The 112,733-nt window shown below is 44.1% G+C and overlaps 1 protein-coding gene and 1 long non-coding RNA gene across 4 annotated transcripts; one reads left to right on the plus strand and one right to left on the minus strand.

The window, feature by feature from the left end:
• Positions 1 to 2,615: 2,615 nt before the first annotated feature.
• Positions 2,616 to 9,183, plus strand: LOC133385624 (uncharacterized). Of its 2 annotated transcripts, none has more exons than XR_009762926.1 (3): positions 2,616 to 2,719; positions 6,836 to 6,936; positions 8,329 to 9,183. It is a non-coding gene; the product is annotated as an uncharacterized LOC133385624 (long non-coding RNA). The 2 variants fall into 2 exon arrangements; XR_009762925.1 differs by lacking the exon at positions 2,616 to 2,719 and adding an exon at positions 2,727 to 3,041.
• A 4,657-nt stretch (positions 9,184 to 13,840) lies between these two features.
• On the minus strand, positions 13,841 to 79,819 carry ACER3 (alkaline ceramidase 3). 2 transcript variants are annotated; one of them, XM_061629029.1, is made up of 11 exons: positions 79,492 to 79,818; positions 51,135 to 51,245; positions 48,414 to 48,466; positions 46,838 to 46,890; positions 38,750 to 38,831; positions 35,576 to 35,611; positions 32,765 to 32,823; positions 31,964 to 32,065; positions 30,356 to 30,460; positions 29,106 to 29,151; positions 13,841 to 22,252 (listed from the first exon to the last, which is right to left on the minus strand). In XM_061629029.1, exons 1-11 carry the CDS (start codon positions 79,592 to 79,594, stop codon positions 22,199 to 22,201), a joined length of 804 nt encoding a protein of 267 aa, XP_061485013.1. In that variant the 5' UTR covers positions 79,595 to 79,818; the 3' UTR covers positions 13,841 to 22,198. The 2 variants fall into 2 exon arrangements, with proteins under 2 accessions (XP_061485013.1, XP_061485014.1); XM_061629030.1 differs by lacking the exon at positions 13,841 to 22,252 and adding an exon at positions 28,832 to 28,986 and having other exon boundaries at positions 79,492 to 79,819.
• Between the last annotated feature and the right edge of the window lie 32,914 nt (positions 79,820 to 112,733).

Raw genomic sequence — 112,733 nt, forward strand, 5'->3', positions numbered from 1 at the left:
GCTAGCGGATTGAGGAAGCTATGGCCCTCCAGATGTTGCTAGACTACAGCTTCCGTCATCCCTGGCCATTGGCTATGCTGGATCATCTGGAGGGCCACCGGCTTCACAGCCCTGGTCTCCCCAGTGACATGGATCAGGCCTAAAAACAGACTTGTGGAGCTAAGAACAAGTGGGTTTCAGAGGCTCCAGAACCTCCCACGTTGACAGGAAATGTGACACAGTAGCCATCTGCTTTGCAAACAGAAAAAGCCATCAATCGCACCCTTCCTGCCTCGCCAGCCGTCCCAGCTCTGACTGTGGCGATATTAAGGTCGCATTAGCGGAACTCTGACAGTTCTGAAGTATCCCTGTGGAGAGAGGGTGTCATGGGGGTGGGGTGGGGTGGGAGAGAGGGAAGGCCAGTGGTGGCGACATAGGGGGGAGCTGACTCAGTGGTTGGTGGCCTTGTAGCTGAGTCAGGGTGACCAGATGTAAATAAGGAGGCGATGCCTAAGGAAACCTTGGCAGGAAATCTTGGCAGTATGAATATGAATACAAAAGAGCGTTAAAAAGGTCTCTGCCCTGAGGATCATACAATCTAAATTTTGCCAGAGGAAAGACAGCAAAGGCTGAGACAAAGGGGGAATGACAGAGGGAAAGGTAATGGGACAATGTGCACAAATGCAGTAGTTATAGCAGAATCCTGCTCATGAGGAAGTGTCATAGTTCAGAAGGGCCGTAGCTCACCTGTGGAACACCTGTTGTGCATGCAAAATGATCCCAGGTTTAATCCCTGGTTTCCCCAAATAGGTCCGAGAAAGACTTGTGCCTGAAACCTTGGAGACGAGCTGCCAGCCAGTGTTGACGATACTGGGGTAAATGGACCAATGGTCTGGCTCAGTATAAATCAGCTTTCTATGTTCCTGTGCTAAGGGTCTTGCCGAAGGATTTTCTGCTGTTGTAGCAATTGTAGTGTCCTGTGCTATATACTGGGTGATTTTAATTGTATCTTTACAAACAAACCATGCACAACTTGAACAGGGCCGGTGCCAGAGAGCGGCCAGGTTGGGCTCTGGCCAAGGGACCCCTGAAGGGCCACTCCTTAGGGTGGGTGGGTGGGTAGTGCTCCCTTCTGCGATCTGTGGCAACGTCAGCTCCCGACCCTGCCACGGATCACGAGAAGGAGCTCCCAGGCACCCCCCCTGCTGCTGCTCAGGCCCACGACACCCGCCTGCATGCCCCACCCACCTCTCCCTTGACGTAAATGCTGGTTGTGCTGCAGGCTCAAGCCTGCCATCAACCAAGATGGCGGCCGAGGTTTCCCTAAGAGGTTGATGCCTCTTCCGCCATCTTGGTTGATGGTAGGAATGCACGTGTGTAGTTAGGTAGGTGGGACGTGCATGTGGGTGCCGGGGCCCAAGGCAGGCTGGAGCCGAAGGGCCCCAGTATACCTGGCGCCGGCCCTGTCTCTGCTTTCTGCCCAACCAATCCCACCACTGCTGGGTTCAATGCCCAACGTCTTTCGTAATATGGATTCAAAAAAGGAGGTAATGGGAAAGACTTTGAGGCCCTGGGGAGCTGCTATCAGTCAGAACGGATTATTCTGGTCTAGGAGATCAGACTTGGTGCAAGGCAGCTATCACTAAGTGCTTAGAGGACTTTTCTACCTCTCTGCAAGAATGAATGCAGATGGTGCTTTGCATCTAAGCCACGTCTTTACGTGTCAGTAGCTTGCAAGTGGGGATGTCGTTGCCTCCCTCCAAGGCATCCAGTTAAATGTTATCTAGATCCGCCGGGTGTTTTTGGGTGGGGGCTCGTGTCAAAGTTGATAAGAACCCAACCCTGGACGGGGCTGGAGGAAGGGAGAAAAGGCAAACAGACGCAAAACCATTCCCCTAAAAAATGCACACCAGTACATAGTTCTGTGCTTAGAAAAACTCACTGAGCTTTTAACAAAAGCAACCGTTAGCTTTTAATTAGAAATGCAATCCAGTCTTGCAGAGAAGTGTCACTATTTAAGACTACCAGCATTAAGTATCCAGCTTCTGCTGGATTATTTCCCTCAACCTCTGACTTTCTCTATGCTAATTTATCACAAACAATAGGAAAACTCATTGTCACCCCATTCACTTGCCAGAGGAAGTGAAGCCTGGCATTTTTCCTGGCACTCGGGCAGACGACATCACACTCCTGCTCTGAAGGAAAAAAAAAAAGTCCCAGAGCTGCCCACCTCCACTTTCTTGCTGCTCCACTGTGCTAGTGTTATATCTGGCACATGGGAACAGAGCCTGTGCCAAAGGGTGGCCAGGTTGGGTCCTGGCTGAGGGCCCCGCAGCCCACAGTGCCCCCCAAAGAGTCCCTCGTTAGGGTGGGGGAGTAGCACTCCCCTGCCGCGATCCGCAGCCGGGTCCCTGCCGTGGATCGCAGGGAGGGAGCTTCCAGGTGGCCCGCCCATTCGCTCGCTCCACCTACCTCTCCTGTCTTCTGCTGCTGCGCACGCTGTGTATGCAGGGCTGCCATCAACCAAGATGGCAGCGGAGGCTTCTCTAAGGGGCTCATACCCCTGCCGCCATCTTAGTTGATGGCAGGCATGCGCACGCGTGTCTGCGTAATGTACTGCACATGCTTGCCATCAACCAAGATGGTGGCAGGGGTATCAGTCCCTTAGAGAAGCCTCCGCTGCCATCTTGGTTGATGGCAGCAACACGCGGCGCTCGCAGGAGCAGGACGCAGGAGAGAGGTAGGTGGAACAGGCAGGTGATGCGCTCCCGGGGCAGGCTGCTGCCCAAGGGCCCCGGCATGCTTGGCGCCGGCCCTGCATGGGAAGCTGCCTTATGCTGAGTCAGACCATTGGTTCATCTAGCTCAGCACTGTCTGCACTGACTGGCAGCAGGTCTCTGGGGTTTCAGGCAGGAGACATTCTCAGCCCTCCCTGGAGATGCTGAGAATCAAATCTGGGGCCTTCTACATGCCAGGCAGGCGCTCTGCCACTGAACTGCAGCCCCTCTTTGCCTCACAACCTGAGAGCAGCAGCTAGGAGGCCCATGATGACCCTTTTAGAGGTGGGTAATGGGAATAAGATTCCTCTTTCAACAAGCCTTTGAAGTTAAGACCTATCCCAATCTGTGTCTGTGCTGGAATTGCTTTTAATATGTTTTTTTAAACCTCCTCCCCCAAAAAACAATGTTTTTTAACCTTTTTTATTTAAGAAGTTTTTAAAGCTTTTTTAAAGAATGTTTTTAAAGTTGTTTTGTTTTAAAGTATTTTAAGGTCTGTTTTTATGAAGTTTTAATGTGTTTTAGAGCTTCTGTTTGCTGCCCTGGGTTTCTGCTGGGAGGAAGGGTGGGATATTAATTAATTAAATAAAGAAATAAATAAAAATAAGATACAAAAAGGACAGGCGGACATGTTGGTCCAATTTGGAAAAGGGCCAGCTGCCTTATCCTGAGCGAGGCCATCGGTTCATCGAGCTCTATATTGCCTACACTGACTGGCAGCAGCTCTCCAGGATTTCAGATAGGGAGCCTTTTCCCAGCTCTAACTGGCATTGCCAGGAGTAGGTCTTCTGCATCCAAAGCAGCTGTTTTACCATCGAGGTACAGCCCTTTTAAAAAAAGGGTACATGCAGGGAAGAAAAACATCCAAAAGCCCAAACAAAGCTTTCAAGTATCCCAGAATTCTTCAGCAGGCTCAGGATGCAGCAAATCAGATGAGCAGAGGATGTCCCTGCTACACAGTCCACAATTTATTTTTATTTTTTTTAAAAAAGGAATGATGAAGATGTAATTAGATTAACCTCACTGTGTGCCAAGCAGGCTTCAGGATGCAACCAGAGCAAAGAAGCTGGGCCAAAGAAGCAATAACGGCAGATCCCCATGCTTCTAAATAAAATCTATTACTATAGATTATGCCTTTCCAGCAGTAATCAGAACAGACGGCTCCCTTGGGATGCTTGGACGAGAAGTAGAGAGAAATGTGGTAGTCTTTACATTATCATAGAATAGTAGAGTTGGAAGGGGCCTATAAGGCCATCAAGTCCAACCCCCTGCTCAATGCAGGAATCCAAATCAAAGCATTCCCGACAGATGGCTGTCCAGCTGCCTCTTGAAGGCCTCCAGTGTCGGAGAGCCCACTACCTCTCTAGTAATTGGTTCCATTGTCATATGGCTCTAATAGGACGTTTTTCCGGATGTCCAGTCGAAATCTGGTTTCCTGCAACTTGAGCCCATTATTCCGTGTCCTGCACTCCATTAGCAAAGTGGAAGATTAATTTTAGGTGGGAGAAGCAGTGACGGCTGATTTGTTAGGGTGAATGGAGCACTGCTCCACTAAACGCAAGTCTGCCGCTCTCAGCCAGTCCCCCACCTGCCTGCCTTCTTACTTACAACTAGTCCAGGGGGCAGCCCAGGTTGGCATCTCGGTGTTACTGCTCTTGTAGAACTCAGCAGGGTGGAGAATGGGGACAATCCTAGAATCAGTTGGCTCCGCTTGTCATTGGCTCTCAATCTGCCCATTACTGGCTCTGGTTCCGCCTACTGTTGGCCTTCTTGCCTTCTGCCCTGCCAGTCCCAACAGGCACCAGCCTCCACAGTGGTGCACTAAGTAAAAAAAGTAAATAAATGTCTAAATTTTGTAACTGGGAAAATATGTAGATGCCAAAGATTTAACAGTACATAGCAGAATATGAACAGACAATGGGTGGTGTTCCACTAAGTCCATTAATATTAATGAACCTAAGTTAGACATGTCTATTCACTTCAATAGGTCTACTCTGAACAGGACTTAGTTAAATACCACCAAAACAGATGGCATGCGAGTAGCTCATAAGAACATAAGAAGAGCCTGCTGGATCAGGCCAGTGGCCCATCTAGTCCAGCATCCTGTTCTCACAGTGGCCTACCAGGTGCCTGGGGGAAGCCCGCAAGCAGGACCCGAGTGCAAGAACACTCTCCCCTCCTGAGGCGTCCGGCAACTGGTTTTCAGAAGCATGCTGCCTCTGACTAGGGTGGCACAGCACAGCCATCACGGCTAGTAGCCATTGATAGCCCTGTCCTCCATGAATTTGTCTAATCTTCTTTTAAAGCCGTCCAAGCTGGTGGGCATGACTGCATCTTGTGGGAGCAAATTCCATAGTTTAACTATGCGCTGAGTAAAGAAGTACTTCCTTTTGTCTGTCCTGAATCTTCCAACATTCAGCTTCTTTGAATGTCCACGCGTTCTAGTATTATGAGAGAGGGAGAAGAACTTTTCTCTATCCACTTTCTCAATACCATGCATAATTTTATACACTTCTATCATGTCTCCTCTGACCCGCCTTTTCTCTAAACTAAAAAGCCCCAAATGCTGCAACCTTTCCTCCTAAGGGAGTCGCTCCATCCCCTTGATCATTCTGGTTGCCCTCTTCTGAACCTTTTCCAACTCTAGAATATCCTTTTTGAGATGAGGTGACCAGAACTGTACACAGTATTCCAAATGCGGCCGCACCATAGATTTATACAACGGCATTATGATATCGGCTGTTTTATTTTCAATACCTTTCCTAATTATCGCTAGCATGGAATTTGCCTTTTTCACAGCTGCCGCACACTGGGTCGACATTTTCATCGTGCTGTCCACTACAACCCCGAGGTCTCTCTCCTGGTCGGTCACCGCCAGTTCAGACCCCATGAGCGTATATGTGAAATTCAGATTTTTTGCTCCAATATGCATAATTTTACACTTGTTTATATTGAATTGCATTTGCCATTTTTCTGCCCATTCACTCAGTTTGGAGAGATCTTTTTGGAGCTCTTCACAATCCCTTTTTGTTTTAACAACCCTGAACAATTTAGTGTCGTCAGCAAACTTGGCCACTTCACTGCTCACTCCTAATTCTAGGTCATTAATGAACAAGTTGAAAAGTACAGGTCCCAATACCGATCCTTGAGGGACTCCACTTTCTACAGCCCTCCATTGGGAGAACTGTCCATTGAGTCCTACTCTCTGCTTTCTGCTTCTTAACCAATTCCTTATCCACAAGAGGACCTCTCCTCTTATTCCATGACTGCTAAGCTTCCTCAGAAGCCTTTGGTGAGGTACCTTGTCAAACGCTTTTTGAAAGTCTAAGTACACTATGTCCACTGGATCACCTCTATCTATATGCTTGTTGACACTCTCAAAGAATTCTAATAGGTTACTGAGACAGGACTTTCCCTTGCAGAAGCCATGCTGGCTCTGCTTCAGCAAGGCTTGTTCTTCTATGTGCTTAGTTAATCTAGCTTTAATAATACTTTCTACCAGTTTTCCAGGGACAGAAGTTAAGCTAACTGGCCTGTAATTTCCGGGATCCCCTCTGGATCCCTTTTTGAAGATTGGCGTTACATTTGCCACTTTCCAGTCCTCAGGCACGGAGGAGGACCCGAGGGACAAGTTACATATTTTAGTTAGCAGATCAGAAATTTCACATTTGAGTTCTTTGAGAACTCTCGGGTGGATGCCATCTGGGCCCGGTGATTTCTCAGTTTTTATATTGTCCATTAAGCCTAGAACTTCCTCTCTCGTTACCACTATTTGTCTCAGTTCCTCAGAATCCCTTCCTGCAAATGTTAGTTCAGGTTCAGGGATCTGCCCTATATCTTCCACTGTGAAGACAGATGCAAAGAATTCATTTAGCTTCTCTGCAATCTCCTTACCGTTTTTTAGTACACCTTTGACTCCCTTATCATCCAAGGGTCCAATCGCCTCCCTAGATAGTCTCCTGCTTTGAATGTATTTATAGAATTTTTTGTTGTTGGTTTTTATGTTCTTAGCAATGTGCTCCTCAAATTATTTTTTAGCATCCCTTATTGTCTTCTTGCATTTCTTTTGCCTCTTTCAGATTAGAGCAATGATATTGGATGTATTTAAAATCTACCCACTTGAAAAAGCACAATGGAAAATCAAAGTGGGTAGTGTCACCTACCGGTTAACCTCCAAAAGGTAAGGCCATCTTCAGGTATTGGAAGATAATATTTTTCCTCTTCTAGGTTAAATATTCTCTCAAACACACAAAAACCAGATAGCTTAGTCCATTATTTTTATGTTCATACTAGGGGATACCACCCCTGCTTGCTTCGCTCGCCAATACTACCTACCATCACTAAACTCCCCCCACCCCTCTCCACCAACAGATCCCCCCATGGTAACCTTTTAGACCTTCTCCTTTCACCTCCTGTAACTGTTAAGTCCCCTCCCTTCCCCCCTATAGACCTTGCTAACCCCATCCCTTTTACCCCTTAAAGCTCCCCCCCTCCCCCGGGTCGCTGGAGTTGCTGCCACGCCTCCAAGCCACTGCATAGCTTGCTGGCTCACTCAGAGGTCCTTGCTGCCATGTTCTACCTCTGACATCATGCAGTGACATCATGGACAGCTTGAGTGAAAAAACCTCAAAGCCAGTAATGGATAATACAGTATATGCAGCTAACTACTGAGGATCTGGTGCCCCCTACTGGCCACTGGAAAGCATGGCCAACTGGTTGCCTGCATTGTAAATACGGTACAGTACTGTAACAATACATTTAGCATTAAGTCGGTGACACATCATAACTTTCATTCAAAGCCAACCTCAAACTGAAACATCTAAAGTTAGTGCTTCAAAAGTCTGAAGCATATGATCCAGGAATCCTCTCTATTGTTACATTTGGGTTAACACATACTATCCAATTATTTATATGTAGACTAATCTGATCAGGCACAAAACTGAGATGAGGGGAGGAATCCCTTTTTCAGTGCAAAGAAACGCAGCAAGAAACATGCATGAGGAAAGTGATCTCTTCTTCCACTGCCAGCTCAGTGTTCTTGCTACCCCCTTCAGCTCCCCTCACTACTTTTCAGCAGGAAGGGGCCGTAGCCCAGGGCCAGAGCATCTTCTTTGCATGCAGAAGGTCCCAGGTTCAATCCCAGCATCTCCAAATATGGCTGGGAGAGTCTCCTGCCCAAAATCCAGGAAAGCTGCTGCCAGTCGGTGTAGACAATACTAAGCTAGATGGACCAATGGTCTGACTCAGTATGAAGCACAACCCCGTGTTCCTGTGTTCACATGGATCAGCTGAGCAGCAGAGTGGAAAGACTGAAAGGAGGGAAGTAGAAACCCCTTCTTACATGAAACAGCCAAGAAGTGGGGGAAACGCGGGGCGTTGAGCCAGGAGCGTGGGTAGACATGGGGAAGGTGGCAGGTGCCACTTCTAGTCCATGAGCCAGAAGCTTCCCACCCTGGCTCTAGACAGCTAAGCCTTTCACGGTCAATGGTGCATGGCATGGACTGGAAGATGTGAAAAGATGAAGCTGCCCATTGCAACGGAGAATACATATTTTGAAACCTCCCATTGGCAGGTGACTCTCCAAGGACTAAGGCAGTGAAACTCTCCCAACCCTGAGATCCAAGATCCTTTCAACTGGACTCTGAACCGGGGAATGCGTGATCCATGGAGGTTATGGATGGTGTGCATACAAAGCCACAGGACTGGCCTCTGTGCATGCAGGAGTTTGACTGCGTGGAAGATGGATGGAGCAAGACGACGAGAGCGGGAGGTGCGGATCTCATCAACTTTGTTGCTGCCACCACTGAAGGATTTTCATTCTACACAGAACCAGCCGTCATTGGACATAGGGGATGCGGCTACCTCAGGCAGAAGCTGCTGGGGTGAGCATCTGTTGATTCCAGGTGGTCATTATTCTGTGGGAGGGATTCAGCTGCATGGTTACTAGCTGTGATGTCAGAGGTAGTATGTCTCTGAATTCCAGTTGCTGGGAATCACAAGTGGGGAGAGCACGGCTGTTGCGCTCAGGTCCTGCTTGCGGGCTTCCCAGAAGAGGCATCCAGTTGGCCACTGTGAGAACAGGAAGCTGGACTCGATGGGCCACTGGCCTGATCCAGTATGGCTCTTCTTATATTGTTTTGATGCATACCAGAAATTTATATTTGTGCAGTTGAAGTTGGATTAAAGCATTTTGGTGCAACAAACCCACTTTTGTTGTTGTTAAATGAACATTCTGTGGTTAGGAAAGTGATGGGGAAATGCATTAAAAAATGTAGGATAAATGATTGACAGGAAGGCCTATAATCTCCTCACAAGCAAATCAGAACAAATGATCTTTGTTGTATCATCTCTGTCCAGAGAAATCAGAATGAAAGCTCAATAAAGAGCAGATAACATATATCTGCCCTGGGCTCCTACTGGGAGGAAGGGCGGGATATAAATTTACAAATAATCAGTGTGCAAGCAAATCAGGATGAACACTCAATAAACAGGTAACCTGGAAGAGCCTTGGAAGGTGCCATATGCATTCTATGATTTTTTTTTCTACCAGCAGGTGGCAGCAGTGGTTTAAACTGATTGTCGGGAAACTCCAAATTCTGTTAAAGACATGCACACTGTGTCCGTCCCCTTCACAAGTGGCAAGAAAGAATCACTGTAGTTCCAAAGAAAGATGAGGCTCAGACAAGTCAGGCTAAGCCACAACTACATTGGGGGCTGGTGCCCATTAGGACTGGTGGGGCGGAAGGCAGGAAGCCCATCAGTAGGTGGAGCCCCAGCCAATGACTGGCAGAGCCAACTCATTCTAGTTTTGTTGACACCCTCCTCCTCCTCCCTGCTGGGTTCTACAAGGGCAACACAGACTAAGGAGGACAAAGTGGTTGTAAGAAGGAAAGCAGGTGGGGGCTGGCTAGGGGTGGACTGAAGTTGGTGGGGCAGTGCCCCATTTGCCCTCATGGGCCAGCTTCCATTTGTTATGTGCCTTCAAGTCGATTATGACTTATGGCGACCCTATGAGTCAGCGACCTCCAAGAGCATCTGTCATGAACCATCCTGTTCAGAACTTGTAAGTTCCGGTCTGTGGCTTCCTTGATGGAATCAATCCATCTCTTGTTTGGCCTTCCTCTTTTTCTACTCCTACTTATTGTCTTTTCTGGTGAATCCTGTCTTCTCATTATGTGTCCAAAGTATGACAACCTCAGTTTCATCATTTTAGCTTCTAGTGATAGTTCTGGTTTAATTTGTTCTAACACCCAATTATTTGTCTTTTTCGCAGTCCATGGTATGTGCAAAGCTCTCCTCCAACACCACATTTCAATGAGTTGATTTTTCTCTTATCCACTTTTTTCACTGTCCAACCTTCACATTCATCCACAGAGATTGGCCATTACTCAACGATATATAGCATTGTGCAAGAATCAGATTTCTGCTGAAAGGTAGCCTGCAGAGAGCAGAATTCTGTAAACTCTGAATACAGGTGGCTTGAGAACATTGGCATGCATTGGCTCATTCTGCACAGTTTATTCTGGATCTGCTAGTCTCGGAAAGGACAGAAACACTATTCAGGACATTGGCATCCAGCCTCCTGCCCACAGGTACCCAGGTTCCCTAAAGAACGACTGGTGAATACAAGGTTCACAAGGCTTATGGATGCAGCCCTGAGGACTTGTGCATGAAGGCGTGCTCTCAAATGATCAAGAGGAAGCCTTTTGCTTTCTCAACATTTGAGTAGTTCCCCTCCATTTCTAAAAAACAACACTGTAAGACTAAAGAAGTTTGGCAGAGAGACCACAAGAGCACAACTATACTTTTATCAGCTCCTTCTAATAATGAAATCAGCCGCTGAGTGCCAACAGGGCAGTCACCAAAACCAGTCGAATGACAAAAGGTGATGCTGGGCTCAGGTGGACCCTGAGATTTGCAGAAGTGAAAAAAAAAGAGAGGGAAAGAGCAGAAGACCCAGAACCCCCTATGGAAGGCCCAGCTCTTAGCCCCCTTAAAGGCTCTAACAATGCCCCTGTGTGAAGTGGGGCTGGCTGGCTGCCACCACGGACAGGAGCTCTCCACCCTGCCACAAGTTTGTTGCAAGCACCATTTGTAGCAATATACTTAAGCAAGTTGCTGGTGACTATTGTGTTTCCCAAGCTAGACAAAACCCAAATGCCACCAGACTGGAACAAATGGTAAATGAACGCAGGAAACTGGCTAAAGGCCCTAGTCCCCAAAGAAGCCAGCTACAAATGCCCTAAGTTACAAAGCTTACTTGGCAGCCCTTGAGCAAGTCATAGAGCGGCTGATTCAGTTGACAGCTGTTTCTCTATGGCTTCTTCCGCCCATCGCTCATATTATAAGGGCATGAAGGAACCACATGTGGAAGATGATTCCTCCTTCCACAAACCTTTGCCTTTCTATCTGCTGCACTTAAGCTACAAGGGCCGTAGCTCGTTGGTAGAGCATCTGTTTTGCATGCAGAACGTCCCAGGTTCAATATCCGGGCATCACCAGGCAGGGCTGTGAATGTCCCCAGTCTGAAACTCTGGAGAGCTGCTGCCTGTCAGTGTAGACAATAGTGAGTTAGATGGACCAATGGTCTGCCTTTGTAAGGCAGCTTTCCATGCCGTACAGAGCCAGACCATAGAGTTATCAGGCTCTTCTTCCAAATGGATGCATCCCAGCATTTTCAGAAAACACGCCGCGTGTTGGTTACAGACCATCGTTTCTTATTTTTATTGCTATTTAAAGAACTGACATGTTGCCTTAAACAAAAAATATTCTCAGGGCAGCTTACAAATAAAAGCAACAAAATACAGAGTAACGCACTTCCAAAAAACAATGAAGCTAAGAGGGTACATAAACGTGACATAAAAACAGCATGGATAAAAGTATTATCAGTTATTGAACTTGCATCCTGCCTTTCCTCTGGAAGGAGCCCAGGACTGCAAACATAAACCAAACAATTTAACAAGGGGGGGGGGGAAGGAAAGCATACTAAAACAGTCAAAAACATTCCAAAACACAATTACAATTAAAAACGTTCTAAAACACAGTTATACACGTTCTTTCACCGGTGATCTTTGGGTTGCCAGCAGCAATCGTCTTCAGCCCTCGAATGCCTGGGTAAACAGGAAGGTTTTCAGATTCCTCCCAAAGGTCAGTAGTGATGGATACACCCCCCCCCCCGGGAAGTCATTCCACAAACAAGGAGCCCTGTCATGGTTCAGTGCTAACCAGGAAGCGCTTGGTGGCAGCACCATCAAGGCCAAATGTATGATTTCAGAGGCTTGGGAAGGTAAAAAGGCCTTTTTCTGACCCTGAAAAAAAGACATCAGAGTAGGCACCAGGTGAGCCTTCCTGGGAAGAGTAGTCCCCAAGCGGGGATCCACCACTCAAAAGGCCCTATTCCTGTCTACTTGCCTCGTTTCAAATGGCAGGGAAACCAGTAGGAGGGCTTGCAAAGGTGATCTCTGCTTACAGACAGGCTCATGTTGGAGACCACAATCCTTCAGATATCCAAAGCCGCAAGGACTGGCACCAGCACTTTGAACTGACCCAGAAACAGACTGGGAGTCACCGCAGTTGTATACGCACCATCATGCTAGCTGCCCATTGTCCAATCCCAGTTAGCAACCCAGTGGCTGCATTTGAATTAATTGTATAGTCTTCAAAGGAAGCCCTGTGTACAATACTTTGCAGTAGTCTAATCCGGGAGGTTACCAGAGCAATAGGTAACAGTGGCCAGGCTTTTTCTGTCCAGGACTGATGCAACTGCAGTAGCCTGGAAGTCAGATGACTAATTACAGCAGGCTGGGTGGCCCTCCAGATGTTGGACTCCAACACCCATCAGCTCCAGCCAGCATAGCCAATAGGCAGGGATGATGGGAGCTGTAATTCAACTCCCCACACCTGCCTTAACGACTGTTAAGAATTGCTGAGTTGTAGACCAGTAACATCTTGAGAGCCGCGGATCCCCCAGTCCTGAATTACAGGGACTGAAAGACGTGCCTCTGTCGCCATTTTCTTAGCCTCCCTTTTGCAACATGGGGAATACCAGCTTACCTTCGATCAGGTGTGGGGAACCTTGGGACCTCTAGGCCAGTGGTTCTTAACCTTTGCTGGGTCACAGACCACTTTGATGATCAAATGAAAGCCATGGACCTCAATAAAAAAAATAGAATTTTTAAATTGCTTTGGAAATTGGTTTTTTTTTTTGCTCGGTTCACAGATCCCCTGAAGCTCATCCATGGACCACAGGTTAAGAACCCCGCTCTAAATGTTGCTGAACTGCAACTCCAACCACCCCAGCAAACATAGCTAATAGGCAAGGATGATGGCAATTGTAGCTCAGCAAAATTTGGAGGGTTCCCTACACGTGCTTTAGATGATTAAGAATTGCTGAGATGGCCACATTCCACTGCTTCACAATTTCAAGTGCTATTAGGGGGGCTGTGCCCCCCTGCTCACTCCGGTCGCCAACCCCAACTCACTTGCCACCCTCCCAGGCAGCCCCATTCCTCTTGTCAACCCACTTGCCTTGCACGTTCCGCTGCCACTCTGGACAAACAATACTGCTGCATAACGCCACTGCAGCTAGGCCACAAACTGGCCTTCCACTCACCTCTCCAAGCTGCCACTGCCATACACCGCCAGCTCCCCTGGGCAAATGTTGCCACTGTGTAGCACACCAGACAGCTGGCCACTCCTTGGCCAGGCTGCAGCTACTGCTTTGCCTGCTTGCTGAGTTGGGCAGCGGCAGGTGGTGGGCAGGTGTTCACGTTCCAGTTTGTAGTGCCATCTGTCTGTGACACTGTGAACTGCACTGTCACGCTTACTTTTTAATTTAGGTATAAAAGCCTGCTATGATTATTACATGTAGCTATATTTTAAGCTGAACTTACAAAATCTGAACAGGGTGGTTCATAACAGATGCTCTTGAAGGTCGCCGATTCATAGGGTCACCGTAAGTCATAGTTGACTTGGAGGCACGTAACAACAACAACATTTTAAGTTACCTGGAATTGGTGTAACAAGTGCAAGGAAAGGAATGTTAAACTCAAAAAAGGAGCCAGGGGAAAAACCCACAAGGAATCTTTAATTAAAATAAAAATCCTTTAATAATTATTAGCTATAAAGTAATAATTAATGCTGAAAGGGCAAATTGATTAAATACATTATTTAAATCTCAAAAAGCCACTTTTATTGCAAATAATAGCACTATATATTATAAGCTTATTAGTTGACATATGAGTCCAATAGAAAGATATCAATGTAGAATATCAAAATGCTTACACATTATTCATTACAATGGCTGCTATATACAATTGGCTGCTGTTTCATGAGACAGCCACATCTGTAAAAGAAAACATTTTGTTTTTTAAAAAAACCTCACAGATCTAGAACATATAAAAGTGTTAAAACAAATTTTGGTCACTTTGTGACAGGCCGAATCTATTTCCATTTTTAACAGTAAACACCTCCTTAAACTCAGTGCATTAAAATATATGCCCAATAATCAACATTCATTTGACAGGCCAAGATGAAAGCAATACTAGTTTAAAGCTTTTTTTAAAAAAAACACAGGGAGGTCTGAAGAATATCCCAAATGGCCTATAAGTGTGGTGGGTGTTTTGCTGTAACGGCAGTGGAAATGGAGAGGGGGCTTCTGGGGAAAGGAATAAAACCAAGAAACCCCTCCCCCAGCATGGCACACGCACACACAAACTGGTATGGCCCCAGGTTCTCTACCGCATGGCAGGAATGCAACACATTAAAGTGTACTTTGCGCATGGGAAAATGCAATGGAACAGAAAAATAAGCAGCAGCAAATACAGGAAGTGCAATACAGGAGTCGGGGACCTTTTTTGTCCCGAGGGCCACTCTCCCTCCTGGGCAACCTTCTCGGGGCCATATGCCACAGTGATAAGGGGGCAGGGGCAAAAGTGGGAATTGCAACAAATTTCACCACTGCATAATAGGCTAGTTTCTACACACGCTCACAACATCCCTTTCTCCTCTCCAGCCAGGGTGCAAGAGGCGTGATCAGAGTTCAAGGGCACTTTCCAGCCAGATAGAAACGCTCGGCCGGGGTGGGGGAGGAAGCAGGGCTGCTGAGGGTGTGGAGTCTGGGAAAGGGTCCAGAGGGCCTGAAGGAAGATGCCTGGAGGGCTACATTTGGCTCTTGGGCCTCGTGTTCTCCACCCCCTCCCCCGGTGTATCAGAACAGATAAACAGGCCCAGATTCCAAGGTGGATAGTTACCGTGGTGGAAAGAAAAGTTAAGGCAAGCAAGTAGCAACTGGCAAAAGTTCAGAAGCCATGGCCTTCCTCAACCTGCTGCCCTCCAGATCTTTTGGACTACAACGCCCATCAGATCCGGCTAGCACCAGGTTGGGACAGGCTGACCTAGTTCAACACAACTGAGAGAGAAAGGAGATTAGGTGAGTCTGCCCTAGACCCCTTCAGCCTTCGAGAGAGGAAGTTGCATAGTTGAAATGCTTCTCCATAGAGGGAGAAAGGAACAAATATATATCCTCTACCTGCAATCTGGAACGGGTGCAAAATAGGAACAAGTTTGCCGCCTCACCTAAAGTTTATTGGGGGAGATTTCTGCATTTCACCCGTCGCTGATCCTGCCCCCCACCGCCCTTCTGCCACAGATATTCATGGCTGCCTTTGATCCCAGGCTTCTCTCCCCCCACCCCAGCTTGTTCTACCAACCTATCTGTAGCCTTTGCAAAACAACCACCACAGAAAACCCTCTGGACATTGGTTAAACATTTGCTACTACCACAATACAAGACAGCACAACTGCTTTTTGTAGATGTGCCAACCGCAGCCTGGTTCTTCCTGGAGCAGAATTAACAATTAGCTATGGAGAATAAAAAAGCTATGCCATTTTTCATGTCTGTCTAGACTTCTTACAAGTTAAAGAGGGAGGCCTACTTTTAATACTGTCCAGTATTCAAATATCAAGATGCACAATGTTGCTTCAACTACTCGCTGTACATTCATCCGCTTATCAAATAATTATATGGATGCGCTGAGGCAGCTTTCTATGTTCCTAAGTCTATCAGACGAGGCACTCTGCCATCGCTATTGCACTGAGCCGGGGGTTGGACTCCAAGGCCTTATAGGCCCTTTCCAACTATGGTTCTATAAAAAGGCAACTTTAAGAAAAGCATTTGTGCACCTCTACAGGGATGCTGCCAGATATTGTGACACATCACTTAGTTTTGGGAAGCAAATGGTCACAACAAAAACCAAGCCCACAATAACTATAGTAGTTGCCAAATCCAACACCATAAATGAGTCTTGAGATGTAGACGGGTCTCCCCCTTCTTTAAAAAACTGACTAGACCAGTCTGCTAATTCAGCTTTACATGCCCCATCTACTTCCACCTAAGACTATTTCAATAGTTTGTGGCATTAAAAGAATACAGTTTTGTATGTTGCGTCTGCTGGGTCACTTGGGTGAAGGTTTAGATCTGCTACATGTGACCATACCAAAGTTAGAGAGCACCCATTTAGATGATTTATACGAAAAACAGCAATGGAAATAAGAGGGGTGTTCAAGGCCAGCTTAAGAAAGAAGGGCTTGGTGCTCGCATGGATTAGAGTCTGGTACACCAGTGTGGCGTGTAGTTAAGGGTTTTCCCCCAGCGCCACCAACTGACTCCATACTGGATATGGTGAAGTTCAAACTTGTCTTAGAGATTATTCCAGTAGGTGCTGAGATTGTAGCATTTTGGGCGGTAACATCTCAGGGGCAAATTGCACACATCATTTGCACATGTCCTCATGCTGTGCGTAGAGATATGAAAGGTTGGAAAAACCTGGAAAAGTTCAGACCCCTCTCTCCATTTTTCTGTTCCCTAATTTTTCCAAAACAAAACATAAAAGTCTTTGAAGAAAAATGGGGGGGGGGAGAGCTTCTCCTCATTTTTTCTGCTTTTCCCCCTGGATCTTGATATTTCTAGTTGTGCATAGCTTTCCTTTTTATGGTAAACAATATCCACTGGAGTGGGAGAGCATGATCAAGTCTCAGACTGTGGTGAGCAAGAAATTACTTTAACCTTCCACCCCCACCCCAGGTTCCAAACACACAAAAAGAACAGATGGGGTGACGGTGATAATTTTCAAATAACATCACATGTAGTTCGGCCCTCGGTTTCAGCATTTATTCATTCATGTCCTTTGTATCCTGAGTGCAGGCAGCCTGAATTTTATAAGGCACAAGCTTCCAAATGGTCTCACACAATTTGCAGTATTGCACAATTTGGTAAAACAACAAAGGGCAACGCAGAGTCAATTACAGCCTACAAAGAGCACATTCGTTTTCTCCAGTGGTAGTTCTTTTAGAACGCATGTGGACCAAGCACTGCTCTGTGACCACGGAAAGTGCGAAGACTTCAACACACCACAACCTTTTGCATTTCCTAGCCGCGGCAGATTGCTATTGCAGGGAGTGATTTCGGCGTGGAGTCACGGATTGGCACTTCAGGTTGGTTGAAATGGACAGCATGTTCCTCTCTAAGAGGAACAAAATTTTCCTGCAATACATGTTCCAAGACAGTTGCCCCCACAGCCACAGATGTGGTGGGCAAGGAGGACTCGCTTGAAACAAACCCCCACCATCCCTAGCTAGCAGCCCTGTTGCAGCCTCTGCAAATCTGCAGATCTCGCTCTCACACCCCCAACATGTTTACTTTGGGTTAAGAACAGTCTGCCCCTGGCTGCTGGGGTTTTCCATGAGTTCTGAACATGCCTCCTGAAAGAGGCCAGCCTCAAGCAGTGACTCGCACAGCTACAGAAACAGGCATATTTCTTTGACAACGGGCAACTGAACGGGCAATCACATCCAAAAGGAGAGATGGGCAGAACTGCTTGCCCCCCTGGCAAGCTGAGCTGGAAGAAAGCTGGGCTAGAGGTGTGAATCGTGCAAGAGGCAGGATCTTTATGGGCTAGTACTTTGGAACAGAGGAAGCTGCCTTGGATTGACTCAAACCACTGGTCTTTTCTAGCTCAGTATTGCCTACACCAACTGGCAGCGGCTCTCCAGGATTTCAGACAGGGTCTCTACCCAGTCCTACCTGGAGACGCAGGGGGTTGAACCTGGGACCTTCTGCATGCAAAGCAGGTGCTCTGCCACTGAGCGACGGCCCTTCCCTCTTGGGCTCACTTCCCCACTGCAGTGGCCTGATCAGGGTGCCTCAGTCTTGTAATCCAGAACTAAAGCCTGGAATTCTTTGTAGAAAAGGCTAATGGCCAACTGCCCCCCACCCCCCAGTGTGTGATTCACAAGCCATTGGCTGGTAAGGAGTTCTCTGCAGAAGCTCTGCCAGCCTGGGAGACCACCTGCCCTGCCTCTTCTATGACTTTGGAAGCCTACACCAGTGTTGAAGGGGAGGAGTCCACTCCTCTGCTTACAAAGAGACTGTGCTGATGCAAAACAAGCCTCCACTCTGAACAATGAGGTTTTGTAGGAGATGTAGTAAATGGTTTTCTTTAGGGGCTTGGGGTGTTAATGGTTACTTCTTTGTTTTTAAAGATTGTTTTATTGTGTTCATAATGTTGAAAAGTTGTTTTTGCTTATTATATTCGTTGTGCCACTGTTTTATTATTTTTTGTTATTAGGAAATTGTTTTTGAGATGCATTTTTGTTCACCTGCTGTAAGCTGCCTCGAGCACAATTTTATGTGGAAAGGCGGCATACAAATAAAATGATGATGATGATTCTCTGTACGGAACTCTGAATGACACCCACACTCCTCTCCCCGTGTGCAGGGCTAGCCCCAAGACTCTTCGCCATCTGACCAGGCGGCATCACACCATTGAAGAAGGGCCACAGGCCCCTTGCAGAACAAGTGGGTGGATTTAATGCGCTGCAGGCTACTTCACTGGCACCCCCAAAATACTGGTGCTCTCACAGTGGTTGTGTTTGCAGTCGAGCCAGCCAGCCCTCCATAGCAATGCCGGGATTCTCACCTCCCCCCTCACTTGTCATGAGTCAAGAGCCCTTGTTTTTGCCTTCGTCTCTTAAACATGCAAAACATATTACGGTTGAAAGGGAGACCATGGGACCCTGAGCTTTGGATGGACAGGCAAGGGAACCTTCTTGGTCTTTTCCATCTCATGTGAAAAGCAAGAGAAGGTTTGGGTGGAGAATGTGGCTTCCTTTATCAAACAGCCATGTAAAACAAAATGTGTGCCCTCTTTCCTCACATGCTCGCTATCTGCTGCAGGACTGGTTCTCCTAAAAACTTTGAAAATTTCTAGCCCACATGATTTTGGATATAGTTATTATTACTACTTATTATTTCCACATTACCTAGCAGAATTGGGAGCAAAATAGCATAGGCGGGATTTGCAACTAATTTTTTTCCCCGGAAGCATGACCAGTGTGGTGAATCTGAAGAGCGCACCCTTAGTGTATAAGAAGGTCTGAGGTTCGGTCTCCCACATCCCCAGGTAGGGCTGGGAAAGAGGCCTCTGCTTGAACCCTGGACAGCAGCTGCCAGTCATTGCAGACAATACTGAGCTAGATGGACCTGACTCGGTCCAAGGCCACTTCCTAACCTTACACCAAGAGCAGGGTGGGAGCTGGATGTTTGGGTCTGCCGATCTAGCTTAAAAATGTAAATGTGCTGCCTTCAAGTCGATTCCGACTTATGGCGACCCTATGAATAAGGTTTTCATGAGGCTGAGAGGCAGTGACTGGCCCAAGGTCACCCAGTGAGCTTCATGGCTGTGTGGGGATTCAAACCCTGGTCTCCTTGGTCCTAGTCCAACACCTTAACCACTACGCCACTGGTTCTCTCCGATCTGGCTTAATGGGGGATGTGATGATCCTGTATTAGTGTAAATATGGTAAGTGCTGCTTGTATAGGAGATACATGGTAAGTGGAATGAAAGAGGAGGGGGGAGTGAATGGGCAGTAGAATGCTGGATGATTGGCTGAGTGTTTAGAATGGCTGAGAGTATAAATGGAAGGATGACAGTTGAATCTGGGTGGACGGTGATCATGAGTGGGTTGTTTTGGTGGGTTTTTGAGAGGAGATTGGGTGGAGAGTTGGTGGATGTGAGGAGAGTGTGGAGTTCGGATTAATACTAAGACCAGTACCTCAGGAATAGATGAAACCATATGCTTAAGTGCCTTTATAAAGAAATCTTGTTATCTCTGTTATTTAATAAATATATTTGGTTTACCAAAGGCCTGATCCTTGGCTGGGGTTTCACAGACCAGAAGGGAGGGTAAGGTAAATACCAAGGCTGAAGGGAAACAAATGGTGGCAGCGGTGAAGGGGAGAATATAACACCACAAGTATTCAGAGCAAACCAGAATTATCTGCATTGATACAAAGGGAGTGGGACAGCTTAAGCACTCAGTCACAGAGGTAACCTGATAGAGAGACTCAGGCAGAGTCTCTGGGAATACTGGTTATAGGCCGTGACTGGTGGTGCTGCCTAGCAGGGGGATCTGTTGAGATCTGTGCTAGAGCGGGGAGAGAAACCATAAAAAAGGACAGTCCGGACTGGTGGAGTCCCTGGTGGTGCCTAGTGACAGGCAGTAACCACGAGCAGGTAGGAACCTGACAGGGAGAGCCAGGGAAGGGCGTCACAGGGGACAAATCCATTTGCCACAGACAATCTGGTGCCTGAAGACTGTAAAGCCACATTACATTCTTTTGATTTGTAACCGAGTACTGACATGAGATACCAAATATGATTCGCACGTTGGCCAATTAACATAAGTTGGAGGGTCTCGCCATAGAGGCAACACCCCCCCCCCCCTCAGACTTCATGCAGAGGAAATGAACTTGCAAACGCCCCGTATGGCAGTGGTAGTGCGGGGAAGCTTTTTGGCCCAACTGGCCAGATCTTAATCTCCCCTAACCCCGCAAGCCAATTTTAGCTAAAGCATGCAGAAGCTCAAAGAGTGCATGAAAGAAAAGCAACATAACACAACCCCATTTTCATCACAATCAGACAGAAGCCAAATGGCCCAATTCTTGGCCCCTCACAGCAAAATAACCACCAAAGGGCAAAAAATTGTGCTTCACACTCAGGACGCCTACCCAACTGCAAGACACCTGCAAGCTGCATCAGTGTTCAGGACACACACCTGAAGAATTCGGCTATGTCTCTTTCAACGAACCTCCAAAGTTATAGTCAAGAAAAGGTGCGGACAGCGCACTGAAACTTTGTTTTCTTTTACAAAGGCACAGGCCTGATTTGCTTATTACACTTTTATTCTGCCTGTTCTCCAAGGAGCTCATGGTGGCATACCTAAGATCCTCAAAACAACCCTGTGAGGTAGGTTAGGCTGAGAAATAGCAACTCCAAGATCATAGATGGGATGCATATGCATTTTGTACTCTGGCAGCCAAGCATGAGTTAAGTTGTTTGGAAATGAGAAACAGGCCTAGGTTACTTCTAAGTAACTATTTAGGACTGGCACGAAAGTCTACCTCTAAGGTTCAGATCCCCAACTGGTGTGAAAGCCAAGACAGATTTGTTCATTTGGCCTCCTGGTATTCCAGGAAGAGGGAGTGGCAGTGGCCAGGACCAGGCACCTTGGGGCTTTCCTGCCCTGGACCAATTCTACAGCTGTAGAGAGAGAGAGAGAGAGAGATCAGAGAAATGTGTCCCAGCATCCCCCACCACACTGTAAGTGATCTTGCTGGGCCACATCTCTCTGGCTAATACTGCTTTGTTGGTGCTCCAAATAAACACTTGGGTGGCTTGTGCAGTTGGGCTAGCAACAGGCCTTCTGTCCGAGGTACGAGTATTTTGGACGTAATAGCCGCACACTTAAAAAGCCTTTTACACATGGTGAGAAGCCCCCCCGCCCCAATGAACATCCTACAGTGCAAAAAGAAAATGGGGCATACCACTCAGTTAAGAGAATAGCACTTCTACCACCAGCTCCCCTTAACAGGTAAAAATCACTGAAGAAACCAGTTTGCAGAAGGTCAGAACAGAGCCCCGAGACCGTTACAAAGTACCAGTGGACACACAAAATGCAGTTTAGACCACCGAGTCCCCTATGAAGTCAAATGGACTGTCCGGGCTCGTCTGGCTCCGACATTTCTCACAATTCAGCTGCAAGCGTGATGTTTCAAACTACAAATGAAAAGTCTGACTAGTCAAACGAAAACTTCCATAATCCACCATTGACTTTCACAGAGCTATACAAGAACATGTACACAAAAATATTGCGCCCTTGGGTTTTGTTGTGACACCTCAAATCACAGAAAAACCTCTAATGGTGGTTTCCGTAGACATGTTAGCTCTTGGCTCTAAGTGATTCTCTGTGACTCCAGCTGTAGGGGGGGGAGGGAATATTCTTTTTCAGTGTGAAGAACTTCCAACGCATCAGTCAAAGTGGTTGTAGAATCTCCTTATGTATCCAGGGAAGGTTGCCTCTTCAGTGCTGGCCAGACATCCTCGTCATTGCTTCTTGGTCGATTCTACTAAGACAACAGGCCAAATTCCAAAGAGAAACTATTGAAAAGAAAGGGGAAAAAGGGGTTCTTAGACTACTGGGCCAGAACATAGAAACGTGCACACGCACACCTCCTTGGAGAACTAACTCTTATTAGTGATCTAACTATTTACTTTAAAATTATCCTCATGTAGGCTATGTTATGTTTGCCCACTAGGTGAGAAGATGCAACTGATCAGACCAAAAGATCTGGCTGCTCCTATCCTAGGTTTTGACAGCATACAACGCAGATTGCCACCAAGTTGCTGTTAAAGGCAGTTCTGTATTTGGATAAGAATGACTCTTGCATCTCTCTCTCTCTCTGTTAAATCCTTTCTGATAAATCTTGATTGGTTTAATATACACAGACATTTCCTCCCCTTTCACAATGTACATCTCCTGGACTAAATATGTGTGCGTGCATGCGTGCGAGCGAGAGCGATGTATAAAGAACCAGGCGTTTTGGCATGACTCTGGCAGGCTCAGGAAGAGATCATTTTCATTAGGATAGGCATGAGAATAGGGATAGCCATTACATACAGGGAGATATTCTCAATTCCAACTCTAGCACTGCAGCACTGGAAGAAAGCACTCTAAGGACTTCTTGCCATCGGACAGAGGAACAAAGGCCACTGACTTCTAGGAAGCCTGTCCTGGCAAGGGAAACTCCAGCTTGGCCCCATCCATTGGCCAGAAAAAAGTGCAGTTGTCACTAGGGGGGCTGGCTTCCCTCCTCCCTCCAAGGGAACACTCTGCTCCAATTGCCAGCTGCCCCTGGGACTGCAGAGCTCAAAGGAGGCATATTAAAAATATTAATATTAGGCAGGCACCTCCATAGTATTGTTTCTGATGCCTGCTAAAAATGGTTTTGTTTACGCAAGTCTGCCCAAACGTGTAATTTTAGTATGTACATTTCTTTTGAAAACTGCTGGTTTTTATCTATATTTTGATAATTTTATTATGTCTACTGTTTTTGCTTGTATTGCTGTTTTTAACTGAATATTTTATACCATTATGTAAACTGCTTGTTGTTATGTGTCTTCAAGTCGATTACGACTTATGGTGACCCTATGAATCAACAGCCTCCAATAGCACCTGTTACAAACATATTTTTTCAGTAATTGATGCATCAATCTAGTTAAATAATAAAACAAATACGTGTGTGTGTGTGTGAGAGAGAGAGAGAGTGAGTGAGTGAGTGAGTGAGAGAGAGAGAGAGAGAGAGAGAGAGAGAGAGAGAGAGAGAGAGAGAGAGAGAGAAGGTTTTTTCTATATCTTTGCAATTATTTGACCAAAAGGCAGGGTATACATTTTTTTAAAAAAAGTTCTATTTCCATTTTTACTCAAGTCATGATCCCAGGGTAGGCTACATCAAGCATAATACAAGAAAAACACAAAAATCACCCAGGCCCATTTACCCATAAACAAATTAAAATACTAACTACGAAATTGTTTAACAATCTTACCAAAGTAGACTAAAGCTGCAATCCCATACACGCCTACTCAGAAGTAGCTTCTATTGGGTTCAATGGGACTTGCACCCAATGCTAGTTCTGCTCAGAGTAGAACATGACCTAATTTTAATGGGTCTAAGAGTAGACCTTAGTTGGATACACCCCTCACAAAATAAGACAACCACTTATTTCCACCTCACCCAGTGGCATGAAAGTTAGAAAAAGATTTAGTACGGCAGTGCTGGAGACACTGCCCCCGGCCATGTCTTGTGATCATTATTTCACTAACCCACATGCCAAGCAACTGACTTGGCAACTACTTCACAAGCGTAGATCTCTCTCCCTCTGTATGCCCTGCAAAGCCAGAGTATTTTGCAAAAGTAAAGCAAGATCTTGGCAGCCGAGCTGTTTCTTGTCTTTTTGCTATTGTGGCATAGGGCAAATCTTCAGTATTTCCAACTAGTCAACATTTGCAAAAATTCTTGCCTGGATGCATGCTTTGTGTGTTATTTCAGAATTGCATTTGAAGAGGGGAGGAGGATGTCTCACCGATTTCAATGGCATAAGAACATAAGAGCCTGCTGGATCAGGCCAGTGGCCCATCTAGTCCAGCATCCTGTTCTCACAGTGGCCAACCAGGTGCCTGGGGGAAGCCCGCAAGCAGGACCCGAGTGCAAGAACACTCTCCCCTCCTGGGGCTTCTGGCAACTGGTTTTCAGAAGCATGCTGCCTCTGACTAGGGTGACACATCACAGCCATCATGGCTAGTAGCCATTGATAGCCCTGTCCTCCATGAATTTGTCTAATCTTCTTTTAAAGCCATCCAAGCTGGTGGCCATTACTGCGTCTTGTGGGAGCAAATTCCATAGTTTAACTATGCGCTGAGTAAAGAAGTACTTCCTTTTGTCTGTCCTGAATCTTCCAACATTCAGCTTCTTTGAATGTCCACGAGTTCTAGTATTATGAGGGAGAAGAACTTTTCTCTATCCACTTTCTCAATGCCATGCATAGTTTTATACACTTCTATCATGTCTCCTCTGACCCGCCTTTTCTCTAAAGAAAGTCGCAACATCCCCGTTGTGACTTAACAGTATTAACCTTTGGCTGGACTGTGCTATCATCATCTTTAAGAGCACACCCTTTTATTATTTATTTATTAAATTTATGTTATCGTGATGCCACCCTGAAACATGACCGCACCACAAGTCATATACGCATAAAATCAACACACTCATTTTTGTCTTTTGCCCACCAAGCCACCTTGCTTGCTAACTTTCCGCAGCTTGTTAATACTTTTTAGACCAGTCATGGCAGGAAAGTTGCCCAGGGTGGAGCTGGAAAAGCCACGGCCGCACTTTTCTTTACATCATCTGTTCTAATGGTTTTTAAAAGAGGATGGTGCCTTGGCCCTAAGATGCACACTATATGTGAAGTTAATTGTGTGGGTGCAATGAACATGCATGGGTTTTTGTTTGTTATGTAAACAGGATGCCCTAGGAGCGCCAGGGTTGTGGGGACTTCCCCACAACGATCCCAACAAAAATTCCCTCTCCGAATTTAGAAGGTGGTGGAGAGAGTCATAGAGGGGCAACTGCGGGCACTCTTGGATTATATGGATTATCTAGACCCATTTCAATCTGGGTCCATGCCTGGTCGTGGGACTGAATTGGCCTTAGTCACCCTGATTATCTTTCTTGAGACGGGGACAAGGGGCGTGCAACTTTGCTCCTTCTTCCCCGAGTCTTTTGATACCATCAGCCATAGTGTCCTGGATCAGCTCCATCAGATGGGTATTGGAGACACACAGTGTTACAGTAGTTCCAATCCTACCTCCAGGGCAGAGTGCAGCGAATAACGTTGGGAGAGTGCTTCTTGGACTCCTGGCAGTTGTGCTATGGGGTGCTACAGGGTACCATTTTATCCCTGATGTTATTTAATATCTTCTTAAAGCCGTTAGGAGCAGTCATTCGAGGATCTGGGGCAAGGTCATAAACATCAATATACTGATGACACCCAGCCCTAAGTCTCCAACACATCTGGATCAGGTGAGGCTGTGCAGGCCCTGGACTGGTGTCTGGACATGGGAAAATAAGCTGAGCTTGAATTCCAGCAAGGTAGGGGCTCTACGGGTGAATAGTTTTTGTGTCTGAGACATAGGCAGGTTGCCTGCTCTGGATGGGTTGCACTCCCTCTGAAGGAGCATGTTCATAGACTTGGGGTGCTCCTGGACCTAGATTTGTCATTGGAGGCCCAAGTGGCTTTAGATGCAAGGAGTGTCTTTCACAGGCCTTGGTTGGTAAGACCAACTGTGACCATTCCTGGAGCAGAACAGTTTGATCATGGTGGTCCAAGCACTGGTAACGTCATGTGCCAATTCAATCACTTCAATCTGTGGAACTTGTACTTGTACAAGTACTCCACAATGTTCACTCCACGTTTGTAAGGATCCATGCCTTTAGTGTGGCAGCACTTGCACTTTGGAACTCCTTGCCTGTTGACATTAGGCAGGCACCATCATTGCACTCTTTTAGATGCTTGCTGAAACCTTTTTTTTGTTTCCATGGGCCTATCCAAGCATATAGTATGGTTATGGAAGATGGAAATGGGCTGCCTTCAAGTCGATCCCGACTTATGGCGACCCTACAAATAGGGTTTTCATGGTAAGTGGTATTCAGAGGTGGTTTACCATTGCCTTCCTCTGAGGCTGAGAGGCAGTGACTGGCCCAAGGTCACCCAGTGAGCTTCATGGTTATGTGGGGATTTGAACCCTAGTCTCCAAGGTCATAGTCCAACACCTTAACCACTACACCACACTAACCTGGTGCATATTCACTGCCCCACTGACCTCAGAGCCAGCAGTCTCCACTGCCTGGGCCTAAGAATCTGGACCACTGCCTCATCCCATCAACATTGTCAAAGATGTGCCAGTTTGGCTGGCTTCTCTATGTGGAATGGCAAGGGGGCATCATTTTGTCCTTGTCCTCAGGCAGCAACATGTCTTGGGCCAGACTCTGATACCACCAGTATAGCATAAACTGGCGGCTTCTGGCTCAGCATAATTTTAACTGGGCATCAGCATCCATTCCTTGGCAGTATTAGCTCAGAGCAAGCCAGCTTTGTTGCCAATGTGTAGATCCTGCAAAGACTGTCAAAATAAAAGAAACCCAATTCATCTCCCTGGCTTTGTTTGTTTGTGGGTTCTCACACAGATAACTCATTATGCTGCCTTCTTGTCCCTTCTTGTATAGGGACTATACAGACCGAGGCCACAAAGTAAACTCAAGCTGAGACTCCCTGTGTGAAAATGGAAATGGGCTGCCTTCAAGTCAATCTCGACTTATGGCGACCCTATGAACAGGGTTTTCATGGTAAGCGGTATTCAGAGGGGGTTTACCATTGCCTTCCTCTGAGGCTGAGAGGCAGTGACTGGCCCAAGGTCACCCAGGGAGCTTCATGGTTATGTGCAGATTCGAACCCTGGTCTCCCAGGTCGTAGTCCGACACCTTAACCACTACACCACACTGGCTCACTAATATGGTTATATCTGTTTTCAATTTTGTTTTAAATGTTTTACTGTGTTTAATCGTTTTTAACAGTTTTAAAATATTTAAATATGCTTTTATTTTTGATTGCATTTTTAAACACAGATGCGTTTGCCGACCTGAGCGCCTTTAGGAGGAAGGGCGAGTTATACATTTAATAAATATAATAAATAATAAAATAAAAAGGGAAGAAAGCTGATGTGTTGCAGCCCAAAGAAGGCTTCCCTTGAAGTGTAAATAGCAGTTTCTGAGAGACCTCGATTACTTGTATCATGACCCTAAAATGATGCAAACCACCCCAATTCTCTACAGCAGGGGTGGGGAAACGATAACCTTCCAGATGTTGTAGGACTTGAATTCCCATCATCCGTCTCCAATAGCCCTACTGACTGGGCCTGAGGGGAGTTGGGAGTCAGGACATCTAGAGGGCCTACGCCTGCTTTAGAGCTTGGAATAAAACATAGAGTTGCCATTCAATCAACTGTATGACTGTTCATTGATTGATTATGCATATTAAGAAAACAATCATTTTGAAGAAAAAGCAAGCTCCTTTTTCTAAGCTCATGCACACATCTAACAGAGCATTCACCATCTGAGAACAGGCAGGCCTTCCTGTGAGGGGCAGCAAGGAGCTGCCTGCCACTAAGAAGCATTTGTAAGACGTTATTAATAAAAAATTTAAAATCATGAAAATCTAACGCCCTGTTAAACCAGGGGTGCACTTTTTTAAGCTGATCAAGCGATTTTAAAGTTATTGTTTGCACTGATTCATCAATGAAAACTTTTGCTTGCTTTATTTTGAGGGCTATACAATCCTCAAAGGAGGCAAATGCACACCAGCACAAAACACAGGGATGTAAAAGGTGCCACAGGAACAAAGGAACCTGCCTGATACCTGATCAGATTATTTGTCCAACCAGTCCAGTAGTGTCTAATCTAACTGTCAACAGCTCTCCAGGGTTTGGGCAGAGAGAGGCATCTTTTCCCATCACCTGATTATTTTAACAAGAGAGATGCCAGGGATTGAATCTAGGACCTTTTACATGAAAAGCATGTGCTCCACCACTGAGCTGTGGCCACTGTGTAGGTGTGTGGGAAACCTTGCTGGATCACATCAAAGGCACATCTTGTCCAGCATTCTGCTTCCCACCATGGTCAGAAATGTTGCAACTACGTTGCACAAAAGGTTCTACCGCCCGCTACCAAATGCAACATCAGCTGGGGCTTAACGCTGCTACACCCACAGCGTTGTTTTATGTGACTTGGTTGTGTTCATTAATCCAAAATTTCTGGAACACTATGAACAAATTCAGTTTCTGGTTGCCTACTGCCTTAAGGCTCTAGAGTGGTTTTGCTGTGTTACAGGTTGGTCGATGAATCACATTTAAAACTTGTAATAAATTTTCTTACAGCTGCAGACGGGCATTAAGAAGCTGACTGGGAAAAAGCTTATCACTCCCTCAATTATCCTACTCAGAAGAAGGGTGGGATATAAATTTAATTAATAATAACAACAACAGTAATAAATAATAATATTCAAGAGGTGCCCTAAGACTGGGACCATTCTTGTGACAAAACTATGCTACAAAAGGACTCAAGAAGGTTTATAACTCAATAAAATTTATTGGGTAAAAAAAACATGACATTGTTCATTATGTTTTTGAATAGGAAATTTCAGGACACGTGTGCTGTTATATCTTCTTCTCAAAGTTATATTGACACTGCAGATTTTATGTACGATGTATCTTTGGTTTTCCTCTACAATTAAAAAAAATAAAAAAGGGGGGAAATGCATCACTACCACTCTCACATGCTTTTGTACTACCAAGCCCCAATCATCCGTAGCACACGACAAAAACTGTTGTAGAATTCCTTACCTTGACCTTTGGCCTGTACTTCAGGTAAAGTGTTCTTGCATATAAGCTAGAAGGGGTGGGAGTGGAGAAATAAATAAAGTTGAGAACAAGCACTTGGGTAAACGAGCTTAGGTCAAATGAACACAGACTCCCTTAAGTGAACACAGCCCCACCAGGGCAAAAGTGAGAAGCCCCCCGTTTTTGCTGCCTGAAATTGTGAGAGCAGGAAGCGGTCGGGACCCTGGCATGCAGCCATGCACAACGGGAGGCCACAAGAAGTTACAGAGGTCAGCAGGCTCAGCATCTGTTGGGATGGGAAGGCCCACCGTGAGCAGAGCTCTGAAGACTGACGAGTGACACCGGGTCTCTTGGGCAGCAGCACCAAGAAGAGCCTGGCTGCTGGATCAGGCCAGTGGCCCATCTAGTCCAGCATCCTGTTCTCACAGGGGCCAACCGGATGCCCACGGGAAGCCCACAGGCAGGACCCGAGTGCAACAGCACTCTCCCCTTCTGTGACTCCCAGCAGCTGGTATTCAGAGGCATCCTGCCTCTGTTGCTGCCCACCATCTCTCACTCTTTGAACTGAGCCCAGATGGTGAAAGGGAATGAGCAAGCTGTAGCTCAGTGATGGGGAGCCTTTGCCCCTCCAAATGTTGCTGGACTACAACTCCCATCATCCCTGGCCATGCCAGCTGGGGCTGATGGGAGATATTGTTCAGCAACATCTGACAGGCCAAAGGTTCCCTACACCTGCTGTAGCCATAGCCAGCTAAATGCATGTTGTTGCCTGAAGCAGAGCTGCAAATCTCCCCCCCCCACCAAATCAACTTGCATAGTATCCAAGGCCAGTCAAATTATTTTGGCACCTGAAGTAGTTAATCCCACAAGTGTCTCCTCCCCCCATTCCTGGCATTAAAAAAAGAAAGGAGAATACGTTAAATAACAGTTTGCTACCCTTTCAGAACACCTCCGTATCTGCTACCTGAGGTGGCTGCTTCACTCTACCTAATGACAGGACTGGCCCAGTTGCTCCTCCTCCCTGTCACTATCTCCCTGCCACTTCTCTACCCAGCCACATGCCACTGCTACTCCTCAAAGAAAACAGCCCAAGATGTAGCTCCAAATCAAAGGAGCAGAACTTTTTACCAAGCAAGGAGTCACATTTCTGTACCTTCAGGAAGGAGGGAATATTATTAACAGCTATCAAGTTGGCATCACATAGGGCAGAAATCTCCCCACCCAGAGCCCATGGGGTGGAAAGGCCATCACACCTGAACAAGATATGAAGGTAGGAGCCAAGGCCTGTAAAAATGTGCCACCAAGCGTGAAACTGCGTCACCACACTCACAAGTGGAGGTAGCCTCTCACGTAACTCCCTGTGGAGAAACAAGAACAAAGTCACAACTTTATGCCATTCAATTATACACTTGCCAGACCGGAAATTTTCAGTCTCCTGGGCATCTGCCCTGGCTTTCTAGGAAGAATTTGCGATACTAACTCAATGTTTTCTTTACTTGCTGAAACAGCATTTTCCGTTTTCTTGCAGAATATATACTGAAGGCCGAGTTACATGATCAAAATGTAGCCTTCAACAAAACCACACGCTCAAGGAAAAGTGGATGTGCGTTATGGATAAGCAAGCTGCAGAGGTGCAATCTTAAGCATGATTGCATAGGAGTAAATCCCATTGAACTCAATAAGTGTGAAAATGATCAGGCCTGCCTCTCCTCTCCTTCCCCTCTCCTCTCTTCTCCTTTCCTCCTCCCCTGCCCATTCCAGCCCTCCATCCCTCCCCCCCCCGGTCAGTTTTACCTATCCTAAGCATGATTGCACAGGAGTAAATCCCACTGAACTCAATAAATATGCAAATGACCAAACCTGTTCTTCTCCTCCCCTCCCGCCTGCTCCCCTCCCCCTCCTCCTCCCTTCTGCCCTTCCTCTTCCTCCCCCCCCCCATCCCCTGTGGACAGTTTCACCTATCCTAAGCATGACTGCAGTGGAGTAAATCCCACTGAACTCCATAAGCATGCAAATGATCAATCCATTCTCAGAAAACTTGCACAGGGTCCCATTTCTTACCTCCCGGATTAAAAAGCAGACAAATTCACTAATAGGCAAAAAAACCTTGCAGTTTAAGAATGTACCTATAGCCAACAGATATTTCTATCACACTTTAAAAAGCAGGGTTATTGGGCAGCTATAGTGAATGCATCAGGGGAGCAGGAGACCTGAACTCCTCTCTGAGATATTGTACTGCCCTACAAATTTGTCAAAATGCAAACACAATTTGGGTTGGTCTTGCACAGTCCAATCTACTTCCTGTGTAGCTTGGAAGAATTTGGTAACATGTGCCTCTGAGCACAGAGGCCAGTACAACTTTGTATTATACTTGCACCATCCTCTGAAGATGCCACAAGAATCAAGAAATACTCCAGAGGGTACCTTTGTGTAGCTATCACCTAGAATGTTTACCACCAGCAGTACGGCTCTGAATTTTTGTAAGTTCTCAAAAGACTAACCTCTTCCATTTTAAATTAGCCTTTTGTTAGTTTTATAATATTAGCTTTATTAGCTTAAACACCATCACTGTGCCCAGCAAATTCACGACAGATCTATTTCGCTCCTGCTTGATGCAAGGACTCCAGCTCTGCACTTGCCACACATGGTTAACGCAAAGAGAAATTACTTGGAAATGAGGCTACGGCAACAACTACTGAAATAGGTAGAGGGTTAATGGCAGCAGCAGAAGCACAGACAGCAAGGGCTGAAAGGCCCGCTAGAGCCTGAGGGCTGCCTGTTTGAACAGAGAGTTTTGGAGTTACATCCCCCAAACTGCAAAGTCAGAGGATAAGCAGAGTCACACACTATAGCTCACTTACCTCAGCTTATCACAAAAAATGTTGTCTACGTTCCAAAGGAAAAAACCCAGCAAAAATACTGTGAGGGATGTATAGCCCAGCCCTCTGAGCCATGGGTATACCCTGGAGAGAGGGAAAATCAGATGTTTAATACCTTACAGCAGTTTTAAGAATGCAAGTAGAGCCCTGCTGGATCAGACCAAAGACCCACTTAGTTCCAGGTTCAATCCTTGGCATCTCCAGGTAAGCTGAAATCCTGGAGAGCTGCTGCCAATCAGTGATGACAATACAGAGGTAGACAGACTAATGGTTTGCCTGTGCATAAGGCAGCTTCCTGTGTTCTCACGCTGACCAACCAGATGCCTATGGGAAGTCCACCAGCAGGACCTCAGGGCAACAGCATTCACCCCAGCTGAGATTCCCAGCAGCTAGTATTCAGAGGCATATTGCGTCTCATGCCGGAAACAGTACACAGCCATCATGGCTACTAGCATGGATATCCGTGTCCTCCATGAATTTGTCTAATCTCCTTTCAACGCCATCACTACCTCTTCTGGGGGCAAATTCCATAATTTAACTGTGTGCTGTGTGAAGAAGCACTTCCTTTTGCCTGTCCCAAACCTTTCAACATTCACCTTCACTGGAGATCCAGAGGAGATCTAGTTTTAAAAGAGAGGAAGAAAAACTTCTCTCTCCCCACTTTGTCCACACCAGGCATAATTTTATACACTTCTATCATGTCACCTGTCACATAACTGTATACATCTCCAAGAGGTCCACCACCCCCTTACATTTTTTTTTTAGGTTAACTCTATGACTTACCATAACACTATATATACAGATCGTAGTACTAGAACAGCCACCAGTGTCCCATACATAATCTGTAGGATATAGAAGAAATGGAAGGAAAGGTTATTTTCTCTCTTGCAGAGCTTGCCCTCTCCCCAGTAGATTAATTCATCACTATGCTTCCCCATATGAAAGGCGTTCCGCTCAGGCAATCTTATGCAAGGCTAGCTAAAATTCTTCCTTCCTCTTTCAATAAGCCTTTTAAGTTGAGACCTTATCCCAGTCTGCGTTGGAATTGTTTTTAAAAGATTTTTTGTTTTAATATATATTTTAATATATTTTAAAGTCTGTTTTTATGATTTTTTTAAAGTTTTTTTTAGTGATTTTGTTTGCCGCCCTGGGCTCCTATTGGGAGGAAGATAAAGCAAATAATAAATAAATAAAAGTGTAGCTTACTCTTGCTTTAAAAAAAGCCTACTAACTAAGGGTTGAGGGACAAGGTAGGTTTACAAAGTGGGGGGGACGGGACTGAAATAAGCTGACTTGGATTCACCTCCACTCCTCTCAAAACATGCACTCTCTTATTCCTGTTCATGCCTGCAACAGTCAGGTACTTTGTAATACCATCCCTCCCTTTTAGTAATTCCAGTGGAGTTGTGACCTACACGCTGGAAGATCCTGACCCTCAGTGATTCAAAGGCATCCTGCCAATTTTTGAAGCTCCCTTCCATAAGCAAACATACACTGCCCCTGCAATTATGGTGGCATTCACCTTACCCTTTGTTCCCAAAAGCTACTCAGGAAGATTCCAGTATCTTCTGTAGCTGCAAAACTCTCCTATTTCCACCACCACAAAAATACACCACGTTCTAGAACACTAAACCAACTGAAGTATGCAAATTAGCTCATGCCTACAAATCACCAAAATGAAAATTATCTTGCTGGTTGGTTCTACAATATATTCTGAGTATATAATTTCCCTGTGCACTCATTGTGATATTTATCACATCAAAACAGATCTCCAAACTGGGAAAAGGGAGAAGGGGATGAAGAACAAGCAGGAGCTGGTGGGGAAGCAACAAAAGAGCAGATTCTAGTCTCTTAAGTAGCCAAAGAAAGATATCGGAATATAGGATACTGGTCTATTTGGAAGCCTTGCTGTAGTCATTTAAGTCCATGTGTTATTATGCATCTATTTGTTATAATCCTAACCAGCAGAAAATATACATGTAAATAAGTGAACTCCACCAGGACGTCATTACATAACGAGAGACTCCTGACACTCTTGGAACACAGTCATGTCTGCATGTGTCCTAAGAATTAAGTATGGAAAGTGGGGAGTGTTTTATGTTTGCATATTCGTCACAGTAAGTTATTTATATCAAAGAGCTATTGCCATTAAAAACATACAGCTGGGGGGCAGAGTTGAATTACTGCTTGCAGTTAAGCAATTATTTCAACTTGCCCTACAGCCTTAATTTGGATGTATAATTATTTGCAACTTGCCAACACAGGCATGGTATTGCTCAACACAAATCTAATTTTAACAACTTCAAAAAGGAAGCCTCTCTTTGCAAAAGCAAAGCATACTCATTCAGAAGTGCAAGAAAAACCGGTGAGTTCTTTGTCTGTTTCAGCAGAGATGGAAAAAGCCCTAGCCCACTGGTTGCACTGGTGGTTAGAAATTTGATGAGGCACCTAGGAAATCTAAACATTTTTTCACATCACAATCCTACACATATTTACTGAGGAACAGATTGCACTGCAGCCAGTCGGGCCTGCTCCCTATTAAGTATTTTAGGATTGCACTCTCAGTGTGGTGTTAAAATTGTTTTATCCACTTAAAGGCCTATAAATATTGGGTGCTAAGTATCTTTCTTCTATCACTTTGCAGAACTACCAACTACGGGTGTACCAATAAGAATGGCACAGAGTTTGCAAGATGTGCTTTTGCTGGTACTACAGCAGTTGAAATGGGTGGAGCCTGGAAGGGAGAAAGATTAGCATTAACCAAACTTCTATCCTGAAGGATTCAAGAAGGCCTTGTATGCAGTTCCCAGACAAATCTCACTCCAGGCAACTTATGGAGCCAGACATAATTTTTGCTCCAGCAGCAGATGCCGTCAGAGCACTCCCTGGTAGAGGCTCCGTGGTCTGGAGTCTGTAAAAGGGAGGGTGGAAACAGCCTGGGATGTGTCAATTTGTGTGTGTGTGGGTGGGTGGGTGTGGGTGAGTGAGTGAACATGCGTGCATCTCATCTCTCATAGATTTAGCCATAACAGGTTTGCTATATGCTGATCATCAATTTATAACCATCCTTAGGTACAATGAAGTTGACAATTACAAACAGCAGAACTGGATTTCTTTTGATTCAAAGCAAAGATGATCAGCTGGTGGCTCTTAGGCTGGACTGGATCATGGGGCTCCCCAGCAACCCTTCCAACGATGCAATAAAATGTTTGACAAGAGTTTCATATGCAAGGGAAAAGATGATATTCCACTCTCAAATATGACATCTGACGTTTTGGTTTGGTACCCAGCATATATGTTAATATATTAATGCATACATTAATTACAATTAATTGTTCTAAGCCACCCAGAGAGCTTCGGCTATGGGGTGGTATACAAATGTAATAAATAAATAAATACAGTATATCTGTATGTAATGCTGTACCTGAACATCAGAATAGCAAAGCCCACTTTAGCATGACACCTGTTCACCAGGTTGTGTGGCAAATATTTTGGCCCCAAGAAATGCTGATTCCACCAGAGGTACCCAAGAATTGTTGCAATGATAAATGATCACATCCCCTATCTTTAAAATGAAAAATGAGCAACAATTACCTGATGAAACACAGGCTGTTTCCAATTTAGGTATACCTGCAGAAAATAAACACAGAGTAAAAAGTATAAGGATCTCTGATCAAAGGATTCAAGGATTTTTAAGCTGTGTTTTAAAATATTTTTAACTGTTTTAAAACGTTTTTAATTGTAATTGTGTGTTGCAATGTTTTAAACTGTTTTTAGTATATGCATCTTCTTCTTGTTAAATCGCTTTGTTTACAATTGCCTCCCTGGGCTCCTTCGGAAAGAAAAGTGGTATATAATTGATTGATTGGATTAATGAATAAATAAAGCAGCTCTTGTTAGTCACAGGTGGCCAACGTGTGGCCTGACAACAATGAGTGGCCCATGTGAAAGGGGGTTTGGATGTTGTAACACACCTCAGTCAGAAAGGCACACAGGCTTCATTACTGACATAAAATCAGGCCTACAGTATTTCCTGCCTCTCCAGTTTTTCAATGCTGCTTGCTCCCCCAGTTAGAGAGAGGGATAGTGGCGGCTGTAATATTCACTGTATAGCTATTACTACTATATTTAATACCCGCCCTTCACCAGTAGGTTGCAAGGCAGGTCACAACAATACAAAAAACATTATTAGGAACAGTTTTAAAACAAATTACAGTCACAACTAGAGAGGGTCCTAAAATATATATACAGTAGGGCCCCGCTTATACGACGGGTTAGGGACCAGGCCCCCGCCGTAAAGCGGAATCCATTGAATATAATGGGCTGCTTCGTGAGAAAATGACACAAAAATGTCGCAAAATCGGCTTTAAAACAGGGAATTTCCCCTAATTGAGAGCTGCCACATCACCGGAATGTCGCAAAACGGAACGCTGGTAAGCGGGGCCCTACTGTATATATGTCAAGTGTCAAAAACCAGTGTGAAGAAGTGCATCTGACTGCAACGAAGGTGCTAGACACACCCCTGTGACGAGGGACTTCCACAACTTAGGGGCTGCCACAGAGAATGCCCTCTCCTGGGCCACCCCCAACCCTGGACTTCTGAGGGTGGTGAAACTACAGGGCATTGTATGGAGGGCCCTAGAATGGCACTCATATATTCTTTGGACTGCATCATTTATTTATTTAGACAATTTACATACCGCTTGTATTTAAATGAAACTCTAAGCGGTGAACGGAAGTTAAAACAGCAGATACAAACAGAAAAAGAAAGGCTGGCCACTGCTGTTGTTTGACAAAACAACGTATGTTTGAGATGACAGCCAACATAGCAATGGGAAATCACAGGCCTGTAAATGTTACCTGGTTTCTTCCTACCATCAGTATATTAAGTATTGGCACGGTCTCCCGAATGTATTGTAGATTTGGAATTGGCCCAAGGCCAATAGTTTAGCTTCCTCCACATGTCCTGTCAGGACAGCATCCACACATAAATCCCCTCCCTCCCAAAACCACCCCCAACAAAGCGAACCTCCTGACAGACAAGGCTCGTACACGCTCAAAGCAACATTAATTGCTGTAAACCGCACAGAGTGCTTCGGCTATGGGGCGGTATATAAATAAACAAACATGCAGTGGGGGTGCCCTGTCACCCTGCCCCTCAGCTTGCTCTTCCTCCCTCCAAGCCTGCTGGGCTTAGGAACCCAGGAATCTTGCATGGGGCAGGGGGTTGGACTCAATGGCCTTACAGACCCCTTCCAGCTCTACTACTCTATGATTCTATGCCTTATCACAAGTCATATCGCTGCTCCCTCTAGCTCAGTACTGTTCACACTGACTGGCATTGGCTCCGCAGGGCTTCAGGTGAGTCTCTCTTGTGCCTACTGGAGATGCTGGGGATTGAACCTGGGACCTTTCGCATGCAGAGCAAATGCTCTACCACTGAACTATAGTCCCTCACCTAAACCTGGAACAAACAGTTCCACAAGCCTCAAACAGGAGCACCAAGATTTTGGCCAAAAAGACTGATGGTGGGAATCAGGTTGCTGTGATTCAAGGGCCAAGCATGTCCCAGAGCCACTCCTTTGTGAAATAATGCTGCCTCGTAGGTGTCAATTCCAAATAACCAGTGCATAAAAAAGTGAATACTATAGGCAAATAGTGTCTAACATGGGAAACAACCATTAGCTGCAAAGCACCGGAGATGAGCCCAGATGTAGCCTTGACAGAGTCCAGTTCAAGAGAGAGAGAGAGAGAGGGAGAAACATTGAGTAAAACAGCTTCTTCTGGTGCTCCATCAGCGGGCAAGGAGCTGTAGGTAGTGGTGTTGCTGAACGGGTGGGCTGGAGCAAGAGGCTATTATGAGCTCACAGCTATCCGCTGGACCGAGGACACGTTTGCTCAGAGCCATCAATACCCGCTATAACAAGGGTTGGCAAGCTGAGTGCATCCCACCCAGTCGAATGGGTTCTGCTCAGCCTCACCAGCTGACTGACAAGCCCTACCTGTGGTTTCCTGCCTTCCTCCACAGTGCGACGCTCAGCCTGTTTGTACCCAAGCTCCTTGAGCCATTCTGCCCTGTGAGCACTTCTTTTGCCATGCAACTGCTCCTTGCTTGTGGCACCCTAGCGTGACCCGTGAAGGGTTAGCGGCGGGAGGACTGTGGCTCTGGGCGGGCTAGCATGTCAGCCCAACTCTATTGTTCTAAATGGCAACTGGGGAAGGACAAGGAGATCCAAGGCTGCATGAGACAGACTGAGGGGTGCAGAGGATGAAGGGTTGAGGGGCAGGGGCACGGCACATGCTTTGTATAGAGTCAGTGTGTTCAGTCCCTGGCATCTCCTGTTAGAGGATCTCAAGGGCAGGGAAAATCTTCCCCTTGAGCATCTAGGTCTAAAGCAGCTTTGCTTTGGGTGTGTCAACAGTAGCCCTGCAGCTTCGGAGGAGTTCTCTGTTCTTAATACAAGTGGTCCAACACACACACTGAAGCGAAGGGGTGCAGTGAGGCACTCGCAATTAGGAGAGTGGCGGCACCTTCTCCCTCCTGACTTTGCTGCAGTGTTATTTTCCCCAGTGCTAAGAGGAACGTCCTATGCTATTCATGGCTTCAGTAACCTTGAGCTGTCCGCAATTGGGTGCACGAGAGGCTGTGTATACATATACCTAGGCGATATTTGCAAATGGCATGGAGCGGATAAGGGGAAAGAGAAAATCTTCCCCACTTCAAAAATAATAAAACAAACCCACCCACCCCCAAACTGTACTGCTTACTATGGTGACGCCAATGCTGTAAGCTGTTAGTATAAACAGGAGGGGATAATTGATTGTTTTCTTGTGCTTGAAACATTCATACCTGAAACAGACACAAAGATGGAAGGTGATGAGGCACAGTAGTGACAAAAAAGATTATTACACAGTCAGTCTTTTGAGGCTTATAAACTGGTTGAGTTTCTTTTGGTGAGAACTGGGAAGAAGGAAGCTCACTGGACTTGCTTGGTGGAACATGCAGGAACTGGCTGACACCCACAATCTGGCTTTGGAGTCTATCTTGGAAACATCAGTAATTTTTAAATACGAACGCAAGGTAGGAGCAAAATGATATGTTAAAAAAAAAGAATTGAAGTAGATTTGAAAGAGGGATTGTTACTCATATTGGATGCACTCCTTCCACTTTCACTTCTGGTAAGCAGGTGGAAGTTTTTGCATTTTCAAAACTCTGCCAAACTCATTTCACTTGACAGTGGGACAACAGAATAAACCAAACCGCTCTAAACAGTATTGTGGGCTCTTCCAGACAACCTGTTATATTGAGTATTCATTTCCATTTCTTTGCACTGAAGTTATATGACAGCGCTGTTATCCCACACTTTATTCTAGCGCATTTTCCTGCCACTTTACTTATCACAAAAGTTCCATTTTTGTTTGTTTCAGAAGCAGGTTTGTCGCACAAAAACACCAAATCCATTTTAATTGCGTAACCTGAACCTGCCGGTATATGACTGAATCGTACTCACAAAATAGTGACATTCTGGAAGTGCCTGTCTCTCCTGAGCCTAAGTGAACTATTTCACAGTGTAATTTTCCTCTTTAAACATTTTTACGACACCATAAACATACAATTCATTATATGTTCAAGAAAAAAAGATAGTGCAGAGGAAGACACTGGGAGTTGTACCAGACATCTGGACTTATTTTTGTGTGTTGGGGGGTGGGGGGGGAAGAGAGAAGGGAACAGCAACTATGAAGTGAGATGAAGACAAGAGTGTTTGTTAAGCTGGGGGTCAGGAGTATTTTGTTGCCTACTGGTGTGCAAATTATGTAGAGAAGAGAAGATTACAACTGCTCTTTGTCCAGGGGGTACAGTCAGGCAGAAGTTTCACATTGAGTTTGTGGGCACGAAGTTGTGCTCCAAGAATGGGAATAAGCATATTGTTCTAAATGTTGTATAGACTCTGCATGTCCACAGGACTGTCATGAAAGCACAGACTATAATGCCTTGCTAAATTCAGCACCTGAGAATCCCAGGATCCATTTAAGGATGGGGTGGTGGAAAATCAAGGTTTTAGATCTTATATGTGAGGTGGAGGGGGGTGGGGGAGAGAGAGAGAAAGAGGGGTTTGAGCACCACGGGCTGCAAATTCCTGGAAGTCAGAAGGCACCGAGCAGGATTTCAATAACCAGTATGGGTTCTTGATCCTCTCTTACAGCGACTGTTCCCTGGCACCAGCCTTCAAACTCAAACCTGTCTCTTTCTGCAGGAAAGTTCTATCACCAAAAGTCTAAATACAGGAAAAATATGTACAACTAAGCAAAAGCAAAAAATGTATTTTCTTTGCAGGATCTGGGTCTCCTCACACAAAACCTGGATTCCTCTTTGGTGAACAATGATCACCTCTAACTGACTGACTGCAGGATTTTGCTGTTGACTAGATGGGTATGGAGTTGGTGGAGGAACAGAAGAAGCTGACTCAGAGCTTTGATCCATCTAGCTCAGATGTGGGGAACATTTGGCCCTCCAGATATTGCTGAACTACAACTCCCATCAGGGGCAATGACCATGCTTGCTGCTGTTAATGGGAGTTGTACTTCAGGAACATTTGGAGGGCCAAAGATTCCCCACAGCTAGCTCAGCGCCTACAACGAGTGGCAGAGACGCTCTAGGGTTTCAGGCAGGAATCCTTCCCAATCCTACCTGGAGTTTCCAGGGGTTGAATCTAGGGCCTTCTGTTTGCAAAGCACTGTGGTAAAGATGCATTGTACAGAGGCATCAGATGCTTTGGTAAATGCTGGGTAGGGGGACGGAGGCAATACACAGGTGAGAATTAGAATCAGGGCTGCATATAGTCTGAAGCAGGTTCTCTTGCAGTATTTCCCTTTTTTGTATGTTTCCCCTTTTGTTTTGAGGGATGGCCCTTTCTTGGCAGTGCCTGGGTGGTGTGAGGCAGCATCCACTTCCTGATTATTGATCCAACTGTGCTCACTGGGATATCCAAACACTTGGATATTAGTTTGTACCCTTTTCCTGATCTATACATGTGTATTACATAAGAACAAGAAGAGCCTGCTGGATCAGGCCAGTGGCCCATCTAGTCCAGCATCCTGTTCTCACAGTGGCCAACCAGGTGCCTGGGGGAAGCCCGCAAGCAGGACCCGAGTGCAAGAACACTCTCCCCTCCTGAGGCTTCCAGCAGCTGGTTTTCAGAAGCATGCTGCCTCTGACTAGGGTGGCAGAGCACAGCCATCACAGCTAGTAGCCATTGATAGCCCTGTCCTCCATGAATTTGTCTAATCTTCTTTTAAAGCCATCCAAGCTGGTGGCCATTACTGCATCTTGTGGGAGCAATTACATTCTCTCTCACTTCTGTAGAATGCTCTTTGGGCTTCATTTTCCTTCAGATCCATGGCCTGACCAATGATCCTTCAACGGTGGGGTTTTTATCTTGACAATGTGACAGCAACTTTTACGGTTCACAGGTGGAGGCCAATGGTAAGGTAATGTCTTTCATTTGTGCAAACTGGGAGCTTCCACAGCACAGGGGTTAAATACTTACAGAAGCAACATGTTTCAGTTTATTATGTTTATTACAAACATTTCCCAAAATAAAACCAATGTCACCTTACAATAACTGATTTTGAGTTTCAGTGTTTCAAAATAAAGTGTCATACAGAACGAAATTACAATGTACCATTTGTAACTCAGTAATATGAGAACATTGGTCAGAGATCTGCAAGGCACTGTATGTAAGTTATGCAAATTTCCATTATATATTCAGTTCGATTATTTCTTAACTAGCGCATATTTTGGGAATGGGTGGGTTGGTTTATGACCAATAAGAGCAAAACTCAACAAGACGCTGAACCACCATTTCCAGGTCTTTGAAATGTTTAGCCCTTTTAGCTTCCAGGATTTCATCAGCCATTGCCTAGACCAGCCTTTCCCAACTAGTGGGCCGCCACATGTTGTTGGACCCCAACTCCCATCAGCCTCAGCCAGCATTCCCAATGGTCAGGAAAGATGGGAATTGTGGTCCAACAACATCTGGTGGCCCACTAGCTGGGAAACACTGGCCTAGACACTTTCAAATGCATTTCTGCAACCATATGGGTTAGCAGTCTGTTGCTTTAAAAAGGAAAGGGCAAACAGATATTCTCAGGAAACTGAATTCTGTGCCAATGCCACAGTCAACATTCAGGTAAAATGGCAAAATACACAGTTCTGATTGTAATTAGGCTTCATTTCAGTCACAATTGGGCCTCTTCCTAAAATCCTGGAAAATTGCACCTTTCCTTTTCTTCATACAGTACGGCCCCACTCATATGTTGGGTTATGTTCTGGACCCCCGCTGAAAAGCAAAAACCGCTGAAAAGCAGAACTCATTGAATAGAATGGTGTGCGACACCCGAAAACCATCGTAAAAGTGGAACAAGTGCCGTATGAGTGGAGCTTTAGTCTAATTGCGTCTAATTGAGACCGCCGCATTAGCAAAGCGCCGTAAAGCAGGGCCCCACTGTACAAGTTTCTAGCTCTCACTGAAGAACCAATATGTGGCAAAATATGATAGTATTCTCCGCCCACTCACAAAAGATTGAGAGATACTAGCTAAGATGATAGCAAGCATTTTCAGACCTGCATTTACCAAAATAAGATGGATGGAAGAGTGGAGAAGGCAATGACGAATCAGACCAAAGGTCCATCTAGTCAAGGATCCTGCTTCTCACAGTGGTCACCAGGCAAGCCCACAAGCAGCACATGAAGGCAATAGAACTCCCCCTTGCCAATGCTCCTCAGAAGCAGCAATACAGAGACAGAAGGCCACTGAACTTATGAGGTTCCACGTAGCCATCATATCTACCAGGCACTGGTAGAACTAGTATCTTCTATGGGAAGAATCAACATGGGAGGGATGCTTGGTTGCTCCTGCGCCCCCCAATATCCAGTGCAAATGCCCATTACAGCCATTTTTTTTCTCCAGCAAGTGTATTTTCAAAACGGTTTAAAATGGAGGAGGGGAACACACTGCAGGGGAAGAATCAGTGAACAAGGAAAGGATTACAGACCCCCTTCTGTCCATTAATTCTCTTGCAAGTGTTGTCAGTCTCCTGCATTTGCTTTGTGGAAAAATGGTGGGGAGGATCCAAAAATTTCCTTATAGCTATTAAAATTAGTTGCGGACTGGTTTTTAACTGTTTTGTTTTCTGTAACAGCCTATGGCTATATACAGTTTCAATAAACTTCAACAACTGTTTTGTTTTGTTGTTTGTTGGACTGTGGGTGTGTATGTTGTGATTGTGTGTGTGTGAGACGTATGGTGTATGTTGTAAGTTTGTGTGGTGAACTTTTTATATTATGTGCCTGGGAGACAGGAATCAGAGACAGGAAGAACTTGTGGGGGCCTCAATTGGCGTAGTGACGGGTAGAGGGAGATATCACATTGTGTGCAAGACTGGCCAGGTGAGGGGAACTCAACCCAGACAGCTGACGGATGTGCCGTGTTCCGGTCTTCCATGCATCCACAGGTATGCGGGATGCCCTATCAGCCAGCTCTCTGATCTCCGGATGCTGCTTTTTAATGCCAGATCGGTACATAATAAGATCCCCCTCATCCACGATTTAATTGTGGTTGAGGCAGCCGATCTGGCATGCATAACTGAGACCTGGGTAGGTGAGCAGGGAGGAGTTGATCTCTCTCAGCTGTGCCCACCAGAATACTCGGTTCAGCATCACGGTAGGTCTGAGAGCCGGGGAGGGGGGGTTGCTGTGGTCTATAGGAACTCTATCCCTCTCTTCAAGCACCATGTCCATGTATCTACTGGCCTTGAGTGTCTGCACCTTGAGTTGGGACAGATTGGGGATCCTGTTAGTGTACCGCCCACCCCACTGCCTAACGGACTCCCTGACTGAGTTGACTGAGGTGGTCTCGGATGTTCTGTTGAGATCCCCTAGACTACTGGTACTGGGTGATGTCAACATACATGCCGAGGCGTTCTTATCCGGGGCGGCTCAGGACTTCATGGTTTCCATGACGACCATGGGGCTGTCCCAATACGCTACCGGCCCAACCCATGTGGCAGGGCACACTCTGGACCTAATTTTTGCAACTGGACATGGTGATAGTGATCTGTTAGGGGTCTTTACCTCAGCTCCTTTGTCATGGACAGATCACCGCTTGCTGAAGTTTAGACTCACGGCGGCTTTCCCCCTCTGCAAGGGTGGGGGACCTATTAAGATGGTCCGCCCCCAGAGGCTATTGGATCCCGATGGTTTTCAAAAGGCTCTGGGGAGTTTCCCGGCTGATAAGACTGGCGCTCCTGTCGACACCCTGGTCGATCTGTGGAATACGGAAATGACCCGGGCAGCTGACACGATCGCTCCTGTGCGCCCTCTCCTTTGTAGAGCTCACACAGCTCCATGGTATACTCCGGAGCTGAGGGCGATGAAACAATATAGGAGACGGCTTGAGTGCAGATGGAGACGGACTCCTGATGAATGCAATTTTGCACTGGTGAGTGCCTACAATAAGACGTATTTTGGGGCAGTACAGATGGCAAACAAACAATACTTTGTCACATCTATTCAATCTTCTATCTGCCGTCCGGCGGAGCTTTTTCGGACTGTCAAGGGGCTATTACACTCTGGCCCTAGGGACATGACTGAATCTTCTAGAGCATGCTGTCACGAATTTGCTAGGCACTTCCAAGGCAAAATTTCTTGCATCCGTCTTAGACTTAGACTCCAATGATATAGCAGTTGATTCACATGAGGTCTCCGGAGCACAGTCTGGTCATGTTTTTTTGGATGAGTTTCAATCGGTGCAGCTTGAGGACGTTGACAAGGTTCTTGGACAGGTGTGCGTAACCACTTCTCTGTTGGACCCTTGCCCCTCTTGGCTAATAAAAGCTAGCAGGGATGGCACTGCCGGCTGGGCTAGGGAAGTGATTAATGCTTCACTATTTGAGGGAGTGGTCCCGAACTGCCTTAAGGCGGCGGTAGTGAGACCGCTTTTGAAGAAACCTTCCCTGGACCCAGAAAATCTTAATAACTACAGGCCGGTAGCAAATGTTCCATTCCTGGGCAAGGTCCTAGAAAGGGTGGTTGCAACCCAGCTCCAGGCACTCTTGGATGAAACCAATTATCTGGATCCATTTCAATCGGGTTTCAGGCCCGGTTTTGGCACGGAGACGGCCTTGGTCGCCCTATACGATGACCTTTGTCGGGAGAAAGACAGAGGGAGTGTAACCCTGTTGTTTCTCCTTGACCTCTCAGCGGCTTTTGATACCATCGACCATGGTATCCTTCTGGAGAGGCTTACGGATTTGGGAGTTGGAGGTACTGCTTGGCAGTGGTTCCGCTCCTATCTGGTGGGTCGTCTCCAGAAAGTAGTGCTTGGGGAGCATTGCTCGGTGCCCTGGGCTCTCCAATATGGAGTTCCACGGGGATCAGTTCTGTCCCCCATGCTCTTTAACATCTATATGAAGCCGCTGGGTGCTGTCATCAGGAGTTTTGGAGTGCGTTCTCATCAGTACGCTGATGATACGCAGCTCTACTTCTCCTTTTCATCCTCTTCAGGTGAGGCCGTCAAAGTGCTAAATCGATGCTTGGCCGCGATAATGGACTGGATGAGAGTGAACAAATTGAAGCTCAATCCAGACAAGACTGAGATGCTGTTAGTAAATGGATCCCCTGACCAGATGATGGATGTTCGACCCGTTCTGGATGGGGTTACACTCCCCCTGAAGGAGCAGGTGCGCAGCTTGGGAGTCCTTCTGGACCCATCCCTGTCACTTGAGGCGCAGGTAGCCTCGGTGGCACGGAGTGCTTTTTACCAACTTAGACTGGTGGCCCAGCTATGCCCGTATCTGGACAGGGAACATCTTGCTTCAGTCATTCATGCTCTGGTAACCTTGAAACTGGACTACTGCAATGCACTCTACGTGGGGCTGCCCTTGAAGACAGTTCGGAAACTGCAGCTCGTGCAAAATGCAGCGGCCCGACTGATAACTAGGACTAAGCGGTCAGAACATGTAACACGATTCTGGCCCGCTTGCACTAGCTGCCTATATGTTTCCGGGCCCGATTCAAGGTGCTGGTTTTAACCTATAAAGCCTTACACGGCACGGGCCTGCAATACCTGATGAAACGTCTCTCCCGATATGAACCTACCCGTACACTGCGCTCAACATCGAAGGCCCTCCTCCGGGTGCCTACTCAGAGAGACGCCCGGAAGGCGACTACAAGAAAGAGGGCCTTCTCGGTAGTGGCCCCCGAACTTTGCAACACCCTTCCTGATGAGGTACGCCTGGCGCCTACGCTACTATCTTTTCGGCGCCAGGTGAAAACCTTCCTCTTTTCCCAGGCTTTTTAACATCTTAACATCTTAGTATGTTAGTATTTTAGCAGTTTGTATTTTAGTATTTGTATTGTCTATTTATAGGCATTTCAGTATGGATTTAATTATGTTTTAACTTTTTAGTCGCTGTTGTATGTCCTTATTGTTGATTACGTTTGAGCATGTGGTTTTAAATTGTATATGAAATGCTTTTATCTTGATGTACACCGCCCAGAGAGCTTCGGCTATGGGGCGGTATAAAAATTTAATTAATTAATTAAATAAATAAAATGTGTGGTATGAGGAAATGGCTTGCAAGTCTGGCACAGGTGTTGTGAGCACTACAGGTTCAGTGCTCTGTGCTGAGTGATAATTTTAGCACCATTTATTTCATGGGAGCAAGATAAAGAATAAGGGTTGTATCCAATTAAGCTATATTTAGAGTAGATCCAGCATTGACTACAACCCTATGTCTGTGAAGATGAGCTAAGCATTTTCAGATATTACAGAGACACAAATGATAAATACTCACAAGCAATAGACAAGCATGCAACAACTGTAGATCATGGGCAGTTCATCCAGAAGCTACAAATAAAAAAAGTAAAAAAGTAAGTACGTAACAATTTCATATACCGAGATATTCCAAGGAGAAGCTGATCTTGAGTCACGAGTGGCACATAACGTTATGCAAAGTGAACAGTGAGGTCACAGGCAGCCTGGGACAGGATTACCTCCCTGCATGGGATCGTAAAGTCATTGCCAGTCCTAATTTATTTTATTTAGTTAACAAAATTTATATACCGCTTGATTGTAAAAAACAACCCTCTAAGAGGTTGACAAGAAATATTATCAATAAAAATAGTTAAAAACAAGGAATTAAAAACATTTGTAAAAACAGTTAAAACTGCAGTAGACAAAAAAGATAAATGCACTTCAGCATCTGCGTCTGGATAGACTTGCCTAAACAGAAATGTTTTAAGCAGGTGCTGAATAGGATACAGAGAAGGTGTCTGCCTGATGTCAATAATAAGAGGCAATAATTTAAAAAAAGCCAAGAGCCATAAAACATAGATGCCCCCGAATGGAAAGGCATACATTCTATTGCCAACTGCATTTGGACAACACTTAGTACTATTCGTGTACAAATGCTATTGTGCAATTACTATTTATATAATGTTTTAGAGCATCTGACACATCATCTGGTTGCAAATATTTACAGAAGTTAAAATTGAGCAAAGATTCAACAGAACAGCAACGAAATCATAAAAGCAGCAGTAAAAAAAATCCTGCAGATGTAAAAGCGTAGGAGTGTAAAAAGGTCATTTGCCTGGTGCAAAAAAAACCCTTACTTGCCCTTCATTATAAGGTCCCAGGGTGGGTTACAAGAGTTATAGTGATAAAAACAAGCAAAACCATTTGAATCAAAAGGGAAAAGTACAAATTCAACAAAAGTAGTGGGTCCCACAAAACAAAATATCAAAGGCCAAGATGAAGAGGTATACAACAACTAAGAGAAGCTGGATGCACCTCTGTGGGGAGAAAGTTCCAGTTGAGGGGCTGCCACAAAGAATGCCCTTTCTGGGGCCACCATTCATTACGTTTCTGAGGTTGGTGGAACTACCAAGAGATGCCAATCTTAACACCTGCGCAATTCAGAAAGGATATTGTCCCCATATTTTGTGTGCGTGAGAGAGCAATGAGGCTAAGAGAATGGCTTGCCTAAGAGTGCCTAGTGATATTTCTCTTGGTCACTATGCTACACAAGACCTGAAATGTATTTGCAGCCAGGCTGGTCCCAGTTTCCACAGAGCACCCCTCTTCTGCAGGTAACATGCTTGTAGCCTCACTTTTCATGTTTGTTTATTCTAAGTTAGTCAAACCTGGTTTTTAAAAGCCTTTTGTCTCAGTTCCCAAACTCTTGAATCTACTTTTACATAAAGTGCCTTGTTACAATTTGCTTCAGTTTTTTTTTTGCATCTTGGGTATTTGCTTAATTAGATTTATTTACAGTAAAAACGAACAAACAACCCTTCCCCCCCCAAAAAAAAAGACTTCCAGGAGCAAGACACCCATAAAAAGTTGTGTGGACATTTTAAACCAGCACTAACCTGCATTTCATACTTTAGAGTCATGTGAAAGCACCAGGAGCCCAGACCTACAGCTGAAATCCAATTAAGAAAGCATTAGGAAAGAAAGTCACGCTGTAGCACAAACAGGCACACAAAAAACCCCAAGACACGCCCCCCACAAAAAACCCAAAGAACTGACCAGCATCCTTCTTCCCTACACACATTATACTCTGCTACTTTAACACTGACCTTGAACAGGAATTTATTACAGCTGGAATCTACGCTGAAGGATCTACCATGTTTCCTTTCAGTGACTGTAGGCCTCAAAAGACAGGGGGTTGGACTCCATGGCCTTATAGGCCAATGCTTCGACTCTATGACAATGAGTTTCTGAATGGCACATCACACACCCTCCCCACCACCACCACCCAGACAGTTGACCTGCAAACTCCCAAGGTGAATCCTTGGCCTCTCTAGTCAAAGGGAGGCAACCAGGGCACAGGAGTGGGAGAGCCACTGCTGGTCAGAACAGAAAGGACTGGGCTAGACCAGCCAATGGCTTTGCTTAAGCATAAAGCAGCTTCACATGCAAGGAGGAGGACAGGTAGCAAAACCGGAACGGCTGGTCAGGAGGTGGGGCTGCCCCACCTGACAAGTTCATTGAGACTTCAGTATTAAACATTTGTGGAGGCTTCGAATTTTTCCTTGGCTTGTTTACCTTCAGCAACTCCTATAAAATCATTCCAAGGGGTTTTCAGAAATTAAATGGCCAGCTCAGCTCACTGCTAACACTGGGCCCAGGTAGAAGGGTTGCAGAAGTCTAGGAGACGTTGAACCGCACTGGCTCTCCACATAGTCCAGGATGCTGTTCTGTGGTGCTTTCAAGGTTCTTATCCTCTCTAGCCATGTTGCTCTGGACAACAGCCTGATGGGGCATGGCATACAGCTCTACTCGGGAGATCAAGCGGGTTTGGCCTTAAAATCATAGAATAGTAGAGTTGGAAGGGGCCTATAAAGCCGTCAAGTCCAACCCCCTGCTCAATGCAGGAATCCAAATCAAAGCATTCCCGACAGATGGCTGTCCAGCTGCCTCTTCAAGGCCTCCAGTGTCGGCAAGCCCACTACCTCTCTAGGTAATTGGTTCCATTGTTGTATGGCTCTAACAGTTAGGAAGTTTTTCCTGATGTCTAGCTGAAATCTGGCTTCCTGCAACTTGAGCCCATTGTTCCGTGTCCTGCACTCAGGGATGATCGAGAAGAGATCCTGGCCCTCGTCTATGTGACAACCTTTCATGTACTTGAAGAGTGCTATCGTATCTCCCCTCAGTCTTCTCTTCTCCAAGTTGTAAGTTGCTTGGCTAGAAAACTGCTTGGGAACACAAGATATTCCCAAGCCTTTGGCGGAAGAGTGAGGTGTAAGTATATAAATGGGATGGGGATGAGCAAGAAGAGGGATTGTTAAGACAGGCTTCTACAGTTATGCTTGCCAAAGCTAACAGGCCAGATTTAAGGTTTTTATTGTTGACTTGCAAACTCTTAAACAATTTAGGACCTGACTATATGAAGGAGCCCTTCTCCCATACTGACCTGCCCAGTCGCTAAGAGCAGCTATTGAGGCTCTCCTGGTTAGGCTCCAGCCTACAGAGATCCAACTTGAGGTGACCAGGGGGAGGGTCGGCAGTTAATACCAGCTGGTTGTGAATTTGTTTTTTTTTTTAATATCTGCCCTGTCTTTTATGCTGTTGTTTATCGCTTATGTGTTATGTGCCCTGTTTAACGATGTTACAATACACTGTACTGTAATCTTAAATGAAAGGCGGTATAAAAAATATTTTAGACAAACAATGTTGCCACCCTCTGCTGCCTGACCAGCCTTCCTCCCAGCTTTGAAGCGGCAGAGATGGTCAGAGATCATCCTGGGAATTGCACCATGATTCCTGCCCTCACCCCTATTGCCAGCTCCAAAGATGGAAGGAAAGCTGTGGGTTGCATTCAGTGCTGCTACTATGTGCAGCTTCCTGGTTAGCTTCCCTACGCATGTGAAGGGAGGGGCATGTACAAAGCTTGTGCATGTCCTGGTGTATTGAAACAGAACTTAATTATGTGAACACACAGTGACTCTCCTTCAGGAATAACAACAATTCAAGATGGGGTTTTCTACCCATTTGTATTTATTAAGAAGGGATGTGAAAACCTTGCATTAGGAGCTGATGGGTGCAAAAAACCCCCTCTTTAAACTGTTCCCAGTACTTTGCAAAGTGTTCAACAATGCCTCAAAGTTACAGGACTTCTTCCTTGAGCAAGTCAGAGACACAAACAATTTTTCAGATGGGCAACAGCAAGCCATTGTAGCCACTGAAGATCCCACCAGACTTTATTATCATTATTATTTAAAATATTTCTATCCCACCCTTCTACCCTATAATAGGGCACTCAGGGTGGCTTACAATAAAATCGAGCACGTACATAATAAAATTGTAAACAATAAAAATCACAAAAACATTAAAATAAATTAAAATACATAAAATAATGTATATACATATACACACACATGCGCATATATAGGGAGTGGTACTGAAGGTACTACTGAGGCAAAAATTAACACAGAAGGCATAAAATCAGTGCATCTTGGGTTGCCTTTGCCACATGGACACAATCTCTGGAAGAGCAAACAAAGGATTAAATATTTTGCCACTTGACCATCAGAAAGTCACCTAGCTCCCCAAATAATCAAAAATGAAATAGAAACTGCCCCACGTACCTGTGACACACAAATAAGCTATTATATATTGTGTTTCAAGGCCATCTCTATAACTCTGAATTGCACCATAGATTGGAGGCAGAATGAAAATCAGGTTACTAACGGTGTTCCCTGCAAGAAAAACAAACCGTAAGGGAATTAGCAATGACTAATAATGAGTAAACTTTAAATGAATTAAAATTTACTCAGCAAAGCAAGACTTCCAATGATACTGAGAAGAAAATACCTGAGCTGATTCCAAGCATCTCTGCTCTTTTTAAAAAGAAAAAACCCATTATTTTTCATATAAAAAGAGCTAGTTGAGTTTCTATGCTCTAGCACAGAAGATATGCAAGGTTATCTTTTACAGTTAAAATAAAGGAAGGAATTGCTCCCTTCCCCTCTCAGCAATAAAATACAACACTCATGAAGATGGCTTTCTGAAAGATAAAACATGAATGTAGGTCTCTCAGTAGATAAGAGCAATGACTGCCAAATACACAGCCTTCCAGGCAGGTTACTTAATGCTAGGGTCAGGTAACAGAGCTTGACATTACCACCTTGATGTGCTTAAAATTAAATAGAATCACCGAACAGGTTTTGCAAAGGACAGAATCCTAAGGTACACCCTACCATTGATATATAACCCAGATATTCACATCATTTCAAAGGTTCTTAATATAATAGCCTAAAGCGCCAGGAAAAATGCCCAGCTTCAACACAAACTTGAAGGTGACCAACAAGCACTTGTTTTCTCCCCAGCAGTGGTAATCAACATTTTTCATATAAACACACTTAACCTCATATAATCTAGGCAGCAAACATTTCCTTACTGTTCACTTAGTTGGGGGCAGAGCAGAAAGACACCCTGGAACTGCTTGGACATAGTAAAATCAAGTTGAAAGTCTTTAACAGCTTAAAAGACATTCCGCAAGTTAGCTCTAAGGTGTGTGTATGCATGGGGAGGGGGGAGCTCTTTCTCCAAGGGTTACCTGAAAGCCATCGACCTACTCACGTATCAAAGGAAGATTATACTGGGACCAATGCCTCCTTGACTAAGCATTGAGTTTCATTGTCTTGGGGACTTGCATGATGTATAACTAACTAACACAAAGGAGAAAAGGTCAAAAGGAAGCTATAGTTCACCTGACCTACACACTGAAGTCGTATCTGCAACATAGTTTTCAACTGGTTTCAATACATAATGAGAAGACATGATTCACTAGAAAAGACAATAATGCTGGGAAAAACAGAAGGGAGTAGAAAAAGAGGAAGGCCAAACAAAAGATGGATTGATTCCATAAAGGAAGCCACAGACCTGAACTTACAAGATCTGAGCAGGGTGGTTCATGATAGATGCTACTGGAAGTCACTGATTCATAGGGTCGCCATAAGTCATAATCGACTTGAAGGCACATAACAACAACAATTAGTCTTCTTCAGTGGGTTTTATGATGAGTATACATTTTGTGTATTATGTTCTAAGATATGAACTGATACGTGGGCTATTCATTAACTCAACTGTTCTTAATGAATAGCCAAAGTATCAGTTCATATCTTTTAGAACATAATACACAAAATGTATACTCATCATGAAACCCACTGAAGAAGATTAATTGTTGAAACGCATTTGGCTATGTTATACATTTTGCAATTTATTACATATGGGCATTGATTTATGCGTATTGGCCACAAGTTGCCCTTTATCTCTACATTGATATTATTTTGACTATATTTTTTTGTATTTTATTGTAGATGGGCACTGATTTTTCTATTTTGCTGGCCTTTTTTATTATTATATGAAAATATTTATAGGGATTTTATATTGACTGTTCATATACATATTAAATTTTTGATATCATTTTATAATTACATGTCTGTACCTTAACTTTGTTTGGAGCACATAACAACAACAATGGAACCTGGGACAAGTTCTCTAATAAATAATTCTCAGCACCATCATAAACTACAATTCTAGTCTGCATCTATGTTTGAATAGTTTTTAGGTTTTTTTTTTTTTTTAAAAAAAGACGTTTTAAAGATTTACTTTTAAAGATGTTTTTAAAATGTTTTGTTCTCAAGGTATTTTTTAAAGATGTTTTTAGTGTTTTTATTTATTGCCCTGGGCTCCTTGGGGAGTGGCAGGATATACATTTAATATATCAGAAGAAGAAGGAGGAGAACAACAGCTAAGTGAAGACGACTACGGTTAAGCTGGGTCTATGTAGCAAGTATACAAGCCAAAAGAACGAATCTGTACTTTCTTCTATTAAAGCTGATTTACTCAAGCTACATTGCTACAGTTAATGAGATATAAAAAATGAATGCTCTTAAAATAAATTCTTTTTGGCAATTGAATCTTGAATACACCTAGAAGCAGGTCTTACTAGGAAGTTCCACCCTTCACGCAGTTAAATCTGCAATACAACTAATCAGACATTACTGCACAAATGGGGGGGGGGGGGACAATTTCAAAATATTAACGAAATGTTCAAGAGAGCTGGTCTACCCACATTTAGGACCACTTCAAGCTTTACCTTTTTTCCTTCCTAAACAAGGAACAATCCCTAAGTAGTTTGCATCATTTCAAATGGCACACTCCAACCTTTTCACATGGGAACTGCCTTTAAGCCCAACTTGCAATATGGGACACACTTAATTATCATACTGCATTTTCTTCCCAAGCTCAAACTGTAGTGTTCTGGCTGACACAGCCAGATAGTTGGTCCTGAGCCAGGAGCTGAAGACCAACTGTTTAAAGCAGAGGTGGGGAACAGGATCCAGCTGGCCAAATGCCAGCCCAGCTTGCAGCAGGGATCTGTTCCAATTAGGAGCTCTGATCAGGACCAAATCCCCTCAGGGGATTTACATTTGGTGGCAGGTTATCTTTTTTTTTTTTTTTTTTCAATAATTTTTATTCAAATTTTCATAAAACATACAAGACGAAATCATAAAACATTCAAAGACAAAAAACAAAATCAAAAATAGTTAAACAAAAAAAAAAATAAATAAAAATAAAAATAAAAAATAAAGAGTAAAATATTGACTTCCCATTTGTCAAAGATCAGATCAGTTATAAGTCTATAATATATAACAATCCTGTCTCTTAAGTCATATTATAAAATCACTTTCCTCCAATAGTTATCTTACTTAATCATCAAATCTCATAAACATTACTTTATTCTTTCCACAAAAAGTCAAAGAGAGGTTTCAATTCTTTAAGAAATATATCTATCAATTTTTTTTTTCCAGATAAGCATATCGATTAATCCATCTCATTACTAATTATGATAATCTTATTGTCATAACCATAGTCAAAATAAACATTTCAATTAATCCATCACATCAGAATCTGTTAGGTTCAGTAATTTCAGTAGCCATTGTTCTATTATCCCTATTAGTTCCATTTTCCATCTTCCATCTTCAGTAGTCTTGTTAAGTCCAGTAATTTCAGTATCCAATCTTCCATTATCAGTATTCCATAATAATCTTGCTGTCAAAGCCATAGTCATATAGTAAGAGTCTGATGGGAATTACCTCTATCCCAAATATTTTCTTGCCATCCATTCTGAATAGGTTGCTGAAATACTGCTGTAAAATCATATCTCTGTTCTTTTTTTCAAAATACACTGGGTCATCTCTTGAAAGTTTTTCCATTGTCACATGGCTGCAGTTAATTCCATAGATTTTCTCTATATTGGGCTCCATCACATCATTCCAGTCCAGAAGATTATCCATGCCATTGATAACTTTATCTCTAGAATCTTCATTAATTTCTTCAGAGATAACATTGAGTTCCAAACAATAGATTTTATTTCTAAAGTCCATAGACTCCAAATCTTTTTCCTGTTCCACGTTTGTTCCAATCTCCGGGGTCTCCTCTCTCACAGGGACCCCTGTTCCAGTCTCCAGGGTCTCCTCTCTCACAGGGACCCCTGTTCCAGTCTCCAGGGTCTCCTCTCTCACAAGGACCCCTATGTCTTTAATCTCCTGTGTCTCCAAACAATAGATTTTATTTCTAAAGTCCATAGACTCCAAATCTTTTTCCTGTTCCACGTTTGTTCCAATCTCCGGGGTCTCCTCTCTCACAGGGACCCCTTCCAGGGTCACCTCTCTCACAGGGACCCCTATATCTTTAATCTCCTGCGTCATTTTACTCAATTCAATTTTCAGCTCCTTACAACCCTGTCGCAGGTTTTGTTTCGTTATCTCAATCTCATCCATTATTTTCTGAAACATAGTTATTTCCAGATTCTCAGCCACTTTCTTAATTGCCATTTTAAAAGAAAAATATAGGAAAACCACTTCTTATTTCAGCAACAATTGGGTTAATACTCCAAACTTGGTGACATCACAGTATAAACAGAGCAGACAGCCTTATCTCTCCATAGTTAAGTAAACAAAATGCAGTTCCCAGGATCGAAACAATTAATGGCAGTTGTCAGGAAACAGATTCGTCAAAATAAAATAGACCAAAAAGAGAGTAGTCTCAGACAATATAATATTCTTCAAAATAAAAATCTGGAATAGAAATCCCTCTTCTGTGTATATCTTTAGAATGCAAATCCAGGACAGCTTTTTGCAACAAAAACAGAGATAAGCTATTAATTAGTGCGTAGCAGAGAGAAGTTATGGCTCCCCAGTGAGATGTCAAAAACCGATCAATCTGGCAAATCTCTTTTAAACAGCAACAATTTAAGTCAAGTAAAAGAAAAATATAGAAAGAAGGGTGCTTGCCTGTTAGTGCGTTCTCTCTTAGAAGATAAGATGAACGTTCGCTTTATCAGATAGAGACTTGCTGTTGAAAATCCGTCCCACCTTCGTCGGCTGGACCTCGTCCCATAAATTAATGAGATCTGGTCGTCCCAACAAAAATAGGCTTTGAGGTTAATCTCTTCGTTTCTCCCTACCCGGGAGAAATTTAATCAGTCAAAAAAAAAGAAAAAACTGACTGATATATCTGAATAAGCTTCTTTTGAGGCAGGAGCCCGTCTCAAAAGCAGGCACAGGCTAAGTCACCCTTCCCGGAAGTCGGTGGCAGGTTATCTTAAGGACCACCTGAGCCTTTATTTCTCTGCCCAGCCACTGAGATTAGTTGTCCCCCTTGTTTCACGTCGGGCATCTAAGGTTGCAGGTCCAATGCTGTGGAATACTCTACCAGAAGAGCTTCGACAGGCACCCTTGCTTTTGACTTTTAGGCTTCTCATGAAGACTTTATTGCCAAAAGATCTATTCAGTTGTTCCTTTTTTAAAAAAGATGAGCCAGTCAGTTTTATAATATTTTGTACTCTTTTTATAGTATTCTGATGTCCTATTTGTACACAATGCTGTACACTGGCTTGATATATTATACGAGTGGGTAACATCAGGTGTGGAGCAGATGGCCATGGCTGAAGGAAGACAGCCTGATAGGCCACCTTAGGACTTTTGACAGACTTATTTGGCCTGTGGGACAGAGGTTCTCCATGCCTGGCTTGAAGTGTGGCATGAGTATGCTTTCTGCCAAGAACACACATTGGGAAATACGTGTTTCTATCAGTTGCACTGTCAATGTACTTATGGTGAAAAGAAGCATTCCCATCCCAAAAATATTCAAACTGCACTCATTTCCTACATGGACATTGATCTCTCTGTAGGAAATTGAACCACCTGCCATTGTCTTTGACCACTTTCACAGTAACTTCATCCCACTCCATTTCCTGCACCTGCAAGATGCTATTTGGCCGGCACATGTTACAAATGTTCAGACATTAATGTTTTTCAGGGCCCCAGTTTTCCTCTGCTGGACTTGCTGCACCCAGGAGGACAGCTCCATTAACAGCTGAAGACTGTCATATTTCACGCTACCATAAAAAACTCTGAACACTCTCTAATAACTTTTCAGGCCGAAGAACACCATCTGACAATACTCCACAGGTGGCTTCTCATCATAAAAAATGCCATTCCCCCATAACACTGGAAAAAGGCCAAGCGATGGCCACTGATCCTGGAAGAAAGCTTATTCAAGAAAACAATGTTATCAGGCATCTGCTAATAAGGGCAGAGAAGTGTGGCAAACAAATTCCATGCAGTTTAATTGAAGCTGAAACATTAAGACAAGGAGAACCTTCTAGTAGTTAAACCGGGCCATAAAGAAATTCCAGCCACAGACAACCTTTCACCTTTGCTTGTCAAGCTTTTCTTTAAAGTAGCATAACTCCCTTTAACTACTAACAACATTGAACATATCACTATTTTAAAATATGGACAAAATATTGGGTGAGATTCAACATAGCATAGTGGGAATCCAGTCACACCTACTCATAAGAATATAAGTGTCCTGCTGGATCAGGCCAATAACCCACCTAATCCAGCATCCTATTCCCACAGTGGCTAATCAGATGCCACTTCTGGAAAGCCCAAAAGCAGGACCTGGGTGCAAAGAACACTGTCCCCTCCTGTGGTTTCCTGCAACTGGTACAGTAGGGCCCCGCTTTACGGCGCTTCGCTTCACAGCGACTCGCTAATACAGCGGTCTCAATTAGACACAATTAGACTAAAGCCCCACTCATACGGCGCTTGTTCCGCTTTTACGGAGGTTTTTGGGCATCGCACACCATTCTATTCAATGAGTTCTACTTTACAGCAGTTTTCACTTTACAGAGGGGGTCCGGAACATAACCTGCCGTATGAGTGGGGCCCTACTGTATTCAAAAGCATATTGCCTCTAACTATGGAGGCAGGGCATAATAGTAGACACTGATAGGCTTTTCCTCCATGAATTTGTCTAATCCTCTTTTAAAGGCATCCTAGTTGGTGGCCCTCACTGCCTCTTATGGGAGCATATTCCACAGTTTAACTCTCTGCTGCGTGAAGAAGTACTTTCTTTTGTCTGCCCTGAATATTCCAACATTCAGTTTCAATGGATGCCTGTGAGTTCTAGAGTTATGAGGGAGAAAAGCCTCTCTCTATCCTCTTTCTCCATGCCATGCATAATTTTATACACTTCTATCATGTTCCCTCTGACTCTCCTTTTCTCTAAAATAAGAAGCCCGAAATGCTGCAACCCTTCCTCACAGGGGAGTCACTCCACCCCTGTGATCATTTTGGCTGCCCTTTTCTGAACCTTTTCCAGCTCTACAATATCCTTTTAGAGGTGACCTGACCAGAACTCTACACAGTATTCCGAATGCGGCTGCACCATAGATATATACAACAACATTATATTGGCAGCTTTATTTTCAATACATTTCCTACTGATCCCAAGCAGATTCTCCTTACTGCAGCCCCCTGTGAACCCCCAAAATCTGCTCCAGAGGACGGGTGACCCTCCGAAGGTTTTGGGGACACATGGGAGGGCTGGAGTGGGGGAAAGAGAAACCAGAAGTCCTGTTCTGCAAGCAGATTTGTGTTGTATAATCAGGTTGCCTTAAACTGGATCTCACTCGTTAACTTTTGGCCCAGCTTCTGAGCAAGGTATAATTCTGGGGAACCTTGGTTATTCATCAACTTGACCCTTGTCTCTGCTTATTATTTACTGTTATTTATACCGAGGGTTATCAACTGTACTCTTTTAAGAGTACATGTACTCTTTTTGAGATGGTGCAACAGCATACTCTTACTTTTCACTTATTGAAGCCAAATGTACTCTTTTTGAAATGACAAAATGATGGTAACCCTATTTATACCTGCCTTTTAGTACGTAGTTCTGACATTCACCTCACTTCAGGAAATCTGTTCTTCTCTTGTATTTCTTCTTAAAGGTAAAGGTGTCCCCGCATTTATAGTGCAAGTCGTTTCCGACTCTTAGGGTGACGTCTTGCGACATTTACTAGGCAGACCGTATATATGGGGTGGGATTGCCAGTTCCTTCCCCGGCCTTTCTTTACCCCCCAGCATATGCCAGGTACTCATTTTGCCAACCACGGATGGATGGAAGGCTGAGTGGACCTCGACCCCTTTTACCGGAGATTCGACTTCCTCCTTTCGTTGGAATCGAACTCCGGCCGTGAGCAGAGCTTCGGCTGCGTTACCGCCGCTTACCACTCTGCGCCACGGAGGAACTTGTATTTCTTCTTACTCCACCCTATTTCCCAGCTCTTAGTTCTGCATGGGCAACTCCCTCCCCTGCACCCACTTGATTTGGAAAGAGCTTAGTTTATTCCGATCTGCCATCTGGACCCTGTCACACTCCCACTGACATCAATGAGAGCATAACGGGGTCTGAATGCTTCCCCAAGGTCTGAAGGTCTGTAGCCTGGTTTGGCAGAGGCAGTGGCAGCAGCAGGGAGGTCTCAGTGGAAGCCTTCCTTCATGGTGCCTGCCAGGCTGCTCCAGTGGCTGCAACTCAAGTACCTGGAGCAGCCCTGGCAACATGCAACTTTCAGGGCACCTGACATCCATAGAAAGGGCTCAAAGCATAGCAACCCCTGGAGGCAAAGCACTTGGGATTCACTGTAGTTTGTTAATTGAGATATTGCTCCAAACTACAGTTAAGCTTCCTTAATGATGCATGAAATGAATCACCAGGTGTAAGACAATATCATTTGTCATTCAACATGTATTTGCACAAGATGCATGTTGTAATAAAGCACCATCATGTAAACATTCTATTACAAGAGAAAACCAGGATTTCCATAGTCATTTGAATAACTGACTTTCTTCCTACTGCCCCGCACAGTACATAATATAAATGCACTCAAAAGCTGCATGTGCCAGAAGTGAATACTGTTATGCAAGAGGGGAATACCAACGGCCACTTGTCACATGATATGCTGCAGCAAACCAGCATCTGTGCATAAGGAAGATAAGCAGCTAGACCAAGTATCATCCAAGTCTTTCGGTAGGTCAAGCAGCAAGTTCAGAAGGAAGCTTTTGCTGCATTTGAAGGCATACAATATAAAAGAGGTTTTATACAGGGCAGAACTCTCTGTAATTTCACTTTTGCTCAGGTTGTCTCCTGGTGCTGCAAAATTAAGCTGCAGGTACTGCTTGCAGCTCTCTGGACTCTCTCTCTGCCTCCACCACCATCACTGCTCTAAACAGCTGAGGAAGATCTCACATTGCAAGTGCTGCCAATTCACCACTAAGGGGGAAGGGGAGGAGGCAAGCATCTCTTTCGTTCAAGCAGTACACAGGACAGTATTCCTCGGGCAAGCAGTCTTGCTGATGCACTCTCACCTTTCAGTCCCCCTCATTATTGCCCAGAAGCCAGCAAAGTCCCATGCCCTCCTACCTTTCCTTCTCCTCCTTCCCTTCCCCTAATTTTAAAATTTCCACTCTTTAATCTTAGTGAAATAGTGCAAAGAATTTTAAATTCAGCACATTTGCAAAAATTAAAAAAACAAAACAGTGATAGTGGTTTCTGAAGAGAATGAATGATCCTCGCTATCTTAGGAAATCTCTGCTATATTATTGTGAGTGGGGAAGTTGGGGTACATGTACTTGCGTGGTGGTGGTGAATTGGTAGAGGTGAGATGGAGGAGGAGGAGACTATCCTCGAATGTCAACAATGGAGCAATCTGTGGAGAGAGGGAAGAGTACAAACCCCAGGAAGAAAGCCATGAGCTTTTCATGAAAACAGCAGGAAGTAGCAAAAAGGAGAGAAAAAGATACTGTCTTTGGTTGAGAGCTCTGCCTACCACCTAGCCAGCCTCCTGGGGGTCTACAGAGACACCAAGAGGGCGACGGAACTAAAGGAGAAGATGGTCATCAGAACCGAGACTGCCACCAGCAGCAGCACAAGAAACAGCAACCCTGTCTCCCCTGTTAGAAAAGGATGAAATTGCAATGACACCCCCAGAATAAGCCAGCAGCCAACCCCTCTTCTCATGGCTGGTGGCGGGGAGAGGAGTTGGCAATCTCCCTCATGCAGTCTCATTACCGTTCTGTTTCCTCTGCTTGCATGCCAGAGGAGAGACAGTTGTCTCCCAAACGTCTTCTAAACAGATGCCAGAGATTGGACCTTTGGCATACAAAGCATGCGCTCTACCACCCAGCTAAGGCTCCTCGACTCTGAAGATGAGATGCAAAACCATTCCAAGGCAAGGGAGCTCATAGGTATGAGCGGCAGACTCTAATGTTTTGGCCATGACCTGCAGCACACTTGCAAGAAGGATGGCCACAGCAGTATTAGGAGAACTGATATACTGTCTTCCAAATAAAGATCTGACCACCATGTTTTTACTTGCAATACTGATTGAATGTTCAGTCTGGTTGCCACAAACAGCATGCTTTTTTGATCTATCAGAAATATGACTGGAAATTGTATGGGGCACCACAGATATTCATATTTTATGAGGAAATGCTTCAAGGTTCAGAACGCCTAGGCGTTATTTATTTCTTAAAGTATGTATAAGCCGCACTTTTCATAGAAGTACATGAAGGCAGCTCACAACATGAAAAGACACAATAAAATTTAAAAACCGGTCTATTTTTATCATGTAAGCTGCTCATTATATGTCAGCCTGTAAAGATCTTAAGTAAATAAAAACTAACAAGAGGGTCAGAGACAGTATACCACCAAATACCAATAGCTGGGAGGCAAACAGGAGAAGAGGGCTATTGACCTCATGCCCTGCTGATGGACTTTTCAGAAACCGCTGGCTGCCCGCTGCAGGAAGCAGGATGCTAGATTAGTTGGACCTTTGGTCTGATCCAAAAGGGTGGTTCTTGTGTTCTTAAACTGGGGAATGGTAGAGAAATGAGAACAAAATAATAAAAAATCAACAAAGCAGTGTGAGAGCATGACACATCCCCCATGTTACAGAGGCCCGAGTTGCCTCAACCAGAAGTTGGGCATTTAGTGTCACTGGTCACATGCTTTCAACAGAGACTCAGCAGGTATCCTTGCTTTGGAATTTGAAGTACTGATATTCAAACATGTAATATTACCTCCCAAGAATTAGGAATACTCTCCCAATGCTGGAGTTTTAACACTGGTCTATAGAATAGGTTCACAATGTGTTGAAGATCCCACTAGCTAGAACCATCTGTTTGCTTCGATTTTAGGAATTATTCTGAACGGTATTCATGCATCTTTCAAGATCCTAAAAGACAGCTTCTTCCTTGTGGTTCTAACCTTGTCTGAAGAAAATGCCACATGTTGAATGAACCACAAGGACAGGCTCTTAACTGTGGATGACTCCAGCACTGTACCTTGGACAGATTCCAGCATGGGTGACTAAGTTTTTGTCCATTCAAGGTTCTTCAACTGTACCAGTCAGACACAGAACACAACACTTCCTGACTAACCCTTCATACTGTGGATGGCTGAGTACAAGACGAAGAAAAAGAAACACCTGCAGTCCTGCTGATACAGTGTGGAGAAGAACTGCCTCCTAGGATGATGAGGAACCAAAGAAGCACTGAGCCCTACTGACTGACCAAGGTTCCATCTAGCCCACAACCCTGTTTCCAACAGTGGCTAGCCAGCTGTTTCCGGGAACCCAAAAATCAAGGGATGAAGGAAATATTCTCCATCCTCCCACACCAGTATCCAGAGGTTGATTATAATTATTATGGCTACTGGCAAGTGAGGGATCAATTCTCAATGTATCTCTTTTTAAAACCATCTAAACTAATACCTTCCTCTTTACCCAGGCGTTTTAGTATTTTTAGTATTTTAATATTTTAGTATTTTGCATTTAATGTTGTAAAGATAGTTATATGTTCATCTTTTTCTAATTACTTTTTGACTGTATTTAATGGGTTTAATTACGTTAATCTTAAGTTTTTGTTGTATGTTTAAATTGTTGATTTGATGACCAGGTGGTTTTAAATTGAATGTAAAGTGTTTACTTGATGTACATCGCCCAGAGAGCTTTGCTATGGGGGATATAAAAATTGAATTAAATAAATAAATAAATAGTACCCATCACAACATCTTACGGCAGCAAATCCCTCTAGACACTTTTTTACACCATGCATAATTTTATAAACTTTGTCATGTCTCCTCAATGGTTGTTTTTTATCTCTAAACCAAAAGCCCAAAATGCCAAGTTTAGGGTTTCCTCATGAGGAAAGTGTTCCAACACCTTTGGCTGCCCCTTTTCCAGCTCTGTATCATCTTATATATTGATATGAGGCAACCAGAGTCACACACAGCATTCCAAATGCAGCTAAGCATAGAGCAGGGGTTCCCAAACTGTAGTCCATGGCCCATCAGTGGTCCGCGAGCTTCATTCAGGCAGTCCATGGCATGTCTGTGGATTTGTGGTTTCAGATGGGTGACGGTACATCCATCGTATTAACTATTAATATTCATTTAAAAAAAAATTATTGCTTCTCTCATTTCTTATATTGCATTTTCTTGTATTACAATGTGAATTCTAAGGAATACATAAGAACTAAAAGCAGCAATAAAAATACGATTAAAAATCTTACAGTATTTAAAACAGTGCATTACAACTGCTACAACAGGCGGACAAATCATTAAATGATCTGTCACTTTATTGTATTACAATTTGAATTCCATACAAGAAATAAAAGCAGTAAAAATACAATTAAAAATCAATATAAATATTTAACGCATTGTACCCGCTGTTTGCAGCCGCTGCTCCTGCTTTTCTTCACAGACACACCACAGATCACGTCAGTGAAGCTCACAGACCGCTGGTGGTCTGAGGACCACAGTTTGGTAACTCCCGTTCAAGCTGATGTTCTACTAAAATGGGTTCAAGTAAACCTTCTAAAAATAGAAAGCTGACTTACTGTAATTGATAATGTAAGTTAGGGTTATTGTGGGCTCTGAGAAAGAACAGAGTAGACTGCGCACCATTCATATATACAGAACTGGACAGTCAGACATGGTTACAGACCAATCCATGCTTTCTGTCAAACATCTCCTTCCATTCCTCAGGGCTTTGCATCCTTTCTTTGTCTCACATGAGGCAACTGAGGAACGGAAGACAAAGACGTTTGAGTACAGCGAGAAAGGAGGGACACTAACAGGGGGAAAGGAGCTGTTTTAATGAATGGCAGAAGTTTGAATAGAGTGAGCAGGGATTTCAGTACAGCGAGAAGGGGACTGGGAAAGATTCTGTTGTGTTAGAAGCTATTTCTCCTCATTAATTTTTTTTTAAAAAACAAACTTTTAACTCAGCATAAGAGAGGCTCCAGTTTCCTACTGTCTCTTCTTTCCCCCTTTAAAATGCAGGAGTGCACATTCTTATGCAGAATTCTTCATCCGGCAGAATAGAAAGATAGTGAATTCTCAGATCCCAGGAGACACCTTACAATGTAGGCATCTATGTTCATTATCATTTGGCTTCTCCATTAAGTATTTGCATTTCGCATGACAAAGAGCTGTAAAGCACAAACAGAGCCTGCGGACAAATCATTAGTAACAGCTGGCACCTTAAAAATAAAGCTTCTGCAATAAAAAATATAGTTGTATCAGTTTGATACCTCCCTGCTTCTGAGTGCTGGCACAGCACAGGTAAAACTGGGTTGCATTGTACACCAAGATGTGGTAATACTGTGATTGCTATCAGAGCCTCAAAATACATCAAACTAGATGAACCCTATCTGACGCACACTGCTATTTTTGTAGATTTAATCCTTGAGCATCTGGTCACAGGGCAGCACCTATGCGAACAATGACATGGAGCAAGGCGCTCTTTTTCAGGCCTTGCTTCAACTACCTGGTTTCTTACTTTTCACATGATATTTGTATACCGATGCACCTGGACGTAGCTCAAAAGTAGGTGTAGTACAGCAGCCAAGAATGTGTGTGTGGGTTAGGAAGTCCATGGTTCAAATTTCACTCCAGCCATGAATTTCCTAGTATGCTGAAAGCAAGCAGTGATTCCCCTAGCTCTGGATTCCAATCTGTAGCACAGGGGTAACGCAACCTTGTCACTCATCTATGAAGGCCAAAAAGTCTCTCCATGTAGCACCTCATTTTTTTTTATTTCTTTGAGGCCACAAATGATTAACACAGGCTAATGTGAGCAGGTGGACTAGTGAAATGTTTTCATGGGCTATTAACCTTTGGGAACTAGTCTGCAGGGATGGGATACTAGCCTACAAACAGAGCAAAGGGCCACAGACTGGCAGGAGAGCACCCAGTTTCCATAAAGAAGGTCTCAGGTTCAATCCATGGCATCTCTAGCATAAAAGGTTTTTTGACTCAAAAAATAAAAGAAAAAAATAGGGACCCACGCCTGCAACCCAGGAGACCTGCTGGCAGTCACAGCAGACAGTATTTGGCTAGATGGACCAGTGGTCTGGACTGGTATAAGATGACTTAATATGTTTAACCAGATTACTGAGAATGAACATGAAGCACTCGGGACGCTTGAACTGCTCAACATTCATTGTTCATGTACTTGTTCAGATCTCTGTAAATACCGAGTGACATCACCCCAAATTACTCTAGGACAGACTTGTGTGTTTGAGTCACAAACACTCAATGCCATCATTTTACCAGCAGAATAGCATGTCAGCTCAGAATCACCAGAATAACACTCTATCAAGTAGAGCAGCCTTCAGAGAATAGGATAGGGGTCAAAAATTCCCCAGCCACAGCAGGTCAGAAGCCAGGCACGCATCAGCACCAAGAACTTGGGTAGTCATGCTACAGGTACAGTAAATGAGGTTACAACAGCAGGTGTATTCCTATTCATTTTTATCAGCAAACCTTTTCCACTACCACCCCTGCATTATGTAGGATAGAATTACACCTAAAGCCATGATGATATGGCATCCATTAACGGCTTGCTAGATTTCTTATACCAGTCCTTGCAAGTTTCTCCCTTCCCTCTCCTTTCCCACCCCTCCCTCCCTCCCTCCCTCCCTCCCACACTTTACTACCTAGTCCTAGGGATGCAATACAGCATCCTATTCATGGAAGGCGACTGCTGGATCAGGCTAGCCTTTCCCTTGGTTGTTAGCCATTTATTTGCTTATTTTATTATTTATTTATTATTTGATTTATATCCTGCCCTTCCTCTCAGCAGGAGCCCAGGGCGGCAAACAAAGTACTAAAAACACTTTAAAACATCATAAAAACAGATCTTAAAATACATTAAAACAGAACAGCGTTAAAAAGATTTAAAAAAACTTTAAAAAAGGGTTAAAAACATTTGTGGACATTAGGTGTGCTGGAAGTAGTGATCTGGTGTTTCAGACCAAAATCTGTTGATGTAATCTCCAGGAGTGTGGTTAATGGCCACTTACCTGAAAGCATATAGTAAGCTAGATCTGATTATACACCCACATGGAAAGTAAAGACATATACCTTGTTCATCCTAGTACTTTCCACAAATACAAAAATGTACAAAATCTTACATACGGACTTGCTCCAATATTCAGCTGCTGAACTGGCCTCTCTAAACTTTAATCAAAGCCACCTGGTTTTCATTTACATGTCACAAAGCTATATTAGAACTGTAAGTAAAATGCGGATACTGGAAGTTATAAAATAATTGGTCTGATCAAGGTAGCACTCAATCTAAAATCAAAATCCAGCTTTTAGGAACTGACTTGAAAAGAAGGATGTGATTATGCATGCAAATACCATTTGTGCTGCTAAACAAATTAAGGTAATTTATTGAAAACGACAACAACGATGCTATATTCAATGTATCCGGTGAGCCATTGGGAGGTCTGCCTTGGTGATCAAGGTCCTCTGGGCATTTGCTGCCTGCCCCTAACTGTTTTCAAAATGTGATGCAAATACAACTTCTTCAATAGTCTAAGTAATTCTTATATAAAGGACAACCTTTACATCATTATTGCATAATAGCTTACTAATCGATCACACACCAAAACATGATGTTCTCATAATCATGGGGGAAACATATGGAACAGAGAAGAACTAGAAACTGTGGGAAAATGGGGTTTAGGAGATAGAAATGAAGCAGTAAAAAGACTTACTGAATTCTGTGAAGCCAAAAATTTGTTTCTTCCAAACACATTTTTTGAGCAACCAAAAAGACGACTGTACACGTGGACATCACCAAATGGTCAATATAGGAATCAAAGTAATAATATAATTAGTGGCAGAAGATGGGGAAGTTCCACACTTTCTGCGACAACAAGACCAAAGACCAGGAGCAGATTGCGGTAAAGACCATGAACTGGTCAAATAAAAAATCAGAGAAAAGCTAAAGAACAACAACAAAGCAATCATAATGCCACAATATATATTAAATAACATCTCAGAAGAATATAAAGATCAAATAAGGAACAGATTTGAGGCTTTAAACTTAGTTGACAGAGAACCAGAAGAACTATGGATTGACGTCAGAGATATTATCAGAGAAGAATGCAAAAAGACAATACCTCTAGTTAAAAGGAGAGAAAGACCTCAATGGATGACTGAAGAAACTCTTCAAATGGTTAAAGAAGGAAAGCAAAAGCAAAAGGAGACAGAAACACGGCCAGAACCCTAAATGCAACGATACAGTGACTACGTAGGGACAAAGAACTATTACAATAGTTATTGTATAGAAATAGAAGAGGACAAGACTTCCGGGAAGGGTGACTTAGCCTGTGCCTGCTTTTGAGACGGGCTCCTGCCTCAAAAGAAGCTTATTCAGATATATCAGTCAGTTTTTTCTTTTTTTTTGACTGATTAAACTTCTCCCGGGTAGGGAGAAACGAAGAGATTAACCTCAAAGCCTATTTTTGTTGGGACGACCAGATCTCATTAATTTATGGGACGAGGTCCAGCCGACGAAGGTGGGACGGATTTTTAACAGCAAGCTCTATCTGGAAAAGCGAACGTTCACCTTATCTTCTAAGAGAGAACGCACTAACAGGCAAGCACCCTTCTTTCTATATTTTTCTTTTACTTGACTTAAATTGTTGCTGTTTAAAAGAGATTTGCCAGATTGATCAGTTTTTGACATCTCACTGGGGAGCCGTAACTTCTCTCTGCTACGCACTAATTAATAGCTTATCTCTGTTTTTGTTGCAAAAAGCTGTCCTGGATTTGCATTCTAAAGATATACACAGAAGAGGGATTTCTATTCCAGATTTTTATTTTGAAAAATATTATACTGTTTTGAGACTACTCTCTTTTTGGTCTATTTTATTTTGACGAATCTGTTTCTTGACGATTGCCATTAATTGTTTCGATCCTGGGAACTGCATTTTGTTTACTTAACTATTGGAGAGATAAGGCTGTCTGCTTTGTTTATACTGTGATGTCACCAAGTTTGGAGTATTAACCCAATTGTTGCTGAAATAAGAAGTGGTTTTCCTATATTTTTCTTTTAAAATGGCAATTAAGAAAGTGGCTGAAAATCTGGAAATAACTATGTTTCAGAAAATAATGGATGAGATTGAGATAATGAAAATTGAATTGAGTAAAATGAAGCAGGAGATTAAAGATATAAGGGTCCCTGTGAGAGAGGTGACCCTGGAAGGGGTCCCTGTGAGAGAGGAGACCCCGGAGATTGGAACAGGGGTCCCTGTGAGAGAGGTGACCCTGGAGACTGGAATAGGGGTCCCTGTGAGAGAGGAGATCCCGGAGATTGGAACCAACGTGGAACAGGAACAAGATTTGGAGTCTATGGACTTTAGAAATAAAATCTATTGTTTGGAACTCAATGTTATCTCTGAAGAAATGAATGAAGATTCTAGAGATAAAGTTATCAATGGCATGGATAATCTTCTGGACTGGAATGATGTGATGGAGCCCAATATAGAGAAAATCTATGGAATTAACTGCAGCCATGTGACAATGGAAAAACTTTTAAGAGATGACCCAGTGTATTTTGAAAAAAAGAACAGAGATATGATTTTACAGCAGTATTTCAGCAACCTATTCAGAATGGATGGCAAGAAAATATTTGGGATAGAGGTAATCCCCATCAGACTCTTACTATATGACTATGGCTTTGACAGCAAGATTATTATGGAATACTGATAATGGAAGATTGGATATTGAAATTACTGGACTTAACAAGACTACTGAAGATGGAAGATGGAAAATGGAACTAATAGAGATAATAGAACAATGGCTACTGAAATTATTGAACCTAACAGATTCTGATGTGATGGATTAATTGAAATGTTTATTTTGACTATGGTTATGACAATAAGATTATCATAATTAGTAATGAGATGGATTAATCGATATGCTTATCTGGAAAAAAAAATTGATAGATATATTTCTTAAAGAATTGAAACCTCTCTTTGACTTTTTGTGGAAAGAATAAAGTAATGTTTATGAGATTTGATGATTAAGTAAGATAACTACTGGAGGAAAGTGATTTTATAATATGACTTAAGAGACAGGATTGTTATATATTATAGACTTATAACTGATTTGATCTTTGACAAATGGGAAGTCAATATTTTACTCTTTATTTTTTATTTTTGTTTTTTTTTTTCTTTTTTTTCTTTTTGTTTAACTATTTTTGATTTTGTTTTTTGTCTTTGAATGTTTTATGATTTTGTCTTGTATGTTTTATGAAAATCTGAATAAAAATTATTGAAAAAAAAAAAAAAAAAAGAAATAGAAGAGGACAAGAAAAAGGATTGAACAATAGCCCTGTTCCAAAAGATTAGAGAAATGAAAGGGAAATTTAAACCAAGAGTAGGGATGCTGAATAATCAACAGGGGAACACACTGACTGACCGAGATGAAATAAAACGAAGATGGAAGCAATACACTGAAGAACTCTATAAAAGAGATTGAATGATGCCAGATTTATTCATGGAGGTACCATATGATGAAGTACCAGAAATGTTAGAATGTGAGGTGAAAGCTGGCTGCTCTTAAAATGCTACTGAGACTGAATCTGTCCAAATTTTGACAAAAATTTGCCAACAAATATGGAAAAGAAAACAATGGCCCACAGATTGGAAGCATTCAATATATATCCCAATTCCAAAGAAAGGGGATCCCAGGGAATGCAGTAATTATCAAACTATTGCCTTAATATCCCATGCAAGTAAAGTAATGCTCAAGATTCTACAACAAAGGCTCTTACCATATATGGAGAGAGAAATGCCAGATGTCCAAGTTGGATTTAGAAAGGGAAGAGGTACCAGAGATCATATCGAAAACATATGTTGGATAACGGAGCAAGGAATTTCAGAAGAAAATCACCCTGTGCTTTACAGATTACAGCAAAGACTTTGATTGTGTAGATCATGAAAACAATGGAATGCTTTAAAAGAAATGGGGGTGCCACAGCATCTGATTGTTCTGATGCGCAACCTATACTCTCGACAACAGACTACTGTATGGACAGAATATGGAGAAACTGATTGGTTCCCAATCGGAAAGGGTGAGAGACAGGGGTGTATTTTATCACCCCATATATACGCAGAACTTATCATACAGAAAGCGGGATTGGACAAAGATGAAGAAGGTGTGAAAATTGGAGGGAGAAATATTAATAACTTAAGATATGCAGATGATACCTACTAGCAGAAACCAGTAATGATTTGAAATGAATGCTGATGAAAGTTAAAGAGGAAAGCACTACAGCTGAATGTCAAGAAGACCAAAATAATGACAACAGAAGATTTATGTAACTTTACAGTTGACAATGAGGACATTGAACTAGTCAAGGGTTATCAATACCTTGGCCAGTCATTAACCAAAATGGAGACAACAGTCAAGAAACAGACGAAAGCTAGGACTGGGGAGGGCAGCTGTGAGAGAACTAGAAAAGGTCCTCAAAGGCAAAGACATATCACTGAACACTAAAGTAAAGGTCATTCAGACCATGGTATTCCCGATCTGAATGTATGGATGTGAAAGTTGGACAGTGAAAAAAGCAGATAAGAGAAAATTCAACTCATTCGAAATGTGGTGTTGGAGAACAGCTTTGCGCATGCCATGGACTGCGAAAAAGACAAATAATTGGGGGTTTGAACAAATTAAATCAGAATTATCACTAGAAGCTAAAATGATGAAACTGAGGTTATCATACTTTTGACACATAATGAGAAGACATGATTCACTAGAAAAGTAAATCTCTGTTCTTTTTGGCACCTATTGAATGCCTTCCCCTTTCAATAAGCCTTTTAAGTTGAGACCTTTCCCAGTCTGTGTCTGTGTTGGAATTGCTTTTTAATATGTTTTTAAACCTTTTTTTAAAAAAAATATTTTTAACCTTTTCTAAAAAGATGTATTAAAAGCTTTTAAAAATGTTTTAAAAGATGTTTTGTTTTAATGTATTTTAAAGTCTGTTTTTATGATGTTTTAAAGTGTTTTTAGTGCTTTTGTTTGCTGCCCTGGACTCCTGCTCGGAGCAAGGGCGGGATATAAATCCAATAATAAATAAGTAAATAGAAAAGACAATAATGCTGTGAAAAACAGAAGGGAGTAGAAAAAGAGGAAGACCAAAGAAGAGATGGATTGATTCCAGAAAGGAAGCCACAGACCTGAACTTACAAGATCTGAACAGGGTGGTTCATGATAGATGCTACTGGAGGTCACTGATTCATAGGGTCGCCATAAGTCGTAATCAATTTGAAGGCACATATCAACATTTTTAAATTATATACATCAGATTTCAATTTTACATTTCAGTCTTTGTGTCCAAACAAATGGCATGGTGGCTGTTTTTATAGGGTGGCTGTGACACCCACTTTGGCAGTGAAAGGGTTTTATACTTTATTGACATGAACCAGGGTACAGGTCTTGATGATGATTATGATTGTTTATAAAGTGACATCAGCGCACATGGCACTGTACAGGGGGAAAAAAGAATAAAAGCACATCCCTACCACAAAGGCATACGATCTAATTAAAAATAAATGGAGAACATAGAGGGAAGGAAAGGGATAAAAGCAGGTAAGGAACGAGACAGGTATACATACCCTGGATATTGAGAATTATAAAGGTGAAACCCAAACCAAGATTCCAAAGGCTTTGGGGAAAAGAAAGGTTTTAGCCAAGATGTAAAATCAGTAACTGAAGAAGCAAGTTCCAAGAGTATATAGTGGCAACAAAAAATGGTAGATGCAGCTGAAGCTGGTAACTCATTATAAAGGGTACATAATTCTTATATATGCTGGCTTTGTTCAACTAGAACAAATAGTATGTTTTTACCCATGCAAAACATGGAGTCAAGGTGGTAGATTGGACATAGTGTACTTAGACTTTCAAAAAGCGTTTGACAAGGTACCTCACCAAAGGCTTCTGAGGAAGCTTAGCAGTCATGGAATAAGAGGAGAGGTCCTCTTGTGGATAAGGAATTGGTTAAGAAGCAGAAAGCAGAGAGTAGGAATAAACGGACAGTTCTCCCAATGGAGGGCTGTAGAAAGTGGAGTCCCTCAAGGATCGGTATTGGGACCTGTACTTTTCAACTTGTTCATTAATGACCTAGAATGAGGAGTGAGCAGTGAAGTGGCCAAGTTTGCTGATGACACTAAATTGTTCAGGGTTGTTAAAACAAAAAGGGATTGCGAAGAGCTCCAAAAAGTCCTCTCCAAACTGAGTGAATGGGCGGAAAAATGGCAAATGCAATTCAATATAAACAAGTGTAAAATTATGCATATTGGAGCAAAAAATCTGAATTTCACATATACGCTCATGGGGTCTGAACTGGCGGTGACCGACCAGGAGAGAGACCTCGGGGTTGTAGTGGACAGCACGATGAAAATGTTGACCCAGTGTGCGGCAGCTGTGAAAAAGGCAAATTCCATGCTAGGGATAATTAGGAAAGGTATTGAAAATAAAACAGCAGATATAAAGCCGTTGTATAAATCTATGGTGCGGCCGCATTTGGAATACTGTGTACAGTTCTGGACACCTCACCTCAAAAAGGATATTCTAGAGTTGGAAAAGGTTCAGAAGAGGGCAACCAGAATGATCAAGGGGATGGAGCGACTCCCTTACGAGGAAAGGTTGCAGCATTTGGGGCTTTTTAGTTTAGAGAAAAGGCGGGTCAGAGGAGACATGATAGAAGTGTATAAAATTATGCATGGCATTGAGAAAGTGGATAGAGAAAAGTTCTTCTCCCTCTCTCATAATACTAGAACTCGTGGACATTCAAAGAAGCTGAATGTTGGAAGATTCAGGACGGACAAAAGGAAGTACTTCTTTACTCAGTGCATAGTTAAACTATGGAATTTGCTCCCACAAGATGCAGTCATGGCCACCAGCTTGGATGGCTTTAAAAGAAGATTAGACAAATTCATGGAGGACAGGGCTATCAATGGCTACTAGCCATGATGGCTGTGCTCTGCCACCCTAGTCAGAGGCAGCATGCTTCTGAAAACCAGTTGCTGGAAGCCTCAGGAGGGGAGAGTGTTCTTGCACTCGGGTCCTGCTTGCGGGCTTCCCCCGGGCACCTGGTTGGCCACTGTAAGAACAGGATGCTGGACTAGATGGGCCACTGGCCTGATCCAGCAGGCTCTTCTTATGTTCTTATGTTATGTAGAGCATAGGGACTAAGGCTGCAGTCTTATAAAAATTTACCTGGGAATAAGTCCTATTGAACTCAATGGGGATTACTTCAATGTAAACATAAACAGGATTGTATGGTAAGGGTGTGATGCCCCTGGTCCAATTTTCAACTTGGTCATGCCATGAACCCACAAGGTGCCCTCAGGCATGCTACTATCTACAATCTGGGAATGGTAATGCTGGCCTACCTTATATAGTTAGTGTATGGATCAATAAACAAGTATGTTAAGCAATTTACGCATTTAAAATATGTGATATATGTTATAATAAGCAAAATGTTCATTCAAATTTGCCAAGAACCCGACGCGCTTTGCTGTTCCACAGCATGACAAGAGCTTCAACAGGGTCACCTGCTCTATCTACTGGGAACTCCCCCAGGGGATTCAGGAATCCTAGGATTCCATTAGTTTCCTGGGGGGGGGGGGATCTTAATCTGTCTAGCATCCCTGCAGGGAAGGATCAGAGCCGTAAGCTGAAACTTCACCAGAAAGTGGTCTGACCATGACAGTTGGGTGACATCCATCCTCCCATCTCCAGACCACCCTTTCCTCCATCTGGAGCAAAAGCTAAGGGTGTGCCCTGATGTGTTGGGCCGGTGACAACTTCAGACAGTCCCATGGTCGTCATGGGGGCCATGGTCCCGAGACAAAACACTAGAGGCAGTCTCAGCATGGACATTAAAATCACCCAAGACTATCGTTCCGGGCTCCTCCCATACCACAGCCGAGATATCCTCCACCAGCTCAGTCAGAGAAGCTGCCAGGCAGCAGTGTGTACAGTACACCAGCAGCAACCCTAGTTTACTGTCTCCTTGGCCCGACACCAGGTGCAGGCAATCACAGCCAGCTGCAAGACAGAGTGGTTTTCTGGTGACAGAGATGGAAGTTCTGTAGATGACAGCAACTCCTCCCCCCCTGTTCCTGCAGCCTGTTCTGGTGTTGCACCGAGTATCCAGGTGGGCACAGCTGGGACAGATCAACTCCTCCCAGCTCACCCACACAGGTCTCGGTAATGCATACCAAATCGGCATCCTCATCCACAATCAAATCATTGATGAGTGTGGTCTTGTTATGTACCGATCTGGCATTAAACAATAGCACACACAGGCTAGTGGGCACAGCAGATGAGCAATGCTGAACCTGTCCATGAAAGGGATGAGACTGGGGAACAAGGCGTAGATAGCCTTGCCTTTGACTTCTATGGTACCTTACCACCTCCTCAAGTCTATACGTCCCTCTACCCATCATCTGAGGTGGCATCACCGATGTCCCTCCTTACTAAGACTCCTCCTAAACACCTGATATGGACCCAACAACAGCCCATCAACAAAACCTACCTGAACCAATTATCCCAGTAGGCCTCTGAGAGAATTGAGAACAGTAAGACCCGCTCAATATCTTTCATACAGGACACATCTACTCTCCCCCCCATCTCACACCCAGGGAGGGCCAGTCTTCTGCCAGTTGCAGACTTTCTCCTATCATTCAGTTTAGTGCACAGGCTCTCACCATATACAGGAACTACACAATTGCCTCACACTCTCTCCACTACCAATCTCTAGATTGGTTTTTTTTTTAAATAGAAGGGGTAGCGCCCTCGCCCTCGGAACTCCCTCAGGGGACCCCAAGGGATGACACCCTTTGGTGTTTCCCCTTTGATGGCGACCCTGACAGCAGCAGACCTGCCGCCCAAGGGCAGCCAGGCTTATATGCCCCCTGACCCACCCTGGAGCTGATGCAAGAGGCTGCAAGATTGACTGAAGCCTCTCTCTGGAGTCAGGGTCAGGCAGACGGTCCCAGTCCTTGCAGCACTTACCAGGGACTTAAGCTGTCTCAAGAGACAGCAACCCAGAGGAGCGAGCAAGCAAGCACCCAGATGCTCCAGTACGAACTCCCAAGGTAGGTCATCTCCAGTCCCCCAGTGCTGCACTTTGAGGGGGGGTGGGGGGTGTCTTAGAAAGAATTGCATACTTTGCTGCAGGGGTGGGAAATCTCAGACCCAAGGGCTGAATGCAGCCTTCCAGGCCTTTCTATTTGGCCCCTGAAACTTTCTCCAGGCCACACTCTTCACTGGCTCTGCTTCACATTTTTAATGTGTTTGCCTGACTGGTGTGTGTCCTTGAACTCTGACAATGCCTCATGCTTGTCTGTGCTGAGGCACAAAGACTACAAGTGTGTGTAGAAACTAGCCTCCTGTACAGAGATAAAATTTATATTTGTTGCTCCTCCCACTTCTGCCTCTGCCTCCGCCCATCTCTGGCACGTGGCCCCCAGGTTACTCAAAAAGTAAAGTGACTCTCAGGCTGAAAAGGTTTTCTCTCCTCAGCTCTACTATATCATACTGTGTACACCAGAGCCTGCAAATAACTACTTGTTTTTCTGTCTCTGGAAATTAAAGATTGCCTCCAGGCAAGAAGGTTGTTTTTCCCCTTATGGGAAACCCTAGAAGGATCGGGTCCACAAGTTGGAGGTGCTCATGGATTCAGCCTTGTCACTGGAGGGGCTCTGGCAGCCTCAGTAGCTAGGATTGCCTTTGTCCTGCTATGGTTATCAGCTATGGCCCCTTTCGGAAAGAAATGACTTGGCCACTGTACTCCATGCTCTGGTAACTTCCAGACTGGATCATTGGAATGCGCTTTATGTGGGGCTGCCCTTGAAGACGACTTAGAAACTTCAACTGATACAAAACACAGTTGCCAGATTACTGGTTGCCAGGCCCAATTCATAGTGCTCATGCTAGTATTTAAAGCCATAAACAACTTAGGACCCAAATATCTGAAAGACCGCCTCCTTCCCACAGACTCTCTCATGTGTTGAGATCACCAGAGGGGCCCTTTCGGTAGTTCCACCATCCTCAGAAGCTCAGGGGGTTATGGACCAGGACAGGGTGTTCTCTGTGGCAGCCCCTAAGTTGTGGAATTCCCTCCCCACCAAGACGCATATTTTTAGGACCCACACTGTTTTGTGATTCCGGTTGTTTTTAACACTGTATTTTAAGGTTGTTGTAACCCGCCATGTGACATCTGGCTGAAGGGCGAGCAATAAATGATGATGATGATTCCAGAGCCCTTCCTCCTAACCAATCGCAGGCCACAAGACTTTATTAGCACAAGCCAGGAATTGCCTCTACAGCAGAAATTGTGTTGTATCATGGCTTGGAGGCAAAATTTCTGGTTAGCGCTGAACGAAGTCTAATTTGAGCATCACAGCAATCTTTGACTAGAACAAACAAAAAATGGGATGAGGGAATCCATGCACAAGAAGAGAGGAGGGAGTGCATAAGCCTGAAGGAAACTCCAAATCATGATTTGACAACTGGCTGTATATAAATCTAATAAATAAATAAATAATAAATAATCCCTGTCTCAGGTAAGAGGATGAAGGTATGCACATGGGAGACATTTAAAACAGAGATATTAACTTTCATCTGCTGCAGCATTTTGTTCCCAACAGAGTCCACTTTGAAGGCTTGTATCCAAATTAGCACTAGGTCCCTCATTTCAGTAGCACAAGAATTTACATCTGTGCAGTGGAACTTCCCCCCCTCTCCTCCCCCCATGTGCCCCCTAAACCTGTCCTGGCGGTTCCCCCCAACTTTCCAGAACAGATTTGGGAAGGGCTCATGCTGGAGAAGGGGAAGTTCTGCTATGCAAGGACAAATCCTTGTGTTAACTGAATGAGGGCACTGGACACTGCCCGTGGGCCCCTGGACACTCATAAGTAGGAAAGTTGGAGGCTTCCTGTACTCCACAGTGCCTCCTCAGGGACAGCAATGCTCCCTCTTCCAGAGTACCCTTTGGAAAACATATCCTGTGATGTACGCCCTGATATAGGCAATTAAAATGAATTTTGCCCCACTGCAGAATATTTTTCACAAGAAGCTGACTCATCTATCGCAGAGTATGATCAGCAAGTACACCAAACATCTTGTGTTGTCCCATGAGACATTCCCCATGCCCTGAACAAGCATGAGGCATCCCATATATTCATATTTAGAATTGGTCAAACTGGAGTATCTGCTCCCAACCCACAATCTTTCCTGGGTTGGCTAAGAGGATTGACTCCTATGAAATACATCCTCTCTCCACCATCTAGGGGAGGTCCCTCCCATAAGAACAAGTTATGTGAAATAGTCTCTCCCTGCTGCCCCCAATATCACACAGGGCAGGTTGTCTTCAGTGTACATTGTCTTCATTTTCATTTTCTGTTAGAACCTCACAATCCACCAGTGAGTTTTAAAGTGCACTCTTGGGATCTCCAACAGCTAAAGTGCAACTAAGCTGTAACAAGTGATCCCAAGTACATGTCAAGGATCAGGCCAAAGTTCCTCTAATTCAAACATTTTTTGCAAGAATCTCAAATAATTATCCAATTGTGTTAACTAAGATATGAAACCAGCATTATGTCACATGTCTGGGAAAGACCGTAATGCTGAATAAGCTGTACACCAGGGGTCACCAATGTGATGCCCTTCAGAACTCAATGGACTGCAGCTCCCATTGCTAGTTACCCCGCTGTACACTTCCAATATTTTAACAAGCCGTTACATATTAGGTGGTCCACCAGTGAAAGACTCCACCTCAGACCATGCTCCACTTTCTACCCATCCTTGATCCTTGGTGGTGGCATCCTATATTCTGGGTGTCACTAGATATCAGAGTCTTTTGTGTATTGTTGAGAATAGTTTTGAGAGTCTGATTTTTTGACTGCTGTGGTTCTCTGTACTTTTAACATAATATTTTTAAATTATGCACTAGTTTTTGCTTTAGACTGCAACGGTTGCCTTGAGTTTGTTATTTTTTTCACAAAGGCAAGTTATATATATTTAAAATTGGCAAACAAGGTGTGTCACCCTCTGAAAAATTCCCCTCCTAAAGTATTATCTGTGGAGTGGCACTTTACAACATTCAGGGAGTGGGTGTGGGGGGGGTGTGCAAAATCAAAAAGATGGCAGAGAAAATATCCTGCAAAATCTCTGTCCCCTGCCAGTACCACCTGGCAGGATACCCCTACCAAATTCTATAGGGTGGGGCCGGTAATTTGGAACTTCTCCAAAATCTCCCCCATCTGACTAGGATCGCACGAAGGCAGGGGTGACTGATCTGTGGCCCTCCAGATGCTGTCAGACTCAAACTCCAATCAGCTCCAGCCAGCACTGCCAACAGCCAAGGATGATGGGAAATGTAGTCCAGCAACGTCCGGTGGGCCAAAAGTTTTCCTCCCCTACATGAAGGCATTCCATTCTACCCCCTATTAGTCCCCCCATTGGGATATAGTGGGCAAAGTGCAGTGTTCCTGGGTGCCACTCTGGTCTTGGGGGGTGGATATCTGGGGGCAACCACCCCTAACTAGGAGCACATCCAAAGAAGTTTTGTGGGGTTTCCCTCTAATCTAACATAACCCTAAGAGGGGGGAGAAACAGTTTGCAAAAGGGCGCTCCTACTTCCCTACCTAGAAAATGTGTGTACGCGCGCGCGTGGGTCATCCACAGAGCCATTGCGGTGCAGTGGTTAGAGTGTCCACTGCACTGGGACCTGGGAAGCCAGAGTTCAAATCCCCACTCAGTCATGAAGATCAACGGGTGACCTTGGGCCAGTCAGCCTAACCTACCTCACAGGGCTGTTGTGAGGATAACACGGAGAAGGAGAGAACCATGTTTGTACGCCACCTTGAGCTCTTTGGAGGAAAGGTGGGATACAAATGTCATAAATAAATAAAAACCAAAACCCCACCACCATCTCCGGAGTGGCACCCCCGATTTCTTCCACAAAGGGACCCCTTATTACGCACCCTACGAGAGAGTGGGGTGCAATAATGGGGACTACCCGTCCCCGACTTCTGTGAGGTAATCCGTCCCACTTCAAGACAACCCCTGAGGAGGGCAGCGGGGGGAAAGAACAGGCAAACCCCTTACAACCCACATAAACTTGAATAACCGAGATGGGAGAGAAGGCGAACGCCCTGCGTGCACGTCTAAACGCGCTGCCCCAGTCCTGTCCCAGGGGGTCGCGTCACTCACAGAACTCGGCGATGTAGTGGGAGACGACGTAATTCTCCTCGCACCAGTCGAGAGTGGAAGTCGGCGGGCCCCAGTAGCCCTCCCGGTCACCGGCGGGAGCCATGGGCGGCTTGCGTGGTCTACCGCCGGCAGGCCTGACTAACTGAGCGGGCTGCGCGCGAACTCGACTGCCGGCTGCCTCGAGAGCCCAAGAGGGAAAAAGACCCGCTGACACCACTCCCGGATGGGCCGTTCGCCGACCTGACCCCGCCCTCCCGCCGGCTCGAGGCGGGGCGGCGGCGGAATGAGGCCTGCCTCGCAAAAAGGCCGCTTAGGCCGCCCCTCGCGGCGTTGCCATGGCGACCGGCTGCTGCGGCTTACACACTCCTCCTCTCCCCGCCACCCCCTCGGCCTGCACCGCCTAGCAGAAGCTTGAAGGCAGGAATCTCCGAGGAGACCGCAAAAGCGAAAGATATGGACAAGCGGGGGAAAGGAGGGAACGGCGTGGTGCTGGGCTCGGGCACGGTCGGCTGGCAAGCAAGCAGGCATTCTTCTCTTCGGAGGTGGAAATGCATTGCAACGTTAGGGATGTGTGAGGGGTCATTGTTAGGAAAAAGGGTTGCCATTAAAACTCCCGGTGGTGTTGGAGGAGAGCTTTGCAGATACCACGGACCGCGAAAAAGACAAATAATTGGGTGTTAGAGCATATTAAACCAGAACTGTCACTAGAAGCTAAAATGATGAAACTGAGGTTGTCATACTTTGGACACATCATGAGAAGACATGATTCACTAGAAAAGACAATCATGCTGGGAAAAACAGAAGGGAGTAGAAAAAGAGGAATGCCAAACAAGAGATTTATTTATTTATTTTTTTTAAAAATGGACTGATTCCATCAAGGAAGCCACAGACCTGAACTTACAAGATTTGAACAGGGTGGTTTATAACAGATGCTATTGGAAGTCACTGATTCATAGGGTCGCCATAAGTCATAATCGACTTGAAGGCACATAACAAAGCAGCTCAGTGCCCTTATACGAATCAATGGATCATGCAGCCGTGCTTGGGATACTGCGCACAGTTCAGGTGGCCTCACTTCAACTAGGATATTGTAGAGCTGGAAACTGTCCTGGTCATGAAAAGGGCTGGTTATTTACCATTGTAGGAACCAGCTGCAGTTTACAGTCAGTGGTTTAACATTAAGTCCCCACCCCCCAGGCCAGGTAATGGTGAAGATCGGACCATGGTTGGGCACCATGTCAGAGGTTAAACCTCCTGCGTCGGTGAAAAGCCTTTCTGCAAGAACTGAAAGAGTATTTGTATCCTGCCCTTCTACAAGAAGTACCCAGAGCAGCTCACAAAAAAGAATAAATAGACCTGTTAATAGGTACATTCATGGACTTGACCAAGAGCTTCTTTTTTAAACCGCTAACCCCTTGTTCATAATAATGGTGTTATGCACGAGGGGATGGAGCAACTCCTAAATGAGGAAAAGTTACAACATTGGAGGCTTTTTTGCAAGCAAGAAGCGACATGATAGAGGTGCATAAAATTATGCATGATGTAGAGAAAGTGGTTAGAAGAAAATGTTTCTCTCAGCACTAGAACTCAGGATATACAGTGAAGCTGAATGTCGGAAGATTCAGGATCAGGACAGACAAAAAGTCCTTCATGTAGCGCATGATTCAACTATGGAATTCGCTCCCACAGGAGGCATGGATTGCCACCAACTTGGATGGATTTAAAAGAGGATTAGTCAAATTCGTGGAGGATAAGGCCATCAATGGCTACTCCTAGCCCAGGGTAGAGGCAGCATGCTTCCAAATACCAGTTGCTGGAAACAGCAGGAGGGTAGAGTGCTCTTCCACTCAGGTCTTGCTTCTGGGTTTTCCAGAGGCATCTGGTTGGCCATTGTGAGAACAGGATGCTGGACTGGATGGGCCACTGATCTGATGCAACAGGGCTCTTCTTAGATTAACATTTTGATGTAGGTTTCACTTGTCATTATCAATAGCTTTACTCTATGAATTTGCCTAATCCCCTTTTAACAGCAGTCTACGCCAGTGGCTATGACCACACCTAGTGGCAGTGAATTCCATAAATTATACAGCCACATGAGTGCCTGTATACTATAGCCAGTGTGGATTTTTCACATTCCACAATGTTAAATTGAAAATACCCCCCTTCCCATTCTGATGCTTCCTATAAGCTCATTTGAAAACAAAACCTTACAAAACTTATAGCCCTGAACTCAGAAATGCTTGCTTAACAACCCTCTCAGTTTTCATGGCGATACACAAAACAGAGAGAATAGAGAGTTCAAAGACTAAAAAGAGAGGGAAAAACCCCAGATATCTTTTGGACTTTTTTCTGTCAAAGTTCTCATAATCTGTTGAAATTCATTAAATATCAGCCATGTTCACAGAATACCTGTAATCCTGATACTGACCTTACCCCATAATCTGACCTTCATCTTCTGCAGTTTAAAAGTTTAAAAAATGCCTGGCTGAATTTTAATTAATTTAGGAAATTTTGGCTTGAACTCAATGATAATGTTGCGCATGCTCAGTAAGAACCAACTGTCAGTGTTCTAAAAGTCAGACTCACCGCTGCTGGGCTTGGCTAATCGGGGCCACATCCACACCAGACTTTGATTTCATGTGAGACAGTCACGGCTTCCCCCAAAGAATCATGGGAAGTGTAGTTTCTGAAGGGTGCTGAGAGGAGACTCCTGTTCCACTGACAGAGCTCCAGTGGCCAGACTGGTTTAACAGTCAGCCACTCTGACTGAAGCTCTGTGAGGGGAATAGGGCATCTCCTAGCAACTCTCAGCACCCTTCACTAACTACATTTCCCAGGATTCTTTGGGGGAAGCCATGACTGCCTAAAGCGAAATAACAGTCTAGTGTGAATGTGGCCAGGGACAGCTTTGGTTTAAATTTGGGTGGGAGGGTCCATGTGCCTGCTGTAGAATAAAATGATGGGGGAAACGCTGAAAAGCAATGATAGTGTTCACAATGTCTTCATTTGGGAAAGGAAAGGGGCTTTCCCTCTGCCCAGTGCCTACCCTCCCCTCCTCCCCTCTCCTCCTCCCCATGGTCAGTTTTGCCTATCTTAAGCATAATTGCACAGGAGTAAATACCACTGAACTCAATAAGCATGCATATGATCAAAGCTGCCCTCCCCCTCCAATGACCTTCCCCCTCCCCCTCCTTCTGCTCCCCTCTCCCCTCCCTTTCTCCTTCCCTCTCCTCTCCCCTCCCCCTCCTCCACCCCCATGGTCAATTTTACCTATCCTAACCATGATTGCATAGGAGTAAATCCCATTTAACTCAATAAGCGTGCAAATGATCAGACCTGCCTTTGCCCTCCTTTACCTTTCCTCTCTCTTTCTACTCCTTTCTTCCTCCCCTGCCCACTCTAGCCCTCTCTCTCTCCCTCCCCCCCCATGGTCACTTTTACCTATCCTTAGCATGATTGCACGGGAGTAAATCCCACTGAACTCAATAAACATGCAAATGATCAAACCTGCCCTTCTCCTCCCCTCCCCCTTCTGCCTGCTCCCATGTCTCTCCTCCCCTCTGCTTTTTCTCCTCCTTCCCCCATCCCCTGTGGTCAGTTTCACCTATCCTAAGGATGATTGCAGGGGAGTAAATCCCACTGAACTCAATAAGCATGCAATGATCAATGCATTCTCAGCAAACTAAGTTTGTTTTTTTCCAACAGCTAGAGTCATTCCTTAAGTAGCAACATATTGTAATCAGTCTGATTTCACATCAAACTGCGGTTTCAGATTCAACTGTTAATACTCCCAAAATAGAAATAGAACATAACCTCCTATTTGAAACACAAAAGGCTGTCTTCACCATCATAAGACATTGACCAATAAAAAGGCTTTGAAATTAATTTTAAAAAATTGACACAGATTTCTAGGATGAATAAGGGAAATAAAATTTTCTAGATTAGATTCTCTGTAGAAACAGTAGTAACACAGGAAAGGAACAAAGTAAGAAGAACACCAATAAACATACAAAAAATTAATTCTCCATCTTTGGAGATGCAGTCCTGATTGCAGGTGTTGCCACCACTCACCATATGCTCAGAGACACACGTTACCAAATTCTTCCAAGCTGTACAGGAAGTGGATTGGACCAACCCAAATTGTGTTTGCATTTTGACAAATTTGTAGGGCAGTACCAGAGCTTGGAAAAGTTACTTTTTTGAGCTACAACTACAATTTCCCTGCATTTTAAAGTTTGATAGAAATATCTGTTGGCTATAGGTATGTTCTTAAACTGCAAGGTTTTTTGCCTATTAATGAATTCATTTAGCATTGTCTGGAAAAAAATCCTGTTGTTTATCTGGCCTGGATCTATAGCATTGGGTATCGCTGAACTTAGTTTGAATGTATTCAAGTGTAAGAAAAACTGTGCTTCCCTCCACTTTCTCCACACCATGTATAATTTTAGAAACCACAATCGTGTGTGTGTCCCTCTCCCTGGCACTTGTTCATTATTTCCTCAAGACAAGACATGTCCTTGACGAAAGGAACAGGCATGGAACAAATAAATCCCCGGACTTATATTGTTGAAGTCAATGGGCGCTCATATCGACGGAATCATAAGTTCATTCGCCTAATGAGTCCTCCGGGACTTAAAGACACCTCAGATGTGGTGGATGATGATATACAGGATAATTCCATCATTCCATGCGCTCATGAAGCTGCACACCATATTCCAGGCCCTGAACCACAAAATAAAGAGACACATGTAACTGTATCACCAACACCAAACAGTGACCTTGTTAAGAGCACATGTACCCACAATTATATCAAACCACCTAAATGATAAGCAGATTTTGTATTAGATGACTGATAGGCAGTTTAATTATGAGTCATTCAGAACCAGCGCTACTTTCAAGTTAATTGTTTAGTTTGAGAAGTTATACTTATGTTGTTTCTATGTTCTTATAACAAATATGACATTGGGGATGTAATAGATAGCAGTTCCATCCAACAGGGGGAACTGCAGGGAGACTGCCATGGAGATCTGGAGGCTGAGCTCCAGTGAAAAGGTCAAGTGGGAGGAGAAGAGAAAACACTGGATCTCATAGCAGTTCTCTTAATAAAGCTTTAGTAATAGCAAGCAGGTTTCTGTCTTCTCTCAGAAAAGAAAGCACTATTAAAACACCTCCCCAGCTGGCTAGGGCCTGCTTAGCTTGCCACAGCTGCACAAGCCAGCCCCTTCCTTGTCCGCAACTGCCAGCTGTGGGGCAACTGGGCTCCTTGGGACTATGCAGCTTGCCCACGGCTGCACAGGTGGCAGGGCACGTAACCCCTGAGCAGAGCTTGGAAAAGTTACTTTTTTGAAGTACAACTCCCATCAGCCCCAGCCAGCACGGCCACTGGATTGGGCTGATGGGAGTTGTACTTCAAAAAAGTAACTTTTCCAAGCTCTGCCCCTGAGCCACTCACTGCGGGGGTGATGTTTTGCTGGCCCTTGACGCCCAGGAGACACGAGCAGGGATTTGATCTCGCAGACTCTGGACTCCCAGCCAGGCTCTCCTCCCCACTGTGCTATACCAGCTATTGAAGGCACATAACAACAACAAAATGTGGCTGCCACCTAGTGGCCAAAAAAAGTGTTTTGTTAGACAAGTTGGATCTGAGCATGACTGAGGCCTGTCCTTTCAAGGTGAGGTTCCAAGATGGGTTCCAAACTGAGAACAGTGTGAAAAAAACTAAGAAATAAACCCAGTTATTGTTTGCATCTTACTGGTGTAGCCTACTGCTGACTGTACTGCCGACGAAGGTAAACTGGATGCATTGGTCTCCTTGGATTTCTTCACACATTGTGAGTAGCAGTGTGATAGGAAAATGGCTGTTTATGGACTTATTGAGGAGTTTGATGCTGATCAGGAGGACTGGGTGCGGTATACAGACTGTCCCAGTACTTCATTGCTAATGATATTAATGATGATAAGCAAGAAGCGTGGTATTTTGCTGAGCGTTTGTGGAGCAAAGACATATGGACTGATTAGGACTTTGGTAGCTCCTGAAAAGCCCAGCGCCAAATCCTTTGAGGACTTGATTGGGATTGTCTCAAATCACCACAACCCCAAGCCATCTGAAATTGTGCAGTGATTTAAGTTCAACGGTTTTTCACACTCTCCTGGGATGTCTGTGGTTGTTTATGTAGCAGAACTGCATCGCCTGTCAGAGCATTGTGGGTTTGGAGACACCTTGAATGCCATGCTGAGGGACCGGCTGGTCTGTGGCATCAATGATGAGAGGATTCAGAGGCGCTTATTGGCAGAAACCAGTTTAGATTTTAAAAAAGCCCTGGAAATTGCACAAAGCATGGAGGTTGCAGCTCAGCATGCTTTAGATTTACAGGGAGTCTCTCAACGTCCAGGTCATGCCCAGGTACATACTGCCACCATGCATAAATTATCCAGTACCACATTGGCTAAAAAGGACTGTCCGGGTGAAGAGAGAAACCACTTACATGGTGCAACTCCCTGTTTTTGCTGTGGAGGGAAACATGATGGCCGCCCATGACCCCACAGAAGCAGGGCTGTGGAGTCGGTACGCCAAACCTTCGACTCCGACTCCTCTATTTTTCTACTGTCCGACTCCGACTCCACCCAAAATTGCTTCTGACTCCACAGCCCTGGAAAGCGCTGTAAATGTCTTTTTAAATTGGAAGCTCTTATAGGAGCATTTTTATCGCTGCCTGAATATGCTCTGATCTTGGCATCACAGCATTTGTCTTCATCTGGATCCTGTGTCATATACTGACACACAAAATGTTTTCCATCTTGAGTTCTGGTGAAATGCTCAACTACAGCTGACTTCATGGGAAGCTTCTTTGACATTTTGAATATATATTTAAAAAATTTGTCAATCAAAATTTATTTTGGAGTCGGAGTCGGTACATTTCTACTGACTCCGACTCCACCCAAAATTGCTTCCGACTCCACGACTTCGACTCTGACTCCACAGCCCTGCACAGGAGTAGTGAGTGCTGGTTTTGCTTGAAACAAGACCATCTAATCAAAATATGCCATAGAAAACAAATAAAACCGACATGGTAGTAGGTGTCTACTACAGACCCCCTGGCCAAGAAGAGGTGGTAGACGAGGCCTTTCTCAAACAAATCTCTGAAATCTCAAGGAGGCAAGAAGTAGTAGTGATGGGGGACTTCAACTACCTGGATATCTGCTGGGAGACAAACTCTGCGAAGCACAAAGCCTCCAACAAATTCCTGATGGGCCTTGCTGATAATTTCCTCTTTCAAAAAGTAGAAGAAGGAACAAGGGGATCGGCAATCCTGGACCTGATCTTAACTAACAGGGACAAATTGGTCACGGGAATTAAAGCGGTCGGTACCTTGGGGGAAAGTGACCACGTAATGCTGGAATTTGTGATTCTGGGGAAAGCCAAAGAAGAATATAGTCAAATATGGACCTTGGATTTCAGGAAAGCCGATTTTAGCAAGCTCAGGGAAATGATGGGTAGGATCCCGTGGCTAGATAGACTAAAGAAAAAAGGAGCCCAAGAAGCGTGGGAGTTCATGAAGAACGTATTACAAAAAGCGCAATCGCAAACAATTCCAAAGAGGAAGAAAAACGGAAGACATCAGAAAAAGCCAATGTGGCTACACGGAAGACTGGTGGAGGAGGTAAAAATAAAAAAGAGCATGTATAAAGAATGGAAGGAAGGACGCATCACCAAGGAAGAGTACCGACGAGCGGCTCGGGCTTGCAGGAATAGCGTAAGGAAAGCTAAAACCCAGAATGAGCTGAGGCTGGCGAGGGAAGCGAGGAACAACAAAAAGGGATTTTTCAGATATGTTTGAAGCAAGAGAAAGACCAAGGAAACGGTGGGACTGCTGCTGAGTGAGGATGGCAAAATGTTGACAGATAACGAGGAAAAGGCAGAACTGCTCAACGCCTATTTTGCCTGCGTTTTCTGCCAAAAAGGGAACAGTGTGCAACCTTGCATTGGTAGCAATCTCAGTAAGGGGTCGGGATTGCAGTTCAAGATTGATAAGGAGATAGTCAGGAAATACCTAGTTAACCTAAATGAGTTCAGATCTCCAGGGCCTGATGAACTGCATCCCAGAGTATTGAAGGAACTTGCTGATGTACTCTCGGAACCTCTTGCCATCATCTTTGAGAAATCCTGGAGAACGGGAGAGGTGCCGGAGGATTGGAGACGGGCAAACGTCGTCCCGCTCTTTAAAAAGGGTAAAAAAGAAGATCCGGGGAACTACAGGCCAGTCACTCTGACTTCAATACTGGGAAAGATATTAGAACAGATAATAAAAGAGTCCATTGGCAACTATCTAGATGACAATGCTGTGATTAGTAGGAGCCAGCATGGGTTTGTCAAGAAAAAATCCTGTCAAACTAATCTCTTTTTTTGATCGGGTCACTAGCTTAGTAGATGGTGCAAATGCTGTAGATGTCATCTATCTAGATTTCAGCAAAGCGTTTGACAAAGTCCCCCACAACCTTTTGATTAGCAAACTGGTCAAATGCGGACTACATGGAAATACTGTCAGGTGGATTCACAACTGGTTGGAAAACCGTACTCAAAGAGTGGTCGTCGGTGGCTCTGCTTCGGACTGGAAGGAGGTTTCGAGTGGAGTGCCACAGGGTTCTGTCCTGGGGCCGATACTCTTCAACATTTTTATCAATTACTTAGATGATGGGGTGGAGGGAAGCCTTATGAAGTTTGCGGATGATACGAAACTGGGAGGGATAGCTAACACAATGGAAGACAGGAATAAAATCCAAAGGGACCTGGATAGACTAGAAAATTGGGCTGAAATTAATAAAATGAAATTCAATAAAGACAAATGCAAGATTCTGCATTTAGGCTACAAAAACAAAATGCACGGGTACAGGATGGGAAATACCCGGCTTAGCAGTAGTGCGTGTGAGAAGGACCTTGGAATTGTAGTGGATCGCAAGTTGAACATGACCCAGCAGTGTGATGCTGTGGCAAAAAAGGCAAATGCGGTTTTGGGCTGCATAAACAGAGCTATAGTTTCCAGGTTGAGGGAAGTAATAGTCCCACTATATTCTGCATTAGTCAGGCCTCATCTGGAATACTGCGTTCAGTTCTGGGCGCCTCATTTTAAGAAAGATATAGACAAGTTGGAGCGGGTTCAGAAGAGGGCAACGAGGATGATAGCCAGTATGGAGAACAAGTCTTATGAGGAAAGCTTGAAGGAACTTGGCATGTTCAGTCTGGTGAAGAGAAGGCTGAGGGGTGACATGATTGCACTCTTTAAGTACCTGAAGGGCTGTCACATAGAGGAGTATACAGATTTGTTCTCTGCTGCCCCAGAGGGTAGGACTAGGTCTAATGGTTTTAAGTTGCAGGAGCGTAGATTTAGATTCAGATTCAGATGGACATTAGAAGGATCCCCTTCGCTGGATATCTTCAAGCAGAGGCTGGACAGCTGTCTGCGGGAGATGCTCTAGCTGTGGTTTCCTGCTGTGAGCAGGGGGTTGGACTCGATGGCCTACAAGGCCCCTTCCAACTCTGATTCTATGATTCTATGATTCTAAAAAGGGCACAGGCAAAGGGGAAGGAAGGTAACAAGATGCAGCTACACCAGTTGGCAAGTACAGGGGAGCATAAGGGCACAGATGAAGTGTACGCTATGTGCAACATTGTTAGAAAAGACTATTAAGAAAAACCACTGCAAGTTAGGGCTGCGAAGTTCAAGGCCTGAGACTGATCCTGTATCTTTAGGGAAAAGAAAGTCAGCCAAGTGCAGGTGTTCTTGCAACACTGTAATGGGAAAAACCACAAGGTGGAATTCTCCCTTCCTCCTGCACAACTTTTAAAGATACAGAAGACCTCTTGGAGACCAGGCCCTGAGCCTGGCAACCCTACTGCAAGTGGATGTTACTGTTAATGGGAAAAGCATAACCATGAAAGTGGACACAAGGGCTTCTGTGTCTATAATTCATGAAGCCACTTATAACTGTTTGTGGCAAAAGAAAAAGGGGTCACAGTTGAGACCACTGAAAATGACGATACGCATATATGCTGGTCAAGAAGTCCAGTGAGAGGCAGTATTAATGTAGAAGTGAAATATGCAGAAGAGACTTGCCCTTAGTTGTGGTAAAAGGAAGAGGCCCTAGTCTTTTGGGCCCTGACTGGATAAGACAGCTGAACCTCAACTGTGCACAGATCAGCAAAATTAGATCACTTGGGACAAAAGCAATTCTTTCAAAACATAAAGATCTCTTCAGACATGGGTTGGATGGTAGGATTTTTGTGGATCCAGATGCTAAACCCATTTGCTGCCCATTTGCTACCGGGCCAAGTTCAAGGTTCTAGTTTTGGCGTACAAAGCCCTATCCAGCTTTGGACCTGGATACCTGAAAGACCGTCTTACCCCTTATATACCCAGTTGATTACTGCACTCTGCAGGTGAGGGCTGTGATGTTCCTATATTAATGTATATATGGTAAGTGTTGTTGTTTTAGAATATACATGGTAAGTGGAGTGAAAGAGGAGGGAGAGTGAATGGGCAGTAGAATGTGAGATGATTTGCTGAGTTTTTAAAATGGCTGAATGTATAAAAGGAAGAGTGAGAGTGGAATCGGGGGGGGGGAGAAGAGAACTGAGTGGATTGCTTGGTGGGGTTTAGAGAGTTGTTTGCCAGGAGAGTGTGAAGAAGGAGGGAGGTGGAGTTCGGATTAGTATTGAGTAAAACCATATGCTTATGTGCCTTAAGAAGAAATCTTGTTAATCTTGTTAGCTTTGTTATCTGTAATAAATACTTAATTTGGTTTACCAAAGGCCTGATCCTTGGCTGGGGTTTCACAGACCAGAAGGGAGGGTAAGGTAATGACCAAGGCTGAAGGGAAACTGTAACAAATGGTGGCAGCGGTGAAGAGAATAACAATACCAGTATTCAGAGTCTCTGGGAATACTAGTATTGGGACGTTACTGGTGGTTGCCTAGCAGGGGGATCTGTTGAGATCTGTGCTAGAGCGGATAGGTAAATCATAAGAGAGTGCGGTCTGGACTGGTGGAGTCCCTGGTGGTGCCTAGAGACAGGCAGTAACCACGAGCAGGTAGGAACCTGACAGGGAGAGCCAGGGAAGGACGCATCACATGTGGTGTCAGTAGCGGTGGGATACGAACAACAGAGAATCCAGATACGAATACTAGAGAATCCCTAACAGTGGTGTGGCAAACAGAAATAACAAAACAAGATTACTTGTGAGAGTGACTGGCAAAGAGTGTGTGGCAAAGAGTGAGTGAACTCAAACACCATGGCTGAATATATAAAAATGAAAAGAGAGGAGCTGGTGGAGAAGTGCATAACATTCAATTTACCTCACGAGGGTAAAGGGGTAGATGAATTGAGAGTAGCACTTATAGGATTTGCAACTGCGCAGCAAAAACAACCTGTCAGGGAAGAGACCCCAGAAGGATATTTAAGCAATCCCGCTTATATAGAGTACTTGAGAGAGAAGTTAAGATGGGAGGCTGAGGAAAAAGACAAGCAGAGGGAGTTGGAAGCTGAGAGATTGAGGATGGAAGGTGCAGAGAAGGAAAAACAGAGGGAGTTGGAAATTGAGAGAATGAGATTGGGGTTTGAGGAGAGGGAGAAGCAACGAGCATTGGATGCTGAATTACAAGTAGAAAAGTTAAAATTTGATAGAGAGAAATTTCACTCTGAGGAGACAAGGAAAGACAGAGATGGAGCAAAAATAAAAATTACTCCAAAGGACTTTGCTGTCTATGAGCCTGATCAAGATCCTCAAATTTACCTCAGCACCTTTGAAAAAGCAGCTCAGTTGTGGGGGCTACCTGAAGATAAATACATGCAGTATTTATCAAATCTGATTAAAGGGGAATTGGCTGAGGTATACCAATATTTCCCCTCAGACAGGCCCGTCACCTATGCTGAGTTTAAAGAGGCAGTATACAAAAGGTTCAGACTGGGACCTGACTACTTTAGAAAATTATTCAGAAACTGTCAGATCCAAGCAGGGAGGTCTTTTGTGGAACTGGGAGCAAAAATGATGGATATATTTGGAAAGTGGATGAGTAGTGCCAAAGCTCAGTCAGTGGAAGAGGTGAAAAGCCTCATGATACTGGATCAATTATACCATCAGTTACCACCAGAAATAAGGCTCCTGGTCAAAGACCGTTTCCCTACATCTGTGCAGGAGGCCGCAGAGATGGCGGATCACTTCGCCTCCAATAGAACTGGCTGGGTGGGGAAAACATCAAGAGAGTTTAAACCCAGACCATATAGTGCTGGCAGAAGGGATGTGGTACCACAGAGAGTGAGTCCTCCAGTAAAATCTGAAGGGCACAGGACACCCCAGAGTGGATCTGTGTACCCTAAAAGTGAGGAGAAATTATGCTGCAAATGTGGTAGACCGGGGCATCTACGTTTTCAATGTGAGGTTGCCAACCCCATTAATAATCCTGCTCAGACAAGGGCAGTGAAAACAGAGCCCAAGGCTTTAGAAACAGCGAAAAAGGTTCAGTTCTGCCAGATAAACTGGACAGAAGTAACAGACCTTGATTCAAGTCTGAGAGAGGAAGTGAGTGTACAAGGGGCAAATTATTGGGCATTGCTTGACACTGGTGCCGCTCAGACGTTACTGAGGCCAGATTTAATAAAATCTGAGGTAATATTACCTCAGGAAACTGTGACTATCCAAGGAGTGAGGGGTCAACCAGAAAGTTTGCCTGTGGCCCTGGTGGATATGACTTGGAGAGGCCGAGAGGGCCGATATAAAGTAGGCATTAATGCCCAGCAACAAGAACCAGTAATACTGGGAAGGGATGTAATGGGTGCCCAAGGAAAGATCTATGTAGTGACCAGACAGCAAATTGGCAGAGAAAAAGAAGCCATATTAAGGGGGGCTGAAACAAACAGGGTGGAATCTGTTAACCAGCCTCAGGTCACCATAGCAACCACTAGCAGGCCTGCTGAAGAAGACAAACTGTATCAAGTGGTCTCTGGGGAAGAAGCAGATCAATTCAGGGAAGAGCTGCATAAAGATATAAGTTTGAAGCAGATAAAGGAACAAGCCCTGACCCAACAGATTCCTTTCACTGACAAACTGAGGAATCAAGTTGTGTGTGAGAATGGGATTTTATATAGACTGTGGTTGCCTGCTGAGAGAAAGGATGAATGTGAACCAGAGAAGCAATTGATAGTACCTAGCAAATACAGAACCAGATTTAATGGAGTTTTGAAGGGCATGATGGGATGCTTCTTGTTTGCATACAGAGAAGTCCCTCAAGAGTCAACAGGCTTCTCACCCTTTGAACTCATGTTCACTAGAAAAGTGAGGGGACCTTTGGAACTATTAAAAAAATCATGGGAAGAAACTCTGGGAGAGTACAAAACTTCTGTAGTAGATGTTGTATTGGAATTCCGCAATAAATTAACATCAATGATGGAAGTAGTGAAAGAGAATTTGAGTCATGCACAGGAGAAGCAAAGTTACTGGTATGACAGAACAGCCAGAGAACGTGTGTATGATGTGGGAGATATGGTTATGGCGTTCATACCCAGGAAACATGACAAATTACAGGCTAACTGGGAAGGACCATATAACATCAGAGAAAGGCTTGACACAGTGACGTATGTAATTACCACAGACCAATTAAACAAAAGCAAAGTGGTTCATGTAAATATGTTGAAGCCTTACCATACCAGGGATGCACAGGTGTTGCAAGTTACCTTATTCCCTGAGGGAAGTGGGCCTGAACTTCCAGATTTGGTACAGGAAAGCAAAGACAAAGGAGGGGTAGATCAAGTGGAATGGTCAGAGGAGGTGAAGGAGGAAGTAAAAGAGGAGATTCTGAGAGTTTTGAAAACCTATAGGAATCTCTTTAGCAACAAACCTGGCCGAACCAGTATAGTTATACATTCCATTGATACTGGAGATCATGCCCCAATCAGATCTGTTCCGTACCGTGTGAATGGGAAAGTTTTGAATGAGATCAAAAAGGAGGTGGAAGATATGCTGGAATTAGGAGTGATCAGGGAATCCATCAGTCCCTGGGCCTCAAGTATTGTCCTGGTTCCGAAAAAAGATGGAACGACCAGGTTTTGCATTGATTATCAGCTAATCAATAAAATTACTGTCCCAGATGCGTATCCTATGCCTAGGGTAGACGCAATGTTAGAGTTATTGGGGGCAGCAACCATTATCTCTACACTAGATCTCTGTAAAGGATTTTGGCAAATGGAACTAGACGAGCAATCCAGAGCCAAAACTGCCTTCAGTACACCAGATGGGTTATATGAGTTTGTGACCTTACCCATGGGACTAAGGAACTCACCAAGTTCATTTCAGAGGCTAATCAATACTGTGTTGCGAGGCATGTCAGATTTTGCAGTGGCCTATATCGATGACGTAGCCATTTTTAGCAAGTCGGTGCCTGAGCATGTCCAACACCTGACAACAGTATTGGAGGCCTTAAGAAAAGCAGGCCTCACAATAAAAGCTAAGAAATGCCAGTTTGGACTAAAGGAAGTAATCTATTTAGGACATAAGGTGGGGAGTGGGAAAATCACCCCCTTATGGAGCAAGGTGGAGGCAATACAAGCGTGGCCGATCCCCTTAACCAAAAAACAAGTAAGGGCATTTCTGGGTGTGGCTGGATTTTATAGGAAGTTTGTGAGAAATTTTGGGGAAATAGCAACCCCCTTGCATGAATTAACAAAGAAGAAGTGTTCCGAGCGTGTGGTATGGACGGATGAATGTCAGAAGGCTTTTGATCTACTGAAGCAAGCCTTGTGCCAAGGACCCTTATTAATAGCACCAGACTATGAGAAACCATTCATCGTGGCTACAGATGCGTCGGACCTGGCGCTGGGAGTCGTCTTGCTACAGGAGAGAGAAGGCACCAGACATCCAGTGGCGTACCTGAGTCGCAAGCTGACGCCGAGGGAGAAAAACTATTCGTCGGTCCAGAAGGAGTGCCTAGCGGTCGTGTGGGGACTGAACAAGTTGCGCCCATACGTGTGGGGACGAAGATTCACAGTGACTACGGATCATCGGGCCTTGTTATGGTTGCAGACTATGAAAAACCATAACACTATGCTGCAGAGGTGGTCCTGGGCCCTACAGGACTATCAAGTGGACTTCCAGTTCATCAAAGGCAAGGACAATGTACTGGCCGATGGACTTTCCAGGCAAGTGGCTGGGACTGCAGTGACGTGACCAGACAGAGGAACAAAGAAAGACATTTTCCCCATAGAGACTTTTATTTGTTAACGCGACGTATAAATCCTGGAACAGGAATAATACTCTGCTGTTGTTTAAGGGGGGGGAAATGTGATGTTCCTATATTAATGTATATATGGTAAGTGTTGTTGTTTTAGAAGATACATGGTAAGTGGAGTGAAAGAGGAGGGGGAGTGAATGGGCAGTAGAATGCGAGATGATTTGCTGAGTTTTTAAAATGGCTGAATGTATAAAAGGAAGAGTGAGAGTGGAATCGGGGGGGGGGAGAAGAGAACTGAGTGGATTGCTTGGTGGGGTTTAGAGAGTTGTTTGCCAGGAGAGTGTGAAGAAGGAGGGAGGTGGAGTTCGGATTAGTATTGAGTAAAACCATATGCTTATGTGCCTTAAGAAGAAATCTTGTTAATCTTGTTAGCTTTGTTATCTGTAATAAATACTTAATTTGGTTTACCAAAGGCCTGATCCTTGGCTGGGGTTTCACAGACCAGAAGGGAGGGTAAGGTAATGACCAAGGCTGAAGGGGAACTGTAACAAATGGTGGCAGCGGTGAAGAGAATAACAATACCAGTATTCAGAGTCTCTGGGAATACTAGTATTGGGACATTACTGGTGGTTGCCTAGCAGGGGGATCTGTTGAGATCTGTGCTACAGCGGATAGGTAAATCATAAGAGAGTGCGGTCCGGACTGGTGGAGTCCCTGGTGGTGCCTAGAGACAGGCAGTAACCACGAGCAGGTAGGAACCTGACAGGGAGAGCCAGGGAAGGACACATCACAAGGGCCTCCTGCAGATACCTTCTTATCAGGAGGTTCGTTCTGCACAATATAGGAAACGGACCTTTCGTCTGGCGGCACCTACCCTGTGGAATTCCCTCCCTTTGAATATTAGGCAGGCGCCATCTCTGCTATCTTTTCGGCGCCTTTTGAAGACTTTCCTCTTTCAACAAGCCTTTTAAGTTGAGACCTATCCCAGTCTGTGTCTGTGTCAGAATTGCTTAATATGTTTTTTAATAATGTTTCTAACCCTTTTAAAAAGTTTTTAAAAATGTTTTTAATGCTGTCTTGTTTTAATGTATTTTAAGATCTGTTTTTATGATGTTTTAAGTGTTTTAGTGCTTTGTTTGCTGCCCTGGGCTCCTGCTGGGAGGAAGGCTGGGATACTTACTTACTTACTTACTTACTTTCTTTCTTACTTACTTACTTACTAAATAAATAAATAAATAAATAAAGCCACTTTTTAAAGCCCCGCCCAGTACCATATGCTATGCGTCACAAAGTGGAGCAAGAATTAGATCTACTACAGGCTAAAGGTGTTATTGAACCTGTTCAGTTCTCTGAGTGGGCTGCTCCAATTGTCCCTGTATTGAAGCCAGATGGTACTGTAAGGATTTGTGGAGACTATAAAGTTACTGCGAACCGTGTAGCACAGCTGGACACATACCCCATTCCTAGAATTGAAGATCTATATGCCACTCTGGCTAGAGGAAAAAGACAAATAATTGGGTGTTAGAACAAATTAAACCAGAACTATCGTTAGAAGCTAAAATGATGAAACTGAGATTGTCATACTTTGGGCACATACAGAGAAGACATGATTCACTATAAAAGACAATAATGCTGGGAAAAACAGAAGGGAGTAGAAAAAGAGGAAGGCCAAACAAGAGATGGATTGATTCCATAAGGAATCCACAGATCTGAACTAACAAGATCTGAACAGGGTGGTTCATGACAGATGCTCCTGGAGGTCACTGATTCATAGGGTCGCCATAAGTTGAAATCGACTTGAAGGCACATAACAACATGGGTTCTATGTTGTTTTCACTAATATATGCATTTTTCTGTACACTTTTCACTAGTATATGCACTTTTATACACATTTTTGGCTGGAAGACTGCAATGCAAAATTCAGAGAAGGATGCTGTGTTTTGGTTTGTGTGTTTTTCAGAAAGTGCAAATTACCTAGGTTTACCTTTGAATGAGAAATAAATCCAAGTTCTCCCCCATCCCTAGTCCTGGGTCTGAGAAGAGTGAAGACCACAATGTTAGACTAATTCCCTCTGTTGACAAATGTTCAAAGTCACAATAAGCAAAAAGTGCTCAATGAAATTATCTACCATCAGAGGAACCACATCACTATACTTCAACCATGGGGGGAAACAAGAAAGGTTGTAGTTCGTTGCCTGAGCACCTGATCTGCATACAGAAGGTCTCAGCTTCAGTCCCCGCCATCTCCAAGTAGGGCTGGAAATGTCTCTTGCCTGAAACCCTGGACAGTTGCTGCCAGTCAGTGTAGACATTACTGAGTTAGATGGACCTACGGTCTGACTTAATATAAAGCAGCTTACTATATTCATAGACAGCTGGTATAGCACAGTAGAGAGGAGAGCCTGGCTGGGCGTCCAGAGTCTGTGAGTTCAAATCCCTGCTCGTGTCTCCTGGGCATCAAGGGCTAGCTAAAGATCACCCCCACCGTGAGTGGCTCAGGGGTGACGTGCCCTGTCACCTGTGCAACCATGGGCAAGCTGCATAGTCCCAAAGAGCCCAGTTGCCCCCAGCTGGCTGTTGCGGACAAGGAAACGGCTGGCTTGTGCAGCGGTGGCAAGCTGAGCAGGCCCTAGCCAGCTGGGGAGGACTAGCCTCAGAGGGAGGCGATGGTAAACCCCTTCTGAATACTGCTTACCATGAAAACCCTATTCATAGGGTCGCCATAAGACGGGATCGACTTCAAGACAGTCCATTTCCATTTCACTATATTCATAGGTGCCAGCTGATTCCTGGCCAGACCAGTAGGGGGCAGTGGGCCAGCTCAGATCAGAACGCAAGAAAAAAAGGCACTTGTCTGGAGATGAGTAAAGATGCTGTCTCGCATCCCCACGGGAGACTTGGCAGGGGAAACAGAGACAAAACTGCCCTAGCATCTCCTTGTGCTCTGAGAAGAAAAGAGGAATAGAACTATTGAACGGTTAACCAGCGTGGAATTCAATACAGTGCACAGTGCTTGAGTGCAATTTCTCGAACAGCACCATAAAAGACCTCATTATCTTACTCTTTTCCAGAATTTGAAAAGGCTGTCTGGATGAGGGAATAGGCAGCACTGTGATTTTTATAGTTTAAAAGAGTGCTATTTCAAAGGTGAAACCGACACATTTCTGGATGTAATACAAAGCAGGCAATGCTTTTAGTCAAGTGACTTAGGGCCAAACTGCACCTTATGCTAATCTTGTAGTTTTATATCGCTGCTTTTTTTGTGTGGCAACTTTACATAGCAGCTGCAGGGAAAGAAGAAGACCGAGACTTCAGCCAGAGGGTGGAGGGTCTTGAATTCTTATACAGTAGGGCCCCACTCATACAGCGGGTTACGTTCCAGACCCCCTGTGAAAAGCGAAAATCACCAAAAAGTGGAACTCCGTGAATAAAATGGCACCCAACGCTCAGCTGCTGAGCGTGTCATGCCGAAAAACGCCATAAAAGCAGAACAAGCGCCGTATGAGTGGGGCATTACTCTAATTGAAAACCGCTGTATTAGCAGAATGCTGAAAAGCGGGGCCCTACTGTAGTTATATAGGGCTAGACAGGACCTTATAGACTATTCAGGCTGCATAAATCTACAGTGGACCATTGGGCCATCTGCTATCAAGGTAGCCTAGCTGCAGTACACTCTGCTTGAAAGCCACTCTGTCTGAAGGTACAGGGAGTAAAGTTTTGCATATTCAATGCTGCAAATTCACGAAAGAGGCCCAGTGTACTTCAGTACCGGTCAGATCTGACTCTTTTCCTGGTCTCCGCTGCCAGCAGACAGGATTCAGGTACTTCAGTCAGAGCACGTGCAAAGCAGTCAGAGGATTCCCACATTCAATCTCTAGTTCAGGGGCAGGGAATCTGTGGCCCTCCAGATGTTGCTGGACAACACCTCTGACGTTGGCCTTGCTGGCTGGGGCTGATAGGAGTTGAGGTCCAACACATCTGAAGGGCTGTAGGTTCCCCACCCCTGCTCCAGTTAAAAGGGTCAGGTAGCAGGTGAGGAGGACAAACTTTTTTCTGCCTGGCACCCTGGAGAGCTGCTGCCAGTCAAAGCAGGGAAGACTGGGCTAGATGGATCCATGGTCTGACTCAGCATCAGGCTTCTTATGTTCATATCTTCACAATGACAGCACCCAATCTTGACTTGACGTATGTCTCTTTTCTTCCCTGCTTTCCGCTCTTGAAAAAGCAAGGGATGGTGGTGGAAAAAATTCCACATTAATTACCCTAGATCAGGGGTGGGGAGCCTGCAATCCTCCAGATGGCGTTGGACTCCAACTCCCATCAGCCCCAGCCAGCATGGCCAATGGACAGGGGTGACGAGAACTGTATTCCAGCAACATCTGGAGGTCCACAGGTCCACTATCCCTGCTCTAGATGAATAACACAGGCATGGTCTAGAGCAGCCTTTCCTGGCCTTCGGGTCCCCAGATGTTACTGGACTACAACTCCCTTCAGTCCCAGCCAGCAGGGCCAATGGTCAGGAATTATGGGAAACATAGTCCAGCAACATCTGGGGCCTAAAAATTGGAAAAGGCTGGTCTCAGGCACAGGTGGGCAGACTTCAGTCTAGTCGGATCTACTGCTGTTCTTTACTAGAACTCCCAAGATCTACCACCCAGAGCTGGGTGCAAAAGACAGACGGAATTAAAGAACAGGGTGGCTCTGAGTGTAGGATTTTGTTTTTAGTACCAGAACTCAGTGGAGGCTGGTGGCTCCAATGTCAGTGGGGCAGTGAATCCATTCCAGGTTTTAGTCCAAACTTTCAAGGAGCTGAGCCTCCACCGCCAGAACAGAATTAAGCTGACAGTTCTTCCACACAATGGTCCACTCCTGGTTAGCATTTCAACTTCCGGATGTAGGTGGGAAAAGCTGGAAACCCTTTGCTGATCTGTTGCAAATCAGTCAGAGATCTACCACTATTATTTATTTATTGTATTTATATACCACCCCATAGCCGAAGCTCTCTGGGCGGTTTACAGTAACTAAAAACATTAAAAACAAATATACAAATTTAAAACACATCTAAAAACAATTTAAAACACAATTTAAAACAATTTAAAACAATTTAAAAACACATGCTAAAATGCCTGGGAGAACAGGAAAGTTTTGACCTGGCGCCGAAAAGATAACATTGATGGCTCCAGGCGCACCTCAACAGTGACATCATTCCATAATTTGGGGGCCACCACTGAGAAGGCCCTCTCCCTTGTTGCCAGTAGAGCCTAACTGACCTTCTGCTCACCCCTGGTAAATTTAGGGCACTCACAGCCACCGTGCTGGGGAGGCAGGAGCTCCTTCTGTATTCCCACACAGGGTGGCATCATTTCAGAAAACAAACGAGCGCCTATGGAGAAGCCCTGTTGTCCTCAGGCTCCGATAGCTGTGGGGATTGTTGAGATTGGCAAAGCTTGCTGATTTGATTGAGCTGTCATTTCCCATCCATCCTCTCCCATCTCAGTAAATATGTGCTGTGGCATTTCTGTTCTTTCCCTCCACCCAGCTACAGCTGATAAGTTTGCTTTTTGGGGGGGGGGGAAGCGACTGACATTTCTTCATCTGCCAATGGATTTTCGCTTATTAAATTAATATATTCTTTATATTGGAAAGGTGCCTGCATGGATGAAAGTAAGACTTACATACAACATTGCTGGGGAGGAGATCTTTTCTTGTCCCTTCACCCTGCTATTTATTTGTTTGTTTAAAGTATAGGACAATGGGGAGGAGAGCCTGGCTGGGAGTCCAGAGTCTGTGAGTTCAAATCCCCGCTCGTGTCTCCTGGGCATCAAGGGCCAGCTAAAGATCACCCCCACAGGGAGTGGCTCAGGGGTTACGTGCCCTGCCACCTGTGCAGCCGTCGACAAGCTGCATAGTCCCAAGGAGCCCAGTTGCCCCCCAGCTGGCAGTTGCAGACAAGGGAGGGGCTGGCTTGTGCAGCTGTGGCAAGCTGAGCAGGCCCTGGCCAGCTGGGGAGGACTAGCCTCAGAGGGAGGCAATAGGAAACCCCTCTGAATACGGCTTACCATGAAAACCCTATTCAGAGGGTTGCCATAAGTCGGGATCGGCTTGAAGGCAGTCCATTTCCATTTCATTAAAGTATTGATGTGCTGCCTTTTAAGGCATAGCCCTCACAAGGCAGCGTACAATTGAAGAAGTTCCAACTGAGACACAGGTGAATTGTAAAACACACACACGAGAATCTAGAGTCAGAAGGAAGCACTGAGTCTCAGGAACCAGCAGCATAAAAAGATAATAAGACAAATTGGAAGAAATGGTTTAAGTCTTCAAGGCACATTTGAAAGCCTGTACTGAAGGGACCACTCGCAGTTCCATTGAAGGGAGTTCTACAACTGGGGGGCCACTGCTGAAAAGGCCCTGTCACTTGTGTCTGCCAGCCAAATTGACTGCACTGGGACTCTAGGAGAGCCTCTGTGGTTGATCTTAATAAATGAGCAAGCTCATCTCTGTGAAGGCAGTCCTTTAGATAAGTTGGGGTATTAAAGATTAGTACCAGCATTTTGACAGGCCGTCAAATATTTCCTCAAATTAATGCATGGGGTTCCTTTATTTCCCTTCACCCTGATTTGGCTTCACTGACTTCCTTTGTCCTACAGCCATCCAGCCACTCTTGTGTGGCAACTGCCTTCCTCCCACCAACTGAAAGGCTCTTCTGTACATCCTCTGTCAGGGCCAGGTCAGGGCTGACTGCGTCGGTAACAACTCCTGGAGTGGACACTCTCCAGACTCAGGTCCTTGCAGCGAGTGGGGGTGGGTAGGCAGGAGGTTCTGTTCTGTTGATCAAGCAAGCACAGAAGGCCAGGCACCTAGGATTTACTGTATCTGGCCTGGCCAACACAGCAGGGATGGGGAATCTGCTGCCCTCCAGATGTTACTGGACTACAATACCCATCAGCCCTTAAAAAAATTTTTTTTTTGCAAATTTAACAAAGAAAGGAAAGAAAAAAAAATGTGCACCTCAGTCAGGGACACTTTTGGTATTGGAGTTCCAGCTGGGAGATAAATGCAGGCAAAGAGAGTCCTTTGGGGGAAATAAGCTGCAGTTGAAGCAGCGAGGGTGCTGCACTCCTTACCTGGAAACCCCTTTTGCTTTTACTCTGACTCCCCACCCACGTCTTTCTGTGCTACTGGGGCAGTTCTCGGATGTTTAAATACAGGCAGCATTTTTGCCATCACAACTAGTTTGAGTTCACAGCTGGAGTTCAAACGTGCCTTCAGAGAATGTAGCAACCTGACACCAATTACCAGCAAGGCAGGAAACCTGTCAGTGTAAACGTCAGCTTGGTTGAAAATGAACAGGGCATCCTAAAGGGCTTTGGAAAGGGGTAATTGAGGGGCTCATAATCTTTGCCTTGAAGTAGGTTCAGCCCAGAGATGCAACTGAAAGATAAATCGGAAAGGTTAATGATCCTTTCCAAACGCAGGCTACAATTCCCAGGGTGGCAAAAGGCAATTATCTGAAACATGCTGAGTTTCCCTTGCTGAAAAGGATGCAATGGATGACATCTTTTACACGTCCGATGTGAGGGCAGGTGTGAGGAACCTTTGCCCCTCTGGATTTTGCTGAACTGCAACACTTCCATCATCCCAGTCCACTGGCCATTCTTGCTATGGCTGATGGGAGTTGTAGTTCAGCAACGTCTGGAGGCTCAAAGGGTTCCCACACCCGGTTTAGGGCCTGTCCTGTTGTACTGGTAGAGAAGGGTATAGAGTAGGGATTGGAGATTTGAAAGAGGGTCTAGTAAGTAAAAGTAGGACTAAATGTCAGTCCTTATGGATCCACTCAACGCTTGCATGATGTCCCTGTAGGTGAACTCTAAGAGGCCACAGCCTAGCCATTGGCTTAACCTAATCAGACACCCACAGTCTGTTCCCAACCTAGGCTGTTGGTAAGCCTGACCTCCTCAGCAGCTGCCCTCAGGGACAGAGCATCGGGTCACAGGCTCAATCTCTGGTAACTCCAGATAGGGCTGGAAAAGACCTCTCTGAAACCCTGGAGAGCTGCTGCCAGTCAGTGTAGACAATACTGAGAGATGGAACAAGGGCCTGACTCTGTATAATGCACCTTTTATACCTTATACTAATTGTTTAACCTGTACGCAGAACATATACGGAAAGTGGGATTGGACCAAGATGAAGGACATGTGAAAATTGGAGGGAGAAAAATCAATAATTTAAGATATGCAGACAATACCATACTACTAGCAGAAACCAGTAATGATTTGGAACGAATGCTGATGAAAGTTAAAGAGGAAACCACAAAAGCAGGACTACAGCTGAATGTCAAAAAGACTAAAGTAATGACAACAGAAGATTTATGTAACTTTACATTTGAACTTGTCAAGGATTATCAGTACCTTGGCACAGTCATTAACCAAAATGAAGACAATAGTCAAGAAATCAGAAGAAGGCTAGGACTGGGGAGGGCAGCTGTGAGAGAACTAGAAAAGGTCCTCAAATGCAAAAATGCATCACTGAACACTAAAGTTGAGATCATTCAGACCATGGTATTCCAGATCTCTATGTATGGATGTGAAATTTTGACAGTAAAAAAGATGATAAGAGAAAAACCAACTCATTTGAAATGTGGTGTTGGAGGAGAGCTTTGCTGATACCATGAACTGCGAAAAAGACAAATAATTGGGTGATAAAACAAATTAAACCAGAACTGTCATGAGAAGCTAAAATGATGAAACTGAGGTTATCATATTTTAGACACATAATGAGAAGACCTGATTCACTAGAAAAGACAATAATGCTGGGAAAAACAGAAGGGAGTAGAAAAAGAGGAAGGCCAAACGAAAGATGGATTGACTTCATAAAGGAAGCCACAGACCTGAATTTACAAGATCTGAACAGGGTGGTTCATGACAGATGCTCTTGGAGGTCACTGATTCATAGGGTCGCCATAAGTCGTAATTGACTTGAAGGCACATAACAACAATACTTTATACTCCACAAATAAAGTAAGAGAGCAGGGTTGGATCTCAATTAAATTTATTTATTTATTTATTAAATTTGTATCCCGCCCTTCCTCCCAGTAGGAGCCCAGGGCGGCAAACAAAAGCACTAAAAACACTTTAAACCATCATAAAAAAAGACTTTAAAATATATTAAAACAAAAATATCCTTAAAAACATATTAAAAACAAAACATCTTTAAAAAAGTTTTTTAAAAAGATTTAAAAACACCTTTAAAAAAAAAAAAAGGTGTAAAAACATCTCAAAAAGCAATTCCAGCACAGACTGGGAGAGGGACCCTACTTAAAAGCACTGTTGACAGAGGAAGGTCTTCAGTAGGTGCCAAAAATATAACAGAGATGGCGCCTGTCTAATATTTAAGAACACCTGCACTTGGCTGACTTTCTCTTCTCCTAAAGATACAGGATCAGTCTCAGGCCCTGAGCCTGGCAACCCCAATTGTTATTATTGCTGATTTATTTTTAACTTCCTTTCAACATAACGTCCCAGGGCAGGTCACAACAATATACAAATACTAGGGGGCTCTGCCCCCCTCCTCGCTCTGCTCATTAGCCACCCCAACCTGCCACTCCTTAGGCATCTCCCATTCCCCTTGCCAACCCGCACCTTCCCAGGCACCCCCACTCCCCTTGTGAACTTGCTTGCCTCGCCTGCCCTGGACAAACACTGCCACCATGCAGCACACCTACGGCATGCACTGGCCTCCTGCCCAACCACTCAGGTGGCTGCCATCTCCCTGCGCCACCTCCTCCCATGAACAAATTCTGTCACCATCTAGGCTGCATGCCTAGGCCGCACACTGGCCTGCCACCTGCTGCGCCTGCCCACCCAGGCTGCCACTGCCACTGCACAGCCACCGCGCACCCAATTGTACACTCAGACTGCCACTGCCACCTTGTCTGCTTGCCAATGCAGGCAGTGGCAGGCAGTGGAAGTGGCATTGAGGTGGGGGATGGGAAAGTTCACGCTTTAGTTTGCAGTGCCACCTTCTGTGGCTCTGCGTACTGCAGCATATTGCTTTCATTTTTATAGAGAGAGACAAGGCTAAAATCAGTTATAACAATTTACAATCAGAATGATAGGGTGGATCCTAAAATCTCTCTCTCTCAGGTGTCACAATGCCAGAGTAAAGAGGTGCGTCTACAGCATATTATTTAATTATTACATTTCTACCCCGCCCTTCCTTTCATGATAGAAACCCAAGGCGGCTTACATATGGTTCCCAGGCGGTCTCCCATCCAGGCACTGACCAAACCTGACCCTTAAGCAGGGTGCTGGCCTTATGTGCCTTCAGACCATAGCCTGGGACCAAAATATGACAAAAGCATGTATGTTCTTTCCCTTCTTTTTGTTCCATAGCCTTGATTTCTAATGTATTTTGATGCAGTGCCAAGTCAATTTTAGCTGCTCCATGAAGGTTTTGCTGTGTGATGTAAACTCAGTCCCATTTCTGGGAAGAATGGCCTTTTCCTCACATCTTGAGTAGCAATTCATTTATTTTGCAGAGGGCTTTGGTGGGCTGGCATCTTGACCATCATCAGCCCCCCCCTCCTATCCACAGTGCTTTTTGATCACTCCGTCTGCAGAGTAGAGCCTGAAACACAAGATTGTATCCCCCAACCGCAAGAAGTGGGGCATTATGTAGATTGTTGTGGAGACTCACTTTGGGAGCCAATCTTGGTTAAAAGGCAGAGTAGACATGGCTAAGAAAACGGCCCCCGAACACGAACGGCATTTCACAGCATCAAAGTACCCGAGAGGTGAGAGCAAGGATTTGTTAATTTCGGTTCTCTCTGTTACTCCCTTTTCCAGTCTAAAATTCAGTTCTCCACATTTCTGCAGCAATTTGCTTTGTTTTAAAATCCTTATGAAACTTCATCAACATTTAGTGCACATTTCTCCTAATGAGCATGTCTTTATATGCCATTTTGACTAATGTACACATTTTTGCAAGCAATTTTTACTCATATAATACATTTCTGTATGCTATTTTCAGTATTATGTATTAATTTTTAATGTACACTTCCCCCCAGTATATGAATTTTTGTGTTGTCTGGTTGGAGAACTATATCGCAAAAATTCAGGTAAGTGCAAATTTCAAAGAATGGCTGTGTTTTGGTTCTGATATAGTTTCAGAAAGTGTGGATCTGATCCATTCTCCTATAAATGCAAACTGAATCGAATTTCTCCACCATCACTAGTTGAGAGTAACCTGTTGATCACCAAGTCCACTGTTCTTCAACCTTGGGTCCCCTGATGTTGTCTGACTACAACTCCCATCGACCCCAGCCAGCTTATCCAGTGACCAAGGATGATGGGAGTTGTAGTCCAACGATGTGTAGGGACCCAAGGTTGACAAACAGTGACCTCGTCAAGGAGTAGGGAACCTGTGGCCCTCCAGATGTTGTTGGACTCCAGCTCCCATCAACCACAGACAGCATGGCTGATGGTCAAGGATGATGGGAGCTGTAGTCCAGCAACATCTAGAAAGCCTCAAGTTCCCCATCTCTAATTTAGTCCACCATCTTGCCCTGAAACAAATCCCCCACTGGCTCTCCATATAACAGTCAAGGCAATCTAGATAATTCTTCAGCTTGTGTACCCATCTGATACCATAAAAATGGAACTATGGTGGCATGTCATGTTGAGATCAAAGAGGATTTATCAGAAGACATAGAACATATCCTGTTATGTGCCTTCAAGTCGATTATGACTTATGGTGACCCTATGAATCAGTGACTTCCAAGAGCATCTGTCATGAACCACCCTGTTCAGAACATATCTTATATTTTTTTAAAAAGACCTTTCCTCCCCTAGCAGCATCCGGTTGCTTTGTGCAGCTAGATAACAACCTGTGGTTCACAGGACTTTCCACATCAACCACTCATGGGCTTTTAGGAGATTTTTTCTTCCTCTTCTCCACTCAGAGTTGGAGTTCATCAAAGAGTTCCTTTGAATCACAAGAGTGAAAAACAACTCATTCAATCCTATGGGCCTGGGAGAGGTTTGACAAAGGTTATCAAGGTAAGAAGCCTCACAGAGCTTTAGATTTTCAGGAAAAAGGAAGTACTTTTTAAAAAAACAAGCAAACCTTACCTGCTTTATAACTCACTCTGAACTCTCATAAACATGACTCATAAGCTTATAGCTTCTGAGTCATGTCTATGAGAGTTCAGAGTGAGATAAACCAGGTAAGTTTTTTTATTATTTTTTTAAGTACTTCTTTTCCTGAAAATCTAAAGCTATGTGATTCTACACATGGTGTTACTACCTTGAACATGCCCAGTCTCGTGATATCGGAAGCTAAGCAGGGTCAGGCCTGTTTAGGACTTGGATGGGAGACCGCCTGGGAATATCAGGTGCTGTAGGCTTAGAGGAAGGCAATGGTAAACCACCTCTGAATACCTGTTACCATGAAAACCCTATGAATACATCCAAAAGATTCATAGGGTCACCATAAGCCATAATCAACTTGAAGGCATATAACAACAACACAGGGGAAGCATATTCCCTGCCAAGCTGTTTGTGAGATGGGAAATAACCCTGACCTCAACACTTAACTATTCTATTAGCACTCCATAAGATCATTAATGATTTATCACCTTTGCAGCACTTTTAGTGCACCAGGTACATTATAGTAATTATGATGTGCACACACACTTTCTCTCTCACACCGCACACACTCGTGAGAGCACCTGCACCTTAAGACCCACATCAGGTTAGCTTCTGATGCTGCAGATGTGGGATGGTCAACGCTAAAGCAACCAGAACTGCCATGTTAGCTATTCAAGTGGCTAGGATTAGGGGTTGCCAGCACTTCTGGGCTAGCAGGCACATTTGGCACTTTGAGAAAGTGCACTGGGCGCCAGCCGCAAAATGGCTGTTCCAGATCTCCCAGCTATTGGGGGGGAGGGCCTCTTGGTGGCATCCCACTTGTGGAATGCCCTCCCCAGGGAATCCCATCTGGCACCTACGCCAATATCCAGGACACACACTTTGTTGTTTTCCTAGCCAGCCTTTCCCAACTAGTGGGCCACCAGATGCTGTCGGACCGCAACTCCCATCAGCCTCAGCCAGCATTGCCAATGGTCAGGAAAGATGGGAATTGTGGTCCAACAACATCTGGTGGCCCACTAGTCGGGAAAGGCTGTCCTAGGCTTTAAACATTTCTGATGGAAACAGATGTAGCTGGCATTGTCTTTACTGTCCAATTTGATGTGTTATAGGTCAATTATTGCTTTTAGATTTTTCTGCTGTTATCCTCTACATCAGCCCCGGAGTGTTTTACATATAAGAGCAGGGGGATAAGTGGACAAATGTAGGACACTGCCTTACATGGGGGGCAGGCCATTCGTCCATCTAGCTCAGTGCTGTCTACTCTGATTGGCAGCCGCCCGCCAGGGTTGCAGACAGGGATCTCTCCAAGCCCTACATGAAAGTGACGGGGCTTGAACCCAGGGCCTTCTGCATGCAAAGCAGGCGCTCTGCGACTGAGATGCAGCTCTTCCTCACTCAACGTAAAAAAAATAATAATTACACAAATTCAAAAAAAGAATCTATACTGCGCCTTGGAGGTCTTCATACTGCAGAAGGCCCCATTGTGCTATCTATCTATCTATCTATCTATCTATCTATCTATCTATCTATCTATCTATCTATCTATCTATCTATCTATCTAATCTCCATCCTGAGCATATCTATCTATCTATCTATCTATCTATCTATCTATCTATCTATCTATCTATCTATCTATCTATCTATCTATCTAATCTTCATCCTGAGCATATCTATCTATCTATCTATCTATCTATCTATCTATCTATCTATCTATCTATCTATCTATCTATCTATCTATCTATCTATCTATCTATCTATCTATCTAATCTCCATCCTGAGCATATCTATCTATCTATCTATCTATCTATCTATCTATCTATCTATCTATCTATCTATCTATCTATCTATCTATCTATCTATCTATCTATCTATCTATCTATCTATCTATCTATCTATCTATCTAATCTCCATCCTGAGCATATCTATCTATCTATCTATCTATCTGTCTATCTATCTATCTATCTATCTATCTATCTATCTATCTATCTATCTATCTATCTATCTATCTATCTATCTATCTATCTATCTAATCTCCATCCTGAGCATATCTATCTATCTATCTATCTATCTATCTATCTATCTATCTATCTATCTATCTATCTATCTATCTATCTATCTATCTATCTAATCTCCATCCTGAGCATATCTATCTATCTATCTATCTATCTATCTATCTATCTATCTATCTATCTATCTATCTATCTATCTATCTATCTATCTATCTATCTATCTATCTATCTATCTATCTATCTATCTATCTAATCTCCATCCTGAGCATATCTATCTATCTATCTATCTATCTATCTATCTATCTATCTATCTATCTATCTATCTATCTATCTAATCTCCATCCTGAGCATATCTATCTATCTATCTAATCTCCATCCTGAGCATATCTATCTATCTATCTATCTATCTATCTATCTATCTATCTATCTATCTATCTATCTATCTATCTATCTATCTATCTATCTATCTATCTATCTATCTATCTAATCTTCATCCTGAGCATATCTATCTATCTATCTATCTATCTATCTATCTATCTATCTATCTATCTATCTATCTATCTATCTATCTATCTATCTATCTAATCTCCATCCTGAGCATATCTATCTATCTATCTATCTATCTATCTATCTATCTATCTATCTATCTATCTATCTATCTATCTAATCTCCATCCTGAGCATATCTATCTATCTATCTATCTATCTATCTATCTATCTATCTATCTATCTATCTATCTATCTATCTATCTATCTATCTATCTATCTAATCTCCATCCTGAGCATATCTATCTATCTATCTATCTATCTATCTATCTATCTATCTATCTATCTATCTATCTATCTATCTATCTATCTATCTATCTATCTATCTATCTATCTATCTATCTATCTATCTATCTAATCTCCATCCTGAGCATATCTATCTATCTATCTATCTATCTATCTATCTATCTATCTATCTATCTATCTATCTATCTATCTATCTAATCTCCATCCTGAGCATATCTATCTATCTATCTATCTATCTATCTATCTATCTATCTATCTATCTATCTATCTATCTATCTAATCTCCATCCTGAGCATATCTATCTATCTATCTATCTATCTATCTATCTATCTATCTATCTATCTATCTATCTATCTATCTAATCTCCATCCTGAGCATATCTATCTATCTATCTATCTATCTATCTATCTATCTATCTATCTATCTATCTATCTATCTATCTAATCTCCATCCTGAGCATATCTATCTATCTATCTATCTATCTATCTATCTATCTATCTATCTATCTATCTATCTATCTATCTATCTATCTAATCTCCATCCTGAGCATATCTATCTATCTATCTATCTATCTATCTATCTATCTATCTATCTATCTATCTATCTATCTATCTATCTATCTATCTATCTATCTATCTATCTATCTATCTATCTATCTATCTAATCTCCATCCTGAGCATATCTATCTATCTATCTATCTATCTATCTATCTATCTATCTATCTATCTATCTATCTATCTATCTATCTATCTATCTATCTATCTATCTATCTATCTATCTATCTATCTATCTATCTATCTATCTAATCTCCATCCTGAGCATATCTATCTATCTATCTATCTATCTATCTATCTATCTATCTATCTATCTATCTATCTATCTATCTATCTATCTCCCGCTCTTCCTCCCGGCAGGAGCCCAGGGCGGCAAACAAAATCACCAAAAACTTTAAAACTTCATAAAAACAACTTTAAAACACATGAAAACAAAACACCTTCAAAAAGTTTCTTAAAAAAAGTTTTTAAAACATCATCTAAGATTAAAAACTTTTTTAAAAAAAGGTTTAAGAACATCTTAAAAAAAATCCCAACACAGACGCAGATAAGAAAAGCTTTCAAGGCATCTTGAAAAAAAAGGTTAAAAACATATTGTTTTTTTTTTAAAGGTTTAAAAACATCTTAAAAAGCAATTCAAGCACAGACGCAGACTGGGATAAGGTCTCAACTTAAAAGGCTTGTTGAAAGAGGAAGGTCTTCAGTAGGCACCGAAAAGATAACACAGATGGCGCCTGTCTAACATTTAAGGGGAGGGGATTCCACAGGGATTTTTACACTGGGATTCTACGCATGTTTATTCAGCAATCCTGCTATGATGAATTGAGTTTGCTCCCAAGTGCGTATGCCTGCGATTGAAACCTCATGAGGAAAAGCTGCAGCATTTGAGGCTTTATAGTTTAGAGAAAAGGCAAGCAAGATGTGGTATGACAGAAGAGTACACAATTATGCATGGCATGGAGAAGATGGACAGAGAGAAGTTTTCCTCCCTCTTAACACCTGAACTCACGAACATCCAATGAAGCTGGACGTTGGAAGATTCAGGACAGACAAAAGAAAATACTTCTTCATGCAGCGCAGCGTTAACCTATGGAATTGGCTCCCACAAGAAGCTGTGATGGCCACCAACTTGGTTGGCTTTAGAAGAGGATGAAACAAATCCACGGAGGAAAAGGCTATCAGTGGCTGCTAGCCCTGACACCTATGCTCTGCTTCCACGATTGGAGGCAGCATGGTTCTGAAAACCAGTTGCTGGAAACTGCAGAAGGGGAGAGCGCTGTTTTGCTCAGGGCCTGCTTGTGGGCTTCCCATGGGCATCTGTTGGCCACTGTGAGAACAGGATGCTGGACTAGATGGACCACTGGCCTGATCCAGCAGCCAGGCTCTTCTTGCATTCTTAGGACTGGGCTCAGTTCTTTTCAGAAAGGACCTCGTCTGCACTATACACTTAAAGCAGTATTATACTGCTTTAAACAGTCATGGCTCCCCCAGCCCCCAAGATGCAGAGAATTGTTAGGAACATAAGAACATATCCCACTATTCCCCTCACAGAGCTACAATTCTCAGAACAGTTTAACAGGCAATCCCTCTTCCCAGGAAACTCTGGGAATTTTACCTTTCTACACAGGAGGATAGTTTCTACACCTACCCACCCCATCCTCCAAGTCAGGGAAGCAAGAGTCATGAGCAGAGCTGAAGGTTCCATTTCAGCCAGGCAAAAAAAATCATGTGTTGTTGTTGTTGATAATGATGTTATTATTATTTACATTTGTATACCACCCCATAGCCGAAACTCTCTGGGTGGTTTACAACCATTGAAAACATTAAAAACAAATATACAAATTTAAAAACACATTTTAAAAAAAACAATTTAAAAACACATGCTAAAATGCCTGGAAAAGTCTTGACCTGGCGCCAAAAAGATAACAGTGCTGGCACCAGGCGCGCCTCGTCAGGGAGATCATTCCATAATTTGGGGGCCACCACTGAGAAGGCCCTCTTGTTGCCATCCTCCCAGCTTCCCTTGGAGTAGGCACCCAGAGGAGGGCCTTTGATGTTGAGTGTAGTGTACAGGTGGGTTTGTGTCGGGAGAGGCGTTCCATCAGGTATTGTGGTCCTAAGCCGTGTTAAGCTGGGCCAGGAGGAGGTGCAACTTGGGGAGCATCTCAAGGGTCATCTCTTGTGTCTCCGTATTGAGGTTCCCTACCCAACTGACAAACGTGGCTTGACTCCCTGACCACCACCCCCCAACCCATCCAGGCTTCCCACAGGAGAGGAAGACTCTCTGGCACCACAGTAATGCAGTCTCAAGTCTTTGCCATCTTGCTTCCCTTCTCGGCTGTCCTCGGCTTTGATTCCACTGCTAAGGCAACTGGGACATTATTGTTGGGGCAGACATCAGTGTGTGTACTGGGTCTCTGCAGCTCGAGTGGGGAGTGTTTTGCCTAATTGTCTGTCCAGGCCAGAGTGCTGTTGGAGCCCGTGGTGGCTAGTGCCCATTGAGACTGGCAAGGCAAGGA

The sequence above is a fragment of the Rhineura floridana genome, chromosome 5, assembly GCF_030035675.1.
Source record: "Rhineura floridana isolate rRhiFlo1 chromosome 5, rRhiFlo1.hap2, whole genome shotgun sequence".
Classification (NCBI taxonomy): domain Eukaryota; kingdom Metazoa; phylum Chordata; class Lepidosauria; order Squamata; family Rhineuridae; genus Rhineura; species Rhineura floridana.

Excerpts from the sequence above, each read along its gene's own strand:
- ACER3 (XM_061629029.1), bottom strand. The coding sequence starts at position 79,594 with ATGGCTCCCGCCGGTGACCGGGAGGGCTACTGGGGCCCGCCGACTTCC. Across the intron at positions 51,246-79,491 it reads CCACTACATCGCCGAGTTCT|GGAACACCGTTAGTAACCTG; the intron begins GTGAGTGACGCG and ends TTTTTCTTGCAG. Across the intron at positions 32,824-35,575 it reads AACAGCCTGTGTTTCATCAG|ATTATGTATGGGACACTGGT; the intron begins GTAATTGTTGCT and ends TATATCCTACAG.